At 64.1% G+C, this 136,050-nt stretch overlaps 4 protein-coding genes and 1 long non-coding RNA gene across 20 annotated transcripts; 2 read left to right on the top strand and 3 right to left on the bottom strand.

The window, feature by feature from the left end:
- Positions 1–26,101: 26,101 nt before the first annotated feature.
- On the bottom strand, positions 26,102–87,015 carry TBC1D16 (TBC1 domain family member 16; the record flags this gene model as incomplete). Of its 12 annotated transcripts, none has more annotated exons than XM_080678966.1 (12): positions 86,969–87,015; positions 74,136–74,370; positions 72,163–72,760; positions 42,950–43,111; positions 41,610–41,757; positions 39,915–40,082; positions 39,273–39,421; positions 38,620–38,754; positions 37,169–37,361; positions 34,627–34,806; positions 32,195–32,341; positions 26,102–30,557 (listed from the first exon to the last, which is right to left on the bottom strand). In XM_080678966.1, the coding sequence occupies exons 2-12, from the start codon at positions 74,308–74,310 to the stop codon at positions 30,387–30,389; spliced, it is 2,226 nt and encodes a 741-aa protein (XP_080535092.1). In that variant the 5' UTR covers positions 74,311–74,370; positions 86,969–87,015. The 12 variants fall into 12 exon arrangements, with proteins under 12 accessions (XP_080535092.1, XP_080535093.1, XP_080535087.1 ...); XM_080678967.1 differs by lacking the exon at positions 86,969–87,015 and adding an exon at positions 86,306–86,422; XM_080678961.1 differs by lacking the exon at positions 86,969–87,015 and adding an exon at positions 85,313–85,416.
- A 1,582-nt stretch (positions 87,016–88,597) lies between these two features.
- CCDC40 (coiled-coil domain 40 molecular ruler complex subunit) lies at positions 88,598–105,517 on the top strand. 3 transcript variants are annotated; one of them, XM_080678958.1, is made up of 18 exons: positions 88,598–88,847; positions 89,431–89,554; positions 89,970–90,160; positions 90,730–90,813; positions 91,607–91,826; positions 92,898–93,055; positions 93,209–93,331; positions 94,606–94,727; positions 95,959–96,202; positions 96,709–96,891; positions 99,420–99,665; positions 99,855–100,068; positions 100,898–101,062; positions 101,646–101,737; positions 102,332–102,452; positions 102,845–103,033; positions 103,356–103,514; positions 104,574–105,517. In XM_080678958.1, exons 1-18 carry the CDS (start codon positions 88,617–88,619, stop codon positions 104,942–104,944), a joined length of 3,237 nt encoding a protein of 1,078 aa, XP_080535084.1. In that variant the 5' UTR covers positions 88,598–88,616; the 3' UTR covers positions 104,945–105,517. The 3 variants fall into 3 exon arrangements, with proteins under 3 accessions (XP_080535084.1, XP_080535085.1, XP_080535086.1); XM_080678959.1 differs by having other exon boundaries at positions 100,893–101,062; XM_080678960.1 differs by lacking the exons at positions 102,845–103,033; positions 103,356–103,514; positions 104,574–105,517 and having other exon boundaries at positions 102,332–102,728.
- Positions 97,717–99,956, bottom strand: LOC308253449. The gene is made up of 3 exons (XR_013961133.1): positions 99,820–99,956; positions 99,429–99,521; positions 97,717–99,224 (listed from the first exon to the last, which is right to left on the bottom strand). It is a non-coding gene; the product is annotated as an uncharacterized lncRNA (long non-coding RNA).
- Positions 105,518–106,357: 840 nt separating the features above from the next.
- Positions 106,358–119,053, top strand: GAA (alpha glucosidase). Of its 3 annotated transcripts, none has more exons than XM_080678957.1 (20): positions 106,358–106,447; positions 109,066–109,606; positions 110,244–110,389; positions 110,676–110,841; positions 110,924–111,020; positions 111,446–111,565; positions 111,940–112,058; positions 112,182–112,313; positions 112,585–112,695; positions 112,871–112,984; positions 113,084–113,168; positions 113,573–113,690; positions 113,954–114,087; positions 114,877–115,028; positions 115,122–115,270; positions 116,000–116,141; positions 116,897–117,046; positions 117,425–117,589; positions 117,918–118,070; positions 118,458–119,053. In XM_080678957.1, the coding sequence occupies exons 2-20, from the start codon at positions 109,085–109,087 to the stop codon at positions 118,515–118,517; spliced, it is 2,835 nt and encodes a 944-aa protein (XP_080535083.1). In that variant the 5' UTR covers positions 106,358–106,447; positions 109,066–109,084; the 3' UTR covers positions 118,518–119,053. The 3 variants fall into 3 exon arrangements, with proteins under 3 accessions (XP_080535083.1, XP_080535082.1, XP_080535081.1); XM_080678956.1 differs by having other exon boundaries at positions 109,066–109,690; positions 111,470–111,565; XM_080678955.1 differs by having other exon boundaries at positions 109,066–109,690.
- Positions 119,054–121,279: 2,226 nt separating this feature from the next.
- On the bottom strand, positions 121,280–128,819 carry EIF4A3 (eukaryotic translation initiation factor 4A3). The gene is made up of 12 exons (XM_080679041.1): positions 128,575–128,819; positions 126,705–126,777; positions 125,518–125,584; positions 125,085–125,147; positions 124,462–124,594; positions 124,248–124,328; positions 123,701–123,842; positions 123,006–123,144; positions 122,465–122,580; positions 121,993–122,100; positions 121,778–121,905; positions 121,280–121,647 (listed from the first exon to the last, which is right to left on the bottom strand). The coding sequence occupies exons 1-12, from the start codon at positions 128,741–128,743 to the stop codon at positions 121,631–121,633; spliced, it is 1,236 nt and encodes a 411-aa protein (XP_080535167.1). The 5' UTR covers positions 128,744–128,819; the 3' UTR covers positions 121,280–121,630.
- Positions 128,820–136,050: the final 7,231 nt, after the last annotated feature.

Genomic DNA, 136,050 nt, shown 5'->3' with positions numbered 1-136,050 from the left:
GGCTCCCCAGCAGCCAGGAGCGAAGCCAGGGGAAGGAAGGCCTATTCTTTTTTTTTTTTTTTTTTAAATATACCTTTATTGATTTCAGAGAGGAAGGGAAAGGGAGAGAGAGAAACATCAATGATGAGAAGGAAGCATCGATCAGCTGCCTCCTGCACGCCTCCCACTGGGGATAGAGCCCGCAACCTGAGCATGTGCCCTTGACCGGAATCGAACCCGGGACTCTTTAGTCCACAGGCCGTCGCTCTATCCACTGAGCCAAATGGGCCAGGGCAGGAAGGCCTATTCGTGCATGAATCTTCGTGCAACGGGCCTCTGGCTTTATCATAATTTGTAAGTTGCATCTGTAAAATCTGTATCAGGGAAATTTATAATTGTGTGTTTTTCCCCAGAGAAGAGGTTGCTGATGCTCAGCATGCACCAGGGCTCGTGCCGAGGAGGCGGCTCGATGATGGTAAAGAGAGGACACGCGGAAGACAATGGGGCCAAGGGGATGGATTCGGCCAGGGGTGGCCCCACAGAGGGCAAAGGGGTGGGAGGAGAGACCCAGGCCGGGGACACGGGGTGGTGAGAGGCCTCGGGGTGGCCGCACACATGCCCAGGATGTCCGGCCCCTGAGGCCTGTCCCGTGGTCCGTGGGGCTGCCCCTGGCTGCTCTCTCTCCGTCCTCCCAGCTTGTCCGGGACCTCGGGTCCCGGGACTGATGCCGGCCACCCTGCGGCCTCTCTTTCTGCAGAAGCCGAGGGCTGGACCGCCCAGCCCTGACCCTTCTCCTGCGGAGGAGACGGACTTGCTCTGTTCTGTTCTGTTCTGTTCTGTTCCTTCGTGTGTTCGCATGCAGTGTGATGAGGCTGGGCAGTCAGAGCGGCCTCGCCGAGTGTGCCCCGTGTGTGCCCGGCTGCGTGTTGAGGAGGAGCTGAGCACGCTCCGGGCCGGCAGGATCTGGGCGTCCGGGTCCTCTGTTCTGGGTCTTTGGCTCCCGCCTGCGAAGAGGATCTTTGAATGGACGCCAAGCCCGGTGCTGGCATTGGATTCATGGAGGCGGGGGGGGGGGGGGCCCGGCTGGGCAGGGTGGGGCCAGCGCACCCCCACCCTCCACCCCCGCTGGAGCAGCAAGCTGGGGCGAGGAGGCCACGAGGGGCAGCCAGGGCGCCAACCAGCTTCTGGAAGCCACTTCTGGTTTGTGTGTGGGGTGGGGCCTCCCGAGTTATGTGCCCGAGATAGAAGCGCCTCAAGATTATAGGAGCGGCCAAAACCGGTTTGGCTCAGTGGATAGAGCGTCGGCCTGCGGACTGAAAGATCCCGGGTTCGATTCCGGTCAAGGGCATGTACCTTGGTTGTGGGCACATCCTCAGTGGGAGGTGTGCAGGGGGCAGCTGATCGATGTTTCTCTCTCATCGATGTTTCTGACTCTCTATCCCTCTCCCTTCCTCTCTGTGAAATATCAATAAAATATATTAAAAAAAACCACAAAAGATTGTAGGAGCGGGCAGCTCCTATGTCACTGTGAGATGGGAACTGGGGTTCTCGCTGGGGCTCTGGGAGGGAGCCGGGGTTCTGGGGATAACAGTGCAGAGTCCCAAGGGATTCACTGAACGCGCAGATGCTGGTCACGCCAAGCCCAGCCCACGCTAGGCGGTGAGGCAATCGACGCGTGACTCTGAACAGCGTTTTCGGGAGATTAGTCGGCGGCAGAGGGTGGGGTGGGCGGGGACAGGCAGGCAGAGCGGGTGCTGCAACAGCGCAGACCGGAGCCATCACCGCCTGAGCGGGTTGCGCAGTGGTTAGAGCAACAGGCCCTGGGGGCCACGCGGGCAGAGCAGCAGGTCACGGGCTCGTGCAGGCGGCGTTGGCGTGACCAGGGGACGGCTGGGAGACAGGACAGTGAGGAGCCACCGGGAGGTTGGGCCCCAGGCCCTCCTCCACGAAGTGGCCCCGGCGTGGTCACCCCCAGGCCCAGGGGAGAGCTACCGGGATGGCAGACCTCGGGCACCGTCCTGCCCTGTGCTGGGGTCGGCGCGGCTAAGGCTGCTCGCTCTGCGAAGATCCGAGGGCGGGGACCGGGCGGTCCTGGGGGACCGCGGAAGGGCAGCCGTGCAGAGGGGGACAGTCAGGAGAACAGGCCGGAGAGGGGCAGGGAGGGGGGAGGGGGAGCAGCTGCAGCAGCGGCGGCGGGGCTTGCGGGCCGATGGGGGCGGACACACACACACGCACACGTATGCACCCGCCACGCGCACCACACACGCAGCCAGCCTGGCCGCTGACCGCGCCGGGCAAGCTGTCCGCACAGAGGTGAGCGAGGGGCAAGCAAGGGGGGAGTCCCGGCACGGGTGGGCGCTGGCACGCAGGCACTGAAGGTGCAGTGGGGGGCTGGGAGCCCCGATGGGGGGCCGACCCCGGGCGGGAGGAGGGTGGCCGGTCAGAGACTAAGCAGAAAGGGTGAGGCCGGAGCGCAGGGAGGGTGGCGCCCACCCTGGCAGTGGTCTCCAGAGAAGCTGGAGATCAGGCCCCCTGGGGTGTCTGGGGGGCATGGTGGCCGCACCCCAGTCACTGGACGGGGGGTCGGGGGGGCGTGTTAGGGAGAATGGCTGCTCGGTCAGCAGGGAGCCAGGCTGAACCGGAACCTGCCCAGCCTCCAGTGTTCCCTGGAGGCCAGAGGCGGAGGCAAGGCTACGGGCAAGGGGTGGCCGGGGTCCCAGGGGCGGGGAGCCCTGAGCCCCTGGGACGGCCGGGAAGTAGCCCGCTCCCTCTGCCCGCCCTCGCCTGTCTGGGTCCCAGTGGCAGACGGTGCGGGGCTGAGCGCGGGGCTGCAGGTCAGCGCCGTCTGTGGGTGTGAGTTTGCACCCAGGGGCCCGGGGGCACCCGCCCTGGGCTTCACCTGGGTGTGGCATCTTCTGCTGTTTACTTCCTCCTCTCCTGTAAAGTATATTTAATGGACTTCAGAGAGGAAGGAGAGGGAGGGAGAGAGAGACATCCATGATGAGAGAGAATCACGGACCGGCTGCCTCCGCACGCCCCACACGGGGGATGGAGCCTGTAACCCGGGCGTGTGCCCTGACCGGGAACCAAACTCTGACCTCCCGGTTCCTAGGTCGACGCCCAACCTCGGAGCCACGCCGGCCTGGCCACGCCCCTCCGTTTTGTTTTTGTTTTTAAATTCTTTCACAGCAGCCATGCCCTGTTTTTGTTTTTTATTTTCTAAAACCAAGACAGCAGCTAAAAGCCGCCCGCACCCAGGGCTGGCCGGAGCGGGAGGGGGAAGCTCTCTGCCTGTGCCGATTGTCTCTCGTTCTATCTGAGCGGCCACTTCTTTGACCGCCCCCCCCCCCCCCCCCCGGTCCTGGGATGCAAGCGAACGTGGAGGAGGGGCAGCCAGCATCACCTGAATGCAACCCCCCAGCCCTCCCCAGCCGAGACGCCCCCTCCTGGAGAGAGTGGGTGTGGGTGGGGTCCCCGCACCCGCCGCTCCGCTAGCCTGCTGCGTGCCCCCCACCAGCTCTCCCAGGACTTGCCCGTGGCCTCTTCTCTCTGGTCCACAGCGATGGCTCCCCCCGAAGGCCTTTCTGCTCACAGCTAATGCTTGGCTGTCTCCTCCTGTGACCCCGTGACCCCGTGACCCCGCTAGCTGGCTGCCGGAATTCGCAGCCTGCCCACTGAGCCCCCAGACCACCTGAGCCCCCAGACCACCTGAGCCCCCAGACCACCTGAGCCCTCAGACCACCTGAGCCTGTGCCCCTGAGCCCCCAGACCACCTGAGCCCCCAGACCACCTGAGCCCCCAGACCACCTGAGCCCTCTGACCACCTGAGTCCCCAAACCACCTGAGCCCTCAGACCACCTGAGTCCCCAAACCACCTGAGCCCCCAGACCACCTGAGCCCCCAGACCACCTGAGCCCCCAAACCACCTGAGCCCCCAGACCACCTGAGCCCCCAGACCACCTGAGCCCTCAGACCACCTGAGCCCCCAGACCACCTGAGCCCTCAGACCACCTGAACCCTCAGACCACCTGAGCCCTCAGACCACCTGAGCCCCCAGACCATCTGAGCCCCCAGACCACCTGAGCCCCCAGACCACCTGAGCCCCCAGACCATCTGAGCCCCCAGACCACCTGAACCCCCAGACCACCTGAACCCCCAGACCACCTGAGCCCCCAGACCACCTGAGCCCTCAGACCACCTGAGCCCCCAGACCACCTGAGCCCTCTGACCACCTGAACCCCCAGACCACCTGAGCCCCCAGACCACCTGAGCCTGCCCACGTGAACTACAGCCTTCACGTGGCGTTCGGAGGGTTGGAAGGAAGGCAGAGACGGGGGTGTGGACAGCTGTCAGTAATGACAGCTGACAGGGAGGGAGGAAAGGGAACAGGATACAAAGTGGAAGGCAGCCAGGAGGGGCGGAGGGGCTGGGGGTGGGGGGAGCCCTCTCCCCTGGGGCCTGGGCTAGGCTTCGTGTGCGGCTGCACCCCACCTCCTCCCCCCCCCCCCCCCCCGCCTCACAAGGACAGCGGGGAGCTGTCAGTTCCCGCACCTGCACTGAGAGCTCTGTGACCTGCACCAGCGGGAGGAGGATTCGCGAAGCCCCTTTAACCATTTACTGCTCCCATTTCGGGACGTTTCTCTGTATAAGTGATAGCTTTAAATATGTTTTCCATCGAGCAACACATGTTTACTGAAAATGTAGGGAAACGTTAAAAAGGGAAATAAATAAAAACTGTCCTCAGGCCCGTGGTCCAGAATAGTCACTGTGAGCCGGGAGCCCCTCCCGCCCTCCTGGCGCGTCTGTCGCCTCCCGCCTCCCGCCTCCCGCCTCCCGCCTGTCTGGGCCCCGCTGGCGTCCGCATCTGGGTGCTGTCTCCCTCCGTGTGAATACACGGGAACTTTTCAAACGCGTGACGGCAACAGCGTCTTCATGGATCTGCGTCCGGCTTTTCCCGGAACACGTTCATCCGCCTCCTCCCACCGGGGCTTCCAAAACCACCCCACCCCTGCCCTGGGGCACCCTCCTTCAGATCGCCAGGTTTCGCAAATAAAAACCAGAGCCCGGTTACACTCGAGTCTCCGGTAAACAACGACTGTCCCACGCGAATACGGGACACTCACGCTAAAGAACAAGTTGTCATGTATCTGACATTCAAAGTCAACTGCCCGCCCTGACCGGTGTGGCTCAGTGGCTAGAGCGTCGGCCTGAGGACTGAAAGGCCCCAGGTTCGATTCCGGTCAAGGGCATGTACCTTGGTTGTGGGCACATCCCCAGTAGGAGGTGTGCAGGAGGCAGCTGATCGGTGTTTCTCTCTCATCGATGTTTCTAACTCTCTAACTCTCTCTCCCTCTCCCTTCCTCTGTAAAAAATCAATAAAATGTATTAAAAAAAAAAAACAAAAAACAAAGTCAACTGCCCTTCTCTCGTCTGGCAGCCCCACCTCCGGGTACTGAGTGGCCGCAGACGCTGGGGGTCAGGCCTTCTGCTCACACCTGCAGCCCACACCTGGCACGGGCTCACACCGGCAGGGCCTGGCAGGGGCTCACACCAGGCCAGGTGTGGTCCAGGCATCAATCCCTTCACTCCCGAGGGGCCGGTAAAACCCATTTGGCAGAAAGGGAAGTCGAGGCTGAGCTAAGCCATTGCCAGGGTGTCTCAGCCAGAAAGGGGATGTGGGTCTAGGTCTGCCCACTGGGGGCCCCTTAATTTGGGCCGAAGAGAATTAGAGGCAGCTCAGCCAGGAGGCCAGTGAATGGGGCCCCAGGGGCCTCAGCCAGACCTCAGGGTGCCAAGGCCACCCTCCCAGGCCCACCCCCCCCCCCCGCCCTGGATGGCAGGCTCCGGCCTCCGGCTGGGGGGAGATCTCTGGGACAGGCAGACCCGGGCAGCTGGACAGAGAGCGGCTGCCTGACTGGAGGCCCGGCTTTGAGCTGCCGGCAGCAGTTCTGCTGAGCCCCCGAGGGCTTCCCTAAATGGCGTTAAAGTGCTCTGGTCCCCGGAGAGAGGTTAATGGCGGGATGGAGGGTTAAGCCCTGGCTGGGGGGTGGGTAGGGCCTTTGGAAAGCTCTGGAATTGGCTTCTCTGGCCCCTTTGCTGCCTCCCCCTGCAGACCCTCCCCTGCCTCCCTGTGGGCCCCCCTCTGCTCCTCACCGAGGTCCTCAGACACGGATGCACCGTGACCACCTGCAGAGGTGAGTGCCGCTGGGGCCCGGGGCTCTGCATCCAGGCTCCTCCCCAGCCCCCTCCCCGAGGCCCAGGGTGCCCCCCACCTTGCAGCCTCGCAGCGCTCCCTGCTACCTGCCACCGCGCCCGTGTCCAGGTGGGAAACCTGTGGCCGCGCTGTGACCGCAGGCGGTGGGGGTGGGGGGAAGGGCGGCTGCTGTCAGGAGGCACCTCGGCCAGGCCTGAAGGATGGAGCTGCTATAGCCCGTGTGTCCTCTCCCGTGTCCCCATGGCAACAGCGCAACCTCACACCCAGGACTGGTGCTGAGCCAGTGCAGCGCCTGACAGCATCCCCTCTGCTCCTCTGTACCCCACCCTGTGGATTAGTACACAGTCCTGTAGCCTGGGGGGGCTGTCGCCTGGGGGTCCTGTCGCCTGGGGGGTCCTGTCGCCTGGGGGTCTGTCGCCTGGGGGGGTCCTGTCGCCTGGGGGGGCTGTCGCCTGGGGGGCTGTCACCTGGGGGGGCTGTCGCCTGGGGGGGCTGTCACCTGGGGGGCTGCCACCTGGGGGGTCCTGTCGCCTGGGGGCTCCTGTGGCCACCACCACAGCCAAGACACTGAGCAGCTCCATCACCTCCAGAGGTCCCAATGCTGCCTTTTTCTTTTAAAAAAAAAATATTTTTTATTGATGTTTTACAGAGAGGAAGGGAGAGGGAGAGAGAGTTAGAAACATCGCTGAGAGAGAAACAACGATCAGCTGCCTCCTGCATGCCTCCCACTGGGGATGTGCCCGCAACCAAGGTACATGCCTTGATCGGAATCGAACCTGGGACCCTTCAGTCCACAGGCCGACGCTCTATCCACGGAGCCACACCGGCTAGGGCTGCCTTTTTCTTTTAAATGTATTCTTATTGGTTTCAGAGAGGAAGGGGGAGGGAGAGAGAGAAAAACGTCCATGATGAGAGAGAATCACGGATCGGCTGCCTCCTGCACGTCCCACGCTGGGGATCGAACCCGCAACCTTGGCGTATCAGGGCAATGCTCCAACCTCCTGAGCCAGCCGGTTAGGGCCAGTCTGTAGCTTCCCCCACCCTCACCCCCTTTGCCTTGTTTCGCTGGCTGGACCCTCCGGCTCACACTGACCAGACGTGCTGAGAGCTGACGTCCTTGCCTGGCTCCCGCCGTCGGGGGACCACTCGGTCTGTGGATTTGGTGCCGGCGTGGGGGTGGGCGGCGCCCTGGAGCCCTCCGCAGGCTGGCCAAGGGCCCTTCTGCTCCCAGTTGCTGGGAGCTTTCTGGTCAGGCCGGGACGTTGGGTTTTGGGCAATGCTTTTTCCTGCCTCTGTTTTCGAGATAATCGGAAGGGGTTTCCTTTGTGTGTGAACGTGGTGAGCCACGCTGACTGATTTTCACACCGCACCGGCCTTCCTGCCGGGGCTCGACCCCGGGAGGTCGCCGTCGGGCCCTTCCACGGATCCCTGGGTTTGCTTTGCTAACCTTGCGTTTGGAACGTTCTGGAGGGACACGGGGCCGAGGCTGTTTTTTTCTTGGAACATCTTCGTCTGCTTTTTGCATCAGGAGACGCGGCTCGGAGCGCGAGCCGGGGCAGCCCGTGAGCCGTCGGTGGCTCTTCTTCCTCGGATCTCGGCTGGGTTTCCCCCGGGACGCCGTCGGGGCCCGGGTTTTTGTGGGAAGTCTCCTCACGCCGTTTCCACCGGTCCAGGCAGGCTAGTCCTTGAAGGGAAACGCGTGGGGCCAAACAAGCTCACTTATTTGTTTGCTTTTAAAAATAAATTCTTTTTTATTTTATTGACTTTTTACAGAGAGGAAGGGAGAAGGATAAAGAGTTAGAAACATCGATGAGAGAGAAACATCCATCAGCTGTCTCCTGCACACCTCCCACTGGGGATGTGCCCGCAACCAAGGTACATGCCCTTGACCGGAATCGAACCTGGGACCTTTCAGTCCACAGGCCGACGCTCTATCCACCGAGCCAAACCGGTTTCGGCTAAAAATAAATTCTAAAACCAAAGTCATACCTGCAGGCGGATTTTTTTTTAAATTGGATTTTAGAGAGAGAGGAAGAGAGAGGACGAGAAACATCGATGGGAGAGCGGAAACATGAGCCGGCAACCCGGGCCCGCGCCCTGACGGGCATGGGACCAGGGACCTGTCGGGGCACGGACACGCCCAGCCCACTGAGCCGCACGGGCCAGGGCGCCGCCTGCAGAGTTTTAAATGGTGCTGAAGGCTTATGGTGGCAGCGGTGACTTCCTTCTCGCCTTTCCCTCTCGGGCCCCTGCTCCGGGGCCAGCACGTGGGGGCCCTCAGCTCCGCCTGGTCCATTCTCAATCACCCACTCGACGGCTACTTCCCGAGGGCCTACTGTGCGCCTACTTCCTGAGGGCCTACTGTGCGCCGGGCACTGTTCCAGCCCTTGTGGAACTCCACGAACAAGACAGACACAGATGCCCGCCAGCCCTCCCTCCCGGCGGCAGACGGAACCTCATCCCGGGGCACGCGTAATCCCAGCCGCCCAGACAGACGGCAGCAGTAAACCAGGGATGCGTGGTTGGACGGTATCTGAAAACGCAGAGGAAACAGCCAGCGCAAAGGCCCTGAGGGCAGAGGGGACAGTAACACCCTGGCCAGTTTGCTCAGTGGTTAGAGCAGCCGTGGGCAAACTACGGCCCGCGGGCCGAATCCGGCCCGTTCGGCTGTTCTATCCGGCCCGCGGAGCCGAAAGAGCGGAGGGTTCTCTTGCTCTCCCCTCCGCTCCTTTACTTTGAATTTATACTAGTTCACACAAACACTCCATCCATGCTTTTGTTCCGGCCCTCCGGTCCAGTTTAAGAACCCATGGTGGCCCTCGAGTCAAAAAGTTTGCCCACCCCTGGGTTAGAGCATCGGCCAAATCACCGGGTCATCACGGGTTTGATTCCCGGTCAAGGGTATGTGCCTTGGTTGCAGGTTCCCCAGCCTGTGCAGGCAGCAGCCAATTGACCTCTCTCCTCTCCCCTCCTCCTCCCTCCCTTCCGCTCTCTCTAGAAATCAGTGGAAAAAATATCCTCAGTTGAGGATTAAAACATAAAAAATAAGACATGTACTACCTGACTCTGTAGTCAGGGGCACTGACCTCTTTTCCCTCAGATCAGTGGTCGGCAAACTCATTCGTTCACAGAGCCAAATATCAACAGGACCACGATTGAAATTTCTTTGGAGAGCCACATTTTTTTTTTTTAAATATATTTTATTGATTTTTTACAGAGAGGAAGGGAGAGGGATAGAGAATTAGAAACATCGATGAGAGAGAAACATCGATCAGCTGCCTCCTGCACACCCCCCACCGGGGATGTGCCCGCAACCAAGGTACATGCCCTTGACCGGAATCGAACCTGGGACCTTTCAGTCCACAGGCCGACGCTCTATCCACTGAGCCACACCGGTTTCGGCTTTTTTTTTAACTTAAACTTCTTCTCACGCCACTTCTTCAGAACAGACTCGCCCAGGCCGTGGTATTTTGTGGAAGAGCCACACTCAAGGAGCCAAAGAGCCGCCTGTGGCTTGCGAGCCGCGGTTTGCCGACCACGGCCTTAGATCAAGCCTGTCAAACTGCCGCCCGTGGGCCGCATGCCTCGTTTGTTTGGCCCGTGTTCACCTTTGAGTTTGACAGGCTTGCCTTAGATCAGTGGTCGGCAAACTGCGGCTCGCAAGCCACAGGCGGCTCTTTGGCCGCTTGAGTGTGGCTCTTCCACAAAATACCACGGCCTGGGCGAGTCTATGTTGAAGAAGTGGCGTTAGAAGAAGTTTAAGTTTAAAAAATGTGGCTCTCCAAAGAAATTCCAATAGTTGTCCTGTTGATATTTGGCTCTGTTGGCTAATGAGTTTGCCGACCACTGCCTTAGATTATAAAAAAAGAGAGACTGGGCCGTAGCGATGAGGATGCCATTCACATTCGTTCTATTAACGACAGGACAGAACAGCCATGGCCTGTCCAGCACAGCCTACGTGCCAAGCGCGCTGCGTGCACCTTCTATTGCGCCGGGCCCTGCGTGGGCTCCGGGACCCTGGCTTTGTCTGACCTCACTGAGCAGGGAAGGCGGCCAGGCTCCGAGGTGAGCTCATCGCCTGAGGTCGCACGGCGCACGGGAGGCAGAGCGGAGCTACGCCTCTGCCACCTCCTCCGGTGGCCAATCTGGACCAAGGAGAGCCGGTGGCCGCCCACCCTGGGAAGCTGGCCGCACCCGGGCTGCCCTGGCTCTGGAGTCAGCCCCCCTCCCACCTCCGTCAGGCCAGCAGCGGGTGTGTGTGTGTGTGTGTGTGTGTGTGTGTGTGTGTGGAAAGGGTAGGGGTGGGGGGTAGGAGAGCATGGGGGGGGGGGGTAGGGGAGGGCTAATGGCAGCCACTCACTCACAGCCACAGCCCTGTCCCCTGAGCTGGGCCGTGCATGAGCTCCCGGAGCAGCTGCAGCTTCTCGTCCGCGTAGACGGGCCTCGGCCCTGACCTGGACACGGACCCCTGATAGAGGGTTGGGAGCCCCCGCGGCCGCCAGGCTGAGCGGCCTCCTGTCCCTGAGCACGGTGTCCAGGGGGCTGACCCGTGCTCCCGCCTGTCCCAGGTGCCTCCTAGAAGCCCAGCCCTTCCCTCTGGGGCCGAACACGCTGCTCCGGCTTTGCCAGTCCCCGCCCCCCCTCTCCCCTCCCCCCGCCGCACCGGCAGTCCCCTGGCCCTGCCTCTGTGGCTCCCGCAGTGCCAGGGGGCTGGCCCTGCGTCCCGGGCACCTCCTGAGTACAACTCCCAGCAGCCGGAGGTGACATGGGGGACCACAGGCCCACGGCGCCCGTTCACCCCTCTGCCCACAGTGTGTGGTGTGCCGGCCCCGCTGCGGAGCCCTGGGTACGGCCAGCCGCTCAAAACACACTCGGGGGTGAGAGCCTGCGGGGGCCAGGCGGGCAGTCAGGCCAGGGCCCTAATGCCGACCTCCCGGCCCCTCCCTCCCGCCCAGCCCCTGCCTGACCTGCCCTGGAGGTCATGGGCAGCTGCCAGCTCTGCTGCTGGACCCTGCCACCCGCACCCTGGGCACGGGGCAGCCTCCATCCTCAGGAATGAAGCGGGGTGCCCGCCTGTCCGCCCGCCCCCTGGGTAGCTCCTGCTGGGCTCCTTCCTGGCCTCTCCTGTCCGTTTGCCCGAGGGGAAGCAGCCAAGGCTCACAGCCAGAGCGGGGCTCGGGGCCAGCCTGCCCACCACCCTGCCCACCAGCCTGCCCACCACCCTGCCCACCAGCCTGCCCACCGCCCTGCCCACCAGCCTGCCCACCGCCCTGCCCACCGCCCTGCCCACCAGCCTGCCCACTGCCCTGCCCACCAGCCTGCCCGCCACCCTGCCTGCCACCCTGCCCACCAGCCTGCCCACCGCCCTGCCCACCAGCCTGCCCACCGCCCTGCCCACCAGCCTGCCCACCAGCCTGCCCACCGCCCTGCCCACCAGCCTGCCCACCACCCTGCCCACCGCCCTGCCCACCAGCCTGCCCACCGCCCTGCCCACCAGCCTGCCCACCAGCCTGCCCGCCACCCTGCCCGCCGCCCTGCCCGCCGCCCTGCCCACCAGCCTGCCCACCAGCCTGCCCACCAGCCTGCCCACCGCCCTGCCCACCAGCCTGCCCACCACCCTGCCCGCCACCCTGCCCACCAGCCTGCCCACCGCCCTGCCCACCAGCCTGCCCACCAGCCTGCCCACCGCCCTGCCCACCACCCTGCCCACCAGCCTGCCCACCGCCCTGCCCACCAGCCTGCCCACCACCCTGCCCACCAGCCTGCCCGCCACCCTGCCCACCGCCCTGCACACCGCCCTGCCCACTGCCCGCCCACTCACCTGCCCACCTGGCCTGGCCGCATTCCCTCCCCGGGAGGAGCTGACCCCTGGCTGCCTGGGCGCTGAGTCACGGGCCCTCGGCAGGTTGGGCTGGTCCAGGGGCTCGGCTGTGGGGCCTCCCCGGAACCCCACCCCGAGACGGACCCTGCCCCCGGCTGTTTGCGGACCAACAGGAGAGCCTCCTGTGTCCCCGCCTGCCCGGCTGCGTGTGCTCCCTCCTGCCCTCCCGCAGGCCCCTGCGATGTTCCCACAGAGACAGGAAGTCCGATCGCACAGGGTTCCGCCCGGAGGGACCGCAGCCTCCGCGCCAGGCCCGCGCACCGGCCCCGCCATCGCAGAGCCCCTCACGGCCCCAGGAGCCCGTCCCTGTCGGCAGCCACTGCCCCTCCTGCCGCGGCCCCCCCACCCCACCCCCGCCCCGTCTCTGTGTCCAGAGGCTCCCCGGGATCACCCAAAGACCTTGCGGGACCGTCACGTTCCTGGGAACCCAGAGTGAGCGGGCGCCCCGCTCGGCTCGGCTCTGCGGGCACCGCACGTCCGGGGAGGCACCCACCAGGCCCCGCACATCGCAGGGGGAGCGGGCGAGGCGTCTGTGAGGGCGCTGCCCCCGGAGGGCGCGGTCACTCACGGAGACCCGGGCAGCGTCCACCCGGAGGGGCTGACCGCACGGCCTGTGCTGGGGTTGGGTCCGGGACTCCGGAACCGGAAGGGGAACCGGCCAGCGCTGCCGGGTGGCCGTGCCGGGGGAAGCCCCCCCCATGGCGGTGACCGTGGGAAGGCGGCACCAGAGCAGGTGGGAGGTGAGCTCCGACGGCAGGGCCCCTGACCGGCCCACACGGGCCCCGCCTCCGTCAGGCCTGGAGGAGCTGGGGGTGGCAGCCCCTCGTCCCGCGCTGCCCGGACGGCCGGTCGGGGGCGTCTTTGTGAGTGACCTCTGCCCCGAGGGCGCCGGGGTCTGGCTGTGGTTCCACGGTGGCCGCCAGGCTGGGGCCTCCCGTCAACCCCAGGGAGGGCCCTCCCGAGGCAGCCGGGGCGCAGGGCCAGGGGCCAGGGCTCAGGTGTGACCCCAACATCCCTGCCTCAGCCCCAGCAGGTGGCTGGTGGGCGTCCCTGGCTCGAGAGCTCCCCTTTCTGAGCCTAGAGATGCCGGAGCCTGCCCTCCCCTCCCCTGCCCTCCCCTGCCCTCCCCTCCCCTCCCAGCTGCCCCACGCCCAGCGGAAGTGAGCCAGCCGTCCGGAGCCCAGGGAACCCGCTGGCTGCACCTGACTCAGCCCCCAGCCCGCATGGCCCGCAGCCCCCAGCCGACCTTGGCACACCCAGCCCCGCGGCCCAGCCTTGCTCCTGGTCAGTGCCAGGGTGGCTCCCTGTCCGGCCCGCTCCCCAAACAGGCCCCGCCTCCCACAACCCCTCCCCCAGAGGGCCGCCGGGGAGCGGGCCCAGGTCAGCGCTCGGGAGGCAGGAAGGCGCCGCGGGCCCAGCGGCCTGGGACTCCCTGGCAGTGAAACCTCAGGCAGGCGAGTTCCCGAACCACACAAGCCTCAGTCTCCCTGTAAGGAGACACCCCGAAAAACGCCCCTCCCGCCTCCAGGGACCCCGCAGGGCAGCAGCCAGGGAGGGGGGCGGTGAGCGGGGCGCAGAGTCACCTCGCCTTCTCTCCTTCGGGGTCAGTGGGAGTGGGGAGGGTCGGTGCCCAGGGGGGATGCACAGGATGGGGGTCCCCGTGTTCTCCAGCCCCAGGAGGACTCAGGAGTCATCACCAACACATCCATGATGAGAGAGGGTCATGGATCGGCTGCCTCCTGCCCCCCCCCTCTCACTGGGGACCGAGCCCGCCACCCGGGCCTGTGCCCTGGACTGGAATCACCCTGGGACCCTTCAGTCCCCAGGCCGGCGCTCTATCCACTGAGCCACACCAGCCAGGGCCCGTTCTTCCATTTACACGTGCGAAGAGGCGCATCTGTAGGGACAGGAAGCGGGTTAGGGGCCGGGACGGTCCTGGAGACAAGTCAGCAGGAGGAGTTTTCCTGGGCTGACAGAAACCTTCCAGAAAAGATGGCGGTGACGGCGCCCAGCGTGGCCGTTTGCTAACATCTCTGAGCTGCACGCACAGAGCAGCTTCACGCCATGGCCTGTGACTCACACCGCATGGCAGCTGTTTCATGAAAACAAACACGGAGCCAGCCCAGGCCCTGCCTCCTGGGTTCCCGCGTCCAGGGGGCGTCCAGGGGGCGTCCAGGGGGCGTCCAGGGGGCGTCCAGGGGGCGTGTGCTTGAGCATCTCCACAGGCGATCGCTGTCGCCCGGCACCCCACGCACCCCGGGCCGCCGCACTGCGGGGAGTCGGGATGGGGGCTGGGGAGGAGGAGGGGGGCTCCCGGGTTCCACCCAACCTCGGCCTCCGCTTGCCTGGGGTGCGGACGGCAGGGGGAGCGCTGGGCCTGCCCCCGCCTGGTGCCCGCTCTGTGGACGTGCTGGGATGGGGACTCTGGAAAGCCCCCTCCCTGCCCCGGACACAGAGGCAGCGAGGCTGGGCCTCCTCCTGGGGCCGCGGGAGGGGCAGGGGGGCTGAGGTGTGAACCCCGTGAGCCCAGGGCGCCAGCCGGTGCGTGCCCGTGGGGGAGGGGAGGCGGCTGTCCCAGGGGCTGTGGTCCAGAGGGTCTCAGGTGAAGTCCCGCTGCTCAGGACTGGTCCCCCTGCCAGCGGGGGACAGAGGGCGGCCTCGCGGGCCCCGAGACAACCAGCATCACCCACAGAGTTCCTCGGGGTTTGGGGTTGTCCCCTTGGGTGCCTGCACTTTAGGGCGACATCAGCCCCTTCCAGCACCCCCGCTCTCCACCTGAGGTCACACACTCCAACCCCAAAAGTCACAGATTCCACATCTCGAACCCCCAGGCCCACACACGGCGGGGCGGGGCGGGGCGAGTCCCTGAACTAGGAGACAGCGGCGCCCCTCGGCCTCGGGTGGGGTGTTGGGGCCGCTGCCCGGCCGAGACACGACGTGACTATCCTCAGGGGCCAGCGGCGTCCCATCCAGCAGCGCAGCGCGGGCGCCGGAACACGGCTCCTGTTTCCCCGGACCCCAGCTCCTGGCACTTGCCCAGCGCCCCGGTGAGGAACGGGGTTCCCGCAGTGACAGGGGCCACAGGCTGTGCTCACTGAGCAGCGGGACCTGGCTTGTCTTCCTGGTCCCGGGAGACAGGTCCTCTGCCCTCAGGTGTGTGGGCTGGTTGGGCCCCTGTACCCCTCTGTGTGGGGAGCCCCCCTCGGGAGCCCCCGCCTGGCCTCTGAGGGCTCAGCTGGCTTTGCCCTCCCCGCTGGTGACCTTGAGCAGGAAGGAGACTTGTTGTCTATAAAATGGACAGCAGTGAGGCGTTGGGGGACCGAGGAGCTGGCCCGCAGGGGCGTGTTCAGGGGGGGCCTGCCGGGGCCACTGTGCTTCCCGGGGCCCTCCTTGCTCCCCGCCCCCTCCGCACCCCCCCACCCCCGTCCGGCCCTCCCCACTCCCCTCTGCTTCTCGTCTGTCCCTCCCTCTCTCACTCTCAGTTTCCTTCCTCGCGGCCACATTTGGTGACGCCCGCACCGCCCGCACCGCCTGCACCTGCCTGCGGGCCTGTCCACCTGCAGCCCAGGGTGGGGGCGGGTGGGGGCGGGTGGGGGCAGGAGGCCCACATCCCGTTTATCCGCTTCCCCCGCCCAACGCAAATTTCTTCCTCATTCTCTCTGAATCAATTTACTTTTATTGCCTCAGCTGCTCAAAAGCAATTTTTCAGGAACAAAAAGGTCAGCGCGTGCAAGACTAATCAATTCCGGGCGAGCTCTGCCGCCACCACGGGAGCCGGGGACGGCGCCCCCCCCACTCCCCCCCGCCGCCGCCCGCCCCCAGCCGCCGCGTTTATTGCTTCATGATGCCTGTCATTAGCGGCGTGTGGGAGATGCCCCTCCGTGTCCTACAACATAAAGCCTGGGCACTTGCGGGGGGAGGGGGTGCGTTATGGCCACTGGCGGCCGGACAGGACCCGCTGAGCTGATGGATGGCCAGCGCGGGAGCGGGACCTGCGGCCGCGCAGCCGCGTGTTCAGAAGCTGGCCGCCAAGGGACACCCCAGAGGCGCCGGCCCCCCCGCCGGCCTGCTCCCAGGCCCTCAGCCCCCATCGCTGTGGCCTCGGCACCCACCTGCTGTCACCCTGTTGGTGCTCCGCGGGGAAGACCCCGCTGCCCCCGCCAGCCCCATCCACACGCCCATTTTACAGATGAGAAAAGAGACGCAGGGAGCCAGGGTGATGCTCAAGCCCGCACAGCTAGAGATGGCAGCCCCGCCGCTACCCGCTTCTTGGTCTTTTCAAAATGGCTCAGGGCCCGGCCGGCGCGGCTCCGTGGTTGAGCGTCAACCTATGGGCCAGGAGGTCACGGTTCGGTTCCCGGTCAGGGCACAGGCCCGGGTTGTGGGCTCCATCCCCAGTGGGGGGCGTGCAGGAGGCAGCCGGTCCATGATTCTCTCTCATCATTGATGTTTCTCTCTCTCCCTCTCTCTTCCTTCCTCTCTGAAATCAATAAAAATAATTTTTTTTTTAAAAAAAAGTGGCTTAGGATGTGGAATATCCAGGATGGCAAATCCACTGATGCAGAAGGCAGGCTGGTGGTTGCCGGGGGTGGGGGCTGGGGGGGAAGTGGGGACAGGGGGCCCCGGGAGAAACTGCTTAGCGGGCAGGGGTTTCCTTCTGGGGCGAAGCTATTCCTGAATAGATAGAGGCGGCGGCTGAGGACACTGGGTGCGCTCAGTGCCGCCGAGGGGTTCTGCTTAAAATGGTTATAATTTCACGTTACGTGAACTTCGCGTCAATAAATCACTTAAAGGCCCTAACCAGTTTGGCTCAGTGGATAGAGCGTCGGCCTGCGGACTGAAGGGTCCCGGGTTCGATTCCGGTCAAGGGCATGTGCATTGGTTGTGGGCACATCCCCAGTGGGAGGTGTGCAGGAGGCAGCTGATGGATGTTTCTCTCTCATCTATGTTTCTGGCTCTCTATCCTTCTCCCTTCCTCTCTGTAAAAAATCAATAAAATATATTTTTAAAAAGTTTAAAAAAAATAATAAAAAAATAAAAATAAATAATAAATAAATAAATAAATAAATAAATCACTCAAAGCAAAAGACAGCAGGGCCTCGGCGTTTCTGTCTCCTGCTTGGCAAGAGGCCGAGCGACCGCCGGCTCTGGAGGCCCCGCCCGGGGCCTGCGCGGCTCGCCCGGGGCAGGTACGCCAGCAGAGGGATTTTGAGATGCCCTCCCTGCCCACCGGAGGGTCACCTCTCCCAGGAAGCCTTCCCGGCTGACCCTGCCTGCTCTGAAGGCTCCGCCCAAGCACCGTGGCCTCATCCGGGCCTGCGGTGCAGCCGGCACTAGGCTGTGAGCCACGGGTAAGAGGCTGTGTTGATGCCCTCAGCCAGGCCACCGACTTCTCTCATCGGGCTCTGCTGAGGCCTAAGGCTCGGTCCACAGCACGCGGGGCAAGGTGTCCTGACTGTCTGCCAGACAGGACTCACACGGGCATTCCCAGCGGCTCCTAGGCCCGGGGGCCCCTGCCTCTACCCCAGGCTGAGCCCAGCTCTCAGAACCCCCGGCCTCTCTTCGGGCTCCACGGTCACCTGGTGCCTCGCCTGCTGGCAGCGCCCTCCAGGCTCTCTCACGCTGCAGGCTGTGCAACAACACTCGTCCCTGTCCCACCCACCCCCCCCCACCCCCGCCTGCAGCTCAGACCGGTCCTCCTGGGCCTGAACTGGGTGAGAGGTCACTGCTGAGCTTGGGACGGCCTGCCCTGCGGGAAGAGCCTCCTCGCCTCCTGGCTGCGGGACAGCCCAGCCCAGGTGCAGGCAGCTGCCAGCCCCCCCTCCCCGTGGGCGCTGGAGGTCCCTGGCGCAGGCTCTCCCCAGCCTGGCTGCCCCCCACGCTCTCCAAGGCCGTGCCCACCGGAGCCCAAACCCCCAGCGGCCCTGCTGGGGGGATGAGGTCCTTCCGGGTCTCTTTCTAGGTCCAGGTTTTGTCCCGGGCCTGGGGGACTCTGTCCCAGGGTGAGAAGGGGTCCTCGCCCAGAAGGAGAGCTGGGACGGCCGAGCCTGCGGGGCACAGGGCCCTGGGGGCAGCCAGACGGCGGGCCGGGCCCGGCCGGGAAACGGCCAGGCGTGTGACCTGCCTCGCTCTCCCCGCCGGGTGCATGGGGAAGGCCACGCGTCGCCTGCGTCCTGTCCCCGGCACGTGGGTGTCACATGCCCAGTCACCACGGCCCCATTCCCGGCCCCCCCCGCCGGCCCGCAAAAGGAGAGCGCGGCTGGGAGGGGCCCTCTGCAGGTGGAGGCCCCGAGGTGGGGGGGGGGGGCAGGAGACCCCGTGAAGCGTCAGGTCCCAGTGCCCGTGCCAGACCCCTTGCTGCCCTCCTCTCCCTGCCAGGGCGCCGGCGGCCAGGCCCCCGAACTGGACCTGCTTCCTGTTCCGGCTGCCGGCCGGGCCGCGTCCTGAGAATGTGCGGGGCTGCCGGTTCTAAGAAATGCCTCCTGTGGGTTCTCGGAGCGGGCGAGGCAGGAAGTCCCTGGGCCAAGGGGGCAGCGGAGCAGCGGGCACCCTGCGCTCCGGCACAGCCTGTCCTGGGGCTTCACCCCCAGGTGGCCCGAGAGCGCCCCCTGCAGGTGGGGCTCCCCATGCGCCCTAGGTTTTGTTTTTATTAGTCCTCCCACGAGGTGATTTTCCCGTGGAGGGAGTGGAAGGAGGGGAGACACAGAGAGTCACCGATGTGAGAGAGACATCGACTGGGTGCCTCCCGCAGGCGCTCCAGGGCCAGGGATCGCGCCCGCAACCGAGGTACATGCGCTTGGCCGGAACCAAACTCGGGACCCTTCCGTCTGAGGGCTGATGCTCTACCCACTGAACCACCCTGGCCAGCCCCCACGGGCCTGCGTACAGATCCTGAGCCCTGCAGAGCCAGCGAGCCCAGGGCACCGCTCCGCCGGCAGCACCAGGCCAGACAGGGCACGGACGCCCACACCGGGGTCCACTCCACGGGGCAGCTGAGCCCACCGCCGGCTCGCAGAGGGGGTGAGACGACAGAGCTGTTTTGTTTCTTCAGAACCGAAAAACACCGATGTTTGGACCAATCACTCCACAGCTTACAGCCCGTGAGCTAGAGGGGCCCCTGGAGGAGCTCTGGGGCGCCCCTGGGTGCCCCTCTCCTCTGCCCCCTCCCCAGCCCCCCACCCTTTCAAGCTTCGGAACTCCAGGGTCACACTGTCACCTGGGCAGACAGCCACAATGGCAGCATTGTAGTTCTAAAGCTGCAGCCACTAAAAAGGTGTGTGTGTGGGGTGGGGGGGGGGGGGGCGGGCATTCAGGGCCCCCACTCGGCCGCACAATCGGCTATTGTTGTTGGAAGTGTCCGCGAGATGATAAGGGCGTTAGAAATGCCGCTTTCTGAGCCGATTCAAACAGAGCAGAAAGTTCAAGGCCGAGAGATAGGGAGCAGCCCCTGCAGGCGGCCCGGCCTGGCCCGCTGGCCCCACGTCTCCCCGTATTCGCGGGGCTGGACGCGGAGGGGGAGGTCTGTCCGAATTCTCTCCAGCAGCTGCGGGCGGCCGAGGGCCTGCTGGGCGCCAGGCGCCGCGTGACCCGTCAGCATCTCACTGGCTCCTCACACCTCACACCCCCCCTTGTAGAAGGGGCTCCCGCCTCCCACTCGGACGGACGGGGAAACTGAGGCACGCAGACGGGGCCTGAGCCCGCGGTGTGTGTCCCCGCTCTCAGCAGGCCACGCGCCTCTTGTTGATCCCATAAGACTGTCCCTTCGGACGTCCGGTTTGTGGGAGGACACCCAGCAGCCTGCCGCGTCCCGGGCCGCTTCCTGTTGTTGATTCCTCTCCCTCGCCCTTGGGACATCGGCTGACAGTGTCCGCGGGACCCAGGCCAGGTTCCAGGGGGCCCTGCCCGCCCCCCGGCTGGCGGCTCGGTGCCCTGCTGGGACCTGACCGGGGCCAGTCTTTTCCGGGGACACTGCCCTGGAGCGGCCATCCTCCTCTGTCGTGGGTACCGGCCGCCCAGCGGGCAGAGGTGAGGGGGGAGGGGCTGCAGTGACGCGGTCGGGGTCGGGGGCTCTGGGGCTGGGCTCCGGGGTTTGAATCTGGGGGCCACTGAGCCGCTGTGTGACCTTGGACGGGTTACTTACTCTCTCGGTGCCTCAGCTTCGGATTCTAGAAAGTGGGGAGGGTAACAGCCCTCCCCCCTATGGCCACCAGGAGGAGGAGCTGAGAGGGGTGGGCTGGGTCCCTGCCACGTTTAGGGGCCCAGAATCTCAGGGCCCCCCTTATTCTGAATGTGTTGCATTGTGCGGGACTCCTGGCTCCTCCCCGATTACACAGCAAGAGAGGCCGGGGTGGAACCAAAGCCCCCACCCCCACCCCCCCTGTTCCTCCCTTCCCCCGCCCTGTTCCTCCCTCCCCCCCACACCCATGGCCTGCGGCCGCTGGCCCGGCTCCTATCTCATGGCGAGCAGCACCTGTCAGCTCCTGTGGTCTGTGGTCTGCGCGCTGCGTGGCCGGCGGGGGGGACACGCCTTCATTCCGACAATGTTTGCGGAGCCGCAGGGAGGGCCTCGTTTATTAATTTATCGTCCAGCAAACAGGCGAGGCCGCTCCGGGCCGGCTCCGGGCCTGGGGGCCACCGCGGGGCCTCTGACTCACAGCCAGGCCAGCGCGGTCCCGGTGGGAGGCCCAGGGTGTGGCGGGCGGGCGAGAAGCCAGCTCTGGGGTAGGAAGTGTCCTGGGGGCCGGCCCTCAAGTTCAGAGGGGTCACGGGATGTGCTTCCAGGCCCAGGGCGGGGTGAACGGCTTCGGGATCCACACACAGGCCTCCTCTGGCCCAGCCCCGCGGTGGGGGGTCCCCGGCCAAAGTCCTCGTTAGGGGAGTCCCCTGTGGCGTGGGCATGAGCCACCTGCCCCGGGGGCAGTCTGGGCTGCAGTGGGTTATATTCTGTGGTTTCAGAATATAGAAGTGGGGTGAAGCGACCGGGGCCTCCCGGCTCCTCCCCCTGGCTCCCCGTGGCTCCCGAGGACCTCGAGCACCCCGGGGCTGGGAGTGGAACCCGTCCTCAGGCACCCCTGCAGCCTTGGGGTCCGTGGGTGTGGGGTGGGAAGGGGAGAGGGGTGCCAGGCTGCACTGGGGAGCAGCCCCCTTAGAGGGCAGGGCTGGGGCGTCCACTCTGAGGCTCCAGGGGACCCTCAGACAGACGGGGCCCCGCCCATGCCCCCCGCACACCTGAGAGGGCCCAGGCAGCCCCAGTTTTCAGTCTGGAGGTTCTGCTGTCCCGTCAGGACCCGTGGGCACCTCACCCGCCCTGTGCCCGCCCGAGAGGCTGGGCCCTTTGAGGCAGGTGCGCAGCCGCGGCTCCCAGGCGGCCGGGAGGGTCCCTGCTGGTAGCTGGGCCAGGTGAGGGGCCAGGGGAGGGGCCAGGTGAGGGGTCAGGGGAGGGGCCAGGTGAGGGGCCAGGTGAGGGGTCAAGGGAGGGGCCAGGTGAGGGCCAGGTGAGGGGCCAGACGAGGGGCCAGGGGAGGGGCCAGGGGAGGGGCCAGGGGAGGGGCCAGGTGAGGGGCCAGGGGAGGGGCCAGGTGAGGGGTCAGGGGAGGGGCCAGGTGAGGGCCAGGTGAGGGGTCAGGTGAGGGGCCAGGTGAGGGGCCAGGGGAGTGGCCAGGTGAGGGGTCAGGTGAGGGGTCAGGTGAGGGGCCAGGGGAGGGGTCAGGTGAGGGGTCAGGTGAGGGGCCAGGTGAGGGGTCAGGGGAGGGGCCAGGGGAGTGGCCAGGTGAGGGGTCAGGTGAGGGGTCAGGTGAGGGGCCAGGGGAGTGGCCAGGTGAGGGGTCAGGTGAGGGGTCAGGTGAGGGGTCAGGTGAGGGGCCAGGTGAGGGGTCAGGGGAGGGGCCAGGGGAGGGGCCAGGTGAGGGGTCAGGGGAGGGGCCGGGGGAGGGGTCAGGGGAGGGGTCAGGTGAGGGACCAGGGGAGGGGTCAGGGGAGGGGTCAGGGGAGGGGCCAGGGGAGGGGCCAGGGGAGGGGTCAGGTGAGGGGTCAGGTGAGGGGTCAGGGGAGGGGTCAGGTGAGGGGTCAGGGGAGGGGTCAGGGGAGGGGCCAGGGGAGGGGCCAGGGGAGGGGCCAGGGGAGGGGCCAGGGGAGGGGTCAGGGGAGGGGCCAGGGGAGGGGCCAGGTGAGGGGTCAGGTGAGGGGCCAGGTAAGGGGCCAGGGGAGGGGCGGGAGGGCTCATGCTGCCACCGGCCCAGCCCCCATCATTCGCTGCCTCGCGCCCCCAGGAGCGGGTGGAGCGGCCTGCACGTGCTCTGTGATGGCTGCGGCTCCCCTCCCCCAGCCTGTTTCTCTCCTGAAAACACGTGTGTATGTGGACTAGGCATTTGGTATACAGCAGGCGCTCATGCATGGCTGCTCCTGCTCCCCCTGAGCGGAGGGCGCTGAGAGCCCCACTTTACAGGTGGGCGTTAACCTGCAGGGCCCGGGGCAGAGCCCAGAACTCCTCCCCGGTCCCCACCACACCTCCATGGCACCCCCATGGCCAGGCCAGGCTGGACCGGGATGCTGAGTGGATGGACTCCCCACGGCCCACTGTACCCCCATTTCTGGCCCCTGAGACCTGCGGGGCTCCAGGTGGGCCGTCCTCACTCCCTCCCCCTTTTCTCAGGAGGGTCCCTGAAGCTGGGTGACCTTGGGCAGTCGCTCACCCTCTCTGTTCCCGCTTTAGGAAGTGGGTTAAAGGCAGCGCTGCCCCCACCTGGCCACTGAGAGCGCTGAGGTCTGAGGTGGATGCAAAGTGTCCAGTGTGGGTGTCCACCTGCCACCCCCCACCCCCACCGCCTCTCTACTCAGAGGTCCTTCTGCTCCTGGCCAAGCAGCTGCGCTGGCGGCTGGTGCGCTCCCCGCTACGGGGTGTCCCAGCGCAGGCCGTGGCTGGGGGGTGAAGCCCCAGCCTGGAGCGGGGCTGGATGACCGAGCCCGGCTCTTCCCAGGCCTCTCCAAGGAGGCCTCCGCACCGCCAGGGGGACGGTCAGCCGTCAGCGGTGCCCTACGCCTCCCGGGGTCCCTCCTGTAGACAGTCTCGGGGGGCCAGGGGGGCTGGACAGAGAGGTGTTTACCCCAAACACAGAAGAGCCGCCGCTGCTGCTGCTCAGGTTGGGAAGCCGGGAGCCCCCCTGACTGGCTGCCTGTCCGTCAGGGGCCAGAGTGAAGGGGGTGCTGTCTGTCTGTCTGTCTGGGGGGCCAGAGGGGGGGCGGGCTGGGCTGCCAGGGGGGGATCCAGGGGGCCCTCCTCTGCTCAGGGCTCCTCTGGTCCTGGCCCCCCGCTGCCTGGCCCCGCACCCCCCCTGCCCCCGCTCTGCTGGACCAAGCCAAGTCGGCGAAGGCCAAAGGGCTCCATGAGCTCCCACGGGACCCAAGGGATCTTGATTCAAGAGGAAATGGGCCCCAGGCCTCGACGGGACCCGCCCGGCAGACAGATGTCCCCGCACCGGCTGCTGGGGGAGGCCTCTCCCCTCGCTAGCGGGGCCTGGCCCTGTGCGGGTGGCCGGGCTGCTGGGGGGCGCTGACAGGCCCGAGGGGTCGGGGTCGGGGGCTTGGAGGTCCTGGTGGCAGCGCTGGGCGGGGCTCGGAGTAGAGGCGCCTCTCCTTCAGAGCACCCTCTCCGCTCAGGGCACCCTCTCTCCTCTCCCGGGCCCTGGTCTCACCCGAGCGGTTCCTGGCAGAGCTGCCAGCTCGCACCGTCCCTTTAATTAGATCACCCCAATCCCGCTGTCACCGGATTATTCCCATTTATCTGGATGCGCCTGATCTGATTGGATGGTGGGCCCACAGAGGGGCCGCCCTCCTCCCCTCGCCTCCCCTCCCCCATCTCTCCCCCACTCCCATCCGGCCCCCCCTCTTTCCCTCCCCCCCACTCCGGAAGCCCCTCAGCCCTGTCCAGGCCCCAGCCCCATTCTGGTCCCGGGTGTCCCTGTCTGTGGGTGCTCCTCCCTGCCCCCCCCCACCCCCCGGGAGCAGCAGGAGCCCACACACTCCGGGGCTCCGAGGAGCGCCCAAGACCAAGACCAAGCCCACGGTGGGGAGAGCACAGGACACAGCACAGAGGCCCCCGCAGAAGCTGGAGAACCCGAGGGTGATGGCCTCGCCCACTCCAACGGGGGGCGGCCAGGAGGAGGGTCTCTGAGGACACGAGTGGGCCTCCCTCCCTCCCTCCCTCCCGGGAGGCCCGTTCCTGGTGAGAAGCCCTGGCTTTGCAGAAACTCCACCAGCAGCTGCACCCACAGCCGGGCCTGGTCGGATTGGTCAGGACAGCTGGGGACAGGGGTGGGGACGCCGGGCACCTGCCTCCGGCGTCCGCCAAGCTACCCGGCGTCCTGGCCCCATCCGGGCTCTGGAACTTGCTTTCCAGAAAGGAGAAGGCCCTGCTCCTGCCTGGGATTCGACCGTCTCAGCCCCCGCCGTGGCTGGGCCGGAGGCCACAGGGCCTAGAGCCAGCGCGGGTTACTCCTGTGGCGTGTCCCCTCTGGGGGCCCAGCAGCCGCCTCTGCCAGCAGACCTGGTCTCTGGGCCGGTGTCAGGCCCGTGATGGGGGGTGTGTGTGCAGGGACCCCGAAGGCCAGGCTGGGGAACCGGAGCTGCGGTGTGACTCTGGGCCTGCTTCGGGGCCGCCCCTGAGGGCCGAGGGGAAGGGACGGGGAGGCCCCCCTGCACCGGATGGTCAGTCCTAAGACTCAAGTCTGCGGAGTCCTTGGCCTCTGTGTGGGGGAGGGGCAATGCAGAGGGGGATGGAAGCGGGGGGCCAACTCCCAGCCTTGCCATGACCCGATGAGACACCCGGAGAGCAGTGCCGCTTCCTGCCTCCCCACCGGGTCAGCTCCTGGTCCCCCCAAGACCGCCCCCACCAATAGCAAAGAGGTGTCCATTCCAGGCTCAATCTGTCTCACCCCCCTCAAAGCCAACTCCACCCCCCCTGAAGCTCCTCACCCCTGCCCCTGTGCACCCACACCTCCCACCCCCCCTGAAGCTCCTCACCCCTGCCCCTGTGCACCCACACCTCCCACCCCCCCTGAGGCAGCCTCACCCCTGCCCCCTGTGCACCCACACCTCCCACCCCCCTGAGGCAGCCTCACCCCTGCCCCTGTGCACCCACACCCCCCCACGTCCTCGCCAGACTGTTTCGGCCTGAAAACTCACTTCTCTTTATCTGCCGGCTCAGGTGGTCACGTGGCCCAGTGGAGCAGAGACCAAGAAGAGGGGGAAATTCCACCTAAATTACCCCGTGGACAGAACCTGGGAATTTACCAGGAAGCTGGGAGGGTGCCGGGCTCTGGAGAAAGACGGACCTTCCTGGAAACGGGAGGGCAGTGCTGTGTGGGCGGGTGGGTGGGGTCCCCCAGGGCACCTGCCCGGCAGTCTTGGGGCCCCGGTACTTTTTCTCTGGAGTCTGCCCATAGGGCAGGAGGTGGGCGAACGGGAGGGCAGCCTAGACTCTTGGAACCCGACTCGGGCGCCGCCTGCCAGCACCCGCCCGCTCCCACCCGCCCGCTCCCACCCGCCCGCTGGGCTGTTTCAGCGACGCTTGCGTTTCCTTTCTCAGGAGGCCGCGGCCCACACCAGAAAGCAGGCTTCAGGGGAGCAAGACGGAAAGCCGGAGCCCCATCTCCATTCCTTGGACAGAGGGGGGCCCGAGGGACAGACGGCTTCTCCCCACCAAGGGGGAGTTCCGCACCAAGAGTCTAGCCCAGCCGTGGGCAAACTACGGCCCGCGGGCCGGATCCGGCCCGTTCGGCTGTTCTATCCGGCCCGCGGAGCCGAAAGAGCGGAGGGTTCTCTTGCTCTCCCCTCCGCTCCTTTACTTTGAATTTATACTAGTTCACACAAACACTCCATCCATGCTTTTGTTCCAGCCCTCCGGTCCAGTTTAAGAACCCATGGTGGCCCTCGAGTCAAAAAGTTTGCCCACCCCTGGGATAGAGAGTTCCAGCAGGTAGAGCGGACAGGTCTGGGGTTCCCGGCCCCGGGAACGGCTCGCCGGCACTCTCCTCACTGAGTCATTAACCCTCGGTAACATTCACTGTCCTGCAGTCCTTGATGTGTGTAATAGATTTGTATTGATTTCAGAGAGGAAGCGAGAGGGAGAGAAACATCAGTGACAGAGCATCATGGGTCAGCTGCCTCCTGCACGCCCCCTGCTGGGGACCCAGTCTGAAACCAGCGCACGTGCCCTGACCAGGAATCGAACCATGACCTCCTGGTTCACGCAGGTGAACCAGGTTGACGCTCAACCACGGAGCCACACCGGCGGGCTAGCCTGTCTTCTAGTCACTGTGGGTGTCCCTCTCAGAGTCCTCTACCTGTCCCCCTGGGGCTGGGCTCCAGCAGACACCGGCCACGGTCTCCCGTGAGCCCGATGCAAAGCTCTGAGCTTCCACCCAGAAGGACTGGTGTTCTACTGTGGGATTCACAACTGCCAGGCCGTCGACCTGTGGCCACTAGGACCCTCGGTGTCTTTTTCTTTTGTGCTTGTTCACGGCCAGGAATCGATGGACTTGATCGGTAAACTCGGCGCGGTCCTTGGGGAAACCTTCCCAGGTTGTTGAACTGCACGCGTCTCTCGCCGGTTGAGGGGGTTTTGAGCGCACTCGGCCCACTCCACCAGCCCGTGGCACCAGGCCCTGCTGCACCCCCATCTCAGTACCCAAACACGGACGTAGAGAATCAAGCCAGGAGTCCTCTCTCAGGACTCAGAATGTCAATATCATATTTGATCCAAACTGCTGACGGGAGAGCCGTGGCATCTGACCGTCCTGGAGGCTGCGGGGCACATGTGCACACCACTCTGTCTGGATGGCACAGCATGCGGCCGGCCCAGGGGGCCTGGAGAGCCGGCTCCTCTCGGGACACGCAGAGGCGGGAGGGAGGGGGGCCCCGAGGCCGAGGCCGCTGGCAGATGTCCTCGGTCTGCAGAGGGCGTGAGAGCGGCCGGGCAGGTGTGGCCCCGCCCCGGCCCTGGAGGAGGTGGAGGGCGTGAGGGCACAGGGCCGCTCCCGCCCCCTTCACCCGTGAGGTCACCCTCGTGGCCCAGCAACTCTGTTCTCCCTGGAGTTCTCTCCCAGTGTCTCCCAGGCCTCGCCCAGCCCTGGCGCTCCTTTCTGTCCGAGGTTAACGCCGAGGTGGCGGGGCCTGCAGCCAGCCAGCTGCGTCCCGCTCCCAGCCCGGCTCCCAAGGCCAGGGAGGAGCGGGCTGGCCGGAGGCCTTCCCTGTGTGTGTGTGTGTGTACACGTATGTGTGTGTGTGTGTGCCGGTATGTGTGTACCCGTGTGTGTGTGTGTGCCGGTGTGTGTACCTGTATGTGTGAGTGTGTGTGCCAGTATGTGTGTACCCGTATGTGTGTGTGTGTGTACCTGTATGTGTGTGTGCCGGTATGTGTGTGTGTATGTACCTGTATGTGTGCGTATGTGTGCCGGTATGTGTGAGTGTGTATGAGAGTGTGTGAGTGTGTGTGTGTACCTGTGCGGGAGCCCGGTCTGCAGGCCTCACGGGGACAGGATGCGGCAGGGATGCAGTGTGCCAGGGGCCAGTGCCCCAGCCAAGGACCAGACCCAGGCCTCCCGGGCCCGTGGGGCGGGGTGTCTCAGTGGCTGCAGCGGGCCAGGGCAGGGCCCCTGCCCACCCGACAGGAACTGAGGCAGAACCGGGTTGATGGGCTCCTCACCGGACTCGGCTGGACTGACAGAAAAGAAGGGGACATTTGTGGCTCCTGCCCCGGGACCCGGGTGCTCGGCCTCGCCCCTGCCCCGGCCTCCCTGCCGGCCCGCGGCCGCTGCTGGGTGAACGCAGGAGTGAGATGGGGCACCCAGCTGAGCCCGGACACTCACTCTTGGCCGTGAACGAGGCCCGAGAACGTCCCTGTGGAGACCACGATGGGGTGCAGCCGGCCATCTTCACACCACAGACCTCGCTCCCGGCCCAGGCCCGTGGGGCGGCCTCTCCGGCGGCCCGGAAGCCTGCTCCCCATGGCCGCGCTGCTGGTGGTTGTTGACCGAGAACCGAGGCGAATATCCTGGCTTGGCCGCACCCAGGGAACCTGCCGCCCGTCGGTGGGAAAGGCCCTTTCGGGCGGGGCCCGGGCCAGTCTGTGGCCTGAGGCGGGTCCGATGGGCCTGTCCTCCTGCAGGACTGCCTTTTGGGGGGCCCCCGGTTGCTGGGGGTTCACGGGCTCTTTTCCGTGTTCCACCAATTCTCCATCACCCTCTCCATGGCGGGAGGCACAGCTCCTCCCCCTGCAGGCCCCGCGCCTGTGGGCCCACGGGCCAGCCTTCCCGGGGGAGCCTGCGTGCCCCCAGCCTGCGGCTCCCTGCCCCCCAGCTCCACGCACTCCCTCCCCTCCCCCGCCCGGATCGTCACGGGGTCCTCTGTGCCCAGCGCTGGAACCCGCTGTGTTTTGACCCAACAAACCCGCCAGACCGTCTCTCGGAGGCGCCCGAGAGCACGCGCTGTCGTCAATACTTTTATTTACTTGGCGGTGGAATCGTCGCTGGGCTGCCCCGGTCACGGTCACGGTCACGGTCACGGTCACGGTCACGGTCATGGACACGGACACGGGACCAGTCCGGCCTGGGCAGGGCCTGACCAGCGGGGGATCATGTTTGAAAAACAAAAGAAAATACAGGGGAGGAGTCACACGCCGGGGACATCGGCATCTCAGGACCCTTCCCCTGAAGCAACAAAATCGTGTCCGCGGCTGCCCCCCCCGCCCCCCCCCCCCCCCCCGGGCTCAGGGACACCGACTCCGTGGCTGTGAGCTCCAAGTCTTCCTGGCCGGACTCGGCCTGGAACCTCAGGGGGGCACACAGGTCCCTGGTTCCCGCCCGGGTCACGGAGCATCACGGGCCCCAGCCCGACCACCTGTGTCCCAGGCCGAGCCCACCGGGCGCCCCTCCGAGTCAGCGCGTCACGGCGGCGCGGACACCCGTGGGGGGCCTCGGGGACGCGCGCCCGCCATCCCACAAAGTGGCACTTTAACAAATGGGTTGAATGAGCAGCACCGGGAGGACGGGCTCGTGCTGGGCCTGGCGGGCAGGCGGGGCCTAACGAGGGAGCTGCTGCCTCGCCCGGATGGAGCCTGAACCCGGGTACGCGCCCACCCCTGTCCGGAATCAAACCCGCCACCCTTCAGTCTGTGGGCCGGCGCGCTAACCACGGAGCCACTGGCCGGGGCGCTAAACAGCTTCCTAAACGTTTGAAATGGACGGCAGCGGCCAGCGGCGGCCAGCGCCACCCAGGGAGAGCGGGCAGCAGCGCTCAGGGGGGCCTCCCGGGCCGTGCAGGAGGGTCACGCGCCCTTGCTCCCGCCTGTCCCAGCGGCTTTCGGTGCCGGTGGCTGGGGGAGCACTCCCTGCCCCGATCTGTCCGCCTCGAAATCCCAGGAGCAACTGGTCTAAAACCCCAAGGAGGGAGGGTGCGGGGAGACCTGGCTCCCCCCCAGGAAGCAGAGAAGCCCGAGCGCTGGCTGCTGGCGGTGCCTTTGCCCTGGTTGGGAAGTTAACATACGAGCGCTTCCCTCGGACACTGCGGTTCTCTCCAGAGGGTTTTGCGTGTGCGCACACGCATGCACACGCACGTACACACACACACGCACACGCACACACATGCACGCACACACCCCTCGGCCTCCAGCCCGCTGGCTGGTGGCTGCCTTTGGTGAGCTGACCTGCACCCTAAGGAACCTCAGGGGAGACTCAGCTGGGTGTGGGGGCTCCGGCTCGTGGGCAGGCAGCGTCCCTCACAAACCGGGGGGCACAAATGTGAACAGCGTCCGAGCCCCCAGCTTCTCAACCCCCCACTCATCACCCCTCTCCATCCTGGGGCGATTTCTTCTTTTTGGGGGAGATGTCTTTGCGGCTGTGGCCGGAGAGGCTGAGAACGAGGCCCGAGAGGAGGCGTGTCCAGCTTGCAAAGCTGTTCCTGGGCCCGGGTGGGCCCCCCTTCTGCTCCACGTCCCAGGAGCTGGTGGGTGAACTAGACCTTCTCCTTCTCCGGCCCCCGCCCGCCCACCCGCCCGCTGCTGCGAAGGAAGCTGGAGGGATCCGGGCCTGGCCGAGGCGTCAGAGGGAAGCGACGGGGCTTCCTTCTCTCCCCTCCAGACTCTGAGTTCGTATTAATATGAAAATGTCCCCTTCGGGTCGCCAAGGCATCTTCCTTACGTGGTGACCATCCCCCGCCCTGTCCCTGCCCATCCCCACCCCCCACATGCTGCCGAAGCCACAGCCTTCGCAGGCACCTCGGGCCCTTCCTGCTTCCTCTGGGGGGCGTGGGTGCAGGCGGCTAGCCCGTGCCCCCGTAGGGGCAGCTCTCGGACCCCGGGTGGTGGCCCGTGCACTCCACGGCGGGCATGTACCCGCTGTCCCACATGCCGCTGCCGCACAGCTTGCACAGGGCATGCAGGCTGCAGGGGATCCGGGGCCGGAGGCGGAACTGGTACAGCAGACTCCTCGCCTGCGGAGAGAGGGCGGCAGTGAGGGGCCGGGGGACCGGCGGCCAAGGAGTGCCAGCCGCATGGCCTGCGCCTGCGGGCTGACCGCGCGCCAGGCTCGGGCCGAGGCTCTGCCAGTGTCCCGTCCCGCCCCGCCGGCGGGGGCCCTGGTCCAGCGCAGTGCAGGAGCCGTCCTCGTGCACGGCTCCCGACAAGAAGGCGCCCCAAAGGGCCTTCATCCGAAGGGTGGCCAGGGCAGCACAGGGCCCTGCCGGTCCCTAGGACCCCTCTCACTCGGCCCCCAGGCCCCCACAGGATACACAGGCGCTCTGCTCTGCCCGCCCCACCTCCCGGCCCCTGCAGGGTCTGCTCCCACCACCCGACGCTCACCCCGGCCCCCCAATCTCCCTAATGCCAGATGAGAAGCAGCTACCCCCCCCCCACCGCCCAGACCTCCTGCCGTGGTCCTGACCTGGGCTGTGGTGAGGGGCCCAAGGTGGGGAGCTTGTCTAATAACCTGGCCATTTGTTCAGTCCACGTGGTGAGGCGGGTCTAGTGTCTCATGGGCCGTGGAGCCTGAAGAGCCAGCAGCCTGACTCAGGCCGTGGCCACAGGTGCTAACCACTGGGCAGGTGGGGAGCTCCAGGCCCACGGGGGGGCGGGGCTGCACTCTAGGTGAGGCCCGAGTGGAGGGGGGGCTCTGCATGCAGCCCCAGCTCTGCAAGAGTGGGGGGAGGGGCTCTGCCTGTGTGTGTGGGGAGGGGCTGTGTGTGGGAGCTCTGCACGTGGGACGGGGCTCTATAAGTGTGGGGCGGGGCTGGTGGGGGCGGGGCTCTGTACGTGTGGGGCGGGGCTGGTGGGGGCGGGGCTCTGTACGTGTGGGGCGGGGCTGGTGGGGGCGGGGCTCTGTACGTGTGGGGCGGGGCTGTGTGTGGGAGGAGCTCTGCATGGGGGCGGGGCTCTGTGCGTGTGGGGAGGGGCTGTGGGGGAGGAGCTCTGCATGGGGGCGGGGCTCTGTGCGTGTGGGGAGGGGCTGTGGGGGAGGAGCTCTGTACATGGGGGCGGGGCTCTGTACGTGTGGGGCGGGGCTGTGGGGGAGGAGCTCTGCATGGGGGCGGGGCTCTGTACGCGTGGGGCGGGGCTGTGGGGGAGGAGCTCTGCATGGGGGTGGGGCTCTGTACGTGTGGGGCGGGGCTGTGGGGGAGGAGCTCTGCATGGGGGCGGGGCTCTGTGCGTGTGGGGAGGGGCTGTGGGGAGGAGCTCTGTAAATGGGGGTGGGGCTCTGTGCGTGTGGGGCGGGGCTGTGGGGGAGGAGCTCTGTACATGGGGGTGGGCTCTGTACGTGTGGGGCGGGGCTGTGGGGGAGGAGCTCTGCATGGGGGGTGGGGCTCTGTATGTGTGTGGAGGGGCTGTGGGGGAGGAGCTCTGTACATGGGGGTGGGGCTCTGTGCGTGTGGGGCGGGGCTGTGGGGGAGGAGCTCTGTACATGGGGGTGGGGCTCTGTACGTGTGGGGCGGGGCTGTGGGGGAGGAGCTCTGCATGGGGGCGGGGCTCTGTGCGTGTGGGGAGGGGCTGTGGGGGAGGAGCTCTGTACATGGGGGCGGGGCTCTGTACGTGTGCGGCGGGGCTGTGGGGGAGGAGCTCGCGGCGCGGGGCTCACCTTCCGCAGGACCAGCTCCCCGTTCATGTGCATGGCCAGGTTTCCAAAGTGCAGGAGCATCTGGTCGGTAGCCAGCTGTTGCTCAATGACGTCATCCCCGTAGATGGCCACGATGGCCACGCAGATGAAAAGGTGGAAGTAATCCGTCTGGGGGGTGGAGAGGGGGTTCAGGAAGGTCCTGACCCAGCCCTGGCGCTGCCCGGAGGAGGAGGCGGCGGAGCACGGACCTGCAGGCGAGGCTATCTGGGGTCCGTGGCCCCCGCAAGCCCACAGCCGCCTCGGTCCTGTTTCCCCACCTGCAAAGGCCGGTCAGTACCTGCAGCGCTCAGCGCCCACAGCTGTGACACCGAAGGGGGGACACTAGGGCTCTCTGTCTGGGGGGCAAGGAGCGCGTCACCTGAAGGCTGGGCTGCGCAGGCTCCGAAGGCTCGTGGGTGAGCCTTGAGACGCGGTGGGTGTGAAAGGCTGGGTGAGAACACCCCCCAGCGGCTCGGGAGACACGCCCGGGACAAAGAACCGTGTGGCCGCTACCCGTCAGCCAGTGACCTCCGGCCTCCCCGAGCGGCAGCTCCTGCCCCGGAGGCGACTCTTAGGTTTGGGGCTGAGAAAGCGGGAAGGAGGCCCGAATGGAGCGAGGGCGGCAGCGCCGGCCCCGCAGGCAGGAAGCCGCTCTCGGCCCTGACCTTGGAGCATCCTGGTCGCTCTCCTGTCCGGACGCGCTTCCGGGAGCAGAGGAAGGACAAGGAGTCCGGGGAGCCGTGTTTGGTCTCCCGGCGTCGGCGGGGGCCCAGCGTGCGGGCAGAGCTCCGGCAGCGCACGCCCAGGCCCTCCCGGCTGCTGGGCCAGGACGGCGGGCGGCCCCCTCCCCGGAACTGTCCGCGTGGCCTCGTTTGGGCTCAGCGGGTCCTTGCCCGGCTGGCGGAACCCCGCGGTGGGAAGACAGCAGAGGGTTCCAGGCAGGTGGGCGTCCCGCTCCCCAGAGGCCGGTGGGGAGGAGAGGGTGTCACGTGCCCTGAATCGGCCGGCGGCCCAGGACTAATTCCCATTCCCAGGACACGGCCCAGGGCGGCCCAGGCCCCGAAGGCAGGCCAGTAGGAGTGGCTGGAATGGAGCCTTCCAAAGGAAAGGGCCCTGGCAGGGGCTCCGCTGGCCGAGCGTCCTCCCGTGCCAGAAAGGTCACCGGTTCGATTCCCAGTCGGGACACATGTCCGGGTTTTGCGTCCAATCCCCAGTCAGGGCATGCGCAGGAGGCAACGGATCGATGTTTCTAACACTCCCTCTCCCTTCCTCTCTCTCTCAAGTCATTAAAAACCTATTTAAAAAAAAATTAAAGACACCCCCCCCAAGCTCACTACTGATGGATCAGCGTACCCCACTGTCCTCACCCCGCCCCCCCGAATTTGATCCAAGAGAGGAGCCACATGGGCTACGTTGAGCTGGACGCTTGGGAATGCTGGGAGCTGGATCTGTGGGAGCTGGAGGTGGAGCCCAGAGAGACGTCCGCACGGGCGCCCCGGGAATTCCGACCGGATGGCGGGAATGACGTCCCGGGAGAGACGCCCCACCGGCAGTGCCCAGGCGTCACCGGCAGCATCGGCCTAACACGCGACGGAGAGCAGACTCAGAGGGGCATATGCCGCAGAGCTCGGACACCCACGCCAGCGCTGGTCCCCACGGGCGCATTTCCCCGACCGCGCGTGGGGCTGGTGGGTGCTCCGCCCGCCGGCACGGTCTGTGGAGCTGATGCTGCTTGGCTGCCCGGCGAGAGGGTGTTACAGAGAGGGTCCCGGCCGCCTCCTGCTGCGTCAATCCGGGTTTTTAAAGGCTGATGGATTCCGAGAGACGCGCCTGTCCGTCAGCATCGCCAGCTGTCGCTCACGGGGGTGCTGAAGGCATGTGACAGGCCGCGCCGAGCAGACGCTGATCACGGCGGACGGCAGGTGGAAATCGGCGTGATCGGGAGGGGACGGCGGGCTGGGCCTGCGCGCCTGGGGGAGGTGGGGTCTCGGCCTGTGCGCTGAGCCATCCCGAGGGGAGGAGGTGGGCGGGCACTGGCTCCCTCGTGTGTGGGTACGTGGTGTCCTGGGTCTGCCAGGCCCGGGAAATGTCCTCCCGCTGATTGGTTGTGACAGGGCAGCTCAGCCCCAGAAGGGGGTCCGTGAGCACATCCGTGGGCCATTTGCATCGATTTCAGCTCCTTGGGAGGTTGGAGCCGGCCGTGTGGGACGGACGGAAGGCGGGCGGTGTGAGGCGCTGACCGGGGGCTAGCGGGGGGCCCGGTTCCAGAGGAGGGGCCCCCAGAGGAGGTGCTGGTGACGGGGCGCCCTGGCCTCCCGGAAGGCAGGGCACCAGATGGGGACTGTCGCTCCGGGACGCGGTCCTGCCTGCCCTCCCCGCGTCCGCCCCCCCCCCCCGCCCCCGCCCCGGCTCACCTGGTAGTGGGCCCAGCAGGCCTCCCAGATGCGCAGCGCCTCGGCCTCGGGGAACTCGCGCTTGAAGCACAGCAGCAGCCAGCGGTGGCAGAAGAGCAGCTGCAGCCCGTCCTCGCCCAGCGCCGCCAAGTGCTGGTAGAAGCGCGGGTGCGTCAGCCGCAGCAGCTCCCGCAGGTACAGCTGTGAGGCAGCTCGGTCAGCCCGGCCTTCCCGGCCTTCCCCGGCCTTCCCCGGCCTCCCCGGCCTTCCCCGGCCTCCCCGGCCTTCCCCGGCCTCCCCGGCCTCCCCGGCCTTCCCCGGCCTCCCCGGCCTCCCCGGCCTTCCCCGGCCTCCCCGGCCTCCCCGGCCTTCCCCGGCCTCCCCGGCCTTCCCCGGCCTCCCCGGCCTCCCCGGCCTTCCCCGGCCTCCCCGGCCTCCCCGGCCTCCCCGGCCTTCCCCGGCCTCCCTGGCCTCCCCGGCCTCCCACCCGAGACAGACGCGGGCTGCACGGCCGCCCTGTGCTGTGTGGGCACCTGCTGGGCTGACCCCGGCCGTGCCGGTTTCCTGCGGATCTGAGACAGTTCGGAGGCCGGGTGCGGCCGGGACAGGCAGGTGTGGCGCCCTGCCGTGGGCGGGAGGCCAAGGGCAGCTCTGTGCCGGCCCCAGCCGCCATGTGGGGGCTGCTCTGACACCCCCTCCTTCCTGGGACCCCCGGGTCCAACCACCTCCCGCTTAGATCTCGAAGCCCCATCATTGTCTGGAGCTGACGAAGCAGGGGAGGGCGGCTCCGAGCCCGGACGCTCCATTCCGACCTTAAGGTTCCCCCCCCAAGTGACACGGCCGGAGCCAGGCTATGGGGCCGCGCCCGGCTCGCCGCTGCCTCCCCAGCGCCCCGAAAACCAGTCTCCAGCAGCGACCGCTTTGTGGGCCGGGCTTCGGAGCGTCAGACCCGGAATTGCCTCCCTGGGGCCGTGGAAACGTGACGTCACGTAGGGGTGGGAGCGGAGCGGCCGGCTGGGGTCACTCGCCCGGGATCACGGGGTGCGGGGCGGGGCTCACTGGCTCACGGGCCCCTTCCCACACAAGCAGCCCTTTGTTCCTGCTGGAGCAGGACCGGCCCACGGCTCTGGAGCACTGATTCCCCACCAGCCACGCTCTCCATCCCGTGGCCTCAGCCTGTGGCTGCCCCCTGCCCCGCCCCCTGGCCCTGCCCCTCACCGCCCAGCTCACACCTCCCTGCTCGGCAGCCTTTCCTGAGCCCTCTGCCGCCTGACGGCTACTCTAAGGCGTGCCCTTGGCCGTTGTGTCGGAGGCCTCACTGCACACATGTGCGGCCCAACGTGACGGCCACGCAGGGTCACCGCCCGGAACACGCTGGTCAGCCAGTCTCGGCAGCGCCCGGGCCCGACCCCTGCACGGTGGAGGCGGTCTGCTCCACCAGCCTTACTGCCCATCTGTCTCCCCCTCCCCACAGCCCTCCCCAGCACCCCGCACCCTCCCCTCTGTCAGCACCCCACCCCTGGCAGGTGCTTGGAACCCCCAGGTGGCTCGGCCAGCCTTGCCTGCCCCCCGCCCCCCGCCCCCAGCATGCAGCGCTGCCTGGGGTGTGCAGGGCCGGGAGGCCGGGAGGCAGGCGTGCTGTGCCGGCTGGGCCCTGCAGGGAAGGCCTGCTGCCCTTGGGGGGGGGACGGTGAGCCCTGTCCAGTGGGCCTCAGGGCGGCTTCAGGAGCCCCCCCTCCTTGTCCCCATGGAGGAGCCCGGCTGTGCTGGACCCCGGCAGGGAGCAGCCCAGATGCACCTGAGGACCCGCTTTCTAAAGCTCGGGGCCCGGCTGGTGGGCCCTCCCTCCCTCCCCGGGAGCCGGGCCGGGACGCGGTGCAGGAGGGGAGGCCGGCAGGGGAGGCCCTGAGCAGCCTCGCCTCTCACCGGCCGGTGGGGGTGGGGGAGCCTGCATCCGGGGGCCTGGGAGCAGCCTGAGCCCTTCCCCAGAGGCCCCGAGCCAAGTCCCCTCAACCCCACCGGCAAGGCCCACCCTGGCTTTTCTGAGGACCCCAGCGGCCATGGCCCCCGCAGCCACCCTAACCCTCACCCTGACCCTCACCCTGACCCTCACCCTCACTCTCACCCTCACCCTCACCCTCACCCTCACCCTGACCCTCACCCTCACTCTCACCCCCACCCTCACCCTGACCCTCACCCTCACCCTCACCCCCACCCTCACCCTGACCCCCACCCTCACCCTCACCCTGACCCTCACCCTGACCCTCGCCCTGGCCCTGACCCTCACCCTCACCCTCACCCTCACCCTCACCCTCACCCTCACCCTAACCATAACCCTCACCCTCACCCTCACCCTCACCCTCACCCTCACCCTAACCATAACCCTCACCCTCACCCTCACCCTAACCCTCACCCTCATCCTAACTCTAACCCTAACCCTCACCCTCACCCTGACCCTGACCCTCACCCTAACCCTAACCCTCACCCTCACCCTGACCCTAACCCTAACCCTCACCCGCACCCTCACCCTAACCCTCACCCTCACCCTCACCCTCACCCTCACCCTCACCAGCTGCCTCTCCATGTCCTCGTCCCGCGGGGAGCTGACGAAGATGGTGTTCTGCATGAGGCCCACGAAGCACCAGAAGGTGTCCGACTCGTCCAGGACCTCGGCCAGGAGGGGCGCCACCAGGTCCGACATGCCCTGGGAGTAGCCGGCGGCCGGGTTGTACACCGCGTAGTTCAACAGGATCCTCCTGGCAACAGGCCGGAGGCAGGGCCGTCAGGAGGCGCCCGCGACCCACCCGCCCACGCCGTCCTACAGCGGGGTGTGGCCCGGGGCCAGCGGAACCCAGGCTGGAGACCCCGGCTGCCCGACCCCTGGCCTTCGCCTCAGTCCCAGGGGAAGGCGGGCGGCCTGGGACCGTCTCCAGAGCCGTGGGAAGGGGAACGGCCTGCAGTAGCCACTCACCGGCCTCGAGTGCGGGGCCAGGAAGAACGTGGGGCTGATTTCCCGAGTGGCCGCCGGCCAGTGACAGAGGGTGGCTCGGCAGGGACCTTTGGACATTTGTGCTAATTTTGTGCTAATTTTGTGCCAGGCGGCAGCGGAATGTTCAAGATGCCCGCCCAGGCTCAGTGTGGCCTTAGACAGAGGACCAGCCATTGGGAGCCGCTCGGGGAGGCTCAGCCCTAGTGTGTGAGCCCAGCAAGGCCCCGCAAGGCCTGGGTGGATGTCCAGGGCACGGCGGCTTCGCTGGCACCCGTGGGAGGGACCTCTGGGCTTCCCCGGGACACTGTGACCACAGAGGCGGAGTGAAGTTGGCTAAAATAGCTAATGCCTGCCCTAACCGGTGTGGCTCAGTGGATAGAGCGTCGGCCTGCAGACTGAAGGGTCCCGGGTTCGATTCCGGTCAAGGGCATGTACCTTGGTTGCGGGCACATCCCCAGTAGGGAGTGTGCAGGAGGCAGCTGATCGATGTTTCTCTCTCGTTGATGTTTCTAACTCTCTATCTCTGGCGTGGCTCAGGGGTTAAGCATTGACCTCTGAACCAGGAGGTCAGGGTTCGATTCCTGCTCAGGGCACAGGCCTGGGTAGCAAGCTCCATCCCCAGTGTGGGGCGTGCAGGAGGCAGCCGACCCATGATTCTCTCTCATCATTGATGTTTCTATCTCTCTCTCTCTCTTTCCCTTTCCCTAAAAAATAGCTAATGAGCCCTAACCGGGCACATTCCCAGTGGGGGGTGTGCAGGAGGCAGCTGATGGATGTTTCTCTCTCATCGATGTTTCTAGCTCTCTATCCCTCTCCCTTCCTCTCTGTAAAATATCAATAAAATATATTAAAAAAAAAACAACCCTGAGTTTCCAAGGTCCCACCTCCCTCCAACCCACCTTGGAAAAATTCCCATTTAAAAAAAAATAAAATAGCTAATGACCCTCTGCTTCTGGGGTGATTGTATGAACCCCCCGAGCTGCGGCTGCTGCCCGCGCCCGGAGGGCCGAGGCCGGCGGGCGTACCTCATGCTCTCCACGTTGGGATTGCCCTCGCCGCGGAAGAACTGGCTGCTGCGGTCGGTCCGCACCACATCCTTGTCCACCGTGAACTGCACGTTTCGCCAGAACTCCCGGTGCTCCTCGGGGGTCATGGAGAGCCTGGCACGGAGAGGGCCCCGGGGTCAGCGAGGGGCGTCTCCAGCATGCACTCGGCCTCGGGGAGCAGAGCTGGCCGCAGCCCCGGGGTTAACCAGGCCACTCGGACCTCAGCCGTCCTGGCTCCTGGTGGCCTTTGAGGCCCTGCGGCCACCCCAGCGTCCAGGTAAGTCTGTTGACCAGAACCCTGCCAGGCTGGTGTGGCTCAGGGTTGAGCATCCACCTATGAACCAGGAGGTCACGGTTGGATTCCCTGTCAGGGCACTTACCCGGGTTGTGGGCCCGATCCCCAGTGTGGGATGTGCAGGGGGCAGCTGATCCATGATTCTCTCTCATGGATGTTTCTCTCTTGCCCTCTCCCTTACTCTCAGAAATCAATAAAAAATTAAATTAATTAAAAAAAAACAACTCTGAAGGGGGCCTGGGGTCATGAGGCACTCAGGGTCCGGGACAGAGGGCCCCATCCGCGCAGACTGCACCCCACGGGCCTCTGCACCCCCCCCCCCCCGCCCCGTTGGTACCTTCTCTGCTCAATCTCCGCATACTCCTTGCGCTTCTGCGCCCGCAGCGCCTCCCTCTCCTCCGACGTGGACTCGTGGCTGTAGTAGCGCAGCAGGAAGGGCCACACCTCCCCGCGGATGGACACGTCGATGCCGCCGAAGAAAATGGCCTGCGGGAGGCGGCGGCGCTGGGGAAGGGCCCACGCGGGGCGGCTCACAGCGCCCCCAGGTCCCCGTTCCCATTTTGGTGGCTTGGCTGCGCCTCCTGACAAGTGATGCCCGGGTGCAGGGGCCGCGATTTGCACTTGTTTGGAGGGGAAAGTGCGGGCCCTCCATTCCCAGGCAGCCGAGCCAGGCTCATTTCAATGTCAATGGCCCTCCGGGGTGGCGCTCGGAGGAACGTGTGGTTCTCACGTCGCGGCCTGATCCCCAGGTTTGGACGTGCAGCATCTCAGCACTGGCTCCTCTGGAGGGGGACGGAGGCCCCCAAGCCCCGGGGAAGTGGCTTTGATGGCTAACTGGGCGTGCTCCCAGCTCCTCAAGCCAGAGCACCGGACCCCGCCCCCACCCAGGCGGCCACGCCCCCACCCTGATGGCCCCGCCCACTCAGACCCCGCCCCCAGGCAGTGGCCCCGCCCCCACCCAGGCGGCCACGCCCCTCACCTTGCGCAGCTTGTACTCCTCCTCCACCTGGCCCAGCTCGTTCAGGTGCCGCAGCCAGGCGGCCACGTCCAGCCTGTGGTACGTGCTCTCCTCGGGGTGCGTCTCGGAGGAGGGCAGTTTGGGGCGTCGGATGGAGAACTTCATGCACGTCTTCTCGTCGGCCACCTGCTGGACAGGAGGCAAGCGGGACATGTCCCACCCTGGGGTCGAAGCCTGCTGTGCTCCTGGGGGGGCGGCCCCTCTCCCCTGCACACACACCCCTGGGTGGCAACTGTAATCAAAGGCAGTCAACATGAAAACAGCCTCATCTTCCCTGTTTCCCGGGCCTGGGCTCCCTCCCACTCACAGCCTGCCCCCCACCCGCCCCGTGTCCCCCACTCTCCCTCCCACCCGGGTCCCCGCCCCCCACTCTCCCTCCCACCCCAGCCGCAAAATGGAATCAATGCCTCGTTGGGCCCGGCTCGCCTGCCTTGGCCGGAAGGGCCTGCAATAAATTACATGTGATTGGCCACATACAAAGGGAGCGCTGTTCGGGGAGCCTGTCTGTCAGGTCGTCTCCACGGCAGTCATGATCCAGGGCGAAACTGCAGCTGACATTTAATTCAGAAATCAAAGGCTGTTCAATTGGGGGGGGGAGGGCGGCTGTAACAGGGCAGCCAGCGGGAGGCTCAGGCTCGGTGGGAGGGAGGGGCTGTAAAGTCAGCCGTTTCTAATAAGCACGTACAGTTCCTTAAACAGGTCATTAAAGAGCGCTTATTACATGTGTGTGTGGATGGAGCAAAATATGGCAGGAGCCTTGTCAAAACATGACTTCCAGTGAGAGGCTGGCGTTTCGAGGAGCCCTGGGCACTCGTTTCAAACCCAGAGTTACTGCCTGATCAGCCCTGGGCACAGCCCACAAGGCCAGTCAGCCACGGTCACAGCCCAGGAGGCCACGGTCACAGCCCAGGAGGCCACAGTCACAGCCCAGGAGGCCATAGTCACAGCCCACGAGGCCACAGTCAGCCCAGGAGGCCACAGTCACAGCCCACGAGGCCACAGTCACAGCCCACGAGGCCACAGTCAGCCCAGGAGGCCACAGTCACAGCCCACGAGGCCACAGTCACAGCCCAGGAGCCACAGTCACAGTCCAGGAGGCCACAGTCACAGCCCACAAGGCCACAGTCACAGCCCAGGAGCCACAGTCCACGAGACCACAGTCAGCCCAGGAGGCCACAGTCACAGCCCACGAGGCCACAGTCACAGCCCACGAGGCCACAGTCAGCCCATGAGGCCACAGTCACAGCCCACAAGGCCACAATCACAGCCCACGAGGCCACAGTCAGCCCATGAGGCCAGTCAGCCACGGTCACAGCCCACGAGGCCACAGTCACAGCCCACAAGGCCACAGTCAGCCCATGAGGCCACAGTCAGCCCATGAGGCCACAGTCACAGCCCACGAGGCCACAGTCACAGCCCACGAGGCCACAGTCAGCCCATAAGGCCAGTCAGCCACGGTCACAGCCCATGGGGCCACAGTCAGCCCACGAGGCCACAGTCACAGCCCACAAGGCCACAGTCACAGCCCACGAGGCCACAGTCAGCCCACGAGGCCACAGTCAGCCCACGAGGCCACAGTCACAGCCCACGAGGCCACAGTCAGCCCATGAGGCCGCGCGGGAGGAGATGCGTGGAGCCCCGGGCCCCGCTGCCTACCTGGCCGTGGAGGCGGGTCCCTGCACAGCGCTCCCACTGCTGGAGGGCGCTCGCCAGCTTGTCCAGGCCGCCGTGGTGGAAGTGGAGGACCTTGTACTGGCTCTCGCGGCTGGCGACGACCAGCTGGCCGCTGGTGCAGGCCTCGTCACTGAGTGTGGGGGAGGGATGGGGTGTGAACACGGGGTTTGTTCCTAAGGACAATCAGAGGCCACGGGCGCTGACCTTGGGGCAGCAGACAGGAAGCCCCTGCAGAGCTGGGCTGCTGGCCCAGGGGGACAGAGTGCGTCCAGCAGAAGTCCCCCCCCGCCCCCGCTTTGCTGAGGACATGGAAGCGCTGCTCCCTCTCAGGAGCCAGGGACTAGGCCTGGTTCTGTGTGCTCCCTGGAGACCTGCTGGAGAGGCCTCTGTCCCCACTCTCGCCGCCGGGCAGGAGGGTCCCTTCCCTCGGAGAGGGGGCGGCAGGTGCAGGTGATGGACCAGATTCAGACCAGGTGGGCGGCAGCAAGAGCCTCCGCCGGGGGCGCCTTCCAGCAGGCGCGGGGCACGCTGGGAGATGCCCCCTGGGAAACCGCCACCACCCATCAGGCCGGACCGTGGCCCCTTCCATAAAAGGCTGGAATGTGGCTCTGGGTCTGGGGGCCCCCTCGGGTGACAGGCCTGCTGCCTTTTTTTAAAAAGAAATATATATATATATATATATATATATATATATATATATATATATTTTTTTATTGATTTCAGAGAGGGAGAGAGAGATAGAAACATCAATGATGAGAGAGCGTCATGGATCAGCTGCCTCCTGCACGCCCCCCACTGGGGATGGAGCCCACAACCGGGGCCTGTGCCCTGACCGGGAATCGAACCAGGACCTCCCGTTCATAGGTCGATGCTCAGCCCCTGAGCCACCCGGCCGGGCCCAGCTGCTGCTTCCAAGTTCTGGTCTTTGGGTGGCGCCTCCTGGCGGCTGGGCCACCTGCCTTTCAGGAGGGCTCGATGGCCGCTGGGCAGGACGCTACCCGGGGTGGTCCGCCCACCACCGAAGAAAGGCGCCCCCTTCAGGAAGCCCGGCCATCCTCAGAGCTGCTGGGCGGGTGACAGCCGCCTGAGCCACCAGTTCGGCTTGTCCCTCCCCCTCCCCCGCCCCCCAGCCACAGCTGGCCACCACCACCCCGAAGGTGGATGAATGAATGTGGGAGCCACCCAGACCCACTTCCTGGGGGACGGCCATGGTGGGTCCCACTGCTGGCGACATCAGCGATGCCAGGGTTGGACCCGAGCAGTGCCCGCAGGGCCCCCTCCCCGCCCCCGTGCACAGGGCGCCTGCCACCGAGCCCGCTCACCTGAAGAAGAGGCGCAGGGAGCGCATGTGCCCCAGGTCCACACGGAACACGCCGCAGATCTGCTCCAGGGCCCGCGCCCGCTGCGGCTCGTCCCAGCGCGGGGTCTGCAGGAGGCCGTCGCTGTCGGGGAAGCGCAGGTGGGCGTCCGCGCTGGAGGGGGAGCTGGGGAGCAGGGCGTGTGATGGCCACGTGTCTCTCTGTCCGTGTGGCCCCAAGGGAAGGACAGGGAGGGCGTGGGGGACCCTTTAAACATGCTCCCCGGCTTACACACGCACACACACACACACACAGGCCAAACACACGTGCAAACAGCAGGCTCTCAGACACCCATGAACGAATGCGTGGATCCATCGCAAGTCACGTGCAATGACATCGACATGTGGGTGGGAAAGCATTTTCGTGATCGAATTCGGTTCCACTTCATACAGACAGAGGAGGTCACAGAGACAAGGCCTTGCTGTGTGGCCTCGGGCGCATTACCAAGCCTCTCTGAACCTCCGTTTTCTCATTTGCCAAGTGGGGCTCATGACAGGGCTTGGTGTAGAATAACGCCGTGCGGGGCCCCCAGGTCCTGCGGGCTGTTTCCTGACCATTCCAGACAGCACGGGGCTTCTGCTAGGGTCCAAACCGGTTCACTCTTTTCCTGAACACGTATCGGCCCAGTTAGGAAACAGGTGGGTTATGACTGTTATTAACACTAACCGTGAACATTTGTTCGACACTCAGTACGGGCCTGCCCTGGGTTAACCACTTCCCAGGTGCCGTTATCGGCCCCCGAGGACCCTGTGAAATGCGGAGTGCTAGGACCCCCACTGCACAGAAGAGGGGGGGCTCAATGACCTTCCTGAGGCCGCGCAGCAGGCAGGCGGGGAGCTGGGACCTGAACCCGGCTCTGCGGCCCGTGTCCTCAGCGGCCCGTGTCCTCAGCGGCCCGTGTCCTCAGCAGCCCGTGTCCTCAGCGGCCCAGTTTACTGCTTCTGAGCTCCAGGTGCAGCAGCACAACCCACCGATTCTGCGTGGAAAGGGGCTCGCGGATTCGTTCGGAACCCCGCACGGAAAATGCTCTATTGCGTGGATTCGGCCACACCGCGGGTGAAAGGCGGTCCGCGGGATTTAACACGCATCCGAGAAGAGGCTGCGTGGGCTGTGGACCGCGGCCCGGGCTCCGGCGAGGCCTGGCTGTGGCCCTGCACCCCGCGTTCCCACCTCAGCCAGAACATCACCGGCAGGTGACCAATCCAGCACCCCTCCTCGGCCGCGCACCCCAGTCGGGCACCCCCTCCTCAGCCGCGCACCCCCTCCTCAGCCGTGCACCCCCTCCTCGTCCATGCACCCCAGTCGGGCACCCCTCCTCGGCCACGCACCCCAGTCGGGCACCCCGGCTGAGGATGCAGCGCCTCTGGATTGCCTGCGCACAGCCCCTCATCGCCCGGAACTTCCCGAAAGACAAAGGCCGCCTTTTCAGGACCGAAGCTGCCCCCAACAACGCGGCCCCTCCCCACCCGCCTGGAGAAGCGGCCGAGCCGTCCTCCGTCCTCCGTCCTGGGCACCTGGCTGTCGAGGAAGCAGCCTGGGGGGCGGGGGAGCAGGCAGCTGGGTGGGAGGGGCAGGTCAGCTGTCAGCAAGCTCCACCCAAAAGGGCTGAGGGAGCCCGTCTCCCCATGGGGACCCTGACCGAGCTGCACGGTGAGATGATTTTTGCCAAACGCGGCAGGTTGCGGGGCTGAAGCGCCCCCCCCCCCCCCCCCGCCCGGCACTCCATGCGGGTCCTAGCGGCTCGCTGAACAGGAGGCCGCAGCGGCCCAGGGCGCCTGGTCCCGCCCACTTCCCCCAGCCCATCCTGGGCTCCCTCCCCACCCAGCCCCACAGGGCCCACCAAAGGGCATTATTTCCAGCCCCTCCCACCGCACCCCACCCCGCTCCCCAGCACCCAGCGCCCCCTCCAAACCTGCCCGCCCTTCCCAACAGGCCGTGGCCTGCTCACCCCACAGGCAGGCCGGGCTTCCAGACCCAGGGCCAGGCCGGGCTTCCAGACCCAGGGCCAGGCCGAGCCGCGGACAGTGGGCGGAGCACCCTGCCAGGCTGCTGTGGCCAGAGGACTGGTCCCCGGTGGGGAAGGAGCCGGAAGGGCCCCCCCCAAACCACCCCCTACCCCCCCGCACACCTCCCGGCAGCATCCCTCCCCCAGGCAGAAGCCTGCTTCAGCCCTTGCAGCTCCACAGGGGGGATTCGCACGCACCACTGAGCGGTGCATTAGCTCAGGGCACTGTGCTTGGGACCGGCAGCAGCGGGGCATCCTGGAGCAAAGCTGGTGGCGGCCTCGGGGTCCTGGGGACCTGTCATGGCAGGTGACGGCACAGTCGGCGGGGTCAGCCAGGCGACATCTGTGACCCCTCAAGACCGGTGCCCCGGTGTTAGGGACCCTTTCCCGCAGCTCTGCAGGCCCGGCTCCCGGCACAGGCCGGCGCAGGACGCGCGGCGTCAGTACACGTGCTGGGGCGAACCTGGAAAGGCGGGGGATCTTGAAGGTGGAGGGGAAGTCGTAAGGACATAAAACCCTCAGGAAAATGGAAACATAGGCAGCTTCCACTTTTACTCTGTTCACACACGCGAGCAGTTTGGTTCTAGAAATACTCGTATGAGCTGCATATAATTGGGTTGTTCATAAAGTTACGGTGCGTGGCGCATTAACGGGAAAAAAAGGATGGGTTATGTAGGCGATAAATCCCGATGCGCTGTAAGTTAAAATGTTTTGCAGCTAAAGCGGGAAGATGCTAAACTTGAGAAATGCCGCGTTGGTCAGCTTTTGTCCTCTTCTGAGGACCATCGGGGGCGGAAAGGGCGCCCGCGCCCCCCAGCGCCGAGCAGGTGCGCTCTCTCCTGCGAACGAGTCCGAGGTCCGCCGCCGCCTCGGTCCAGGGTGCCGCCCTCTGTCCGCCCTGGATGTGGGCGGGCCTTGCCAGCTGCCTCGGCTACGATGCTGCAGGGTAAGTGACATTCCGGAGTCCCTGGCCTCAGGAAGCCTGGACAGAGGCCATCTCAGACCCTGAACCCCGCCCCGCCCCCTGGACAGAGGCCATCTCAGACCCTGAACCCCCCCCCCGCCCCCAGACGGCCACAGGAGCCTGTGGGAGCCCCGCCTGACCTAGCCCGGCCGGCCTAGGAGAACGTGAGTGAAAAAAGGTTGTTGAGCCCTGACCGGTGTGGCTCAGTGGATAGAGCGTCGGCCTGCGGACTCAAGGGACCCGGGTTCGATTCCGGTCGAGGGCATGTACCTTGGTTGCGGGCACATCCCCATGGTGGGGCGTGCAGGAGGCAGCTGATCGATGTGTCTCTCTCATATATGTTTCTGACTCTCTCTCCCTCTCCCTTCCTCTCTGTAAAAAATCAATAACATATATATTTTTTTTTAAAAAAAAGGTTGTTGTTTTAAGTTGCAACATTAGAAGTCATTTGTTACACAGCGACAGCCGCACACGGACACATCCAGGAGGACTCAGCTTTCAGAAGAAGCTTGAGCGGGGAAGACACCTCCGGAAGAGCTCAGTTGCGCTTCTTTCTCAAGGTCAAAGAGACCTTGAGGCCAGATGGTAACATTTCCAAGTAAAACCAAACGTACTCATTTGTTCTTGTTTCTGCTCATCCCGAGACCTCTGAGTCCGCGGAACAATTAATTCATGCGGGTGATCCCCCCCAAGGGGCTGGCAAGGGCTTACAGACTTCTGCCGGAGGCCGGATGCTGCGGGGAGGTGTGTGTGTGTGGGGGGGGGGGCGTCTCTCCAGGCTCCTTCGCCACCAGGGACCAGTCCTCCGGCCACAGCAGCCGAGCTGGGGTTTCTCCCACCAGGATCTGGGCTCTGGAGCCCCAGCCTGACCCATGGCGTGTAGGGAGGGCGGGGAGGTGAGTGTGGAGTAGGGGAGGGGAGGGCTGGGGAGCAGGCCTGGAAACAGTGTCCCCCTTTGAGGGCCCCTCACAACTGCCAGAACTCGGAAGCATCCAAGATGCCCTTCAGCAGGCGGTGGGTAGACGAACACGGCACGTGCAGGGCACACGGATTCCGCGCTGAAAGGGGAAGAGCTGTCAGACCACGGAGAGACACGGGAGACACGGAAACGCATGTGGCCGAGAGGGCGACGCCGGCGAGAAGGCTGCGGGCGGCGCGATTCGGCGTGTGGCGTGTGGACACGGCAGGCTACGGGGCCAGTAGGTCCGCGCCCCGGGTGGAGTGGGGAGGGGCCGGGCCAGAGGGCTTCTCGGGCGTGAAACCCTGGGGGGGGGGGTGCTACACGGGTGGATGCGTGTCCTTCTATGTTGGTCCCATGGACTGTGCTGCACCAGCGCGACCCTGACGCGGACTGCGGGCTCTGGCGGCGGCGCTGTGTCCACGCAGCTTCGTTCATCGTAAGAAACGCACCTGGCGGGATCGGGGGGGGCGGGGGGGGGGAGGGCGCCGTGCAGTGCGGGGAGGGGTGCGGGGGAAGTCTCTGCACCTCCTGCTCAATTGTGCCGTGAGCCTAAAACTGCTCTACCCCACACAGTGCATCAAACACAGCACAGCCCTGACCGGTTTGGCTCGGTGGATAGAGCGTCAACCTGCGGACTGAAGGGTCCCAGGTTCGATTCCGGTCAAGGACATGTACCTGAGTTGCGGGCACATCCCCAGTGGGAGGTGTGCAGGAGGCAGCTGATCTATGTTTCTCTCTCACCGATGTTTCTAACTCTCTGTCCCTCTCCCCTCCTCTCTGTAAAAAATCAATAAAATATATTTAAAAAAAAAAAAAAAACACAGCACAAACCCAGGACAAACATGTGTAGGACAAGGACTCACCTCTTCAAGCTGAAACAGTATGTCACTCGCATCGAGACCAAACACAAACACCCAGGGAGATAGATGCTCACGTCCGGAGGAATGAAATCAGCGGAAACGGAGACGGAAGCGCGCTGGGGGAGGCCCGGGACACTGGCAGTGGTTTTCAGTGATAAAATCTTGCGGGGGGTGGGGGGGGGGCGGGGGGAGGGTCTGGGGAAGCAGGCCCCTGCCCGGCCGAGGGGACCTAGCCTGGTCAGATTCCCCGGATCGGCCGTTCGGAAAGCGGATGCCAAAGGCTGAAGGCCTTTACACGCTCGGTGATCGCCCTAAGTAACCCGAGGCGCTCGGGGCAAACACACGCAGGATCGTGACGGGAAAGCGCCCGACACAAGTCTAACCCTCGTCCGCGACCAGAACTGTCGGCGCAGGAGGAGGAGGGAGCCTCCTGGAGCCGCTAGAGGCAGCCCCAGGCATCCTGCGGGGAGCACCGCACCCGTGGACGGACAGACGGACGGACGGACGGATGGACACGCCCCCCGCGTCAGGACAAGGCGCGGACGGCTGCTTCCCGCGTCCGCTCCGTGCCGTGCTGGAGGCGCTCGCCTCGGCCGAGGCAGGGAAAGGAGAAGAAGTAAACTGTCCCTCTGTGAGGACAATATCACAGGGAAACCCCACGGAATTTATAGGACAACTATGAGAACTAATACGTGAGCCCGGCCGGTGTGGCTCAGCCACTGAGCGTCAACCTGTGGGCCAGGAGGTCACGGTTCGATTCCGGTCAAGGGCACAGGCCCGGGTTGCGGTCCGATTAGTGGTTCTCTCTCATCATTGATGTTTCTGTGTCTCTCTCCCTCTCCCTTCCTCTCTGAGATCAACGACAATATATATATTTTGTAAAAGAACTAATACGTGAATTTGGCAAGATTGCAGGGAAAAAGGTCAATGTACAAACATTAATTGTATTTTTTTTAAACAATCTTTTTTTTATATATATTTTATTGATTTTTTACAGAGAGGAAGGAAGAGGGATAGAGAGTTAGAAACATCGATGAGAGAGAAACATCGATCAGCTGCCTCCTGCACACCTCCCACTGGGGATGGGCCCACAACCAAGTTACGTGCCCTTGACCGGAATCGAACCTGGGACCTTTCAGTCCGCAGGCCGACACTCTATCCACTGAGCCAAACCGGTTTTGGCAATTGTATTTTTAAAGACTAGCAACGGGCACATGGAGAAGTGTGAGGCATTTAACAATTCCATGAGAGTAGGAAAAAAAACCCTACCTATATAATCCTTAGAAATAAATCTAACATATGGCATTCAAGACCTTTATGCTAAAAACACAACACCTTGTTGAGAGAAATGAAAGGAACCTGAAATAAATGGAGGTGTACCATGTCCATGGAGTCCAACAGTTGATAGTAATCTTACCCAATGTCTCTATGTATTCGACACAATCCCAATTAAAAATCCAGCAGGATGTTGTGGGGAGGGACAAAAATGGACAAGTCGACTCTAAAATTCACATGGAAATGCAAAATGCCTACAGTAAACAAAGCAACTCTACAAAAGAAGAAAGTGAGAGCACTTACCTGACTTTGAGACTTATTACAAACCTACAGCCGTGGAGGCTGCTTGGCACAGGTGAAAAGGCTGACTTTTAAATCAAAGGACCCGAATAGAGTCCAGAAATAGACAAACTCGGTCAACTCGTTACTGACAAAGATACAGTGGAGAAAGGATAGTTTTCCACAAATGGGGGGGCAGGGGGAGAGGGGATTAACGTCGACCTTCCCTCATGCCATACACAGCAAGTCACTCGCTCTGGATGGCAGGCCCGGATCGGATGCCTAACCCCAAACATTCGACAAGGACCCACAAGGAAAATCCTTCACGACCGCGGAAGAGGCCGAGGTTTCTCGGAACACGAAAGGCACAAATTACAAAAGAACGAGTTCATCAAGGGGAAGAATGAAAACCCTTGTGCTCAAGCACAGCATTAAGAAAAACAAAAATGCAGGCCACAGCCCCGGAGGCATGTCCACCACACACATACCCAATAAGGGCCCGTGTCCAGAAGGTGTGTGAGGAATCTTTTTTTTATTTTTATTTTATTTTATTGATTTTTTTACAGAGAGGAAGGGAGAGGGATAGAGAGTTAGAAACATCGATGAGAGAGAAACATCCATCAGCTGCCTCCTGCACACCCCCCACTGGGGATGTGCCCGCAACCAAGGTACATGCCCTTGACCGGAATCGAACCTGGGACCTTTCAGTCCGCAAGCCGACGCTCTATCCACGGAGCCAAACCGGCTTCGGCATGTGTGAGGAATCTTAAAACTCAGTGGCATCGGCCTAACCGGTGTGGCTCAGTGGATAGAGCGTCGGCCTGCGGACTCCAAGGGTCCCAGGTTCGATTCCGGTCAAGGGCATGTACCTTGGTTGCGGGCACATCCCCAGTGGGGGGTGTGCAGGAGGCAGCTGATCGATGTTTCTCTCTCATCGATGTTTCTAACTCTCTATCCCTCTCCCTTCCTCTCTGTAAAAAAAATCAATAAAATATATTAAAAAAACCAAACTGAGTGGCATTGTTAGGGAGTCCTCAGCTACGCCGCCAGAGCTGGTCCACAGGGGAAACACTGGCTCCATCAGCATGGGAAGCCTTCTGCCCTTTGGGAGACGCGGTTAAGGACATAAAAAGGCGAGCCACCGGCTGGGAAGAGATCCCTGCAAAGCACACATCTGGGAAAGAATCTGTGCCCAGAACATAGAAAGAAGCCGCAAGGCTCGCGATAAGAAAACAAACAACACAATTTAAGAAAGTGGCCCAAGACGGGAGCAGATTTTTCTCCAGATAAGGTGGCCAATGAGCACCAGGCACCATCCTTTCGGAGAGAAACGGAAACGAGCCGCCGTGTGATACAGAGGAACGGTGTGACCCACTGCGCGCCGGACAGAATGACTCAGAAACCAGCAAGTGGAAGCGGACAGTGCGGGGCGACTGGAATCCCACGCGCGCCGGTGGGGGTGCCAGATGAGCAGTGAAAGCAAAACGAAATGTGGGAAACAGCCTGGCAGCGTCTCAGGCCAAACATCCCACTCCCGGGCGTCCACCCAGGAGGCCTGGGAGCGTTCACACAACATCTGCGAGGACGTTTCGGCAGCGGCATTCGCAATCGCAACACCAGGAATGACCGCACATCTCTCCACTGGCGAACGGAGCCCGCACAGCGCTCCTCTGTACAGGGACCTCGACTCAGCGATACAAAGTAGCAAGCAGCGGATACAAAGTAACAAGCAGCAGATACAAAGTAGTGAGCAGCAGATACAAAGTAGCAAGCAGCGGATACAAAGTAGTGAGCAGCAGATACAAAATAGTGAGCAGCGGATACAAAGTAGCAAGCAGCGGATACAAAGTAAACGAGCAGCAGATACAAAGTAGCGAGCAGCGATGGCAAGGAGCAAGTCTCCGATACAAACAGCAAGCGTGAAGCTCCAGTGCATCGTGTTAAGGGAAAGAAACCGGACCCAAAGCTGCATGAAGGACTACTCAGCATCACTGATGAAGACCCAGTGGAGAAAGGATCGGTTTCTGCAGCTGGTGTCCGAGCAGCTGGATATCAGTGTGTGTGTGTGTGTGTGTGTGTGTGTGTGCGCGTGGCGGGGGCGGGGGGAGGAATTAACATCGACCTTTCGACCATTTGCATTGCAGGGAAAATGCAAAGGCAAACCCCAGCGAGCCGCTCCTGCGCACCTGTTGGGAGGCTAACCTCAAAGACTGAGCCTCCCCCCCGCCCCCGCCCCGTGCTGCTGGGAATGTACAGCGTGAAACACCCACCCACCCCAGCACCTGGCCCTGCCACGCCCAGGATGCAGCAAGAGCAATAACAGCACATGTCCATGTGCAAGAATCCCGCACAACAGGCCGTGGCAGCTTCGTGCGTGAGAGCTGAGAGCTGGACACAACCCCGCAGGTACGCGGGCGAAGCAGCTGTGGGGGACACCTACAGGGCAACAGGACTCGGCGAGGGACATGAATGAACTGAGGGTGCCTGCGACGGGTGGACACACCGAGGAATCACGGTGCTGACAAAGAAGCCAGACAACAGAACGAGCACTCATCTGCATGATCCGTCCACAGCGAACTCCAGGAAATGCAAACGAGTCTACAGTGACAGACAGGTAAGTCCGGGGGGGAGGGGCGGCGGGGAGGGTGCCTCACAGAGGCCACCAGGAGCCTTGTGGTGCTGGGGAGGCCCATTACCGCGACGGTGGGGATGGGCTCAGTGGCGTATGCACGGCAAAACTCAGCAAACCGGGCACTTTAGATGCACACCGCTGACTGCACCTTAATCACACTTCAGTGCAAACACCAACATTCGACGCAGTATGATTACTGGATTTCTAACAGTAGGGGAATATTGTCATAGATTGTGACAGATTTTATAAAAGTATTTCTTGACTAAAGAAAATTCTCACACTATTATATTGAAAGAAGAAACTAGGATACAAAACTATATGAAATATGATGTCGATATGGTTTTATATACGAAGTCTATTTACCTGTATTTTAGATCTACACTAGAGGCCCGGAGCACAAAATTCGTGCACAGGTAGGGTCCCTAGGCCTGGCCAGCGATCAGGGCCGATCAGGTCCTCCCCCACCCTCCCCCGCTCCCCCTCCACCTTCCCTCGCTCACTCCCTCCCCCTCAGTGCCCTGCCACTGCTGGTGGCCCGCCATGTTCCACGCCGCCCCCTGGTGTTCAGTGCACGTCATAGCGAGCGATGGAACTCCCGTTCTCCCGGTCGAACTCCCGAGGGGACACTTTGCATATCAGCCTTTTATATATATGTAGATGGTATAAGCAGGAACTACACCAACATTACAACAAGGAGAACTTCAGATGGCATGCTGGTGCTTTCCTTTCATCTTGTCCCTTATTTTGTAAGTTTTCTAAAAGGCATAATGCATCATTTTGACCATCAGGAATAATAAGCTAAACCTAACAACATATGAAAGGATTATGCACCACAACCAAGGGGGACCTAGGCCAGGAATGCCAGGGTGGCTCAATACATGGAGGTCAAGGTCACGCACCAGGGCAGTAAAGGTCAGAAACCACAGAGCCCTCTCACTAGCTGCAGGAAAAAACACACGATGACAAAAACCCAGCACCTTTTCATAATAAAAACCCTCGTCAAACTAGAAATAGAAAGACACACCCTCAACCTGGCAAAAGGCATCCGTGCAAAACCCACAGCTAACTCACCCTCAGGGAGCCACGGTCACTCTGTACTTCTGTTCAGCTCGCAGGGAGGTTCTACTTGGGACGATCAGGGCATGAACATCATGCACGTGCACGATGTAGTTGCACAGGCACGCAGGCACACACGCACACAGGCACACACGCACACAGCTGCACACGCACACAGCTGCACACGCACACAGCTGCACACGCACACAGCTGCACACGCACACAGCTGCACACGCACGCAGCTGCACACGCACGCAGCTGCACACGCACACAGCTGCACACGCACACAGCTGCACACATACACAGTTGCACAGGCATGCAGGTGCACACGCACACAGTTGCACAGGCACACGAGAATGACGGCCGGCCCGCCCGCCCGGGAGGGGACGCACCCCGGTGAGTGCTGCTTTCATGTCAGTTCCTGCGAGTGAGTCGGACAGAGCGACGTGGTCAGGTTCTAAGTCACAGCAAGACGGCTTTCCCTGCACCGCCGCCCGCGCCCCCGGCCGGCCCAGTGTCCCCGGCCCATGTGACCGCCCAGCAGGGTGGTGCTGGCTGCGCGGCTGCCGGGCTCCGCGGCTTAACGGGATTACCCGGCCCATCCATCCCGCCGGAGACGCCGCTGGCAGGAGCCGTGTGTCCGCCGTCCTCCCCGCAGGCATTTGCCGACGTGCTTGGAGGCTGAGGGAGCAGGGCAGGCGGATAAACACGGTAACACCGTAATTAATGGCCCGGCAGCGGAGACCACGCCTCCCGCTCCCGGAGCCCCTGCCCCCGGCCCCCGGCCCAGCGCGGCTGTGAAATCCTCGCTGCGGAGACAGCCACGAGCGTCACCGCCCCGCAAGCCCAGGCCCGAGCTCCCGGCTCCCGGCTCCCGGACTTGCACCGGGACAGGAAATGGGGTTTCCTCCCCGCGGTACGTGCGCAGCCCGCTCAGGGCTGAACCCGGGGGGGGGGGGGGGGGCAAGCGGGGCCCTGCAGAGCCTGCCCGTGCCCGGCGCGTTCGAACCCGCTTCGAAGGCGCAGCTGAGTGAGGAACTCGGGGTCCCCAGGTCAGGCCCCACCCCGTGCCTCACCCATCATGTGACTCTTCCAAACGTGAAGCTGTGACCACATGGAAAACGGGCGCTGGGGCCCGGCCGGCGTGGCTCAGGGTGTGACGTCCACCTCTGAACCAGCAGGTGGCGCTGGGCTCCCGGTCAGGGCACAGGCCCGGGGTGCGGGCTCCATCCCCAGTGGGGGGCCGTGAAACGCGGGCCTGCAGGAGGCAGCCGGTCCATGATTCTCTCTCTCCATCGATGTCTCTATCCTCCTCCTCCCTCTCCCTTCCTCTCTGAAATCAATAAAAATACATTCTGCCCTGGCCGGTGTGGCTCAGTGGATAGAGCGTCGGCCTGCGGACTGAGGGGTCCCGGGTTCGATTCCGGTCAAGGGCATGTACCTTGGTTGCGGGCACATCCCCAGTGGGGGGTGTGCAGGAGGCGGCTGATTGATGTTTCTCTCTCATCGATGTTTCTAACTCTCTCTCCCTCTCCCTTCCTCTCTGTAAAAAATCAATAAAATATATTAAAAACAAACAAACAAACAAAAACAAACAAACAAGAAAACAAACACGGGCCGGAGGAAACGGGCCCCACGTTAGCAATGGCTGCACCGGACGCGGAGCACAGGCCTTTCCCGTTTCCCAGGGCGGCTCCGGTGAGCAGCGTCACTTTAGAAGGAACAAGGGTGACGGCCCCTCACAAGTCCCTCACGCCGCCCAAGGCGAGCGGCCAAAGACGACACAGCGAAACCCTGTTCCGCTGGGAGCTGAGCCCGCAGGCCAGCGGCCACACCTGCCTCAGTCCTCAGCGCGGGGAGAAAAGAGGCGGGGCCCTGGCCGGGGTGGCTCAGTGGATAGGGTGTCGGCCTGCGGACTAAAGGGTCCCAGGTTCGATTCCGGCCAAGGGCACATGCCCAGGTTGTGGGCTCGATCACCGCCCCCCCCCCCGCCAGTAGGGGGCGTGCAGGAGGCAGCCAATCAATCATTCTCATCACTGATGTTTCTTTTCTTTTCTTTTTTTTTTTTAAATATATGTTATTGATTTTTTACAGGGAGGAAGGGAGAGGGATAGAGAGCTAGAAACATCGATGAGAGAGAAACACCGATCAGCTGCCTCCTGCACACCCCTCACTGGGGATGTGCCCGCAACCAAGGTACATGCCCTTGACCGGAATCGAACCTGGGACCCTTCAGTCCGCAGGCCGACACTCTATCCCAGGGGTGGGCAAACTTTTTGACTCGAGGGCCACCATGGGTTCTTAAACTGGACCGGAGGGCCGGAACAAAAGCATGGATGGAGTGTTTGTGTGAACTAATATAAATTCAAAGTAAAGGAGTGGAGGGGAGAGCAAGAGAACCGGATAGAACAGCCGGATCCGCCCGCGGGCCGTAGTTTGCCCAAGGCTGCTCTATCCACTGAGCCACACCGGTTTCGGCACATCACTGATGTTTCTATCTCTCTCTCCCCCCCCTCCCTTCCTCTCTGACATCGATAAAAAACAAAACGCAAAAGCAGGCGGACCCAGGCGCCTCCAGGCCCGGCTTCCTCTGCCCACCAGCCGTTCTCTGCCTTCAGATGGAGGCAGGCGCGGGCATGGCCGCTGACCGCTCCCAGGGCCGGCCCGTCCCGGAGCCCAGGCGTCCCAAACGCAGGGGCCGCTGGGCCGTGCTCCCGCTGCGGGCCCAGAGCGGTCCTGGGGCTCTCCCAGGCCTGGCGGCTGCCGCGGACACTCCTGGGCTCGGGGCCGCACCCCTCCGAGCACGCCTCCTGGTCACGGGCCTTCTCCGGGTCCGCGTCCTTTGCTGTGTCTTCCGAGGACGCTCACTGGATGTGGGGCCACCTCCTCCCGGATGGCCTCACCTCCTCACCTTCAGCCCATCTGCCAAGACCCTCCCCAAGAAGGACCCACTCTGGGGTTCAGCGGAGGGACACGTGAATTTGGGGACCCTGTTCGATCCCGTGCAGACACGTGGGAGGAGTAGCTAAGTGGTTTTTATGACGAGGAAGCTGGGCAGGTGGCTGGCTCAGGGGCCCTCCCACCGGCCCCAGGCTGGCGGCCCCCATTCTCCAAGGGCCTGGGGCACTGAGTCAGACGAGGGGTGCGGCCGCCGGCCAGGCCCTCTCCTTCCAGCGCTTCGCATGGACCCCCCTTTGCTTTCAGACACGCACCCCCCCCCCCCCCCCGTAGGCTGTGCTAAACGCTACTTCGTCGCTCATTCACTTCCTGCGCGAAGACCCTCTAATTGCACGCTCCCCACTCCGGCTCCGTGTCCCCAAAGACACAACTCCCCGCCGATGACAACTGCCAGTCACGGCTCCGAGGTCCAAGGGGGCCGAATTAGGGGCCCCTCTCCCGCCAAACTGGCTCCACGAAGCGGGGTTTCCGCGGGAAGAAGGAGGCTGGGGAACAGCACCCCCCAATGGCTCTGCCCCGGGAGGAGCTGCGGCTGCGCGCCTGGGCCTGCTGGTGTCTGGGCGCCGCTGACAGACGCCTCCCACCCAGCGGGAGACCAGGGAACAAACGCTGTGAGGCCCCCCCCCGCCCCCGCCCCCACCCAGGGCGCGGGGGGCGGCCTCGGTCCCATCCCGCACCGCAGGCCAATGCGCCTCCGTCCGCGCCCTGCACGCTGGCACTTGGGGGAGGCGCTGGGCACGTGCGCCCCGTCGCGGGTCTGCATGCCCTCTGTGATGTCAGTCAGAGCCCTGCCCGCCCCCTGCACCCGGGCACCACTTCGGAGCCCCCCGAGAGGCCCCCCGAGGCCCTCCTCGGGAAAGACACCCACCCGGGCGGGACCAGAGCCCGCACCTGGCACAGCAGGGAATGGAAGGGTTTAATCTGGGGAACCAACGCCCTGCGGGGCCTCCCACTCACCCCGGGACGCCCGGCTACCCGGCCGCCGGAGGCTGGGCCTTTAGGGGCGACGTCACCCCTGAGGTCAACAGGAAGGTCTGGCTGAGCGAGAACCCTGCGCCACACCCGCGTCTGAGGCCCCTCGCCGCCCGCCGCCGCTGCGTTTGTCACGACGGGAGGAGCTGGGCGTGAGGCCAGCTGTCCCGGCTCATCCTGTGGTCCCGCGGCCGTTTCCGGGTCCCTTCCTCAGCAGCCTGGGAGCAGAGCCATCTGGGGGGGTCTGGTGTCCAGCGGGCCCCGACCGGGAGGTGTGCCAGGCCCAGGGCCCCCCGGGGTGGCCACATCACGGCCCCAGGCAGGGGGGACCTCCAGCCAGGAGCGCGGAGGGTGCATCTTCCAGGCCACGCCCCCCACCCACAGGGGCAGCTCCCCGCGGGGGGGGGGGGGGCGGCTTCTTTGAGGATGGCTATTTTTAACACAGTGTAAACAGGCCCTGGTGACCAGGCCCCGTCCTCCTGGGAGAGGAAGGGGGAGGGGAGGGGGAGGGGGAGAGGGAGGGGGTGGGGGAGGGGGAGGGGCCGGGATGCACCACGGCTCCCAGTCCTGCCACCGGCCTCACTCCTCCGGGCGGGCCCTGGCCACTGCCCCAGCCGGTCCTCGGGGCAAAGGGCGCTGCGAGAGCAAGGCGAGCTGGATTGGGGGGCAGGAGCGCCTCGACAGCGCTGGTCAGACCGGCAGGACCTGCCCCTCCTCAGCCTTTACTCTGTGGCCCCGGAGAGCGGGGAGGCGCAGCTGGGACCCTCGGAGGGTCTTGGCTGACTCGCCGAGTGCGACCGGAGGGGAACAGCGTAAGCTTGCGGGGACCTGGCACCCAGCCACCCTGAGAGCGACTGGAACAGAAACACAGAGGAAAAGCAAACACGCAGAGGGCACTGCGCCTTCTCTCCCGACTCAGGCACCATGCGTGTGAGTGTGTACCATGCGTGTGAGTGTGCACCGTGCGTGTGAGTGTGTACCATGCCCGTGAGTGTGCACTGTGCGTGTGTGCACCAAGCCTGTGAGTGTGCACTGTGCATGTGAGTGTGCACTTCTGTGTGTGAGTGTGCATCGTGCCCGTGCACGTGAGTGTGCACCCTTGTGTGAGTGTACACTGTGCATGTGAGTGTGCACCATGCCCGTGCACATGAGTGTGCACTCATGCATGTGAGTGCACCTGTGTGTGTGAGTGTGCACCTGTGCATGTGAGTGTGCACTCATGCATGTAAGTGTGTGCCGTGTGTGCACGTGAGTGTGCACATGTTTGTGCATGCGTGTCGTATACATGTTTGTGTGTTCATGTATGAGCTTTTATGTATGTGTGTGCATGCATATTGAGTGTGGTGTGATGTGTATTGCATGTACTGTGATGTGTATTTGTGCACATGTGCCCATGCATATTGTGTGTATGCTGTGACGCATGTCCGTGTGTGTACACATGTGCATATGTATTGTGTGATGCGTGTACAGGGCTGTGTTCTAAGCCAGGGCCCTCCCTCGCTGCCCAGGCTCATGTTCAGTTTTGAAAGGACAAGAGAGCCCCCTGGGCTCCAGCCACAGTCGCGGGGATGGGGGGAGGGCAAAGGTCCCATGGGCACACGGCAGCACCGAGCACACGGCAGCACCGAGCACACGGCAGCAGCTCCAAGCACACGGCCGCAGCACCGAGCACACGGCAGCAGCTCCGAGCACACGGCAGCAGCACCGAGCACACGGCAGCACCGAGCACACGGCGGCAGCACCGAGCACAGGCAGCAGCACCGAGCACACGGCAGCAGCACCGAGCACACGGCAGCAGCTCTGAGCACACGGCAGCAGCTCCGAGCACACGGCAGCACCGAGCACACGGCTCGGGACAGCAATGACAACACTGTTACTACCGCTAAAGGCAGGGCCAGCCACACACATTCCACACCAGGCCACCCTGAGACCTGGGGGCCGTGCCAGGGTCAGCACAGCCACAGGGGGCGTGGCAAGGACAGGACGCAGGCCACACCCCTGTGCCCCGCGGACCCTGGCTGACCCCGCCCCATCCTGGGTCTGACATCGGCCAGTGCCCCCGCCCCGAGGCCCGGAGGCCAGAGGCCAGGCCCGGGAGGCGGCCACGCCAACCGCTCCGCACCACGCACCGGGGAGGAGGGGGAGGGTCTGGCGGGCGCGCCAGCTGGAACTGGAGACAGACCCCGGGAAGGACCGGCCGGGAGCTGGCCGGGAGCCGGCTGGGGTCTGAGCTGGCCGGGAGCCGGCTGGGGTCTGGGCTGGCCGGGAGCCGGCTGGGGTCTGGGCTGGCCGGGAGCCGGCTGGGGTCTGGGCTGGCCGGGAGCCGGCTGGGGTCTGGGCTGGCCGGGAGCCGGCTGGGGTCTGGGCTGGCTGGCCGCCGGCTGGGGTCTGAGCCGGCTGGGGTCTGGGCTGGCCGGGAGCCGGCTGGGGTCTGGGCTGGCTGGGAGCCGGCTGGGGTCTGGGCTGGCCGGGAGCCGGCTGGGGTCTGAGCTGGCTGGCCGCCGGCTGGGGTCTGAGCCGGCTGGGGTCTGGGCTGGCCGGGAGCCGGCTGGGGTCTGGGCTGGCCGGGAGCCGGCTGGGGTCTGAGCTGGCTGGCCGCCGGCTGGGGTCTGAGCCGGCTGGGGTCTGGGCTGGCCGGGAGCCGGCTGGGGTCTGGGCTGGCCGGGAGCCGGCTGGGGTCTGAGCTGGCCGGGAGCCGGCTGGGGTCTGGGCTGGCCGGGAGCCGGCTGGGGTCTGGGCTGGCTGGCCCTGCCGTGGGCACCGGCAGCACGACCCGCTCAGAAAGAAACGCAGCTCGGGCCCAGCTGGCGGGGCTCAGGGGCTGAGCGTCGACCTAGGAACCAGGAGGTCAGGGTTCGATTCCCGGTCAGGGCACAGGCCCAGGTTGCGGGCTCCATCCCAGTGGGGGGCGTACAGGAGGCAGCCGATCCATGATCCTCTCTCTTCATTGATGTTTCTCTCTCCCTCTCCCTCTCCCTCCCTGAAATTAATAAAAATATATTTAAAAAAAAAAAAAGAAGCCCAGCTCAAGAGCAGGTGGGGAGGGGGGTGGGGGGAGGGGAGAAGGAGGGGACAGGGGAGGGGGAAAGGCAGGGCCATCCGGGACGGGGGCGGGGGGGGGGGGTAGGGGGGAGGGTGACTGGGGCAGGGGATACCCCTGCTGATCTGGGGGAAGCCTGCCACCTGCTGGGCACACGGATCCCTCAGGAAGGGAGCGCAAAGGTGGTGCCACAGCCTCGCCTTCGTCCTCCTGGGGACGGGCAGGAGGCGGTGCCCACACAGGCCCACGGCGGGGCTGGCGGGAACGGCCGTCCCTTCGCGGGAGCGGCCCGGGGGACCTCGGTGCCCGCGTGCACAGCAGTCTGCCCGGTTGGCGCCTCCCGGCTCGGGGCACGCCCTGTGGTCCCTGCACCCCGGGTGGGGCCGTGGCGGGAGACCCCCCAGGGTGCCCGGCTCTGGCCTCCACGGCTGCCACGCCACCAGGTGCGGTTTGGAAGCTCAGGGAACTGTCACTTTCTCTCTTTTTTAAAATATATTTTTACTGACTTCAGAGAGGAAGGGAGAGGGAGAGAGAGAAACATCCATGATGGGAGAGCATCATGGACAGCTGCCTCCTGCACGCCCCACTCTGGGGATGGAGCCCGCAGCCCGGGCGTGTGCCCTGACCGGGAATCCAACCCTGACCTCCTGGTTCCTAGGTCGACGCTCAGCCCCTGAGCCACGGGGCCGGGTGGGGAACCGTCACCTTCAACTGCCACCAGGGAAGCTTCCGAGACGCGAGACCCATACTTGTCACTGGGGTCGTTCCCCGGAAGGTGCTGGCCCCGCTGCCTGTCCGTCCCCTCTCCCAACGGGGGACAGCGACCCAGTGACGCCGTGGTCACCGGGACAGCACCCACGTGGAGCACGGAGCCCCTGGTCACCCGACACCTGCCCCGCGGCCCGCCAGGCCCGGAGGGAGGCTGCGGCGACAAAAATAATCCTGGTGTTAAATATTTACAGAGGCGGCCGGATCCGATCCGCACAGCCGCACAGCCGCCCGCCCCGCCCCAGCCCGGGCTCCGGGGCCACCCCCACCTCCCGGAGTCCCTCCCTCCCCGTCCCCCAATGTGGGGGGCTCTCCTTTCTCAGGGCCCACGTGAGCCCTGCCTCCTCATCCCAGGACATGTCCACTCCGACTTCCTGTTCCCTGACCCCCCCCCCCCAGTGGCGCCTCCCTCCTGCAGCCCTTTCTAGCCCAAAGCCCCTGGGAGAGGCCCTGCTTCCCTAGAGGGGCTGCCCCCCCTTTTGGGAGCCAGCAACATGCTGAACAGTGGGGTGCACCCGCCGGAGCCCTGGGCTGGTCTCAGCATCTCCTCCTGGGGACGCAGGATGCATGGGGGCAAGAAGGGGCGAGGCGGGAGCGCGGAGCCGATGTCCCCGGGCCGGGGCTCAGGGCCGCATCAGGGCCCGGCCGCCACTGCAGCCACGGGAGCCGGGACCTGCTTGCGCCACCTGCTGTCGGCGCCGGCGAGGGGCGCCCGTGGCTGGGCCGTGGGGAGACCGCGCTTTCGGGTCCCCTGACGCAGGGACCGGTTCTGGGCGTCGGTGGAGGGGCCCCGGGGGCCTGTGTCCCCACACATCACAGGCAGGGCCACGGGCTGCAGGGAGCGGAAGGCCCGCGTGACCACGCCCGTCCTCCCGCTGCGGCCCAAACCGAGGCTGGGCTGGCGGTTGCATCACACACACGGGTCCCCTCGCAGGGCTGTTTCGTCAGCCACGGGCCGCATGGCGACAGCGCAGGTCCCCGCAGGCCCCGCTCCTGGCAGCTCCCGAGGCCTCCGCTCGGTCCCCCAGCCCCCCATCCTCCGCCAGGGTTGCATCAGGGTCCCCAGGGCTGTGTGGTTTGCCAGTCTGACATCCCGCCAGCGCCGTGCCGTCCCGGGGAGCCCCTCTCGGGAGGGAGGCCGAGCTGCCTCCTCTCCAGGGCAGGGGGGGGTGGGGGGGGGAGAGGGGCTTGGCTTCAGGAGAACTTCGCTCCTGTCGCTCACACTGGGCCGTGAGGAGACCCTGCACGGAGCCAGGGACACTCCCACCTCCTCCGAGAAGCCCCCGCCCCCCAGGACAAAGGGAGAGGGGGCGCCGGGAGGAAAGGGGCGACCAGAGAACGTGGAAGACAAGCTGGACGCCGACCTGCTCGGAGCAGAGTGGGCCGAGCGGCCCGAGCCTGGCGTGGCATCGGCCCCTGCCACGGCGGTTCCGGGGGGAAGGGCCCACGCTCCCCACGGCTCCGTTCACACGTGGACGCCAAGCATCTCCCGTCGGCAGCCTCTCACACCGACCGCGGGGAGAACCGGCCACATGTGAGGTACACGGGGAACGATCAACATGAGCTCTACCTGTCTGTCTGTCTGTCTGTCTGTCTCTCTCTCTCTGTTTTTACTTTTAAAAGTGTGGCTATCAGCGCTGGCCGGTTTGGCTCAGCAGATAGAGCATCAGTCTGTGGACCGAAGGGTCCCGGGTTCAATTCTGGTCAAGAGCACATGCCTGGGTTGTGGGCTCGATCCCCAGTAGAGGGCGTGCAGGAGGCAGCTGATCCATGATTCTCTCATTATTGCTGTTTCTCTCTCTCTTTCTCTCTCCCTTCCTCTCTGAAATCAATAAAAAAAATTTTTAAAAAGAAAACGCACAAGAGGACCACAATGAGCCATCAGAATGGCAAAATAAAAAAAGTGACCGCACCAAACGCTGGTGAGGACGCCGAGAGAGTGGGCCAGTCACGTGTTGCCGGTGGCAGCAGAGGACCGCACGGCCGCTCTGGGAGACAGGTCGGCAACTTCTTTTCCAACTAAACACGCGACCTCCGCGCACACGACCCCGCACCGCGCCCCCGGGGATGACCCCAGAGAAAAACCACGTCCGACAAAAGCCCCTACAGGGGTGCTCCCAGCAGCTTGTTCGTCACCCCTGCCCCCCCCCCCCCCCCGCCCAAGTGGCCTGGGGATGGGGCGTGCGCACGGTGGAATACGCAGCAATCAGCAGGCACGGGCCGCCGGTCCATCCCTGGGAGGGAGCTCCAGGGAATTATGCGGGAGGAGAAGGACCGGCCAGAGGTGGCGGAGTCCTCCCACTCACATGAGATCCCCACGGAGGTGGGCAGTGCGGTAGGGGTGCCAGCCTGACGGATGGGAACAGCACTCAGACGTGACTCTCAGGGGCAGCCCACGGCGGCCACGTGGCGAGGGAACAAAGCGGCAACGTGCTACCACCGCACAGGGCTCCACGCACCGACGGCGTCCCTCCCATCCACGGGGCATCCGTCCCAGGACCCACCGATGCCCAAGCCCCTGGAGAAATGGCCGGGAATCTGCCCGGAGCGTTCACACATCCTCCCGGACACTTTGTCTCCACGTTACTTACAACCCCTGATACAATGTAGCTACTGCGCAGACAGTGGCTACAGGGTATTGTTCAGGGCACAGGGACACGTTCAGTTCCGAGTACAGGTCAGCCATCACGTCACACTTTTCGTTTTCAAATACTTTGGACCCATGGCCTGTGGGTGCGGAGAGCTGCCCGCACACGCCAGTGGGAGCTCAGGAAATGGGGGCGACCCCTGGCTGGATGCGTCCTGGGGTTTCAGCAGGATGTTGCCAAGGGGGAGGCTGGGGGAAGGGTGCTGGGACCTCCCTGCACATTTCTTGCGACTTCCTGTGGCTCCATAGTTCCCGAGAAACAGCGTCTGTGAAGATGAGACCACTGCACCGTCTGAGGTCACATCTGAGGTCACACTGCGGCTCACGTTCCGTCTCGCTGGGCCAGCGCGGGATTCGACCAGGAGCGGGCGCCGTCCTGGCTCCTGCCCGGCACTGGCCAGCGCGGGGGGCCGATTGCGTTTGTGTGAGGCTGTCTCCTAGGGCTCTCGGTTCACAGAGAACGTGGCCAAGGCGCTGAGTTCCCAGCTGACCCCCCGCCGTCAGGCTGGCCTGTTACTAACACCCTGTCCGGCTGGGCGTGCGTCCCCCCTGGTGAACCGACAGCTCTAGGTCACGATGAGTAACCGAAGCCCCGTGGGCAGCAGGGCACTCTGTGTCGGGGGCGCTGTGGGTCTGGACCAGGGGTCCTCAAACTTTTTAAACAGGGGGCCAGTTCCCTGTCCCTCAGACCGTTGGAGGGCCGGACTATAGTTTAAAAAAAAAACTATGAACAAATTCCTATGCGCACTACGGGCCCGGGACGCGTCGGCTGCTAAGCAGGACAGGCAGCGGCCCCCGGCGGGCCGGATCCATGTCCTCGGCGGGCCGCATGTGGCCCGCGGGCCGTAGTTTGAGGACGCCTGGGACAAATTTGAAAGGACACAGAGCCTCCGCTACGGGGTCGTATGGAGTATTTTCACTTCATCCTCACAACAGCCCCATTTCACAGGTGGGGAAACTGAGGCACGGGAGAGCTAACACCTTGCCAAGGCCATGCCCTGGGGGTCCCGGGTGGGGCTTGGGTTTCCACAGGGCATCGGACAAGGAGCTGGGCAGGCTCCCGGGCCTGTGGGACCCACTTCCTCCCCAGACAGCGCGTCAGCCGGACAGCCGCCGAGTGGGACGTCAAAGGACCTGCAGCGCCGCCTGCGAATGAGCTCCCGGCCGCCGGACATCGAGGGGCCACGGGGGGGCCACCCTGGCCCTGGGCACTGCAGGGAGGCCCCTGGGCCGGCTCCCGCCCGCTCCAGGCTGTGGGCCCCTGGTCTTGGGGACCCCTCCGGGGCCGGGGCCGGTGGGGGGAGGGAGAGATGCCGGCACGGAGCCTGCCAAGCGCTGTGGAAACACGGGCGAGAGGAGCCGGCCCGGAGCACCGCGCAGACTGTGGGGCCGGACGGCTGTTTCCGGAACACACCGCGGCTCTCGGCTACAGGCGCGCGGACCGACCTGGCCAGCAGATCCGGTGGCCACGGGGCGGGAGGGAGGCCGCCCTCAGTGCCCAGAGGGACCTTCCTGGAACCCGGAGGGGGTCGCACCCCCAGCTCCCAGGCGTCCCAGCCCCCAGTCCCTGCCCCCCCGCCGCCCCCTGCCTGCCTCTCCGACCTGTGGTGCCTCAGCGTCCCCTTCACAGCCGGTCCCCCTCCCTGGGTGGCACCCCCTCCCCGGCTGCTGCCCTGAGCTGGGGGACGGAAAAGGGGCAGCGGGACTGTTTATAAAAACCGCCCGGAGCGACTGAGTCTGCGGGGTCCCAGGGTCCCTGCCCCACGGGCTGGGTGACCTGCTGGCGCCCTCCAGGGGCCCCGGCGGCGGGTCCCGGATCCTCCCCAGAGGCTGGGGTCCTCCCAGGGCACCTCGTTTCTGTCTCCTCGAGTGGGAGGTGCAGCCTGTTACCCCAGTGAGGACACAGGCGGGAACAACGCAGCCTCGGGGACGCCTGGCACCGCGCCGTCCCCTCCCCCGGGCAGAGAGCAGCGAGGCACCACGGACGCCCGCCTCACCTGCCCCGCTGGGTCCCGGCAGCCGCTGCCCCTCCGCACTGGCTCTGCCTGTGGCTCTGAGGTGACCCAACCCCCGCCACCCCGGCACCTGCCCCCGCCTTCCCCGGCACCTGCCCCCGCCTTCCCCGGCACCTGCCCCCGCCTTCCCCGGCACCTGCCCCCGCCTTCCCCGGCACCTGCCCCCGCCTTCCCCGGCACCTGCCCCCGCCACCCCGGCACCTGCCCCCGCCTTCCCCGGCACCTGCCCCCTTTTCCCCGGCAGAGCTTTGGTGGCGCTCCAGGCCGGGAGACAATGCCCTCCCCTGCCTCCCAGGCTGGGCTACCTGGGCCCGTGCCACCCACGGATGCCCCTCCCACAGGTGGCTCTGAAAATTCAAATGTGTGCTGACCGGATGGCTCAGTGGGTGAGCACTGACCTATGAACCAGGAGGTCACGGTTCCATCCCCAGTGGGAGGCGTGCAGGAGGGAGCCGGTCGGTGATTCTCTCTCGTCATTGATGTTTCTCTCTCTCTCTCCCTTCCTCTCTGAAATCAATAAAATAAATATTGGGGGTTTTTTAATTTGAATTCGGTGAGGAAGAATAAAATTAAAAATTCAGTTGCTTAGTCACCACCACTGCATTTCCAGGTTTGATGGCCCACCTGAACCAGGGAGTGGGGCCACGTGAACAGGTGGGAGTGGTCACGTGAACAAGGGGTGGGGCCATGTGAACAGGTGGGAGTGGTCACGTGAACAAGAGGGTGGGGCCAAATGAACATGCAAGAGTAGGCACGTGAACAAGAGGGTGGGGCCACGGTACCACACGGGAGTGGTCACATGAACAAGGGGGTGGAGCCACGCGAACAGGTGGGAGTGGTCACGTGAACAAGGGGGTGGGGGCACGTGAACAGTTGGGAGTGGTCACATGAACAAGGGGGTTAGGTCATGTGAATAGGCGGGCGTGGTCACATGAATAAGAGGGTGGGGGCACATGAACAGGTGGGCATGGTCACGTGAATAAGGGGTGGGGCCAAGTGAACACACGAGAGTAGGCATGTGAACAGGGAGAAGGGGTCACATGACATGGAGGAGCGCTATGTGAGGACGGGGGAGGGGCCACGTGAAGGCTGAAGCTGAGACTGACAGGATGCGGCCAGGAGCCCCCAGAAGCTGGGGAGGCTGCTGGGTGGGACGCACAGGCCGCATGAACAGGTGGGAGTGGTCACATGAACAAGGGGGTTAGGTCATGTGAATAGGCGGGCGTGGTCACATGAATAAGAGGGTGGGGCCACGTGAACACACGAGAGTAGGCATGTGAACAGGGAGAAGGGGTCACATGACATGGAGGAGAGCTATGTGAGGACGGGGGAGGGGCCACGGGAAGGCCGAGGCGGAGACTGACGGGATGCGGCCAGGAGCCCCCAGAAGCTGGGGAGGCTGCTGGGTGGGACGCACAGGCCGCGTGGCTCAGGCGGCGGGCACGGCGGAGGGGCGGTGTGCGGTTACGGAGCGGCTGGGTGGCCTCCTCACGCAGGGTGTCTCACAGGTGTGGTGGCCCCGCAGCTCAGACGCGGGCCGAGGGGAGCCAGGGGCGGCTGCAGGGCACACCCGCCTGCCCTCGGGTCCTGCTCGATGCCCGCCCGCCCTTTCCCGGCCCCGGGGTTCCCAGTCTCGTTCCTCCGTGGGGCGCTCTCTCCCCTCGGCTGCCAGAGCCCCAGCCAGCTTGCGGGGACCCTCCGGCAGGCAGGGTGACGAGCAGGGCCTGGGAGGGAGAGAGAGAGAGAGGGGGGAAGGGGGAGGCTCCGTCTGCCCTGGGGGACCGGTGACAAGGCTGGCAGGTCATTAGCGTGGGCCCCTGGCAGGCCCTCCCGTGCCCTGGGGCTCTTGCGTTAACAAAGGGGGAGCAGGCGGGGTGCGCGCGGGGACCACCTGGCTATTTACACGCGCGGTTTCACGGTGAGAGCCGCCTCATGGCAGTCGGACACTTTGAAAACTGAGAAAAGAAAAAATTGCTCCGCGTCCCGCGATCCTTGCCTCCGGGTGCATCTCCGCTCACCCGGCGCCGCCGGTCCCCGTCCCAGCGGCGGTTTACCGCGTTCCCCCGTCTCTTGGGAATTCCCAGACCGGGGTCTCGGTCACGCTGGTCGGGGTGCCCCGGGCTGCGCCCACACTTCAGGCCTCAGCACAGACTTCAGTAGAATGTGGGCCGGGGGCTCAGGGGTCGAGCGTCCACCCAGGAACCAGGAGGTCACGGTTCGATTCCCGGTCAGGGCACAGGCCCGGGGGGCGGGCTGGATCGGGGGGGGGGGGGGGCGTGCAGGAGGCAGCCGACCAGCGATTCTCTCCCATCACGGATGTTTCCCTCTCCCTTCTCTGTGACATCAAGAAAGACGCATTCAAAGAAGCGCGCGGGTAACTCGCTGCCTGCTGTTCCTGACACATCGTGAATCCACGGCGCTCGCTGCACACTCTCCCCTCGGGCAGCGCTGAACTTGGGGGTCACACAGAAAGATGCACACCCAGGACCCCTATGCACAAGGTGGCATGAGATTCGGGGGCACACGGACCCCAGGCCCCTTGATCTGAGAGGGACTGAGCTGCATGTATGTCCTCTTCTGTTGGACGTGAGGTCTCATTTTTTTTTAAAATATATTTTATTGATATTTCACAGAGAGGAAGGGAGAGGGATAGAGAGCCAGAAACATGGATGAGAGAGAAACATCAATTAGCCGCCTCCCGCACACCTCCCACTGAGGATGTGCCCGCAACCAAGGTACATGCCCCTGACTGGAATCGAACCCGGGACCCTTCAGTCCGCAGGCCGACGCTCTATCCACTGAGCCAAACCGGTTTCGGCAAGGTCTCATTTTTTTAATACATTTCTTAATTGATTTCAGAGAGGAAGGGGGAGGGGGAGGGGGAGAGAAACATCCATGATGAGGGAGAATCATGGATCCGCCGCCTCCTGCACGCCCCCCACTGGGGATGGAGCCCGCAACCCCCACCTATGCCCTGACTGGGAATCGACCCGTGACCTCCTGGGTCAGAGGTCGACGCTCAGCCCTGAGCCGCAGAGGGGCGTTGGGTTCGTTCCCTCCATATGAACACCCAGGATGAACACCCTCACCAAGGGCGGCTGACTGCCAGAGACCACGTCTTAGCAGGAGTTCCCAGAGGCCCTTTGCTTTTGGGGGCGGAGCTGCGTGTCAGTTTATAATATGGCAACGCACTTCCCACGGGGAGTGGGGGGGCTGCGGACACGCCACGGGGGAGAGGGGCCCCCACGGGGGTCGACATGTGGGGTGGGGGGTCCTGCTGTCCTACATTCTCATCCAGCTGGCCCTGGAGGCTGCACCGGGTGCCTCTCGGGACAGAAACAAATGATCTTGCTCGGGGTCACACTCACCGCCCCCTAACCCAAGCCTCGATTTCTGGCCACGGAAGGCGCGGTGGGAGGAGCCACAGAAGCCAGTCCTGCAGGCAGAGCTGGGGCCGCAGGGGGTTGGTCCGCGGTGAGGCCTTGGACCTGGGACGCTCACGGGTCAAGGACTCCTGGCATCTCTGCTGGGGCTGGGAGGTCAGGTGGTGTCGCCCTCTAGGACCAGGCCCTGCCGGCTCCGCCCCCGCCCCGCAGGTGGCACCGGAATGGCCATGCCTCCTGTCACCACTGTGATCCACCTGCCACGGAACACAATGTTCGGGGCTCTCGCACGGGGGCGCTGTTCCTCCTCCCCGCCCATCTCCAGCCCCTCGCTCAGCCTCCACGCGCAGTTCCGCGGCTCTGCCACTAGAGGGACGCCGTGAGCCAGACTGCCCTCCCCTCTCGGGGGGACCCAGCTCCCAGTGAAATTAGACTCCCCTCCTGAGCAGCTCTGGGTGCTCACGTGTCCGCAAAGCCACGCCCCCTGAGGGGCGTCTGGTTCGGCCCCGGGGCCTGGGCCCAACGCCCCCTCCCTGGGGGCCCCCTCCCAGCTTGGTTCTCAGCCATGGACACACGGGAAACCCCTGGGGCTCAGACACTGCCCTTCCCGGCGCCCTGCCCCCACCGATCCTGGTTCCATGCGCCGGGTGCGGGGTGCTGTCTGGGCATCCAGGAGTACAAGCTGCCCCGCACGTTCTCAGGAAAGTGGGGCGTAGGGGAGTCTGTTCTGGGGTGGCCAGCACACTGGCCATTTAGCCCGGGGCTTCCAGTCCCAGCACCGTGGGGGTGCTGCAGGGGATCAGAGGGAGCAGAAAGGGGGGGGGGGCACCCAATACCCAAGTCTGGCTCCCACGAAAATCACTAGTGGAAAAATGCAAATTCCAGGCCCCAGCCCAGCCCCGCTCAGAATCCATATCTGCATTAAAACAATATTCTTATTGATTTCAGAGAGGAAGGGAGAGGGAGATGGAAACATCCGTGATGAGAGAGAATCATGGATCAGCTGCCTCCTGCACGGCCCCCCTAGGGATCGAGCCCGCAACCCGAGCCTGTGCCCTGACCGGGAACCGAACCCTGACCTCCCGGTTCCTAGGTCGGCTCCGGCAGAATTTAAGCCCAGGAGCCTGCCATGCACGGCTGGGTCGGGATCCCGGGATCCGGGTGCTGAACTGATCCAAAGCCCAGCCACAGGGGGCTCCTGGGTGCCTCCAGGACAAGGCAGCCTGCGCATGCCCAGGACCCCCACCTCCGGGAACCCAGCGCAGAGGCTCAAGCTCTGAGCGGAGAGATGACGGGACGGTATCGCGGGGCAGGGCTGGGTGGCTGGGGCGGTTCGGAAGCATTGGCAGGAGGGGCTCCCAGCAGGGCGGCCCCGCCCCTGAGCGCCCCTCTACCTGCCCCCCCCCCCCCAGCAGGGCGTCTGCAGGCGGCACGGAGCGGCTGCCCCCTCCAGCTGAGCGCAGAGCCGCCTGGGCACCGGGCAACCAGGGAAGGAGGCCTGACGCCGCTCCCGTGGGCTGGGCCTTGAGGACAGTGCGCGAGGGAAAGAAGCCGGACACAGAGGCCCCCCTGCCCGGTCCCACTTCTGACACAGGGGCCGGCACAGCCACATCCGCCGAGGCAGGAAGCAGCCCGGTGGGGGCGGGGGCTGGGGCGGGGCGGGGGTGGCTGCGAGTGGGCGCAGGGTTTCCTTTGGGGGCGATGAGAAAGTTCTGGAACTGGACAGAGGTGATGGTGCAAAACACAGAATGGCCCTGACTTGTAGTTGAAAATGGGCAGGTCTGCAAATTTGTTAGGTGCGTTTTAGGACAAAACACACACGCATGCACACGCACACACACGCACACGCGCACACACACGGACATACACGCGCGCACACACGCCCAGGCTGGGAGCTCAGGTGGTTGGACCCCCACTCAGGGCACATACAAGAGGCAGGCCAGGGATGCATAAGTAAGTGAGCAACAAATCGATGTTTCTCTCTAAAATCAGTAAATAAGCATTTAAAAGTTAAAAAAAAATAAACATCGAGTTCCCGACTCTAGGGCCCCGAGTCTGCTCACGGCAAGCAGAACCTCCAGGAAGTTCCAGGCCCTGCACGTCCCACGTGGGGAGCAGATCACTGTCGTGGGGCGCCCTGTGCACTGAGGGTGCTCCCAGGCCCCCCGGGCCTCCACCTACTGTTGTGACAGAAATGTCTCCTGACCTTGTCTCCACCCCTCGGGGCAGGATCGCCGGGTGAGAGCCCGCTGGGGAACAGCCGGGCTTCGGGACTGCATGAAAGGGGCCCCTGGGGACCCTCACGGTGCCGGCGGAGGAGCGGCAGGAGGGGCCAGCGGTGAATTCTCAGGGGGACCCACAGACTATTATGACGCCCCCCACCTCGCGAACGAGGAAACGGGATTCCCAACCAGGTCCCCGGATTCCCAAACCCAAGCTCCTAAGGAACCAGGCAGCTGAACAGAGCTGAGCAGGCCCGGCCCTGGTCCTCGTCCTGCCACTGAGACCGCGGCCACGGACCGTCAGCCACGGGACAGTCGGCCACTGAGACCACGGCCACGGACCATCAGCCACGGGACAGTCGGCCACGGAACCATCAGCCATGGACCATCAGGCAGGCCTGCCACCTCTCCAAGCTCAGTGAAGACAAGAGCTCAGACACCTGTCCCTCCGCCCGGCCCCCTGGGGTGCTGGACACCCGCAGGAATGGCTGCGCTGCCGTGCGGCACCACCAGGGGGTGCTCTAAGGCCCGCCGCAGTTCCCAGCCTGGTTCTGGGGTGGAATCACCTCACCGCTCAGCGGGCCTCATGGGTCCCCAGCCTGGGTCACAGCTGGCTGCCCTTTGATATAACCCCCCGCCCCCGAATGTGGAGAAATGTTATCAGCGCACCCTCCGGCTTCAACGGAGCGCAATTTATCAGAAAGAATCGCAAATTCCTTCCCGCTGAGGCGCATAGCGTTCCGCGTTCCCACACCGGCTCCTTGGCTGCCCGGCTCACTGGGTCCCCAGTGACCCCAAGTCTGGTGTGCACCCAGCTGGCTCCCATCCAGCTTGGCCAGGGGACTGGCTGGGTGACCTGTGGCCAGGGGTGGCCCCGGCCAGGCTGGGTTCAAGAGCCTTGTGCACGCCCACCTCTGTGGGGCCCTGAGCACCCCAAGGATGCTGCACGGTTGCCATGACCACCACTCCCATCAGGCCCACCACAGGCTAATCCGCGGGGCGGCAGACGGGTGCCGCCGCGGCAGCAGGAGCAGGACAGGGCGCAGGCTCTGTCCTCGGCGCTCCGAGCAGAGCTGGCGACACACCCCACGGTCCCCAGCATGGCCGGTGGGACAGCGCAGGCCCGACCCGAAAACTCACCCGCTCTCGCCCTCCAGGAACACGGAGCCGCTGCTGTCCGCCAGGGCGGCGCTCACCGGCGACAGGCAGCAGGGGGAGGAGAAGGCGTCCGAGTCGGAGTCGAAGGAGCTGTCCCTGCTCACACCCTCCGCCGACAGCTCCACGGAGCCCTCCTCCTCGGCCGCCTCGGGCCGCGGCTCCCGCCCCTCCTCGGTCCCGTCCTGTGAGCGGATGTCGGACAGGGCCCCCGAGTGGCTGTGGGCCGGCTGCGAGGCCGCGAGGGCGCCGTCCACCCCCAGGCCCCCGGCCAGCTTCTCCCTGTCCTCGGGCGAAGGGCTGCCGCGCACGGCGCCCCGGAGGCCCTGGGCCACCACCAGGATGTCCTCGTCCCTGGGGGTCAGGGGCGGCCTTGGCTCCGTGGGGGAGGCCCGGCAGGGAGCGCCCGCGCTCTGGGTGCGCCTGCCCCGCGGACGGGGCGCCTTGTGCACGGGGGAGCCCTCGGGGGTGATGTAGCGCAGCGCCTCCTCGTCCTGCCGCTGGATCCGCGAGTTGGGGACCCATGCGAGGATGAGGGTGGCCCCCAGCAGCTCATCCTTCTCCACGTACAAGCACAGGTAGCCTGTGGGGAGGGGGGGGCCGCGGTGAGGGAGGGCCGTGCAGAGGCCACACCCTGCCAGTCACACCGGGGGCTGTGGGGCCTGGGATGAGTGACAGCTGCGGGGGTTGCTAAGCGCCCAGGCCAGGAGCCGCAGCACCGCCCCAGCAGCGGCCCGTCGTGTGCTTTCCTCCCACAGATCCCTCCTCACGTCCAGAGCCCACCCGGTCCACCTGGGCCCCCCTCAGGCCTGGAGCCCAGAGCTTTCCTGCCTGGGGTTGGTCAGCGCCCCCATCCGGCGGCCCAGGCTGCCCCTCACAGCGTCACAGCCCTGGGGGAGGGACGCAGGGCTGAGACTTCCACACGGGGCTGGATCCAGAGGGGAGGCTGCCCTGCGGGTCTCGTTCAGGTGGCCACCGCCCTCTCGGCATATTTTTTCTTTTTTAAAAAATATTATTATTGATGTCAGCGAGGAAGGGAGAGAGAGATGGAAACATCCGTGATGAGAGAGTCATGGACCGGCTGCCTCCTGCACGCCCCCCACTGGGGATGGAGCCTGCACCCCGGGCCTGTGCCCTGACGGGGAATCGAACCCTGACCTCCTGGTTCCTAGGCCGCCGCTCAACCACGGGGCCGCCTCTCCACGGCTCCCGCTGACTGCTGGCAAAGGGCGGTTTCTCGGGGGCCGGCAGCGGGTGGGCAGGCTCCCTGGGCTCCTGCACCCTCAACTGGGGGGGACAGTGGCATTTCCCACGGCAGCACCTGCCATTTCGAGGTGTCCTGATTCCCGGGCCTATTGCACAAGGCCCTGGACCCCCGGACCCCTTGACCCGCCCCCCCGGCCCCCGGGCTCTGTTCTGAGAGGTCACCTAGGGTGGGAGCTGGGCCCAGACGTCCCTCAGGGCTCGGCCCCACGCACGGCTCCCGCTTCGAGGGCCTGGGGCTACCGGCCAGCCGTGGGCGGGTTCCAAGTGTTCCCGCACTCAGTCCCGTGGCTCTGGGGCTGGGAGGAGGGCCCAGACCCCGCCTCCATCACAGCGGGACTCAGCCACAGGCTCGCCGGGCCCCGCGGCACTGGCCCTTTGGTTTATGCCCGGAACACACAGCACCCTCAGACCTGGGCTGGACCGCCCCCCCCCACACCTGTCTGCAGGGTTGGCCCCGTCACTGGTCAGGTGACCACAGGGTGAAGGTGAGGACAAGTGGGGAAGTGGCACCAGAGCCCCTGAAACCTCCCTGCAGGCCCGGCCCCTCTCCCCTCCCTCCAGGCCTGGACCCCGGCCCTCCCTCCAGCCCTGGACCCCGGCCCCTCCCTCCAGCCCTGGACCCCGGCCCCTCCCTCCAGCCCTGGACCCCGCCCCTCCCTCCAGCCCGGGGCCGCCCCCCCCCCCCAGCTTACCTGGGTGGTGCTTCCCCAGCCCCTGCAGCCCCTCGGGCGGGTGCACACACACGTTGTTCTTGGAGTAGATGATCTCCCCGTCCAGGATGGAGGGGGGCCCGCCGCCCCCTGGGGCGAGGGTCAGGAGGTCCGAGGCTCTGCAGGAGGCCCGGCGGAGGAGGCGGCCCAGAGACATTGCAGGGGGGTGTTCCCATCCTCCGCTCACGTGGGCCCCGGTGGGCGCGTCCACACCTACCTGGGGGGGGGGGGGATGCATGGGCCAAGGTCCCGGACTCCGCAGGTGACCCTGGCCTGCCTCGTGCCCGTCAGCCCCCAGAGGATGCTGGTTCACTCCTGAGCGGGTCCTCTCAGCCCAGGCCGCACAGCGGGTCTCCGCCCAGCACTGCCCACTGGGGCTGGGCCAACCTGGGCCCTGAAGGATGGAGAGCACATCCCTGCCCCCCCCCCCCCGCCACTCCCGCCCCCTCCCCACCGAGCAGCACAACCGGAAAAGTCCAGACAGCGCCAATGTCCCTGGGTGGGTCACCTGCCACCCTGGCTTAGCCACTCGCTGCACACCTGGGCAGGGCCGCTCCTCAGCCGCCTCCCCCCAGGCCCCTCTCCCGGGAGCCACCCTGGCAACTCCAGGCCGAGGGGTCCCCCATCTGTCTTACTTAATGGTCACTACAGGGCACTGGCATCCACCGGCCTGAGGTCCGGGTGTATGACCTGGTGACTCAGCATCTGTGCACCTTGCAGTGCGATCGCCACACTGCGTCCGGCAGCCATCTGTCACCCCGCAAAGTCGGCGCGCCCGCACTGAGTGATGGGAGGGCCCTGGGCAGGAGACCTTTGTCCTCCCAGAGCCAGTTCCAGCCCCTGCCCCACCCCCGCCACCTGGGCAGCAGGACAGCCCTGCCCGCCCGGATGCAGCCCCGGGGGTCGGGGGGGGGGGTGGCGGGGGGATGACGACTGTGCGTCTGAGGAAGTCAGCCGTGGATATTTGCTCTCTTGGACAATTCTCACCTATGTGTTTATTTATTGTGTGTGTTTTAAACCTGTTTTTATTGATCTCAGAGAGGAAGGGAGAGGGAGGGAGGGAGAGATAGAAACATCCATGATGAGAGAGAATCATGGACCGGCTGCCTCCGGCACGCCCCCCACTGGGGATGGAGCCCAAAACCCGGGCCTGTGCTCTGACCTGGAATCGAACCTTGACCTCCTGGTTCCTGGGTCAAAGCTCAACCCTGTGCCCTGACCGGTTTGGCTCAGTGGATGGAGCGTCGGCCTGTGGACTGAAGGGTCCTGGGTTCAATTCCGGTCAAGGGCATGTACCTTGGTTGCGGGCACATCCCCAGTGGGGGGTGTGCAAGAGGCAGCTGATCGATGTTTCTCTCTCATCGATGTTTCTAACTCTCTGTCCCTCCACCTTCCTCTCTGTAAAAAATCAACAAAATACATTAAAAAAAGAAACTCACCCCTGAGCCACCCGCGGGCTCACCTGTTGTTTAAATGCACGTGTTTGCTCAGGAGCCTGTCCCACCCAAACGGAACCTGGGTCCCAGCCCCGGGTCTCTTGAGAAGCGGAGGTTCCTTGACCTTGCTTTTTAAGCTGTTTTTCACAAAATTATGAGATGTGCTCAGAAGTATAAACATGACCCCACATCCCTGAACTCACACAACCCAGGAACACCTGTGTGTTTCTACGCTCTTCCGCGCCTTCCCTACAAAGCGAACCACAGTGCGGACCAACCGGCCCTGGCGCACAGCCCCCCCGCCCCCGGGCTTCCGGAAGGCACCGGCTGACCAGCGGTTTGCCTCTGTGCCCACCTGGTCCCAGAAGCGGTTTTCTGACGGTCGATTCACTTGAGCGGGGTGTCCTGTGTGTGTTAGACACGCGTTCGTGCTGGGAGCTGCGGGTTGCTGTGCCTGCCTGGGTTTCTGCTCGGGTGATGGCTTGTTGTTGATCTGTGAGAACTCTTTACATAGCAAAGACCTTGACCCTTTGCTGCGGCGGCTGCGGGTGTGGTCCTGATGGTTGTTTGCCCTGAGTGTGTCATCTATTGGAAGAACTTACACTTCCGTTGTCGGGAGCGACCTCAGTGGACAAAGTCCTGAGAGGGCAGGTTTCACAAAGGGGCCTGCCTGTTCCCACGGTTAGCCATACATCCTGCCCCCCTTAGGCTTAGAGACCCTTAAGCACAATAGTTTAGGAATCACACATTCTGCCCCCTAGAGCTTAGTTAACCCCAGAGCACAGTTGATTTATAAGCGTAATTGTCCTTAAGCAAGAAGCATAGCTAGATTATCTCATGGAAAGGAACTTAGGTGGCCTCGGAGGTGTATGTACAGGTATAGCCGTTGGAATCTTAGCCAAGATAAGGAGCTTTGTGTAAAGGTCAGTAGGAAACCTGAAACAAAGGGGTATAATTATGTTTACCACATTATAGGAATGATGTACTGTATGGAATGTAACTGACCCTGTATAAATGTATGGTGTAAAATAAACTCGGGACTGTAAGCAGGAAGTGCTACAGTCCTCCCAACCCCATTCTGTTTTCTGTCTGTCTTTTCTCATCCTCTCCCCCCCTTGCAGGTACTGTTCGACGGATGCCGGCAGGCTCCGGCATTCCGTGAAGTCCAACTGATGGTGCCTTCTCCCTAACCGTTTCTTTTTCACTTGGTATCGCCCTTCCCAAATCAAAGATCTGCCCTCGTTGGCTTATATGTCATCATCTCACGCTTCAATGAATACTTTCGATATTTCAAAAATCCTAATTCAAAGCAAACATTTACCGGGAAAGGCCTCCACGGTAACTTGAGTCTGAACAGCAGAGAGGGAGGCGGCCGGGGAGGCGGGGAGGCCAGGGGAGGGGTGGGGGGGTGGACGAGGAAATGAGGAGGGCCTGCACCTGGCATTGCACCCCCACTTCTGATACCCCACCTCGCTGACTCACTCCGCCCCCCCCTGCCAGTGGCTGCCACAGCTGCAGGCACCTCGCCTTTCCCCACCCCTCCACAGGCACGCCTGCCTCCCCGGGCGGGGAGTGGGGGGAGGGTCCTGCCCTGGAGGGTTGAGACCAGGAAGCTTGCCCAGCCGGTGTGGCTCAGTGGTTGAGCATCGACCTCTGAACCAGGAGGTCACGGTTCAATTCCCAGTGAGGGCACGTGCCCAGGTTGCAGGCTCCATCCCCAGTAGGGGGCGTGCAGGAGGCAGCCGATCCATGATTCTCTCTCATCACTGATGTTTCTCTCTCTTTCCCTCTCTGAAATGAATAAAAATACATTTTTTTTTAAAAAAGACCAGGAAGCTTGCACCTAGAAAGGCCAATGAGGCTGGCCTTCTGAGGATGGACGGGGGGAAGTGGGCAGGGGGCTGGAGGTGGGCGAGGGCGCCGGAGGGCAGCTGCCAGCGGTGAGGCCCAGCAAAGCCTGCATCCTGATGGGAGGCCTCCCTGGTGTCCTTGAATCCACAAGACGCACGACCTTGAGTGGCTCTCCCTCGCCCCCAGCAGAGCGGTTTAGGACTTTCGGGACCAGGGATCCTATGGGTCGGCAGGAGCCAGGATAACCTCTCCCACCCCCGGCCCCGGTAGACCAGAAAGCTGTGCGCCCAGACATGGAACTCAGAGCAAGTTCACCGGCAGGTGCCCCCGCCACCCCCACCCCGGGCTGGGTCTTCCTGCGGCCAGACCTCTCCTCCCACAGGAGCAGAGGAGGGGAAAGGGCCCGTCTCGCACAACCTTTAAAGCCACCAGCTACGACCTTAAGACACACCATCAGAAAACGCGCACGAGGGACCGGAGATGCCCGCAGCCAGCAGGCCGCCCGGCCGCCTCGGCCTCTCGCCACAGAATGAACGGAAATCGAAACAGCAGCTCGAGGTGCTCGAGGCCTTTGTGCCGACATAAGAGGCCCCTCCCCTGAGAGAGCGGCGGGGGCTCAGGCGGGTCCCTGACAGCCAGGAACGCCCACTCGCCGCCAATGTGTTCGCTTAATGTTTTTAGATCTATACTAGTGTATACATTGGTTAGATATGTTTTTATTGATTTCAGGGAGGAAGGGAGAGGGAGAGAGATAGAAATGTCAATGGTAACAGGGAATCACGGATTGGCTGCCTCCTGCGCGCCCCCCACCGGGGACAGAGCCCGCAACCCGGGCCTGTGCCCTGAGCGGGAATGGAATCTGTACCCACTGAGCCGAAGGGCCAGGGCTGCCACTTCATGTTTCCATTTTAAAATGGCTGTGCCGTCCCAGCATTGCCGATTTCAGATCGCAAGGGCCTGAGTCCAAGGCACCTCTCTCTCTCTCTCTCTCTCTCTCTCTCTCTCTCTCTCTCTCTCTCTCTCCAGCCCCCAAACCTGTCTGTACATTGGAGTCACCTGAGCGTGAAGGAAAGGGCTTCAAAAATCACCCCCCCGAACAAGCCGCCTCTGGAAGGTCCTTTGTGACGTGCCCCCAATGCCACCTGCAGTCAAGACAAAGGCCCTGTCTCGGCTGACGGAGAGATAATGCCAGCGGCGTTGGCCCAGAGGAGGGGCACAGGCGGGGGTGTGCAAAGCCGACGACAAGCAGGTAATGATTTAAAACACATAAAGGAGCCGGCCGGCGTGGCTCAGTGGTTGAGCGTTGACCTATGAACCAGAAGGTCACGGTTTGATTCCGGGTCAGGGCCCCGGCCCAGGTTGCGGGCTCCATCTCCAGTGGGGGGCGTGCAGGAGGCAGCCGATCAGTGATTCTCTCTCATCATGGACGTTTCTCTCTCTCCCCCTCCCTTCCTCTCAGAAGGCAGTAAACACACATACTGTTTAAAGGCACAGGAAGTGCCCTGCGGGTTCAGGGCCATGGAGGGCAGTGGCGTCCACGCTGAGCCCTGGGCAGGCGTGAGCAGCAGGCAGGGCAGACTGCACAACAGGCTGTTATGCAATAGGAGGGAGGGAGCAGCTCGGCCTCCTCGCAGAACACACACTCACTCACACACACACACACTCACACACACTCACTCACGCACACTCACACACACTCGCTCACTCACACACACTCGCTCACTCACTCACACACTCACACACACTCACACACTCACACACACACTCTCACACACACTCACACTCACACACACATACACACACTCTCACACACACACTCGCTCACACACACACACACACACTCGCTCACTCACACACACTCGCTCACTCACTCACACACTCACACACACTCACACACTCACACACACACTCTCACACACACTCACACTCACACACACATACACACACTCTCACACACACACTCGCTCACCCACACGCACTCACACACACGCACACTCACACACACACTCACACTCACACACTCACACACACACTCACTCACACACACTCACACATACACACACACTCTCACACACACTCACTCACACGCACTCACACACACACGCACACACACACACACTCACACACACACACTCACACTCGCTCACACACACACGCACACACACACTCTCACACACTTGCTCACTCACACACTCGCACACACACACGCACGCACGCACGCACGCGCGCGCGCGCACACACTCACACTTGGGCTCCAGAAGTGCCCTCTCCGCAGACTCCCCACCAGGGGACCCTCTCCGCTCAGGTGCACCTGGAGGACCCTGAGAAGCACGGGTCTTGGCCACGTGCTGACCTGGGGGCCCGGGGGAGGGGCTTGGAGATGGTTGGAGTCGGAGAGGAAAGCGGCGGTGGAGGGAGCGAAGGGCTGGGCGGGAGCAGGGCACCGCGGGGCCTGCTGTCACCCGCCCACGTCCCGCCACCGCTGGAGCCACGTGGCTGCTGACACTCGGCCGGAGGCAGCCGGGGCTTTGCATGCGGGGGGGCGGCGGGGGGGCGCGTGAAGCCCCGACATCCATTAGCCAAGCCCAGTCCCCAAGGTTTGGCGACTGACACGGAGGAGAGCCCCCTGGACGCAGACACGCCCCGAAAAGCCAGGGGAACGGGCGGCTAGGAAACCGCGCCCCGAGAACCAGGCCGGCTCCGCCAGGGGCACGTCCCTCCCCGCGCCCGGCTCCTGCGGCCCCGCCACCAGCTCAGCGCTGACCCAGCACCAGGTCATGCCTCGGGTCTGGAGCCGGAGGGCCGCCCCGGGCCCCTGCGCGAAGTGGGGGCGCCCATCCCCAGGAAGCTCCCTCGGGGGCCCCGGGTCAGCCTGCTCTCCTGCCCGCGACCGGCCCGCAGCCCCCCGCCCCTCCCCCCACACACACCCCTCACTCCCGCCCTCGTCCTCTCGGCGCCTCTCCAGCTCCAGCTCCAGCTCAGTGCGTGAGCCTCAGTTCCACCCGCAACTGTAACCTCCGCCACGCAGCCCAGCCCAGCCCGGGGCCCCGGTGAGCGTGTGCGTGGCGTGGGCAGCGTCAGGGCTGACTGTCACTGGGGAGCGGGTCCCTTCTCCCCGCATTGGCCGGCAGAGCCCACGCCCAGGACCAGGGGGGCCCAGCCCGGGGGAGCTCCCGGCGGCCCCTGGGCCGCGCCCCGCTTCCTGTCCTGGAAGGAGCCCCATAAACTCCCCAACAGGAAACAGGCAGGCGCTAAGGACAAGGCCTCTCCCGGAACCTTCCCAGGAAGAGCGGAGACAGGACAGCCCGGGGCCACGGGGGCCCCGACTTCTCCTCTGGGCCGCGCCCTGCCTCGGCCACGAGGGTCAGGAGCGGGGACGCGGTGGTCAGAGGACAGACGTGGTCCCGGCCCCGCGTGGAGTGGCAGCTGCCACCCACCTGAGGGGCGCTGCCCACACCATCCCGCCAGCTGCTGGCTGCGGTGGGAGGTGGGGAGGCGGGGAGGCGGGCGGGGGGGGGGCACTGGACACTCGGGGGACGTGTCGTGGGAAGCCCACAGGTGACAGTCCCCTGGCCTGGTCGCGCCAGGCACATGGCCGGCAGAAACCGGTTCATCTGCTTTGCCCTCCAAGGCCCACCCACAAAGCGCGGATCAGGTGATGCCACGGTAAACAGGGCCAGGGACACGCGAGCAGGACCGTCCCTCCCACAACGCCCGCTGCGAACACAGCCGGGGAGGCCCCACTCCCGCGCGCTTCCCGGGACCAGGCACGGCCCCGTGGTCCCCGGGGAACTATTATCCGACCCCTGAGTTCAGGGTCACGACGTGGGGAAGAGTGTACAAGCGAGCGGGCGCCAGCTCGGGCACACCCCGTCGCGGGGCTGCTACCGTGGCCACCCGGGAAAGAGCTCAGGCCGGCCGGCCGCGTCTCGGCGCCGCAGTCAGGCGGTCCGGTCCGAAGATCACTCTCCCACCCTCCATGCACTGTGTTATTTTTAAAAATTGATTTTAGAGAGAGGAAGGGAGGCTGGACGGTATGGTTCGGTGGTTGAGCGTCGGCCTAGGAACCAGCAGGCAACGTTCGCTTCCTGGTCAGCCCACAGGCCCGGGTTTCGGGCTCGCTCCGCAGTGGGGGGGGCGGGGGGGGGGGCGTGCAGGAGGCAGCCGATCCGTGATTCTCTCTCATCATTGATGTTTCTCTCTCTCTCTCTCTCCCTTCCTCTCTGAAATCAACCAAAATTATATTTTTTAAAAAATAGCCGAAACCGGTTTGGCTCAGTGGATGGAGCGTCGGCCTGCGGACTGAAAGGTCCCGGGTTCGATTCCGGTCAAGGGCATGTACCTTGGTTGCGGGCACATCCCCAGTGGGAGGTGTGCAGGAGGCAGCTGATCGATGTTTCTCTCTCATCAATGTTTCTAGCTCTCTATCCCTCTCCCTTCCTCTCTGTGAAATATCAATAAAATATATTTAAAAAATAAAAATAAAAAAAATAAAGAGAGGAAGGGAGAGAGAGAGAGTGAGAGAGAGAAACATCGATCACTTGCCTCCTGAACGTGCCCTGACCGGGGATGGAACCGAGACCTGTGTGTATGCCCTGACCGGAAATTAAAGCCACCACCTTGGGTGTATGGGACGATGGTCCAACCAGCCGAGCCACACCGACCGGGGACCATACATCCCTTTCAACACCTGGACGGCCTCGCTACCCGAGGCTCGAAGCGAAGTCACAACAGATCGGGGGGGTGGGGGGGCGGGGGGAGTCTTCCCTCGCTCCGTTCCTCCCACTCAGCTTCTGGGTCAGACCTGAAGTCAGTCTCTGGCGGCTGGCTCCTCTCCTCTGCTGGTGACTACAGAGGCCCTACTTCACACCCCATGTCAGCTACCAGGCAGCTCACCAGGTGGGTGTGTGAGCGATAGAAGACCATGTGACCAAAGGTCGCTCAGGTGGCCGATAGCATAAAAAAACCACCACTGGCCCAGCCGGCGCAGCTCCGTGGTTGAGTGTCAACCTCTGAACCAGGAGGTCACGGTTCCATTCCCGGTCAGGGCACAGGCCCGGGTTGTGGGCTCGATCCCCAGTGTGGGGCGTGCAGGAGGCGGCCGGTCCATGATTCTCTCATCATTGATGTTTCTATCTCCCTCTCCCGTCCTCTCTGACATCAATTATACATAATACCACCACTGAAGGGAATGGGGAGAGATTTCGTGCACATTTCCCGGATTTTGTGTGTGTGTGTGTTTTTTTTTGGGGGGGATGTGGGGGGTAGAACAGACTTCGAATGCAGTAAGTCCCCACGAAACATCACAGCTAGGTTCTGCGACTTTAAGAGAAATGACCTGTACCAAAGCTCCTTTTACCAGCGGCTACTGATGCAAACAAGATGTCTAATCAGTGTTACAATGTTACAATGAAACCCCCTGTTACAATGTTACAATGAAACCCCGGAATGCAACCAGGTTACTACTGAGGACCCGCTGTCCCCCAACAATGAGAACCAATAACACCGCCTCCACTGTCACAATTGTTTCACCTTCAAGCCACAGCCGCCCAGCATCATGGGGAACGAAGCAGCTAATCTCACAAAAGAGGATTCAGGCGAGTGAACAAAATCTGGGTCTCTCAGCGGGGTTGGGGGAGACAAGGTGAACTCTGGATTGAAGATTTGTGTTGCCAGGCAACCTGGCTGCCCCCTTCCTGGAACAGCCAGCAGGGACCCCGCCCCCCAGCCCCCTGCAAAGTTACAAAGATGAGTGTAAATAACCCTAAATGGCGAATCCCTCCCCCACCCCCCCACCCCCCCCACCCCCCCCCCCCGCACAAAGCATCAAACAGCAAAACCAAAATGTTTCTGCCCATCTAGTTAGCAGTGAAAAATCCAACAATGGCCACTCATCACTATCATCATCATAACAATAATAATAAATAACAACAAGCCCTTAGCACCCGCCAGGTACTTAGATAATCGAGCAACAGGCCTCTGAGGCAGGTGGTTTATCCACTTCACAGAGCCGTGGTCGGCAAACTGCGGCTCGTGAGCCACAGGCGGCTCTTGGGCCCCTTGAGTGTGGCTCTTCCACAAAAGACCACGGCCGGGGCGAGTCTATGTTGAAGAAGTGGCGTTAGAAGAAGTTTAAGTTTAAAAAATGTGGCTCTCCAAAGAAATTTCAATCGTTGTCCTGTTGGTATTTGGCTCTGCGGACTGATGAGTTTGCCGACCGCTGTCCCAGAGGAACAAAGACCCAGAGGAATGGCCAGCTCCGCGCACCGGGCTGGTGCTGAACCCAGCGGTCTGCTTTGGAGGCCGCGCTCATAACCACAGCACGCACTCCCAGAACCCGCAGGGGCCAGCGCGGGTGGGGGCGGGTTGTGCGAACCCCAGGCTGTCTTCTGCAGTGAACAGCCCCTAAGGGTGACATGGGATTGTCCCCAGTCCCTTGCATTCTGATGAACCCCCTGGCAGAGTGAACCACCAGGCTGTCTTGTCTGAGCAAGGGAGGCAAGGGGAGGGCGTACATTTGAACGATGGGGGCCAGTTACAAGAGGGGAGACACCGTGGGTTTTTGGGGCTGGAGCCTCCCGCACCCAAGGCCCCCACCCCGTTCGGTCACTCCTAGCTGCATGAACTTGGGGAAGTCACTTTTCTAAGCCTCCGTGTCCCCGTCGGTGAAGTGGGCACACTCCCCGCCCTGCCTTTACAGGCTTGTTCTGTGGGTAAGTGAACTCACATGGATATCCACAACCCCCTCGTGGCCGGAGGATTTAGAAATTCCACGGATGAGAATTTCCTTTCACCCTATTCTGAGGCCCTGCTTACGATCAACACCCAGCAGCCAACAGGTGCTGGCTACCCGGCCCGGCCATGAACTTGAGCATCCCACCTTGGAGGGACCTTTTCTTGGCAAAGCGGTCGCGGTTTGATACACACCAGCAATGACATGTGGGAAATTCTAACGGGGGAATTTCTAAGAGGAACACACAGATTTTAAAAACGTCTCCGCGCAGCGGATGGCAGGCTTGGAAGGAATCCCCACCTCTGGCCTCTGGTCCTGCCTCGGAGAGCGGGTAGCGTGGCCTGGGTGGCCCAGGGCAGGTCTCAGGCCCCAGGCCCCTCCTCCCGCGAACTCAGGAGGCAGCAGAACCAGCCTGGTGTCACGTGTGGCCGCAATCTAGTTGGGCTTCTGGTCTATTTCCCAACTAGACTGCCGCCACGTGTGACACCAGCCTCCACCGCGGGGAACAACGCATTTCAAGATCCACGGGCTCCTGGCGAAGTTCCGGGTTATATTTAGCAAATTGCCTATTTTTCTCTTTCTCCTTTTTTCTATTCTTTTTTTTCTTCCTTTCTTTTTTTTTAAAGTCAAGGACGAGGGGCAGAGCGTGCGCCTAAAGGAAGTGAGTTTCCTGACACGCGGTTCTGGCCAGACCTCCCGCCTGGCCCCAGGAATGCTAGGGGCGCGGCGGGGTGCCCAGCACACTTTGGGGGGTCTGTGTGGGCGAACAGCGGCCCCTCCAACTTCTCATTCTCGAGCTCGGACCATCCGGCCAGACAAAGACCGCAAGTTCCCCGGCCCACGGCTGCTGACAGATGGGGAGCGAGCCTCCCCGAATTAGGCCCGGGGCGCCCCCCCCCCTCCCCGATCGCCGCAGAGGGGGGTCCCAGAATGCTCCCTGCGTGGTCCGGAGTACCTGAGCGCCGCCCAGGCCCCGCACCTATGGAGGCTGCGGCCAGACCCTGGTCACTCCCGGGCCCGCGGCTGCAGGCCCACGCGCCCCGCGCGCCCACCCTGCCCCTGCCGAGGGGGCGCCGCCGGGTCCCCCGCGGGCCCTTCAAACCCGCCCCCGCAGCCCCAGGCCGGGCCCCGATACCCACCCGGGTCCCACAGCGGGGCCGGATTCGTGCTGGCTCCGGGAGCCGCCGCCGCCGCCACCGCCGCCACTGCCAGTGAGGCGCGGCGGGGCGGGGACGCGCGACCAGGCCCGGCCCCCGGCCCGCCCTCGGCCCAACCGGGTCCCCGCCCTCGGCCCCACCCGGCTCCCCGTCTGCCCCAGGCCCGCCCCCGTCCCTGGGCAGACCTGGCACTTCCCTGGCCGCCTTTGCCCCCTGGCCCTAGCTCCCCAGTCCCGCGCCCCGCACCCCGCACCCCAAGTGCGCGCTCGCTCTCGCCTGGGCTCTGAGCCTCTGTGGTTTCGATTGGGGTGCGAAGGGAACCCGCAGTAGGTCCAGGGCTCCCTCCCCCACGGAGGACCCCTCGCAGGGACCCCGCGGAGGGGGCGCCGCGCCCCCAGGTCTGCAGATGGGCGGGCGGGCACCAGGCTGGGTCCCGCACCCTGAAGGGGCAGCGGGTCCAGGATCCCTCACGCCCCGCCTCCACCTGCCCGCCCTGGGGCACTTAGCAGACCGGATGCCGGGTGCCCCGCGCGGTCCCGGGGCATCGGAGTGGCCCGGCTGGACGCACGCTGGCACGATCGTCGCTTTCCGGAGACGGAGGCGGGTGGGGTGGAGCTGGGACTAAGAAAGCGACGGAGAATGCGGATTTGTGCGTTAATGTATCGACCCCTCAGGGTCTGTTTCCACGGCCATCGGTGGCACAATGGCCGCCCGCCCCGCAGCCCGCTCCGCGCGCGTGGTCCCCGCCCGCCGGATGTTGACGGCGTCGCCTAGCAACGGGCGACGGCGGAGCCTGGAAGCGGGGCCGGGGGTAAGCGGGGTCCAGGGACCGCCGGTCTTGGAGGGCCCCCAGGGTTCCCCTTTCCGTACCCCCCGGGGCGCCCCTTCCCCACTTGCCCCTCTCCTCCCGCCCCGGCCCCCCACCGCCCACTCCCAGGGCCGGCCCACCCCTGTGCGCCCCTTCGCCTTCCTCACCGCCCCTTTGTCTGCTCCCGCACCCTCCTCTGTCCCCTACTCCAGGTGCTCCCCCAAACCCGGATCCACTCGCCCGCAGTAACCATGGCAACCACGATGCTTGGCAGCCTCTGCTGCAGAGCGGGGTGCAGGCGTCTCTGAGGTGGGGAGGGAGGCGGGGAGGGAGGGAGGCGGGGATGGTCTTCGGGTGCTGCCCCTGCGGTGGCCCCTGGCCCGGGAACCGGAAACCAGCCCAGCCCGCGGCTCTCCTGGAAGAGTGGTCCCCCCTCCCCCTCCCCCAGCTTGACTTGGGGGTCCCCGCAGTGGGCCGCCCTGGGCCGACGCCCTGAGCACAGGTAGATGGTGGTCCGCTAACCATCGTGCCACCAGGCCCTTCTCTTATGCTTCCTTTATTTTTTTAAATATATTTTTACCGATTTCAGAGAGGAAGGGAGAGGGAGAAACATCCACCATGAGAGAGAATCATGGATCGGCCGCCTCCTGCACGCCCCCCACTGGGGATTGAGCCTGCAACCCCGGCCTGTGCCCTGACCGGGAATCGAACCGTGACCTGCTCGTTCCTGGGCCAAAGCTCAACCACTGAGCCCCGGGCCGGCTCTGAGCTTGCATTTTCAATGAGAAAAAAAGCAAAAGCATTTTAAGGAAGACATGGCGCTCTCCTACCCGGGGTGTGCGGAGGGCTCCTCCCTTTTCTGCGATTTCCCCGCTTGCATTTCCCCGCTGTGGTCACAGACGCAAGTGTCTGTCAGGTGACCTTTCTGGCGTCGCCAAGGGCGCTGTTCCTCTGTGTTTCAATGACCGTGTTGTTCATCCTTCGTTCGGGGAGACACTCTCTGGTGGCACTGCCGCCACGTGCCGGGAGCGCTAGTGCTGGGGCTGGTGACAAACCTGGTCAGGAACAAGCAAGTGGGCGGCTGGACGCCGGGAGGCGGACCCGGGGAGGCAGGCTCTCCGTGACTCTTCGCCTGTTTCTCCGCCACCAGGTCCCAGAGGGAAGGAGCCGCAGCCATGGAAGGAGAGGAGGACGGGACCCCCGCGGGCGACGGGGTGAGTTCCGCGGGGCCAGTGCCTGGCCCGTGTCCACCAGGGGCTGCGGGGAGAGGTGGAGCATTTCTCCAGAAAGTGCTGTCCCAGAGGCCCCCCCTCCCGCCCCGGCTCCGTGGGTCTCAGAGGCCTGAGTTGTTCGGAATTCCTTTCCTCTAATGAAGGGCAGAGATCACCACCAAGTGGCCGAGCGCGTGCAGATAGGCCCTAACCCAGCGACACTCGGAAGTGTGCGGGCCGCGTCTCCATCGGCATCATCACCCTATTAAGGATCAAACCTCGCCCTGGCCGGTCTGGCGCAGTGGCTAGAGCCACGGCCTGCGGACTGAAGGGTCCGGGTTTCCATTCCCGGTCAAGGGCACAGGCCCAGGTTGCTGGCTCAGTCCCCAGTAGGGGGCATGCAGGAGGCAGCCCATCGATGATTCTCTCTCATCGTTGCTGTTTCTGTCTCTCTCTCCCTCTCCCTTCTTCTCTGAGATCAATAAAAACAAAACAAGAAAAAAACCTTACCAGACCCCTTATATTTTGTTTCCTGATTTTTTTTCCTGCCGCGCAGCCACAGGCATCCACGGGGGAGACCGCCGGAGACCAGACCAGAGAAGGAGCCGCTGGTGCTGCAGAAGCCGCTGAGTGGGAGGCCGCCGCCCCGGGGGAAGTCCCGCCCTATGAGGAGGCCCCACCCGATGGAGAAGTCCCACCGGATGGAGAAGCGGTGCCTGAAGGAGAAGATTGGGAAGTCTCACTTGATGGAGAAGAGGGAGAAGTGGTTCCTGATGGAGAAGAGGGGGACGTGGTTCCTGAAGGAGAAGAGGGGGAAGTGGTACCTGATGGAGAAGAGGGGGACGTGGTTCCTGAAGGAGAAGAGGGGGAAGTGGTACCTGATGGAGAAGAGGGAGACGTGGTACCTGATGGAGAAGAGGGGGACGTGGTACCTGATGGAGAAGAGGGGGAAGTGGTTCCTGATGGAGAAGAGGGGGAAGTGGTACCTGATGGAGAAGAGGGGGACGTGGTACCTGATGGAGAAGAGGGGGAAGTGGTACCTGAAGGAGAAGAGGGGGACGTGGTACCTGATGGAGAAGAGGGGGAAGTGGTACCTGAAGGAGAAGAGGGGGAAGTGGTACCTGATGGAGAAGAGGGGGAAGTGGTACCTGAAGGAGAAGAGGGGGAAGTGGTACCTGAAGGAGAAGAGGGGGAAGTGGCACCTGATGAAGAAGAGGGGGAAGTGGTACCTGAAGGAGAAGAGGGGGAAGTCGCGCCCGAATGGGAAATGGAAAAAGCGGCCGCCGTGGAGACGGGAGGGGAGCAGCAGGTGGAAGGGGAGCAGGGGTCTGACATGGAAGTCGTGTCCCCCGAGGGGAAAGCCAGCTCCACAGAGATCATCTATTCAGACACCAGTCTTGGGGACGCGGCCCCGGACTCAGAGCCCGCCCAGCGGGCAGCAGGCTTTTCTGAGTGGCGGCCGGGCCTGGATGCTTCCAGATTTAGGCTCAGCCATTCGGTGAGTAGCCCAGGTCTGTTTGATGCCCGTGTGCTACGTACTGCCGTGGGGGGTGTTGCCCGACGTGAGGGACTTGGGGTACACTTCAAGTACCCATGGCAAAGGCGGGGCTCCGAATGCCAAGTCTGTGGTCACTCCCCGGGAGGCATCCCGGTTGCTGGTCTTGAGCGACCCTTCCAGGAAGATGGGATAGACGGTTTCCATTTTGACCATTTGCAAAAGGCACGTGATCTTTTATTTTTTTAAATATATTTTTATTGATTTCAGAGAGGAAGGGGGAGAGAGAAAGAGAGAAACATCCATGATGAGAGAGAATCATGGATCGGCTGCCTCCTGCACGCCCCCTACTGGGGATCGAGCCCCGGGCCTGTGCCCCGACCAGGAATCGAACCCTGACCTGGTTCGTAGGTCCATGCTCAGCCCCTGAGCCACACGGGCCGGGCAGGACACGTGATCCTTATGTCCAAACGAGTTTCTATTCCTTTAAGATTATGTCGACTTTTGAGCCCTGGAGTGAGTGGAACCCGGTCACCCCGCCCTGACCGAGCCCCCGTGGGCTCAGGCTCGGCTGTTCTTGCTCCAGACAGAGTCTGATGAGGACCTCCTGCGGGGCCCGCTGCGCCCCCCACGGGTGAGCCCGAGGGGCCAGATCCCATCCTCGGACGAGCTGTCCCTGACCTCGGAGGAGTCCTCGGCCCCGGAGCCAGGTACCAGGGCCCTGCGCCCAGGCTGAGCCACGGCCCAGTCCCTTCTGGGCCAGGGACACCCCGCCCGTGACGTCACTCCCTGCGCGCTGGGCATCTAGAGATAAAGACTCCACTAACCGGGAGGGAGCAGGCGTGGAGCGCTGACCGCCTCCCTCTTCAGTCCTTACAAAGACGCTGAGTCTTTCCGTCACTCACCAGGCCTGGTCCCCAGTGGGGGGGCGAGCAGGAGGCAGCGGGCCATGGTTCCCTCTCATCACTGATGTCTCTCCCGCTCCCTCTCCCTTCCTCTCCGAAATCAATTAAAAAAGAAGACAGAACTCTGCCCCGTCCGATGGGAGCTCCCCTCTCGCTCCCCTCACGTGGCACGAGGCCTCACCGGGACTCCGTTCACTCCTCGATGCTGTCTGTGCCGCAGGCATCCCCGCCCCGGGGTCCCAGGCGCCCCCCAGGCCAGCGCCCCCCAGGCCAGCGCCCCCGCCCTCCTTCCTGGACAGGATCCAGCACCTCAGCCTCTCCGAGGAGGGGGTCGCAGAGCCGCTGGAGTCCGAGGGGAGCGACGAGCCTGACGAAGACGTGTCCCAGCTGGTGGTCCTGGATCCCAACCACGTAAGGAGGGAGAGGGCCCGGCGGCTCAGAGCGGCCCCTTCACCTGCCCCGGGGCCGCTCCCTGCCCTCCACCTCCAGCCCCCGGGCCCCAGCGCCGCGCCCGCGTCACCGCTCACGGCTTTGTAAAGCCTGGTCTCCTCGGAGGCTCATGTTCCCCAAACCAGCCGGGCCTGCTGGCCTCAGGCTCCGGGCACTCGGTGGGGAGAGGGGAGACTTTGGGCAGGCAGGGAAGGCCGCCTGAGGGCTGAGCCCCCGGGAAAGCCCTGCACTCGCCTGCAGGCGGATGGCGGCGGCCTGGGAAGGGCGAGGGCCCTTGGTGCTGGCAGCCCTCGCCCTGCAGCGGTGCCAGGACCGCCGCCCCGCCTGCCCTGCCCTTTTGCCAAAACACGAACTCGGGCTTCAGTGCCTGGAACCAGACTCGAGTCCTTAGCCTGTGGCTGCGGAAGTGTGAGCACGGAGGGTAGAAGCCGTTCCCGCCCCCCCGCCCCGCCCCCGCCCTGCCCCCCAGGAGAACAGCTGGGCTGAGGCCGGATGGGGGGACACTCACCGGTGTCTTGCTGTCGCTTTAGCCCCTGATGCTGAGGTTCCAGGCCGCACTGAACGGCTACCTGAACCGGCAGGTGGAGAAGCTGCAGCTGGAGCTGATGGAGCTGGTGCGTGCCCCCCACCCCCACCCCTGCTGTGTGCCCACCCCCCATCCCCACCCCTACTGTGTGCCCACCCCCCATCCCCACCCCTGCTGTGTGCCCACCCCCCATCCCCACCCCTGCTGTGTGCCCACGCCCCATCCCCACCCCTGCTGTGTGCCCACCCCCCATCCCCACCCCTGCTGTGTGCCCACCCCCCATCCCCACTCCTGCTGTGTGCCCACCCCCATCCCCACCCCTGCTGTGTGCCCACCCCCCACCCCCACCCCTGCTGTGTGCCCACCCCCCCATCCCCACCCCTGCTGTGTGCCCACCCCCCACCCCCACCCCTGCTGTGTGCTCACCCCCCCATCCCCACTCCTGCTGTGTGCCCACGCCCCCCCATCCCCACCCCTGCTGTGTGCTCACCCCCCAATCCCCACCCCTGCTGTGTGCCCACCCCCCATCCCCACCCCTGCTGTGTGCCCACGCCCCCATCCCCACCCCTGCTGTGTGCCCACGCCCCCCCATCCCCACCCCTGCTGTGTGCCCACGCCCCCCCATCCCCACCCCTGCTGTGTGCCCACCCCCCATCCCCACCCCTGCTGTGTGCCCACGCCCCCATCCCCACCCCTGCTGTGTGCCCACGCCCCCCCATCCCCACCCCTGGCTATGTACCATCCCCCTGCCCGCCCCCGCACCCCTGGCTGTGTACCGCCTCCCTGCCCGCCCCCCCACCCCTGGCTGTGTACCATCCCCCTGCCCGCCCCCCCACCCAGCTGTGGGCCATCCCCCTGACCCGCCTTCTCTCGGGCCACAGGGTGTGGCCTCCAAGCAAAGCCAGGCACAGCGGCAGGAGCTGGGCGTGGACCTGTACGTGGTGCAGCAGCACATGGCGGCCCTGCAGGTGCAGCTGGAGAAGAGCCACGACCGCTACTCCCTGGCCTCGTGCGCCCGGCAGCAGACGGAGGAGGAGCTGCAGCGCATGCGCCTGCTCTACACCCGCACCTGCGAGGCCGCCAACGACGAGCGCAGAAAGTGTAAGACCCGGTCCGGCAGCCGGGCGTCCCCTGCCATCCTGTCCCCGGGGCGTCGTCCCCTGCCATCCCGTCCCCGGGGCGTCGTCCTCTGCCACCCCGTCCCCGGGGCGTCCCCTGCCATCGCATCCCCGGGGCGTCCCCTGCCATCCCGTCCCGGGGCGTCCCCTGCCATCCCGTCCCCGGGGCGTCCCCTGCTGGAGCTCGGAAAGCTGTGGCTCGATTCCCAGGCAGCCGCTGATAAGGGCTGTTTTGCTCTCACATTGATGTTTCTCTCTCTCCCTCCCCCTTCCTCTTTCTAAAAATTAATTTTAAAATCCTTTTTAAAAAATAGACCAACACAGCTAGGAAGAAGAGAACGTTTGAAACCTGGGTTTCAAATGGCAGCGTCCACTCTTCGGTTCTGGTTTTCTGTTGTCGTGTAACCAATGGCCACTAACTTAGGGGCTTAAAACAGCCCCCGTTGATATATCTGCCCCCAGTGCTGTAGGGCAGAAGCCTGGCGTGGCCCACATGGTGTCTGCTTGGGGCATCCCCAAGCCAACCCAAGGGATCTCGTGGGGCGACCTGGGGGAGACCCCCTGCAGACTCGTTCACGTCCTTGGTGGAATTCAGCTCCTGTGGCTGCAGGACTGTGGTCTGCTTCCTCGCTGGCCGTCAGCCGGGGCGCGCGCAGCCCACACCCTTTGCCACGGCCCCCTCCACCTTCAAGCCAGCCCTGGGGAACTCGCCCCTCCTCGCATCCCACCCGCCCTGAGGATCTCTCTCTCCTCCTCTCCGGCCGCCAGCCGGAGAAAACTCTGCTTTTCGAGGCTCCCCTGCTCAGGCCAGGCCCCCTGATCATTTCCCTTCTGCCACCTGAGGGACCGTAACCACAGGAGGAACACCCGGCCCGGAGTTACGGGAGCCACTTACAAATCCTGCCCACCCTGCCGGCTGGTCCATAAAGAGCTGTTAGAAGCCCCTCAGCGAGAGACCACCGTCCCAGTAGCGGAGCCGCCGAGGGCGTGAGCGGGCGGGCGGCGGGAGGACGGGGCGGCGGGTCACGCCGCTGCCGGCCTGCTTCCTCTGCAGTGGCGGCGCTGCAGAGCGAGATGGAGCACCTGGCTCTGAACCTGTTCTACATGCAGAACATCGACCAGGACATGCGGGACGACATCCACGTGATGAAGCAGGTCGTGAAGAAGTCGGAAGCGGAGCGGGCGCGGGCCGAGCGGGACAAGAAGCAGCAGGTACCCGCCAGTCCAGGTGTAGGCTCTCCCCCCACCTCCGAGTGCCCTGGGGCGCCCGCAGCCCCGAGAGGCCACGGCCAGCCTTGGGGTCACCCCCTCGGGTCAGGGGTCAGGGGTCGGTGCCTGAGAGCCGCCCTGGGTCTCGTGTCGCAGGACCTGCACGTGGACCAGCTCACCAGCCGGGCTCACGAGCTGGAAGAACAGATCGCCCTGTTCGAGGCTCAGTCCGGGGCCCAGGCGGAGGAGACCCGGATGCTGAGGAAAGCCGTGAGCGAGGTCAGAGGCACCCACAGCCCACGTGCCTGTCGAGCGGGTGGCTGAGCTGCGGGTCCCCGTCGGCATCTCCGAGCGTCTGGCTGACCCAGGTGGGGTCAGGTGGCCGGTAGGGTCATTCCTCCCACAGCCCGAGAGGCTGAGGCCGCCCAGGCAGCGGGACCCTGTGCTCCGCTAGCTGGGCAGCCCCTCAGCCAGCTCCCTGGCCACCAGGCGGCTCCCTGGGGAGGACTGGAACCTCCCTCCCGCCCAGGCAGGGCCCGCCTCTCCGCTCCGGGTGCAGGCAGGGAGGGAGGGGCCCAGGGCAGCCCGGAATTCGGTGGCCAGCACTAGAAACCAAAGCTGTTATGACTTCTTAAAAAATATGTATTTTTATTGATGTCCGAGAGGAAGGGAGAGGGAGAGAGAAACATCCGTGATGAGAGAGAGTCATGGATCGGCGGCCTCCTGCACGCCCCCTACTGGGGATCAAGCCTGCAACCGGGCATGTGCCCTGACCAGGAATCCAACCGTGACCTCCTGGGTCATACATAGGTCGACGCTCAACCCCTGAGCCACACTGGCCAGGCAATATGCTACTTTTTTTTTTTTTTAATATATTTTATTGATTTTTTACAGAGAGGAAGGGAGAAGAATAGAGAGTTAGAAACATCGATCAGCTGCCTCCTGCACACCCCCTACTGGGGATGTGCCCGCAACCAAGGTACATGCCCTTGACCGGAATCGAACCTGGGACCCTTCAGTCCCAGGCGGATGCTCTATCCACTGAGCCACACCGGTTAGGGCAACGCTACTTTTTAATACTAAGTTACAAAGCCACATGTAGAACATGGTCACACACACACACACACACACACACACACGCGCACAGAGGTAGCACCCGTGTGTGAGAAATGATAACCTCCAAGTGGGGCATGATGGGTAATTTTGTTTTCCTTTTGCTTACTGGTGCAAGAATGAACACCTTATTTCAGCCAAGGTCTTTGCATCTCAGCCGGTGCCTGGGCATCGTGGCCACGCCCACGTGTGGGGGTCAGGCGGGGCCAGGTGTCCATCAGTGTTGGTGGCCCTCCGCCCCTTCCTTCCCGGGCCTCCAGCCCTCGGGGTGGAGGAAGGCTCAGCCAGGGTCCGAGGCGTCTGTAGAGCCATGGTTAATTTTGTGATCAAGGATTGCAAGGCCGGCAGGGAAGGACAGCCGTCGGGGAAGGCCGGGGCCCCGCGTGCTTTCTGGGGCCTTGAGCGCCAGGAGCCGAGCCCAGCCGGCCCTCCCGCCGCAGGCCTGCGCGGAGATCGACACCATCAGGATGGAGAAGAAGCTCATCCTGCAGCAGTGGACCGTGTGCCTGGTGGGCATGAAGCGCCGCGACGAGGCTCACAGGACCGTCCAGGAGGCGCTCAGGTACGGCCGCCCGCCTCGCCCTGCGCTGTCGCTGCCGCTGCCGGCCCAGGGTGGAGGGAGCCGGCCTCGGGGCGCCAGGCGGGCCAGGCCGAGGGATCACAGAGCAGTGGGCATGTGAGAAGTGGGGCCTGGGGAGGTGGGGGCCCCCTGGTCCAGGTGAGCCGCCTCCTGGGCCACCGGAGGGACCTGCAGGCCCGCTTCCGCCCTGAAAGCTCAGATTGTCCACCGGGACTCCGAGGTGTCTTTGTCCTTTCAAACTCCCCTGGCCCCGAGCAGCGGCGTTCACGCTCGGATTTCCTGGGAGGATGAAGGGGCAACGGAGGGGGAGAGAAAGGGGTGTTTTTCTGCGGGAGAGAAGGCGGCCCTTTGATTCGAAGTCTCGCCACCTGTGTGGGGACTCCACGCTTCAGGGCTGTCCTGCCTGGCTGCGTTCCAGCCGCCATCCCGGTTAATCTCCCCTGAGGGGGAGGCCCAGGCCCTCCTCGGTCCCGCTGTCACTCCCAGCGGGGTGGGGTGGGGAGGGGTGGGGTGTCCTGGGCCAGGTGCTGCCTAACTCAACGCCCCCCGCTGATGGGGACTCAGAAGGGATACCTGGTGGCCTGTCCCTCACCTGCTCGGGGCTAACCAGGCCTCCACTCCCGGCTCGGAGTGGCAGGGACCAGCTGCCCAGGAAACTCGCTACCCAGGGGACAGAGCGCAGGTCAGAGGGCCCCTCCGTGGCCTCCCCATTGCCCAATGCTCGGTGTCCCCGAGGGCCCCCCATAGCCTGGTCCAGGAGTGTCGTCATGGCTACGGGAGACAGACCGATGGCCTACTCAGTCTGCTAGCTTCCCCCCTGCCCGCCCCACCATAATCACAACCTTGAAAGAGTTTTTATTTATTTTTAAACAATATTTTTTTATTGATTTCAGAGAGGAAGGGAGAGGGAGAGAGAGAAACATCAATGAGGAGAGAGAATCACTGATCGGCTGCCTCCTGCACGCCCCCTACTGGGGATCGAGCCCGCAGCCCGGGAATGGAAGGGTGACCTCCGGGTTCAGCCCCTGGAGAGTGGAGCCTCGGCCTGGGAATGGGGAGTGGCTCCATCGCTGCATCAGGGAGACGACCCGACCCGGCTGCTGCTGGGAGGGGCTGTCTCCGCGGAGCTCCCTCCGGGCGGGGCCGCGGGGCGGGGGCTGACCGGGCTCTGCCGTCCCGCTCGGGGCTCACCCGGCTCTGCGGTCCCCGGCAGCGAGTGCCAGCACCAGCTGAAGGCGGCGGACGGCGAGGTGGAGGCCTACAAGCGGTCCATCGTGCAGGAGGAGGAGCGGAACGAGACGCTGGCCCGGGTGCTGCGCCGCGGGGAGGCCGAGGGCCGGCTGCTGCAGAAGCTCACGGCGCAGTGCCTGGCGCGGCAGGAGGCGCTGCAGGGCCAGTTCGGCACCTACCAGCTGGTGCTGCAGGAGACGGAGGGCGCCCTGGGCACGGCGCGCGAGGTACGCCGCCCTCCCCCACGCGCAGCGGGGCGCCTCCGCGGCCCTCCCCCACGCACAGCGGGGCGCCTCCACGGCCCCTCCCCCACGCACAGCGGGGTGCCTCCGCGGCCCTCCCCCACGCACACTGGGGCGCCTCCGCGGCCCTCCTCCACGCACAGCGGGGCGCCTCCGCCGCCCTCTCCTCACGCACAGCGGGGCGCCTCCGCGGCCCTCCCCCACGCACAGCGGGGCGCCTCCGCCGCCCTCCCCCACGCACATTGGGGTGCCTCCGCGGCCCCTCCCCCACGCACAGCGGGGCGCCTCCGCCGCCCTCTCCTCACGCACAGCGGGGTGCCTCCGCCGCCCTCTCCTCACGCACAGCGGGGCGCCTCCGCGGCCCTCCCCCACGCACATTGGGGCGCCTCCGCCGCCCTCCCCCACGCACATTGGGGTGCCTCCGCGGCCCCTCCCCCCCACCGCGCACACAGCGGGGCGCCTCCGCCGCCCTCACTGCCCCCTCCCCCCAGGAGCACAAGGAGATCAGGGCCCAGCTGCTGGCGGTCCACCAGTCCATCCGGCAGGAGCTGGACCTGCGGCGGGAGCTGGACTCGGCCATCGTGAGGAAGCTGCAGGAGCACACGACCTCCAACAAGATGACCAAGTACTTCCACCAGCTGCTGCTCAAGCTGCAGAAGCAGAAGACCAACCTGGTGCGCCGCCGCCTCCTCCCACCGCGGCCGCCAGGGGGCGCCCGGGGCCCACGGGAGGGGGGTCCCCCCAGACCCGCCAGGCCACAGGCAGCAGAACCCGGTGAGGGCAGGGGCCTGGGCGTGTCTGCTCACGGCTCAGGTTCTCCGGCTGTAAAAGCCATAATTTTGTGCCCTGCCGGTGTGGCTCAGCGGATAGAGCATCAACCCGAGGACTGAAGGGTCCCGGGTCCCATGTGGGTCAAGGGCAGGAGCCCGGGTGGCAAGCTGGATCCCAGGTTGCGGGAAGCCTGGACACGCACAGGGCAGTGCGCGCAGACTGGGCAGCTGCCATCCCGCCGCCAGGGTGAGCCTCCTAGGAGGCTGGCATAGTTCCTGCTGGGAACCTTTCCAAACACGCACGCTCATACATGTGCAACGAAGTAAACATAGGCACCCAAAGACACGGGAACACGCATGTGCACATCCCCGGGCACACACGAGCAGACACACTCGTGGACACAGGCAAACGTGGGTGCACACAGGTACTCACACCTTAACCTAGCTCTCATTACGTGTCAGTTTTTAAGTCCATTCTAACCCATTTTCTTAATGCACCTTTCCTATTCAGTAAGGTTACTTTTTTAAAAAATATATATTTTATTGATTTTTTTTTTTACAGAGAGGAAGGGAGAGGGATAGAGAGTTAGAAACATCGATGAGAGAAACATTGATCAGCTGCCTCCTGCACACCCCACACCGGGGATGTGCCCGCAACCAAGGTACATGCCCTTGACCGGAATCGAACCCGGGACCCCTCAGTCCGCAGGCCGACGCTCTATCCACTGAGCCAAACTGGTCAGGGCAGTAAGGTTACTTTTTATGTCCGGCCGGTGTGGTTCAGTGGAACCAGAAGGTCACAGTTCGATTCCTGGTCAGGGCACAGGCCCGTGTTGTGGGCTCAGTCCCCAGGGTGAGGTGTGCAGGAGGCAGCGGGTCCATGATTCTCTCTCACTGATGTTTCTATTCCAGTCCACAGGCCCATGCTCTCCCCGCTGGCCTAGGTCTAACTACTTATTAAAATGCCGGCCGTGTCTGGGGAGGACCAGAGGCGGTGCTCACTAAATGTCAGCCGTCCCTGCCGTCTTGGTGGGTGTGGTCAGGAGGCCCAGCCAGCTGAAGTGACCTGCCACCCAGCTGGCGGGCTCACCTGTCCTCCGGGGGGCGGGGCTGCGGCCCCCCTGGTGGCCCGCTGCTCACCGCTCCTCGACACCGGGAGGAGGCGGCTGTCCTAAGGAAGTGGGACACGGGGCTGGGAACACTGGATCTCCTTGGACGTCCTGGCTGACATCTGGGAAGTCCCGCCAGTCCATTTTCTGGAAATTGGGAGCAAGACCTCCAGCTGGGAGCAAAGTGGGTGCCCTGGAGAAGCTAAGGAGTGTGTTGGGTGTGAAATAACCTGCCCGGCCCTGCTTCAGACCTCCAAGGCCAGGCCCCAGGGCCCCGGGGCCCCAAACCTACCCTGTCCCCTGCTGCCCAGGAAACTCATGCATTAGTACCATCCATGTCCAGAAGAGGGCAGTAAAGAGTCTCCTCAAACTGGCCGGCTGGGCTGGCTGGGGCGGGGGGGGGCTGTCTGGGATGGGGACCCCGAGTGTGAATGGGCGCCATGCCCTGGAGCTGGGGCCCAGGGAGAAGGGGGGCAGCATCCATGGTGGGTGGCGTCTAGACAGGTCACCCAGGAGCCGTACTGACGTCCAAGGAGGCCACGGTGTCTCAACAAGCACAGCGGGGAGTTGAGGGGGGGGGCTGTTTGGTCGGTGGGGGGTGAGTGCCAGCATAGAGAGGAAGGCAGGGCACTGCGAGGACCCCGGGGTGGCCTGGCGATCTCAGAAGGTCTTGGCAAAGAAAGGGATGGACGCAGGGGCCCGAGAGTTACTGCAGGGGCAGGGCGTGGCGAGGTGAGATGCTGGGAGCATCTGTCCCGGCTGGACAGGGCCGGCTTTAAGACCTAGAAATGGGGGGTGTTCTGGAAAGGCACCCAAGTGGCCGGCCAGCGGGTGCCTATAGGACAGCCAGCTGGGGTCCCGGGGAGGAGCCCAGGTGGCCTGGGGAGTGGGGGAGGAGGGGGACTGGGAGTGGGCAGGAGTGGGGGGGAAGGTGAGAGGGCTGAGGCTTTGTGGGGGCAGCGAGGGCCTGGGGCTGGCAGGTGGGGTCAGGGCACAGCTTTTGTTTTGGGGGGAGGGATTTATAGGGAAAGACGGGGAAAGGGACAGGTTCCTGGTGGTGACCTGCCTGAGGCAGGAAAGCGGGCAATTTCCTCATCTGTATTCACACATTTCCGCCCAATGTGGCCACTGTCGGTTTAAGGAGAAACGATGTTACCTTTCCTGGTTGTGAGAGGCCCTGCGGGTCGGGGAGACAGAGGGCAAACCCGGGAGGTGGGGACCATTCTCCTGACCAGGTGGGGACCTCCAGGAAATGGGGGCCCCTCCGGAGCCTCCCGGGAAAAGAGAAGGTCCGATGCGACGCGTCTGCTGTCGGTCACGCAGGTGACACACCTCTCCAAGATCGACGGTGACATCGCCCAGGCCACGCTGGACATCACCTACACCAACTGCCGGCTGGACGTGCACCGGGAGACGCTGGCCGAGCTGGACAAGGAGGTGCAGAAGGTCAACGAGCTCATCAGCAACAGCGAGAGCGAGATCGCCCGGCGCACCATCCTCATCGAGCGGAAGCAGGGCCTCATCAACACCCTCAACAAGGAGCTGGAGCAGATGGTCTCCGAGCTCGGGGTAGGCGGCGCGCGCGGGGGCCTGGCTGAGACCCGCCTCCCGCAGCGGGCGGGGCCTGCGGCCTGGGCCCGCGGGGGAGGGCACCCAAGGACGGGCCGGCCCTCTGAGGAGTCACCCCAGCCTTCGGCCCCCCCCCAGAGAGCAGGCCTCTCACCGGAGGCCCCCTGGCCGCGGGCGGGTCTCCCGCAGGGGGAAGAGCTGGGGCCGCTGGAGCTGGAGATCAAGAGGCTGGGCAAGCTGCTGGACGAGGCGGGCGCCAAGGTGACGCAGGCGCAGGTGGGCTGGCTGCGCCTCCAGCAGGACATGGTGCGGGCGGCGCAGGAGCGCGAGGAGCAGCTGGCCGCCCTGAGCCTCTTCAGCAAGGAGGTGCGCATCCTGGAGCAGAAGAAGCTGAGGACCGAGAGTGAGTGCGCCCGGCCCGGGTGCCCGCGCGGGACAGGGCCGTGGGGGGCGGGGGGGGGCATGGAGGGCCTCGCTGCGTTCTCGCCAGCCTTCAGGCAGCCCCAGCGATGCTCACGACGCGGCCCAGGGTGTGGCTCCGAGCCGTGGCCCTGACCGGCGGGTGGGCCGCAGTCACGGTGGCTTGCGAGGGGCGAAAATGTGCTGCGTTGGTTAAGTTTGGGATCGAGTGGCCTCCGCCCACGGTAGGCGGCTCCCCGGAATCACAGGGACGCCCGCCGGGCCCCGGGGCTGGGGCTTCAGGAGGCGCGCCCTTCCTCTGCCCCCGCCCGTGGCCCCGGCTCACCCCGCTGTGTCTACATCTCAGGGTCTCCACGTGCCAGGGTGCCCAGAGGGGCAGGGGGCACCCTTCCTGGCACCTTCCACCCCACAGCCACCTGCGGAGGCACCTGTCCCTTTGGGTCCCACCTGGTCCCCGGCCCCGGGGTCATCGCAGGTCAGCCCGGCCACGCAGCCCTTTGGGGTGCCGCCCAGAGCTCGGGGCTCCCTCCACCCGGCACATCAACGCCCCGTTTCCTCCCAGCGGTCCTGCGCCGCCCCGCCCTCCGGAGTCCGCGTGCCCTCCCCCGTCACCCCCACTTGCTGGACGTCCTCCCTCGTCACCCCCACTTGCTGGACGTCCACCCGCGTCCCTCCACGTCCCCGAAGGGCCGGGCTTTGGAAACCAGGCGGCCAGAGGGGACGCCTCCCCTGTCCCCCGGGCCCAGAGGGGTGTGATGGGGCGCCAGGCGGACCGCGGGGCTCAGGGCCAGCGTCCCTCCGCCACAGAGAAGATCGAGCAGGAGAAGAGGGAGCAGAGGGACATCGAGCGGCACATGAAGGACCTGGACAACGACCTGCGGAAGCTCAACGTGCTGCTGAGCCGCAACCGCAGCAGCTCCGAGGGCCTGCAGCAGGCCAACCTGCTCGCCGAGAGCCAGTTCCTGCACGCGCTCAAGGTGGCGGCACGCGCCCCGGGCAGGGCGGGCACACGGGCCCCAGGGAAGGCCGGTGGGCGGGAGAACATAGCCTCGGGCACACGCGTCCCCAGGGGCAGGGCGGGCACAGGGGCCCAAGGCCGGCCGGTGGGCAGGAGAGCATAGCCTCGGGCACACGCGTCCCCAGGGGCAGGGCGGGCACAGGGGCCCCAGGGAAGGCCGGTGGGCGGGAGAGCATAGCCTCGGGCACACGCGTCCCCAGGGGCAGGGCGGGCACAGGGGCCCCAGGGAAGGCCGGTGGGCAGGAGAGCATAGCCTCGGGCACACGCGCCCCGGGCAGGGCGGGCACAGGGGCCCCAGGGAAGGCCGGTGGGCGGGAGAGCATAGCCTCGGGCACACGCGTCCCCAGGGGCAGGGCGGGCACAGGGGCCCCAAGGCCGGCCGGTGGGCGGGAGAGCATAGCCTCGGGCACACGCGTCCCCAGGGGCAGGGCGGGCACACGGGCCCCAGGGAAGGCCGCAGGGGCGGGCAGGGCTGTGGGCCCCTCGTCCACCAGCGCCGCCGCCCAGCCACTCCCCCCCCCCCCCCCCCCCCCCCCCCGCAGGCTGCAGAGAGGGAGACCATCGAGATGCAGGACAGGCTGGAGCAGCTGAACCAGGAGAAGGTGTCGCTCCTCAACCGCCTGGTGGAGGCCGAGTGAGTGCCGCTGCCCGCCCCGCAGGGCCCCTGGGAGCGTCCTGGGTCGGCGGGTCGGCGTGGCTCAGACATTGAGCGCCGACCTCTGAACCCAGAGGTGCCCGGTTCGATTCCCGGTCAGGGCACAGGCCCGGGTTGCGGGCTCAGTTGCCAGTAGGGGGCGTGCAGGAGGCGGCTGATCCATGCTTCTCTCTCATCACGGATGTTTCTCCCGACCTGGGTGGTTCCAGAGACAGCTGGCCGGCACTGCGGGCTGCTGGTCCCAGAATGGGGGGGGGGGTTTCTTACATAACAGCCGCGCCCCGCGCCCCGGCCTGGGCATCAGCACGTGCCGCCTGTCCCTCGAGCGCCTTCCTAGGAAAGCAGGCGGAGGGTCTCCCATAGCAACTGCGCAGTCGCAGAGACGGGCCCTCAGGCCAGAGGCCCCCCCCCACATACACACACACGACCACTGTGCCCCCCTCTGCCGGACCTGACCTCCCTGCCCCCTGCGCCTGCTCCTTGGGGGGTGGGGTCCTTGAGCAGGAGCTCAGGGACTCTGGGAAGAAAGCTCCCGAACCCTCCGGCTCCACGCGGCCTCTTCTCCGTTTAAAGACACCAGATCCTGCTTTGGGAGAAGAAAATCCAGCTGGCGAAGGAGATGCGGGCCTCGGTGGACTCGGAGACGGGCCAGAAGGAGATCCGGGCCATGAAGGCGGAGATCCACCGGATGAAGGTGTGGGGGTGCAGGAGGGTCCTGGGGCCCCGGGAGGGAGCCCAGCACAGCGACCCGCACTCCAAGCTCAAGTGAAACGTGCCGTCCCCCACGCTGCCCGTATGTCGGGTCCGTCCTCCCGGAACTCCCTGCGGAGCAACACGGACACACACGGGCGCCCGCACAGCATCTCACCAAGCGCTGTCTGTCCTCCCTCCGCATGCTGGGCTCCGGTATTGTAAATGCCGCGCGTTGCCGGCTGGTGTGGCTCAGTGCTGAGCATCGACCAGGAGGTCGAGGTTGGATCCCTGGTCAGGGCACAGGCCCGGTGGCGGCTCCATCCCCAGCGGGGGCGGGGGGGCGGGGCGTGCGGGAGGCGGCCGGTCCACGGTTCTCTCTGCCTCCTGCACCAGGTCAAGCACAAGCAGCTGCTGAAGCAGCAGGAGCGGATGATCCGGGACATGGAGCTGGCCGTCGCCCGCAGAGAGACCATCTCCGCCCGGGCCGAGGGCCAGAGCAAGGTGGACAAGAAGGTGCTCACGCGGTCGGACTTCCACCACAAGCAGCTGGAGCTGCGGCGGAAGATCAGGGACCTCCACAAAGTAGGGAGCCTGCTGGGGCGGCCTGTCCACAGCCGGCGTGCCCCCCCCCACACACCGCCCCCTGACCCCCTGGCGCGTGGCCAGCATGGCAGGTGGCATTGGCCAGGGCTGCCCAAGCCATGCCTGCCTCTGGGAGCGGCGGGGAGCCGTCTGCGCCACCGGCTTAGCTGGGACTCGCCCTGTCCCCCCAGGTCCTGAGGGGCGGGGCCTGCCCTCTTCCCCTCTGGGAATGCCCTGTGTGCAGGGAAGGCTGGGCGGGGCCTGACTCCCTCTGTCCCAGGCCGACTGGCTCAGGGCCCCCGGTGATCCTCGGGTCCCCTAGGCCACCGAGGAGACGAGCAGCAGCATCGCGCAGCTGGAAGAGAGCCAAAAGCACATGAGCGACTCTTTGCACGAGAAGCAGGCGCAGCTGTCCGCCATGCAGACCCAGGCCGCGGAGCTCGAGGCCACCCTGGAGCAGCTCGTGGCCCGCAAGCGACAGGTAGGCAGGCCCCAGGGCCCCCAGAACCGTGAGAACCGGGGCCGGGGGTCTGCCCCGCAGCAGCAGCCCACGAGGCTGCGGGCACGGCCTCCTCCCGCCAAGTGCATCTCGCACGCATCGGGCTCCTTCGCGGTCCAGGCTCGGCCCCGGGAGCCGGGGCTGCCGGCCGGCTCAGAAAGACCATAGCCTGCCCTCCCCGAGGTTCCGGGTCTGCGGGCGAGAGGACAGACAGTCGGGAGTCCGAGAAAGCACACCGCGTGTTAGATGGTGACTGGTGCTCTGGAGAAAAACAAGCAGAAGCATCGCGAGGTGGGATGGCACCTTCGGGGCGGGCTCGGAGAAAATGACATCTGAGTCGGGCTTAAAGGAGGCAGGAGGGCGCCACCCCCGGCAGAGGGGTCAGGGGGGGTAGAGCGGGAGCTCCAGACGGCCCCAGGGCCCCCGGAGCCGCAGGCCGGCCTGGTGTGTCGGGGAGGGGCGGGGGCCCCCCCCTTCAGGGAGCAGGATCGCGGCTCTGGCCTCTTTTCTCAGGGGGCGGGCTGATGTCGGAGGGTTTGGGTGTGGCTGCGGGTGACCAGGGGCTCTGAGGTTGAGTGAGTAACAGAAGGTGAAGGGTGGACACGGGAGGCCCGTGTGAGGCCATCGCAGTACGTAAGGAGGACGGTGACGCACGGACAGGGCCATTGCCCGCTGTGGGGCTAGTGGGCAGCCATCCGGGTGTGCAGAGAATTTCAGAGCCGCCCCAGTGGGGTTTCCTGCGAGGCTGGATGGGCGTGAGCAGAAGAGAAAGGCCAGGCAGGGCTTGGGCCTGGTCAGCGGAGATGGGGAGGGAGGCATCCAGCACCAGGCCCGGCACCCAGCGGCCACCTGCCTCTGGGACGCCGCAGGGAGGCTCCGCCCAGCCTCCTCCCCTGGCCGTGGGGGCTCGGTGCCCCCAGGCGTCCCTTTTCTGCAAGGCCCTGCCCTTTGGCTTCTCCTCCAGCCTGGGTGTGTGGAGGAGGCGGTGGGTGTCCCCTTTTAAAGCGCACAGCCTGACACGCGCCTCTGATCCGACCCAAGAACCTCTCCGAGCTGGTGACCCTGCAGACGCGCCTCAAGCACCTGCAGGCGGTGAAGGACGGCCGGTACGTGTTCCTGTTTCGCTCCAAGGCGGCGCAGCTGGAGGAGCGCAGGCGCCTGGACCACCGGCTGGCCACCATCGGCGCCATCCTGGACCACGTGAAGGACGAGCACCCCCATTTCCAGGAGGCCCTGCTCAAGCTCAGACAGAGGATCGCCAGCCAGCTGGACGCCCCCGTGCCCTCCTAGCGCGCGGCCCGGCCCGCGCCTCCCAGGCCAGCCGGGACGAGGCCAGGATGCTGTGTATTCCCTGGGATCCGTATCTTTTTGTGTCACCGGAAGCCACGTCCACCCTCAGAGAACGACGCTGAGAGAACGAACAGGCCGGCGCTGCGGGACATCTCTGGCCACCCGCTTGTGTAAACCGAGTCACATCCCGACCTTCCTGGTTGCGTTTAGGCAAGTCATCCCTTTGCCGAGGCAGCGCCCGGGAAGGCGGACCCTGTTCCCACGATGGACGGTGGACGTGGTCCCCTGAGCAAAACCGGGGCTGTGGAGGCTCCCGTTTCTGCAGCTGCGCATCTGCAAACTCACACCCACCTCCTCGTGAGCAGCTTCTGGCTCCCACCCCCCCCAGAGAACCCGGGTCCCTCCTCCCCCCACTCCCAGCCCGGGTTAAATCCACTCTCAGCCGGAGGGAGAACGTGCAGGGGCAGTGACCCCCACCGGCGGCGTAGAGAGAGCTGACCGCTGAAATAAGACCCCCCTCCCAGGGCCGCCCACTGGTCCCGCCTCCACCGTCACCGGCCACCGCAGCGTCCTCCTCCCCCACCCCGTCCCCCAGCACCTGCTAGCGTGGCCTCTCTGCCGTGTAACGGGAAGGGTTCCACAGAAGAATTTCACTTTCACACTTTTCAGCAGAAGAGTAAATATTTTTTTCTGAATATGGAGAAAGGCATATTTATTCTCAAACATTGGAGAATCACAAAACCCATAACGAATCGGGGACGCCGCCGCCGCCGCCCGTGCCCGGCAGGCCCGCCGGCGGTTTCCCGGGGAGAGCTCGCTGGGCAGGATCACACTTGCGCTGCTGTGCTCCGCTCTGAGCAGCTTGCTCCTCTTAAACCCGTGGTCGGCAAACTGCGGCTCGCGAGCCACAGGCGGCTCTTTGGCCCCTTGAGTGTGGCTCTTCCACAAAATACCACGGCCTGGGCGAGTCTATGTTGAAGAAGTGGCGTTCGAAGAAGTTTACGTTTAAAAAATTGGGCTCTCCAAAGAAATTTCAATCGTTGTATTGTTGCTATTTGGCTCTGTGGACGAAGGAGTTTGCCGACCACTGCAAACAGCACCTTCTCATTGCAGGAAACGTCCTGTCAATCTAACTGTTCACAGGAGTCGACCTCATGGGTCCTGACCATGTTTTCCTCTAGGGAATAAGCTGTTGTTAACGGGGCTGCCCACGATTCGCTCTCTGCCATTTCGGGGCCAAACAGCTGTGCCCCTCTTCAGGCTTCAGTCGCAGGAGGGGCGCCCCCTGGAGCGGCCTGGCAAGCTCCCAGGAAGCCCGACAGCCGCTGGGGGGTGCTCACGGGTCACCCCGTCCCTGACCCCGAAAGACAAGGTCGCGGCGAGCACCGGAGCGCCTCTGCCCGGATCTGCGGGTGGAGGAGGGCCAGATACTGCACCGGCGCGGCTCGCCCCTCCACCAGGGGGCGCACGGCCGGAGGAGCGCGCACTCTCCCAGGGCGCCTGCGCCGCGGCCGGTCACGTGATCTGCCACCGCCCCCGCCAGCACTTGACCTCGGGTCGCAGCTGCGGGCAAGCGCGTGCGCAGAGGCGTGCGGGGGCCCGGAGCTGAGCGCGCGTGCGCGGAGGTGAGCGGCCGCCGCTAGCGGACAGGGGGCCGCGTGCGGTCCCAGCGAGGGGCCCGGGCGGTTCCCCCGCAGCCTTTCGGGCGAGAGGCTTGGCGGGTCGGGGCACTCCTGACGCCCGGAAGCGGGAGGGGTCGATGGGTCGATTGACCGGCCGGTCGTCAGTGATTTCCTATTGGAGACGCTGGGCGCGCGGTTGCCAGGGTCCGGGTGCGGGGCGGGGGGGGGGGAGCAGCAGTAACGTGGGGACCCCGAAACCGCGCTCCGCATTCAGTCTCGCAGTGCCGGCCCTTCCCGTAGGAAGGAAACTGAGGCACAGGCGAACCCCGGCTCCCGCTCCAGTGGCGGAGCTGGGCTTTGACCCCTGACCCCTGCCCGGGAGCCGCGGGCTGGGCCACTTCCCGGGTGGCTGTGCCAGGCCTGGAGCGCAGCGCCTCTGACCGCCTGGCTCAGCTCGCCCCATTTCCTGCAGTGCCCCCCGCCCCACCCCACCCCACCCCACCCCAGGGCTTTCCCCGTTGGGGGAATCTCTTCCCCGACTGTGGAGTGGGAGCCGCGGGAGGGGGTGTGGTTCCGCCTGTGCGTGTGCTGGGCCCGCATCTGTGCAGCTTCTGCGCTTGGGGCGGGGGGGGGGGCATTGCCCCAGAGCTCCCACCGCGGACCCTGCTCTAAGCTCTGATTTCACTCGTTTCTTTTCTTTTTTAAAAAATACATTTTTATTGATGTCAGAGAGGAAGGGAAAGGGAGAGAGAGAAACATCAATGATGAGAATCATGGATCAGCTGCCTCCTGCACGCGCCCCACTGGGGATGGAGCCTGCAACCCAGGCATGTGCCCTGACCAGGAATCGAACTGTGACCTCCTGGTTCATAGGTCAACACTCAGGCTGGGGCTGAGTTCCCTCGTTTCTGAGTTTTCATCATCAGAAAGGGGCGGTCAGGTGTCTGGTAGGGTCAGGTGGGGCCGGGACACTTTAACAAAAATAAACGTTGAGTCTTTGCTTCCCACTCCTAAACCCTGGTATCTTGGGAGTAATGAGAGGATGGGTCCCCAGACTTCCATCCCCGACTTCTGGGAGCTGAGAGGGATTCGTCACCAGCGCCAGCGATCTAACCAAGCGTGCCCACCTAGGGAAATCCCACACTCCTCGGCGTCCAAGCTGGTGACCACATTGTGATGCTGGGAGGGTGGCTGGCTGGAAGCTCCATGCCCCCTCCCATATCGCACCATCGGCGGTTCCTAGTTGTATCCTTGATAAGTTAACGTAAAAGCATTCAAACCTGTAAAGAATTTTTGTGAGTTTATTTGAGCCAAACTGTCAACGGTTTCGGGGAAACAGGGTCTGAAGGGATTGGGATAGTGCTCCGGAGAAGGGCGGTTTTTCACCTGTTTTTATACATGACAATCCCAGGAGGAGATGTAGGCGGGTTACTTGCAATCCATTGGTGATGGGTTAGGGAGGCGGGAGAAAGGAAGCAAAGGGGGTGGGGGGACCTCTGGGATTGGATAAAAAATAAAACGATGGACACATACTTCTTTTACTTAGGTGGGTGTGGGATAGTTAATAGTTACTAATTAACAGGATAACAACAACAATGCAGGGATTTATGGTTTCCTGTCCTGGTGCCCAGGGGATTTGGTTGTGCCCTGAGGGGTCCAGGAAAAAAGGGAAGTGACAAGTTACCCTGACATTTCCAGGATATGTTATCGTTGAAAGACAGACAGGCTCAGTGAAGGTAAAGGTTGGCCTTGTGCCAAAACCAGTTTGGCTCAGTGGATAGAGCGTCAGCCTGCGAACTGAAAGGTCCCAGGTTCGATTCCGGTCAAGGGCACGTAACTTGGTTGCGGGCACATCCCCAATAGGAGGTGTGCAAGAGGCAGCTGATTGATGTTTCTCTCTCATCTATGTTTCTAACTATCCCTCTCCCTTCCTCTCTGTAAAAAATCAATAAAATATATTTTTAAAAAAATAAATAAATAAAGGTTGGCCTTGTCAGTGAAGATACCGGCCTAGGATGTAACTACCCACCACAGCTGCCTTTAGTTCAAGTTTAATTTCAGACCATCCTTTGTGGTGACTTTAGGTCTTTGAGTTTGCAAGACCGCCACGCAGGCCTCCCCTGAGCTTGTCAGGGTAGCATGTGGCCCCTTTCGTCCACACCGTGCAGGTCAGCAGGAGGGGACAGAGGGCAGGGGTACCCCCTACGAGCACCCCACTCCCACCCCCTGGTCACGACTTCATACCCTTGGTGTTTATGCGGAAGCAGGCTTAGCCATCTGCTGTTGGAACTTGACCCTCCAAACTGTGGGTCTTTTGTGTCATTAAATCCTTTCTGCAGACCTAAGGGCGGTTCATGGGTAGCGTTTCACGGTATTCGGCAGCCCCCCCGCCCCCCCAATTTGGGACTTTTCTCTCCTTTCCCTTCCTCCCTCCGCCACGTCTGTCTGCACTGCCCCAGGCGAGCTCCTCCATCCTCACCTGCCCCGCCTCGGCTGACCTCACCCCGCCCCCACACGGCCCGCCTGCCCGCACAAGTTCACGTCTGTCAGGAAGCTGTTTGGGGAGCCCCCGAGGCCCCAGCTGCTCACTTCCCTGTTGAGCCTGGTTCCTCTCTTCACAGGCCTCCAGGACCCGAGGCCATGGGCGTTCGGCGGCCCCCCGCCCGCCCCCTGCTGGGCGTCTGCGCCCTCCTCTCCCTGGCCGCCGCCGCCCTCCTGGGGCACGTCCTGCTCCACCAGTTGGCAGTGGTTCCCCGAGAGCTGTGTGGCTGCTCCCAGGTGCCCGAGGAGACGCCCCGAGCGTGCCAGCAGGGAGCCCACAGCCCGAGGCCCCAGTCCCGCCCGGGAGCAGCACCCACACAGTGCGACGTGCCCCCCAACAGCCGCTTCGACTGCGCCCCGGACAAGGCCCTCACCCAGGAGGAGTGTGAGGCCCGGGGCTGCTGCTACGCGCCCGTGGGGCGGCCCGGGGGCTCCCGGATGGGGCCGCCCTGGTGCTTCTTCCCGCCCAGCTACCCGAGCTACCGGCTGGGGAACCTCACGGCCACGGCCACGGGCTACACGGCCAGCCTGACCCGCGACGCCCCGACCTTCTTCCCCAAGGACATCCTCGCCCTGCGGCTGGACGTGCTGCTGGAGACGGAGAGCCGGCTGCACTTCACGGTGGGCGGGCAGGGCCGAGGCGGCAGCGTGGGGGCAGGCAGGGGCGCAACACGGCTCCGCGGGGTCTGCTTATCGCACAAATGGGTACGGCGCCCCCCGTCGAGTCCTGGCGTGAGCAGACACAGTGCCCACCGCAGGGAGCGGGGGCCGCTAAGACAGTGACTAGACTAGAAGGTTCTAGACTTGCTGTGGAGGGCGCGGCTGGGGGGAGGTTAGGCCTCCCCCAAAAGTGATGTCTCATCGGGACCTGCAGTCAGCAGGCGGGACCGTGAGGGGGAGGGAGGGGCCATGTGTTAGCGCTTCCACCGCCGCCGCTCACCGAGAGGGCCCTGCGCACCCACAGGTGCCGGGGCCCCGAGTGCATTTTCTGTCACCCTGAGCTGCTGTGCCCGCTGGACTAGGGCTGCCAGAGTCAGCAAGTAAGGCAGAGGCTGCCTCGTGAGCCTGAACCCCAGCACCCAGGCCACGCCCCGACAGGCTCACAGCGGGAGGCGCCCCCACCGCCAGGCTCACTGCCGCGCGGCCGGCTGGGCTGGGACTTGCTCGACCCCGCGCCCCTGGAGGTGCAGGACGGAGCGGGGGCGCGGGAACGGCTGCGGCCCAGCGCCTGCCTCACGCCTCTGCCACTCTCATCCAGATCAGAGATCCCGCCAGCAGGCGCTACGAGGTGCCCTTGCAGACCCCGCGTGTCCGCGGCCGGGCGCCGTCCACGCTCTACAGCGTGGAGTTCTCCGAGGAGCCCTTCGGGGTGGTTGTGCGGCGGCAGCTGGACGGCCGGGTGCTGTGAGTGCTCGGACCCCTCGGGCCTCCTCGCGGGGGGCTCAGGACCACAACGCCCGGGTCAGGAAGGGTTTCGGGCGGCCCCCCTCCCAGCACCTGCCTGCGCCACGGCCCGTGGGCAGCCTGCTCCTGGAGCCGGCCCGGGTGGCGTGGGCACAGCCGGGCGGCCTCCCTTCTCCCACGTGCTCCGGGCACTCCTGCTGTCGGGACCCCGGGGCCTGGGAGTCTCAGGAGGGCCCGTGGCGGGGAGCCTGGCCTCCGAGGTGGCGAGGCCGCGTGTCTCCCGCAGGCTGGACACGGCCGTGGCGCCCCTGTTCTTCGCCGACCAGTTCCTGCAGCTGTCCACCTCGCTGCCGTCCCAGCACATCACCGGCCTCGCCGAGCACCTGGGGCCCCTCCTGCTCAACACCAACTGGACCAAGGTCACCCTCTGGAACCGGGACATCGCGCCCACGGTAAAGGGGTGCCCGGGGCGGGGCCGGGACTGGGGGCGCCTCCGGGGCGAGGGAGACGAGCGCCGTGTCCTCTGCGTCCCAGCCCGACGTGAACCTGTACGGGTCCCACCCTTTCTACCTGGCGCTGGAGGACGGCGGGCTGGCCCACGGGGTCTTCCTGCTGAACAGCAACGCCATGGGTGAGCGAGCGCCCCCGCCCCGCCCCGCCTTCCCTGGGCGCAGCTGCGTAGATGGAGCGTGGGGGCCAGGACCTGCCCGAGAGACTGGGGGGATGGGAGGGGCAGTGGATGGGGCCAGACCGCCCTTGCTCTAAGAAATGCGTCCAGGGTGTGGCCTCTCCAGCTCTGCCTCGGGTGGGAGTGGGGTGGGTGGGGGAGGGGGAGCAGAGGCCAGAAACGGGCGTCCTGAGTCCCCCCTCAGCGTCTCCCGTCCTGCTCCAGGGTCCTCAGCAGGTCCTCTGAGTCCCCGTCCCCTAGGCGGGCTGTTCCCAGGTCCTGTGGGAGGACCCTCTTCCCCAGAGGTCATTGGTCCATCCACCCGTGAGGTGCCCAGGCCCGGGGGGCAGGCGGGCACTTGTCCCTGAGTCCCAGGGCTGCTCCCCCAGACGTGGTCCTACAGCCCAGCCCAGCCCTCAGCTGGAGGTCGACGGGCGGGATCCTGGACGTGTATGTCTTCCTGGGCCCGGAGCCCAAGAGTGTGGTGCAGCAGTACCTGGAGGTCGCAGGTGGGCCTGCCCCGCGTCTGCTCCCGCCCCCGCCTCCCCGCCTCCCCGCCTTCCCGCCTTCCCGCCTTCTGCTCCCCCCAACTTCCCCCACCCAGCTTCCCCCCCCCCCGGCTCTCCTCCCCCAGCTCTCCTCCCCCGGCTCTCCTCCCCCAGCTCTCCTCCCCCAGCTCTCCCCCCCAGCTCTCCTCCCCCAGCTCTCCCCCCCCAGCTCTCCCCCCCAGCTCTCCTCCCCCAGCTCTCCTCCCCCAGCTCTCCCCCCCAGCTCTCCTCCCCCAGCTCTCCTCCCCCAGCTCTCCTCCCCCCCCCCGTTCTCCCCCCCAGCCCGCTCTCAGAGCCCCTCTGGCCGCTCCCCCAGCCCCTTGTCTGTGGCACAGGCCGCCCCTTCATGCCGCCGTACTGGGCCCTGGGCTTCCATCTCTGCCGCTGGGGCTACCCGTCCACCGCCGTCACCCGCCAGGTGGTGGAGAACATGACCCGGGCCCACTTCCCCCTGGTGAGCGCGGGGAGGGTCCTGGGGGCGGCGGCGTGGGGCGGGGAGGGTCCTTGGGGCCCAGTGGGGCCGGGAGGCGCTGGCCCAGGACAGTGCCCAGGCCCCAGCGCCGCTGCCCGGCTGCAGGACGTCCAGTGGAACGACCTGGACTACATGGACGCCCGGAGGGACTTCACGTTCAACAAGGACGGCTTCGGGGACTTCCCGGCCATGGTGCGCGAGCTGCACCAGGGCGGCCGGCGCTACGTGATGATCGTGGTGAGCCCCCCCCCCCCCCAAGCTGAGCCTTTGGGGAGCAGAGCCGCCCTGTGGCTGGAGGAGGGGGCGGGGAGGGGCAGCTGAGACCAAAGGCCCCGCCACGGACACGGACACGGACACAGGAGAGGCGGTCCGCCTCGGAGGCGACCTGTGTGTCCACGCGTGCTCGGGCGTGAGCACCACGACGGCTTTGCCCTGCGCCGGGGCCGCATGCCCCCCCCCCCGGTGCCAAGACTCGCCTTTCCTTCTCCACCCGCCTCCCTCGCCCCAGGACCCCGCCATCAGCAGCTCCGGCCCCGCGGGGAGCTACCGGCCCTACGACGAGGGGCTGCGGAGGGGCGTTTTCATCACCAATGAGACCGGGCAGCCCCTGATCGGGAAGGTAGAGCGGGGGCCGGGGTGAGGGGTGAGAAAGCGGGGGTCTCGGCGGTGGGACCAGGAAGGTGCTGGGGAAGAGGGCGCTGCCCAGGGGCCGGAGCGGGTGGGCTGGCCCCTGACCAGGACACCTCGAGTCCTTCCCTCGGGGACCCTGGCTTCCCCCTCGGCCTCTCCTCCAGGTGTGGCCAGGGCCCAGCGCCTTCCCCGACTTCACCAACCCTGAGGCCCTGGACTGGTGGCAGGACATGGTGGCTGAGTTCCACGCCCAGGTGCCCTTCGACGGCATGTGGATCGTGAGTGCCCCCCCCCCCCCGTACCCCGTGTCCCTGAACCTCGGGGACCGGCCCCACCCTCTGCCCTGGGCGGACGCCCACCTCCGGGGCCTCTTGCAGGACATGAACGAGCCGTCCAACTTCGTGAAGGGCTCCGTGGACGGCTGCCCCGATGACGACCTGGAGAATCCGCCCTACGTGCCTGGTGAGCTACCGCCTGCTCCCTGGCACCGGGCGGGGACGTGGTGGCTCGGATCAGGTCTCTGGCTTGGGAGACTCGAAGCTGTTATTTCTGAGGAGTCTGTGGGTGCAGCCAGCCAGGAAAGGGGGGACCCAGGAGTGAGGTCCAGGTGTGGGAGACCCCCGCCACTCAATGTGGACCCCATCCCTGCAGCTGAGGCAAGACCCGGGAGGGTGGGCATTGCGGGCTCAGGAAAACGGCAGCGACGGCCCGGAAATGGTCAGGGCTGGAGCCTGTGAGTCTGGGTCTGCCAAGGGCAGCCTGTGGCCTGCCCCAAGTTCCCAGGGTGCTCCCAGGACGGGGTGCTCCCAGGATGGGGTGCTCCAGCCCGCCAGGCAGAGGCCTCTGAGAAAGTGCCCTCTCCCCAGGGGTGGTGGGCGGGTCCCTCCGGGCAGCCACCATCTGTGCCTCCAGCCGCCAGTTTCTGTCCACGCACTACAACCTGCACAACCTGTACGGCCTGACCGAGGCCGTGGCCTCCCACAGGTGAGGGCCCGTGAGGGGCGGGGTGAGGCAGGGAGCCCAGGCACCCCAGGGGCCAAGCACTGTCCCCCAGGCCCGGCCCAGTGCCACCCGGGCGGTGTGGGCGGGCCAGGCAGGACGCAGTCCTCCTGGGGAGGCAGGTGGCTCGGGCAGAGCGGACAGCCCAGCACACGTTGGTGTGGCCTCCCCGCTCTGTGCCCGCTGCGTGGCCGGCACTGTGGGGGGCCTGACCCGCCCCGCACAGCTCTGCCCCCTGCTCCGCCCAGGGCCCTGGTGAAGGTTCGGGGGACACGCCCCTTCGTCATCTCCCGCTCCACCTTCGCCGGCCACGGCCAATACGCCGGCCACTGGACAGGGGACGTGTGGAGCAGCTGGGAGCAGCTGTCCTCGTCGGTGCCGGGTGAGAGCCCCGTCAGGGTGTGGGCCCCTCGGGCAGGGGGGCCAGCACCGCTCAGGGACACCTGCTGCGATGGCGGGACATCGCTGACTCACGCGGGGCGCGGGGCCCAATGAGTACCTGCTCACTGTGCGGGTCCCCTCGCCTGTGCGGGTCCCCTCGCCTGTGGGCGTCCCCTCACCTGTGGGCGTCCCCTCACCTGTGGGCGTCCCCTCACCTGTGCGGGTCCCCTCACCTGTGCGGATCAGCTCACCTGTGCGGGTCCCCTCGCCTGTGGGCGTCCCCTCACCTGTGCGGATCAGCTCACCTGTGGGCATCCCCTCGCCTGTGCGGATCAGCTCACCTGTGCGGGTCCCCTCACCTGTGTGGGTCGGCTCCCCTGCGGCCCTCCTCTTCCCGGGGTCCCCATCCCCACTCCACTCCGTCCCAGAGCTGGTGGCCGGCGTCACTCTGACCCACGTCACCTTGTGGCTTTCCCCATGCGTCTGTCTTCTAGGGTCCCCAGCCATATCGGAGTAGGGCCTCGGGCCTCATCTTACCTTGACCACATCTGCCAAGACCCTATTTCCAAATAAGGTCCCATTCACAGGACTGGGGGTTCGGACTGGAGTGTTATCTTTGAGGGGGGACACCCTTCAACCCTAGCGGGCTGGTTAGCTGTGCCAGCCCCCGCCCAGGTGTGCGGGGGCAGCCTGCAGGCAGGTAGACGGACCTGCTGACCCCGATGGGGCAAGACTGCCCAAGGGGTGCGGGAGGGGTGTGGCCTGAGGCCCCGCCTGACTCTCCCTGCAGAAACCCTGCTCTTCAACCTGCTGGGGGTGCCCCTGGTGGGGGCCGACGTCTGCGGCTTCCTGGGCAACACGTCGGAGGAGCTGTGCGTGCGCTGGACCCAGCTGGGGGCCTTCTACCCCTTCATGCGGAACCACAACGACCTGCACAGCCTGGTAGGCGGGCGGCTCCGTCCCGGGACCCGTCCCTGACCGGCAGCCAGCAGGCGGCCCGGCGGGTAACGGGGCCCCCGCCCTCTGCCTCCGCAGCCGCAGGAGCCGTACAGGTTCAGCGAGACGGCGCAGCAGGCCATGCGGAAGGCTCTGGGCCTGCGCTACGCGCTGCTGCCCCACCTCTACACGCTCTTCCACGGCGCCCACGTCCGCGGCGACACCGTGGCCCGGCCCCTCTTCCTGGAGTGAGTGCCCCGGGGCGGGGACGATGGCCCATGGGTGCCCAGTGGGAGGGGGCAGCCCGTCCTGCCACAGGGGTATCCCCGGAACCAGCCAGAGCAGGTTTGCAGCTGAGTGAGCCCAGGCCCTCCCTCCCGGGGTCCCCCCTGTACCCCAGTTCCCGCCCCTTAGACGCCAGCTCAGGGCTGGGGGCAATCGAAGTGCAGAGACAGGCGGCATGAAGGCCCTGAGCGGGGACCAGGCCGCCGGGAGAAGCGAGTTGTGACACTGCCATGACGGCACCGCCGGGGAACAGGGATGTGGGCGCTGGGCGGTGCCGGGCGTAGGGGCCTCCCATCGCAGCCTGAGAGCCCTTGCGTGGCAAGGTCGTTGGTCGGCGGTTGGAAAGTTCCGGTGCCCCTCCCCTCCCCCCCGCCACGCACGCAGTTCCGGCGGGCCGCTAACTAGCACAGAGAACAAGGGGCAGGTGGGCGGGCTCCCCGCAGCGAGGCAGCCTGGCATCAGACCACCTCCAAGAGCAGCACACAGCGCGCAGGGCACTGTGCCCGCAACAGGAGGCGGGGCACCGCCTGCGTGTCCTTTGCCGACGGGGCGGGTCCTGCTCCGGAGTTGACCAGTGGGTGGGAGAGCGGCCCTGCCGTCCCAGCCACGTCCGGGCTCCGGCTGCTTCCGAGCCTCCCTGCGGGGCTCGCGGGCTGACCCCGGGCTCCCGGCTCCCGGCCCTCTGCGCGCAGGTTCCCCGAGGACCCCCGCACCTGGTCGGTGGACCGCCAGCTCCTGTGGGGAGAGGCCCTGCTCATCACGCCCGTGCTCGAGGCTGGGAAGGCGGAGGTGACCGGCTACTTCCCCGCCGGCACGTGGTACGACCTGCAGACGGTGAGTCCCGGTCCCTAGCCCCGGAGAACTGGGAGACGAGAGGGTCCCTCCCTCCTGTCCTGTCGGCGTGGACCGTGTCTGCCCCCGAGGTCCTTGGGACTCGCCTGCGCACTCCCGGCGTCCTCCTGAGCAGTCCTGCGGGAGCCCATTTTCCAGATGTGCAAACTGAGTCTGAGCTGAAGCTTGCCCGTGCTGTGGGCCTCCCTGCTGCAGGCGGAGCCAGGACCGCAATTCTTTTTTATTAAAATACATTTTACTGATTTTTTTACAGAGAGGAAGGGGGGAGAGGGATAGAGAGTTAGAAACATCGATGAGAGAGAAACATCGATCAGCTGCCTCCTGCACACCCCCCACTGGGGATGTGCCCGCAACCAAGGTACATGCCCTTGACCGGAATCGAACCCGGGACCCGTCTTTCTGCAGGTTGATGCTCTATCCACTGAGCCACACCGGTCAGGGCCAGGACCCCACTTCCTTTGCTCCCAACACCCTGCCCCTCCCGGTGCCCTCTGACCTGCCCCTCCCGGTGCCCTCTGACCTGCCCCACCCGGTGCCCTCTGACCTGCCCCTCCCGGGCCCAGGATTCGGGTCTCTCCTGCCCTGTTCCCACCAAGTGGCTGGGCCTCTGCCCTGAGGTCACACCAGCTTGTCTCTGCCAGGCCCCCTGGGGCTCCCCGTGGAGTCCTCGGCTCCTGACCACAGCACGGGGCTTTGGCGCTGCCCAGGACCCTTGGTGATGTGCCGTCCCCATCCAGGTGCCAGTCGAGGCCCTTGGCAGCCTCCCGCCTCCACCGCCGGCACCCCTCAAGCCTGCCATCCACAGCGAGGGCCAGTGGGTGACGCTGCCGGCCCCCCTGGACACCATCAACCTCCACCTCCGGGCTGGACACATCGTCCCCCTGCAGGTAGCTGGCCGGACACCGAGGCCTTTGTCCGGGGCCACATTGCTTCTGTGCAGCTGGGGTCCAGCCCGGCCCCGCAGCCATGCTCCTGAGGGTGGAGGAGGAGCGGGTCCAGGTGGGAGGCTCGGGATACAGCCCACTAACTTGTGGCCGGGCCTGCGGAGGGGGGGCCTGCCCGGAGTCAGCCAGTCTGCAAACATATGTGGGCTCTCCTGTCCTCGGGGGCCCGCCTCGGACAGGCTGGCCTCCATGGGGGTTGGGGCCACTCGACGGCAGGCCGTCCTGCAGGCCTGGTTCCCGGGCCCGGGGCTGTCCCCATGCGGTGTCCTTCCCTCCGGGGTTGAAGGCTCTGCCAGGTGACGTGTGCCACCTGGTCTGCAGGGCCCTGGCCTCACGACCACGGAGTCCCGCAAGCAGCCCATGGCGCTGGCCGTGGCCCTGACCTCGAGCGGGGAGGCCCGCGGGGAGCTCTTCTGGGATGACGGGGAGAGCCTGGGGGTGCTGGAGCGCGGGGCCTACACACAGCTCGTCTTCCTGGCCAGGAATGTGAGTCCTGCCCCTGCCCAGCGGGGTGGGGGGGGGGGCGGGGGGAGCGTGGGGCCAGCCTGGGGTGAGGGGAGCCGGGCCTGGGTCCCGGGATGGCCACCTGTCCCCTGGAGGTCACCCCGAGTGCAGGCTGTCTGCCCGCAGAGAAGTGGGCCCGAGTCCTGACCCTGCCAGCTCGCCCAGGCCCTGCACTGCTGGGCCAGGCTGGGCCAGGCTGGGCCAGGCTGGGCCGAGTGCCCCCCGCCCTCCCCGGGGCCGTGCAGAGGCCCTGTTCTTGGGGCTCCCCGCTGCCGTCTGCTCACACCCGTTCTCTGTCCTGCCGGCCCAGAACACCGTCATGAACGACCTGGTGCACGTGAGCCCCGAGGGGGCCGCCCTGCAGCTGAGGAGGGTGACCGTCCTGGGGGTGGCCTCCGCCCCCCAGCAGGTCCTTGCCAATGGGGTTCCTGTGTCCAACTTCACCTACAGCCCCAACACCCAGGCAAGAGCCCAAGACAGGCCAGAGGGCTGTCCCCCAGGACGGGTGGGGGTGGGGGTGGCTGGGCCCTGGGGACACAGTGTCCTCCAAGCTGGCCTCGGGGATATGCTGCCTAGAAGCCGTGGACTCTTGGGCCTCCCAAGGGGTGAGGAGGGACTGGATCTCGGGGGAGGGGGAGGGGGAGGGGATCAGCCCCGGCACCCTATCTCCTGCCTGTGTCTGCGCTGACGCGCCGTGTTAAAGAGCTATTGAGGCGGCCAGAGCTGGGAGCACTGTCCCCGTCAGCTGGGCCAGCCGCCCGCCCGCCCGCGTCCACTCCTGCCTGCTGGGCGCTGGGCTCTCCCCTCGGCCTCCGTGGTTTGGCGGCCAATGGTTCTTTCTTGTTCCCAGACCCTGGACATCCCTGTCTCGCTGACGATGGGACAGCAGTTTCTCATCAGCTGGTCTTGACTGGGGCCAAGGGCGCGTCAGGCCTCGACTTCCCAGCCGCCCTGGTGTTCGCCCATGTGGCGTAGCGCTGACCTCCCTCCAACACCCAGATCTGCTCACCTGTCTACCTCCTGTGCGGGGCCCTGGCCCGTGGCACCTGCATCCCCGTTTCCTGGGCCAGCTCCCACGTCGGGCCAGTGTCCTGGGGGGGCCTGGGTTTGGAGCGTTTCACTGCAGCCTTGCTCTCGGTAGCCTGTCACTGGGATGCGTGGAACGTCGGCCACCCCAGCTGCCTGCCCCGATGGCAGGGAAGGTGGCGCGTGGGGGCCCCGTGGTACCTGTGCCCCGAGTTACACCCTGACAGGACGGAGCTGGGACCTCGGGAGACTGACTGGGAAAGCTTTCGTTTTAAGTGCAATTATTTGTTTGTAATAAAAGCGGCATCCAGTCAAGCCTCTGGGTCCCCCTGGCATCCAGGGCGCGGAGGGTGTGCCCGGGGGCCGTGACATGGAGACACGTCGATGTCTTTGAGGAATGAACGTTTTTCATTGTGATGAGTACAGCTTCTATTTCTTACACCCCTTGAACGAAATCTGCCAAACCCCAAGTCCCCGCCTTCTCTCCTGTTCTCTCCTAGAGAAGTTTTGTCACTTTAAGCCTTACACTTCCAGCGACGTTTGATAGATGCGGTGAAGGCTGGTCCAGGTTTTCTGGTTTTCTTTCTTGTCCGACTAGCCCATTGTCCCGGCGCCACTTGTTGAAAATGTTACCCTTTCCCCCTGGAACCACCTCAGTACCTTTGTTGAAACCCATTCCCCATGAACCTGTGGTCTGTTTGTGTCTTGGGGACCTACAGGCTGTCCTCAGCCAGTCCACATGGTCTTCGGTCATATGTTCCCCCAGTATGTTTTATGTTGATTTCAGAGGGAGGGAGAGATGGAAACATCAGTGATGAGGCTCATTGACCGGCTGCCTCCTGCACACCCCGTATTGGGGATGGAGCCCGTAACCGGACATGTGCCTGCACTGGGGATTGAACTGTGACCTCGGGTTCGTGGGCCGGCGCTTGGCCTCAGGCAGTGGGAGTCCCCCAAGGCGCCCTTTCCCCGCTGTTTCACTCCGCTAGGCTCCGTATTTCCCGGTGCAGCTCAGAGGCCGCTTGTCAGGTTCCACCAGAACACGGGCCCCGGCACTGAGCGGGGCCGTGCTGAGTGGGTGCTTCTGGTCCTTTGGGGCAGTGTCTCTCCCTGACTCGCATCTTTACTTCCTCACGGCGACGTTTTGTGGGTTCAGTGCAGACCTTGCAGGTTTTGTCACATGCAGCCCCAGGTATCCCCCATATGGGATGGTGTTAAAGGGGGTTCTTTAAATTCCCCTTTCCCATGCTCGTTGCTTGCAAATGGCACACGTGACCTTGGAGGCTGACCTTGCAGAACTCACCTTTCCTGTTATTTGTCAGGGGCTTGTAGATTCTGACCTCCCCCCGCCCCCCGGTGCCTCCTACCCGTCCTTATCAGGCGCGCGGCCCTGGCCCCTGCCGGTGGCCTCAAGCGGGAGGACGAGGACACTGAGCTCCCACCGCCACTGGACTGGCCTGGTCCGTGCAGGTCAGTGTCTGCTTCCTGTTTCGAAGCTGTTCGACACACAGGTGTTTAGGATTGTCGCATCATTTTGATAAATTGCCCTTCACCCTAGGACGGTGGTCGGCAAACTCATTAGTCAACAGAGCCAAGTATCAACAGGACAACGATTGAAATTTCTTTTGAGAGCCACATTTTTTAAACTTCTGATGCTACTTCTTCAAAAGACTCGCCCAGGCCGTGGTATTTTGTGGAAGAGCCACACTTAAGGGGCCAAAGAGCCGCCTGTGGCTCGCGAGCCGCAGTGTGCCGACCACGGCCCTAGGAGACCTCCCTGTCCCAGGGGACCGTCCTCACTGTGGACTGGCTGCCGTGGCCATCAGTGTGGTGCCCCGGTGTTCTCCCGTGGTTTCCATTGGCACGTTCACCTCCTCTTTGCCTCCCACAGCGGCCGAAGGGGCTTACGGTGTCCGTGCAACAACTGGTTGGATGGGGAATGCATTCTTCACTCCAAGCCTGCTTTGGCCCTCCCCGTTCTGGCCTTGGCCTCTGCCTCCTTCTGACTGTTTGCCTGGCCAGGTTGGCAGGGCCGTCTTCCTAGGACTCCGCCCACTTTCCTGGGCGGCTCGCCTTGTTGGCACAGTTGCTCACAGTGACCCCTCTATTCGGAGGGTAACTGTAACATCTCTTTCCTGATTGTGGCAATCCGAGTTTTCTCTTGGTCAGTTTCACTTAGAAACTGTCAACACTGTTGCTCTTTTTGAAGAGCCAATATTGGGTTTTGTTGATTTTTCCTATTAGTTCAGAGTAAATTCCTTTCATAAGCTATCGTTTCAGAGGCAAGTTAGAATCGCCGGATGAACGTGGGAATTCAAGATTCATCCCCCTGTCCTAGCTGGTTTGGCTCAGTGGATAGAGCGTCGGCCTGCGGACAGAAGGGTCCCAGGTTCGATTCCGGTCAAGGGCATGTACCTTGGTTGCGGGCACATCCCCAGTAGGGGGTGTGCAGGAGGCAGCTGATGGATGTTTCTCGCTCATTGATGTTTCTAACTCTCCCTCTCCCTTCCTCTCTGTAAAAAAATCAATAAAATATATTTAAAAAAAAAAGACTCATCCCCGCACAGTGTGGGGAGGGGCTCAGCAAGCAGAGGGCGGGCACAGGAAGGTGTGGTAGTGCAGGGCACAGAAATGAGAGTTCACGGGCCAAGGTAAAACGTTTAATGAAAAAGACCGAGCAAAGCATATTTACACGTGGGTGAGAAAAGAGGACCGAACCAGGAGGTGTTCAGGTCACCACCACGGACTGAGGTTTCCCCTGCACAGAACTTGGTGTGGCTTCCTACATCCCTATCCACTGAGCCGCACGTACCCTTCCCTCCACGAACGTCCGTATTGGCACGCCCTGACGGTGTGGTCAGAGGGGTCAAGGTCCCCCCCATTCAGGTCGTCCTGGGGGCCGCAAGAGGGTGCCTTAACCTCCTTAAACAGAAACTGCTCTGGACAGTCCCGAGGGGACACAGAGCCGGCCGACTCGTCCCCAGTGCAGCGGACGCCTCAGATCAGATCGGCAACTGAAAGCAGGAAAACAGACAAAAGGAGACGCACGTTAGCTGAGGCCCCGGCGGAGCCCCCGGGACACCGGGCCCCACGCGCGCCCCCCCCACGCCCCTGCCCCTCCGTGCACCCCCGCCCTCCGCGCACCGTTCATGGGCATCTCGTCGATCTGCGTGGAGTAGTACTGCTCGATGTCCCGCAGGATGCGGATGTCGTCGTTCTTCACGAAGTTGATGGCCACGCCCTTCCGGCCGTACCGCCCCGACCGCCCGATTCTTGGGAAGAAGGAAGATTGCGTTGGCACACACAGCGAGGACCGAGTGGGCGGCCGGAGGGGGGGGGGGGGGGTGGCGGCGCCCTACCTGTGGATGTAGAGCTCCCTGTTGTTGGGCAGGTCGTAGTTGATGATCAGGGACACCTGAGGGACGTCCAGGCCCCGGGCCCAGACGTCGGTGGAGATGAGCACCCGGCTGCGGCAAGAAAGGGATGCGAGGCCGTCACTCAGTCACGAAGGCTCGAGACTGGATGCCAGTCACCCGCACCCTGGTCCACGTGGGGTGAGGGGCAGTGCCAGAAAGACCCTTCGCAAGGGCCCTGGGTGAGCGTGGTGACGGGGCCAGGTGCGGGGTCTGAGTACAAGTTCCGCGTCTCACCGCACCAGTCACGGCACCACAGGCCGTGGCGAAGCCAGCGGGGCGCTACCTGGAAGACCCTGTCCTTCCGCAAAGCTCGGGAGCAGCGGCCTCAGGCCGTGGCGGGGCTCGCTCCCACCGCCCCTCCTCCAGAGAAAGCTGCTGACCACAGACCTGCATGCCCCACCCCGAGCCCACCCACCTGGCGCCGGACCGGAACTCCTTCATGATGGACTCGCGCTCCTTCTGCGGCATGTCCCCGTGCATCGACGACACGGTGAAGTTGGCTTCTCTCATTTTCTCCGTCAGCCAGTCAACCTGCCAACGGAACCGCAGGTGCTGCCTGAGCTCCCAGGCAGAGATGGACTCGGGACTTAGCGCATCGCCGCGGAGCCCACGTGAGCCACCCGCAGAGCAGGCGCAGACGCAGACTCATCCTCCCTGGGCGTGAGGCACGTCATTTGCCCAGCGAGTGGCACGAACATCCCCTTCATCTGTTCACCGGGGAACACCCATCAGCTGAGCCCCTAACCCCGGTGGTACGGGACTGGAATCGACACTGTAGTCCCACTGAGCACGCGCCCACAGCGGCTTCTGTGCTCAAGGGCAGAGTGGGCGGCTGTCCCGGAGACCACGCGCCCACGAAGCCTGAAGCAGACGTCCGGCCTCCACGCCCGCCCATGCCAGCCCCGCAGAGCCCGAGCTCAGCCGGCAGCAGGAGGACGTGTGAGGGCAGCACGCACCTTCCTCTTGGTGTTGCAGAAGATGACGGCCTGGGTGATGGTCAGCGTGTCGTAGAGGTCGCACAGCGTGTCAAACTTCCACTCTTCCCTTTCCACCGCCACGAAAAACTGCTTGATGCCTTCCAGGGTCAACTCATCACTGGAGGAGAGAGACGAACCCTGTTACCCGCTCTTCCCACCGAGACTGGGGTGTGGCCCGGGCCAGGCCCGACTGGCTGGCCACAACTCGTAGGAGCCACCACTTCTCCACCCGGGCCCAGCTCTGGATCAGAACCAGCAATTACCACCACCCTAAACGTTAGAACACCTCGCTGTTCCACGGTGTGTAACAGGGGTGGGCAAACTTTTTGACTCGAGGGCCACAATGGGTTCTTAAACTGGACCGGAGGGCCGGAACAAAAGCATGGATGGAGTGTTTGTGTGAACTAATATAAATTCAAAGTAAAGGAGTGGAGGGGAGAGCAAGAGAACCGGATAGAACAGCCGGATCCGGCCCACGGGCCATAGTTTGCCCACGGCTGGTATATATTCATCTTACTCTCAAGTCACCGATCAACACCGGCAGCTAATGGTTAAATTTGGAGTTGCTAGGTTAAAAGGGAATGTACGTTAAAAGCTGGCTTTTCAGAGAAGGAAATTAGGGTTCCGTGTTTAAACCCCAGTGCAGCCCACGGTGCTGAACAGGGCGTGCTCACCGCTTCACCAGGATGCGGATGGGGTCCGTCATGAACTTGTTGGTCATCTCCAGGATCTCGTGGGGCAGCGTGGCACTGATGAGCACCACCTGCGTGGCCGGGGGCAGGTACCTGTACACGTCGTAAATCTGCTCTTTGAAACCTGGGCCGAGGAACAGACCACAGGAACCTGAGGCCACGCCCCTGCACAGAGGTGCAGGCCGAGGCTCACGTTTAATTAGGGGCAGAGCTGCGACTGCACGGCCTACATTTCCGCCCAAATCCTCTCCACAGCTCAGCTCAGGGGCCCGTCCCGTGCTGACCACGGACACACAGAAAGCGGCGCGTCTGGTCGGGACGAGAGGCTGTGTGCCCTGCTGGCTGTGGTCAGCCTTACAAGCAGCGACCACAAGAAGACCAAAGTGAGAGTTTCCTGGCCCCGTGCGCACGGGGCACGGCTGTCCCCACGGACACACTCCCCTGCTGCGGGCACGTCCACTGGTGCCCGTTCCCCCGCACTGTGAGCATGCGGGGCCACACATCGCAGACCAGTCCTTTTGTTACGCACCTTTGTTCAGCATCTCATCCGCCTCGTCCAAAACCAACATCTTGATAGCACGTGTCCTCAGACTCCTGCGGCGAATCATATCTACAAACCAGATGCAGGAGTCAGACCTCAGGTTACAGGGAAGGAGCGGCCATCCCAGAGACCTCCCTCCGCTTCCTACAAGTGACCCCACGCAGACAGGCAGAGCGGGGCACGGAGCGCGGCCCTCGCTTACCAAACACACGCCCCGGCGTGCCGGCCACGACGTGCTGCCCGTAGTCCAGCTTCCGGATGTCCTCCCCCACGTTGGTGCCCCCGATGCAGGCGTGGCACTGCACGTTCATGTAGTCGCCGAGCGCGAGCAGGCCCTGGCGGGAACACAGGTCATTTCCATGCACTTGGCATGACCGCCACGCACTCCTTATGCCGTTGTTCACACCACGGCCAGAGCCCGCCTCTCCCCACGCCCTCCTCTGCTCTTCCTACGGAAGCTTTCTAGAATGGAGACTGAAGTTAGCTTTAATGGTTCCTCACTACAGACACAGCACATGTTAATTACTGAGAAGTCAGGAAATGTATGAAATTCACTCTCATCCAGCCAGGAGCAATCCTGGCACATTACTGCCCGGCCTTCCGCAGTGCTCACAGTAACCCTGAGACAGCTGGCGCTTCGGTGCGGACTGCCAGGAGCTACTGGAACCACATAAACCACACTGAAATTGACAACGCAAACCCCAAATCATGTAAGGTGATGATTTATGGCAAAAGTGTCAGGACTCAGGAGGAGAAGCCTGAGGAACTAGGGACCGGACGGCCAAGAGGCAGGACCTGCAGCGCGACGCCGGCGGGGTGCCTCACCTTCTGGATCTGCACAGCCAGCTCTCTCGTGGGGGCCAAGATCAGAGCCTGGGTCTCACGGACCTGTAAAGGAATCGTCGGGGACAGACGGTCAGCGTTCTTCGGGCGGACCCGCTGACTCGGGCTCACCTGTTCTGACTATGATCTCGCGTTAACCGCCCACCTGACTCCTAACGGAGGTAAACCACACTCAGCGTCTCTGAAACCGCGAGCCCCGAGGTAACGGGTCCCGGGGAGCAGTCCTGTTTATAGACGAGAACGTCCACTAGTTTAAAGCCTCCCGTCCAGATAAAAGGAATGTACGGCAGGGGCTTAGCTCAGGCACTAGTGTGCCACTCGTTCTCTTTAAAAGTCTGAGTCAGCACAACAGAGACGTGGACACTGCGCCAAACAAGGAAGGAAGCGCCTCCCGGAGGAAAGGAGCGCCAGTCACCTGGATGTCCAGACACTGGAGGACGGAAATGCTGAAGGTGGCGGTTTTGCCCGTGCCAGACTGAGACCTAGGAGGGAAGACAGGTAAGCAGGACTGGGAACCCGGGCCGCATGCCACTGTCCACTCACAGAACCCACCACAGCCATGCTCCGGGGGGAGGGAGCACCGGGCGGCTTCTCCCAACAGATGCTCCCCCCCCCCCCCCCGCCCCCAGCAGACCACCACCACCTTAGTGGCAAGAGGTGGGACACGGGCACAAGGTCACTCTTAAGTCCCCGGTGATGAGGACAGAGCTACGGATGGCCTCAGGGCTGATGGAGCTGCAGAAGCTGCCCCCGCAGGTGGCATTCCCCTGTAAGTGTGATCTGGACGGAAACTGTCCTCCCATTACTTTTACTTTGTAAGCGAGCCTTTAGAAATCAGGTCAGTCAGCAATAACGCTCTTTAAGGAGTGTTTGTTATACACAAATCCACATGCCAACTGACAGGAATTGAAGCTGGCTAAAAACGAAAGCTTTCTGAAATAGGAACACAGGAGTACGAACAATAAAGCACCCCGGGCTGAAGTCAAGGAAACAGCTGGTAACAAGTGTATGAAAACAGAACGTGTGGCCCCCAAGCACTGAACACAGGGGCCGCTGCAACAGCAGGGGGTCAGGGCTGCCCGTGTCCCACAGCCAGAACCCACACACAACTACCTCCAACCCTAAGTGCGAACAGCCTACAGTCGACCAGAAGACCTACCAATAACAAACCATCGTCAATCAGCATGTTCTGTAAGCTCGCTACACGCTATATTCTTACAGTAAAGCTGGAGAAAATGAAATGCTATCAAAAATCCTAATAGGAAATACATTTACTGTATTTATTGGGGGGAAAAATCCAAGTATAAGAGGACCCTCACGGCCCTGACCGGTTTGGCTCAGTGGAGAGAGCATCGGCCTGCGGACTCAAGGGTCCCAGGTTCGATTCCGGTCAAGGGCATGTACCTTGGTTGGGGGCACATACCCAATAGGGGGTGTGCAGGAGGCAGCTGATCGATGTTTCTCTCTCATCGATGTTTCTAGCTCTCTATCCCTCTCCCTTCCTCTCTGTATAAAATCAATAAAATATATTAAAAAAAAAAAAAGAGGACCCTCACAGTTCAAACCCGCATCGTTCCGGGGCCCCGGCAGCCGCAGACTTACTGTGCGATGACGTCTCTCCCTTTAATTATCTGCTTGATGGCGCGCTGCTGGATGGCGGATGGCTTTTCAAACCCTGGGGACAGAAACAGAGAAGTTAGCTCTGAGCTCTAGGCCGGTGTGTTTACAACCAGACACTGTAAGCTCCAGGGCGCAGAGATGGGCTCTTCTAGCCCCACCCCCAGCCTCTGCCTAAGCCCAGGCCCAGCACCCTGAGCTCTCACCGGACAGCTGCTGAGCAATGGGCGGAAGCGGGTTTTTAGCTGGCACAGGGCCTTAGTAGTAGGCAAAACCCGCTCTGTAAAGGCACACCCCGGCGGATGTACAGACCCCGAGAGGTTTAAGACGAAGGCAGGAGGCGGCACTCCCGGAGAGTGGGTGGGGAGGCTCACTGTGTACTGCGACTCTGTGATTGTGACCATAACCTAGGTTGCTTTTCCCCCCATTGCTGGGGAGCACTGCGGGGTGACCTGCACCCCATCTCTCTCGCACAACAGCCTAAATCACCAAGGGACGGGGCTACACTGAAGGAGTACAAGTATTCGCCAAGTACACCAACACTTTACGTACAAAGCTGTCATTATTGTTGGCAGTCTTTCACAACGTAGCGCGGGTTCCCATCTAACACAAAAGCAATTGTAGCAGCAGATTTAACCCTCCTGATGACCAAGCACACGGATGGGGAACGGCAGGGTGTCCTGGGGGCCGAGAGGCAGGCGGGCTGCAATGGTTCTTTACCTCCCCTCCCCACAGCAACACCTCTGCTCCGTCTGAACTGTCCTGGCACCAAGGACTGGGTAAGAGAGGCCCCAGCCCCAGGCCTCAAGACAGATGCAGAGAATTCCCATGTGTCCCCAACCCCAGCTTGGGCAGCTGCCTCCCAACATCGCGGTGGGGGGGGGGGATGCTCATCACAACCAAGCCAGCGCCCCGATTTTGCCTCCTTCAAGGGCTCCGCCCCTGAGCTACTCGCAGCATCACCTGGGTGGTTGCTACAACACCGAATCACACCGGCCCCCTTCCCTCTGCTGCTCCACTCGCCCACCAGGGAACCGTGGCAGCGCTGCCCACCGCCGCCGCCACGCCGTCACCTCTCCCGGCAATGAGCAAAAGCCTCCCGGCTCAGCCCTGCTTCCTCTCCTGCCTCTCCTCCTCCAGAGCCACAGCCAACAGGACGGTCACCCCCAGCCCAAACCCCTCCTTCCCAGGGCCCCGAAACCTCATCGCCTCGCACTGCCCCTGCCGCCCTCTCCGAGCTCAACCCCCGGCTCCCGGGACAGGCTTCTTCCTGTTCCTGGAATGCACCTGCTGCTGCCACTGCCCCGTTTCACCGCCGTCATCTCCTAACGGGCTCCCTAATCCAGACCCCAGCTCAAATGTCACCTCCTCCGGGGAGCCCGCTTGTGGAGGAAGCCCGCTTGTCTATTTGCTCCAATTATCCTGCTCCGTTTCTCCACAGCCATTACCGCTGGGCTACCTTCTCCCAAACGCAACTTAAGCTCTCCGGGGCCCGAGCCCGCCTGGCTCACTGCTCAGCCCCCGGTGCCCAGAGCAAAGCGCGGGAGCCTCCCACCGGGAGATGCAGGGCCGTTATCAGCTGAATGAGCGTCCGGACGGCTGTGCAGCCCCGGAGAGACCAGCACGTAGCTCTGCACCGAGGACAACACGCCGCAACCTCGGGCGCGGAGTGATGACGGTGTGCTGGGGGCAGGGGGGGGGGGGCTCTCAGCAGCCTCGGCTCCGAGCCCGGGGGCGGGGGGAGGCGAAGAGTCCCTGCCGGGCCGGGGACTCTCAGCCTACGGGCCCGGCCTGCCCTCGCCCGCCCGGCTCGCAAACCCGTGGCGCCCGCCCCGCGCCCTCCGCGCCCACCGACCGTAGGCGTAGATGCCGCGCAGCAGGTCCTCCCGCAGGCCCATGGTGTCGAACGTGGGCGTCACGTCCACTTCCTCGCTGGTCTCGAATTCCACTTTGGTCATGTCTTCCTCTTTGAGCAGCCGCTTCCGCGCCGACCCCGAGTTCGCCATCGTGGCGGTGGCCGCCATGATCCCGCGTCGGCTGAAAGCGGAGCGCGCGCGGCGGCGGCGGAAAGCGGAAGCCCGACCCTTCGCAGCCGCCGCCGACAGGAACTGACGTCACCGCGCGCGTGCGTGCGTACAAGCGTGCGTCGAAGCCGCGCCTCGGGAGGGAACGAGAGCTTCTCGTCACGTGATAGGGTCAGGGGCGCGGCGGCTCTTGCGGGATAGGAGCTCTCTCCGATCTCGCGAGGGGCGGGACCTCGCTCATTTCCTATAAAAATGGCGGGGGCGGCGCAGTGCGTCAGGAGCGGGCGCTTTGTGCTGAGGGAGCTGTCGCTGCTTCACGCTGCCGGCCGCGCCAGGGCGACCTGCTCGGAGGAGGTCGGAGGCGGCTCTGCCTTGAGTGAGCAACTAGGCGCGAGCCTCCGGTTTGTACGCTTCCGCGTAGTCACTGGCGGGGCGGAGGGCGCCGGGCACCGTGTGGGAGACGCGTGTTCACTGATGCGCGGCGGGAACCTTCCCTGCAGAGCGTCCACCTTTGAAAACCTGGAACCAGCGCTTGTTGGGCGGCCTGTGTTCACCTTTACCCCCGTGGGAAGCCCTGCTCGGGGTCGAGTGTGGAGACAGGGCCTCGCCTGGGGCAGCGCACCCGGGCCCTCCGCCGCCCCCCGCCCGGGACCCGGATCCGGACCCGCCGCGCGACCGGGAGCGGGACGCGCCCTCGTCGGACTGCAGCTCGCTCCTCACTCCGGCCTGAGACGCAGCCCGCCCTGCAGAGGTGACCCAGGGGCGAGTAAATGCCGCCCTGCGGAGAAGGTGACCCCAGAGACCATGGCTCTCTGCTGCCCTGCCCACGTGACCAGCGATGCCGACTCGCCCGAAGCTTCCCGAGTCCCCAGGCACTGCCCCATCTTTAACAAAACAAATTAACCCAAACAGCAAAGACACACTAGACAACAGCCGGCAGAGACCCTCCTATGCGGTATGTACAGGCGCCCACAACGCACAGACAAGAACGTCACGCCGGACCGTCCCCAACGCGAATCTCTTGTCTCCAGTTAGAGAGGGAGGCCAAGCAGTAAAACACCCGTTTCCTTTTCTCGTCGGCGGTAAGCATAAGCTCAGTACCCCAAGATCCGCCCGATGGGGTATCCTTTGGGATGGACCCACCAGCACCCATCCTTGAACCACTGAAGCAAGGTCACAGGCAGTGTTACACCTGGCAGGAAGCACCCTAACCTACAACGTTCCCGAGTGCACACAGCGGACAACCGTGTGGCTCACGGCGCACAGCCAGGCCTTACCGTGCTCAGCCAGAGGCCCTTGGGAGGCCGCTTGCAACCGGGAGCTGGTCAGGCTCACCCCAGACAACTGACCCCCCATTACAGACCCCAGTGCCCTGCACCCCGCAGGTCAGGCTCGGGTGCGGGGACCAGGCAAGGCCCTTGAGAGGCCACTTGCAACTGGGAGCTGGTCAGGCTCACCCCAGACTAGGGGACAACAGACAATGGGCTTCCCCCGTTACAGAATGCTCTATTCAATGTAGGTTTTGTTTTAAATATATTTTTATTGATTTCAGAGAGGAAAGGAGACGGGGAGAGAGATAGAAACATCAATGATGAGAGAGAATCATCAGTTGGCTGCCTCCTGCACGCCCCCACTGGGGATCGAGCCCGCAACTCAGGCATGTGCTCTTGACTGGAATCGAACCCGGGACCCTCCAGTCCGCAGGCTAACGCTCCATCCACTGAGCCAAACCTGCGAGGGCTCAACTTAGGTTTTAAGTGAGACGATGGGGATTGCTGAGGCTGCAGCTGGGACTCGAAACAGGAAAATTCCCGGCAGCACTGCAAGTAAGAGTCCAGGCCTCAGCCCCGGGAACCCCGGTCCAGGCAGCAAGCAGGATCCCCCGTACTCACCCTAGAGCATGGGTGGGCAAACTTTTTGACTCGAGGGCCACAATGGGTTCTCAAACTGGACCGGAGGGCCGGAACAAAAGCATGGATGGAGTGTTTGTGTGAACTAATATAAATTCAAAGTAAAGGAGCGGAGGGGAGAGCAAGAGAACCGGATAGAACAGCCAGATCTGGCCCGCGGGCCGTAGTTTGCCCAAGGCTGCCCTAGAAGACCCCCCCCCGCCCTTGTGTCCCACCAGAGTTGCCGGACTATGTAACTGGACAATCAAGGGGCCTGGGCTGCCTGTCACTACTTGAGCCAATTAATTAAGCAGGGACAGGGTTGAATCACATAGGAGCGTTGATTTCAATCCTGCCGGCAGCATGGAGAGCAGCAGGTCATCCACAAACACCTGCTCTGCCCCCACCATGAGCCCGCTGCTTATATTGGCTAGAAGGACATAGATTACATGGGGAAGTAGGCAAAGGGTATGCCAAGTGGGTAGTTGACAGGTAATGGGGTCTGGGGATTTGCAAAGGCCTGTGGGTATGCAAAGGGTTGGGAGTCTTGAAAGGGCTTAGTGATTTGCAAAGGGCTGGGGGTCTTCAAAAGGCTAGTGATTCTGGTTCCTGCAACAAGGTTGCTAATCTTTCCAGGATAACAGGCAGCTTCCTGATGGGGAAGATGGGCTGCACCTCCAGGTGAGCTCCCAGGTCCCACGTGCAACCCCCAGCCAGGTTAGAACGTGCCTCAATCAACAAAGCATCATGGTTAACAGAGCATGACGCACATTTCTTATACTTAGAGTTGGTCCCCAATATTCTATTTCTGCCCCTGTCAGGTGCACCCACTAAGCCAGGCACTAGTGCAGGGGGGCCCAACAGTCCACACCAGCTAGTAAATGAGGGCTTAGTTCTCGTGACACTTGCCCTGCTGGCAGCATATGTCCACGCTGCCCAGCTGGCGTGGTCAGTGGTTGAGCCACAGTTTGATTCTTGGTCAGAGCACATGCCTGGGTTTGGGGCTCCATCCCCAGTAGGGGGCGTGCAGAAGGCAGACAATCGATGATGTTTCTACCCCTCTTTTTTTCTAAAAATCAATGAAAACATTTAAAAAACATAGGTGCAACCCTTACAGGAGAATTGACCTGATAATAAGCACGCCATGCAAGGAAGCAGGTACTAATCACATGTTAGGTATTTGCGAAGATGAATCTCTTTCTTAGATGTTGAGTGAACTAGAACTGTGAGGTCTTAGGTCTTCTCACTCCACGGAGGCGTCTCCTGGGAGGGAGGTTGAACACACTGTTTTGTAAGCCGTGCTCCAGGGCTGAGTTGTAAACACGGACCTCCAAGACAGTGTAAGAGAAGAACATGACATCTCAGTAATTTTCATACTGGCTTCATGTGGAAAGCCAGCTGTGCCTGGATGTCCAGGGGAGGAGAGGGCAGGCCGGCTGTCCAGGAGCTCCTGGAGCTGAGGCCAGAGCCATGCGGAGGCAGGACTGGCCTGTGGCCACACCCTCCGGACCTGCCTCTTCCCCTGGGCCCCTGCTGGACTGGTGGGGAATGCTATTTGGTCTGCCCCTGCCACGACATTAGGGGTGAGTTAATGAAACATTTGACCAAACACAGCAGGCTAATATTGAAGCTGGTAATTTTGCATGACCTGAGAATGATGTTAGAAATATCCACACAGCCATTGGCAGGAGAAAGTCCCACCCCTGGTGTGGACGGTCACGGTGGCTCGTCTCGTCCTGGGCAGCAGGAGGCTTGCCTGTAGGGCTCCTGGGCTGGCCTGGGTTTCTGTGAGTCATCACTGCATACCTTGATGTCCTGGGTCAGAGGGGCTGTCCCCAAAGAGCCTTCCTGCCAGAAACCCCACACATTACCTGGTTCTCCATGGCAGACACTGCATTTCCAGGTGCGACTGTCTCCCACCCACTCGCCTGGCGGGGCGCCTGATGAAGCCCCGAGCCCAGCCTGACCCCGTCCACCTGGCATCCAGGCACCGGACGTGCATGGAGCGTCTCCGGTGCTGGGTTGGGCGGCGGGCGGGATGGACAGCGCAGCGCTGCCCTCTCGGCCGTGTTCCAGAAAAGAGCAAGCCCGACAAAGCATGCAAAGCAGTAAGGGGATTGCAGTTCCTGTAGCTACCGAGATGCCAGTGAAATGAGTGGGCACGGTGGTGGGTTACTGACGCGGCGATGGCGATGGCAGTGACAGGAGGAAGGTGCCACCCGAGTTGTGAGAGGAGGTGGCCATGGGGACACTCTGGGGGGAGGGTTCTAGGAAGAAGGAACGGAGTTCGAAGGCCGCCACACGGGCAGGGGATTGGCACCATCCAGGCATGGGAAGCAGGTGGCTGTGGCATCGTGAATGCAGTGCGGTGGGGGGCGGGAGGAGGGGGAGCAGGGACAGATCAGGAAAGGCCTACAGATGATGGAGTGGAGGTGAAGTGCATCATGGTTGCCTTAGGAGCCACTTCAGGGTGGTCTTCCTTTGAGGTGAGCGGAGCCAGGATGCCCCAGGATGGAAGATGACCTGGTTCTGCACAAGAAAGACAGGAATTCTTGTCCTCTGGGGGTGACAGGCTCACAGTGGAACGCAGGCAAGAAACCAACAAGGAATTAGAATGCACAACGTGCCAGGAGCCACGGGTCCAATATAGAGAAACGAACCGGGAAAGGAGCGGGGAGGTTGGAGGGGTGGTGTTAGATAGAATGGCCTGGGTAGGCCTCTCCGGGAAGGGAGCCCTGGAGTGGAGTCCTGAGGGAGGTGAGGGGGAGAACATTGCAGGCAGAAGGAACTGCAAGTGCAAAGGCCCTGGGGCAGGAGTGTGCCCGGCGCATCAGATAGCAGGGAGGCCCCTGTGTGTGGAGCAGGCGAGTGGAGATGAGGTCAGTGGGCCTCGTGCCCAGGTCATGGTGAGGACTTGGGGGCCTGTCAGCCAAAGGGAATGACATGACCGGAGCACCCCCCTTTCACAGGATCGCTCTGTCTGCTGTGCAGAGAACTGGCACTGGGGGCCGTGGGAGGAGGCAGCTAGGAAACTGTTACAGGGGTCCAGGTAGGGGATGATCAGGGCAGAGCCATGCAGGTGTCCAGCAGTTGAGCGTTTCTGGATATACTAGTACATTAACGTAGGAGAACCAAGACTGTAATCAGCCCAGTGGTGTGACTCAGAGGTTGAGCGTCGACCTATAAACCAGGAGGTCACGGTTCAATTCCCGGTCAGGACACATGCCCAGGTTTTGGGCTTGATCCCCAGTGTGGGCATGCAAGAGGCAGCCAGTAAATGGTTCTCTCTCATCATTGATGTTTCTATCTTTCTATCCTCCCTCTCTGAAATCAATAAAAATAAATACAAAGACTCATCCAAATCTAAGTAGTGACCATTGAATGGTGATTCTAGAGGATCCCCTGGAATTGCTTAGAGCAAGCATGTTAAATGTGGCCCACAACAAATATTTTTGTGGCCCAGCCAACGTAATGGTATGTAAGAAACGTTTTAATAAAAATTTTGTAACTTAGTTTTTACAATATCCTGTTATATATAGTCCTCCTATCTAATAAAAGAGTAATATGCAAATTAACCATCAATCTGCTACACCCACAAGCCACGTCCACCAGCCAATCAGGAGTGAGTATGCAAATTAACCCAACCAAGATGGCTGCAGCCACGGAGAGAGCAGGAGGGAGGCTTGGGTTTCCCCGGCAATGGAGGAAGCCAAGCTTTCCACACACCCTGGCCGGCCCAGGCCTCCGCTTAAGGCTACAAAGTTTCAATTATAGAAGATACATAAATCCCAACAGAAATGACTACCGCCACAGAGCGAGCAGAAGTCTTGGCTCCGCTCCAGGCTACAAAGTTTCAATTGTAGAAAATAAATCCCAGATACCAGGGCCTCCGCTTGGGTTGCCGGGGGGCGTGGCTGGCCTGCATACCACCACAGGCCCCTTGCCCAGGCCACCCCACGCCCCAAGGGAACCCCCACCCTGATCCGGGACACACTTCAGGGCAAACCAGCTGGCCCCCACACCCGTGTACCAGGCCTCTGTCCTATCTAATAAAAGTAATATGCAGATTGACCATCACTCCAACACACAAGATGGCTGCCCCTATGTGGTCAAAGATCCTGCCTCCATGTGGACAAAAGATGGGCCACCACAAGATGGCCAGCAGGGGAAAGTAGTTGGGAGGGACCAGGCCTGCAAGGGAGGGCAGTTGGGGGTGACCAGGCCAGCAGAGGAGGGACGTTGGGAGCAAACAGGCTGGCAGGGGAGCAGTTAGGGAGCAAACAGGCTGGCAGGCAGAAGTGGGTAGGGGCAATCAGGAAGGCAGGCAGAAGTGGTTAGGGGCAATCAGGAAGGCAGGCAGGCGAGCAGTTGGGAGCCAGCAGTCCTGGATTGTGAGAGGGATGTCCGACTGCCCGTTTAGGCCCGATCCCACCTAAATGGGCAGTCGGACATCCTTCGAGGGGTCCCAGGTTGGAGAGGGTGCAGGCTGGGCTGAGGGACGCCCCCCCCCCCCCGTGCACGAATTTCGTGCACCGGGCCTCTAGTTATTAATAACGAACTACAACATTTGCTAATGACTGATTACTATAACCGTGTTACATTCATTTCCCTTACGCGCAGGCGCACAATTTTTCTCCACTAATACCAGCAGCAAATATTTTAGCAGCTGATGGCCACGTCATTAGTCTTGGACTGACTTATTTGGTGTGCGCAACAGGAGTATTTTGCTTTTGGAGAACAAGAAAAATAGGTCTATTTACGTTATGCTTATTAATTTGTGCCGTTATCCAGTGTCTGGTAAGTGAATATTCAAGAAAAAATATTAACATGTTCTACTATTTTATGTTAAAGATGACTCATTTATTTCAGCCCTTTGTACTCAGCATGTCTCTATCAGAATAAACCTACGTTTCTATGAAAATGGAAGCTTTCGTTTTTTTGCGGCCACATACACTTCCACCTTGTTTATTTGGCCCGTGTTGGCCTGTGAGTTTGACATGCTTGGCTTAGAGACTTCGGGCTGATGGTGAGGACGGAAGAGGCTGCAGAATGAGTCCTGATGGTGCCAGGATGTCGTCTGAGGGATTTATCATGAACAGGCCGGCTGTTCACAGACGGGAGAGGATCTCCCCCACGCTGAGGCCAGATGCGCAGGCCGTTTCCAGAAGCTTCCCACAGCTCTGGCAACTCCGCACACGGCCCTGCTGTGAGAATGTCCCGGGGCTCAGTGATGCGTGCAGGCTCGTGTGAGGCGTCGCCCCTGGGCAGGGCCAGGCGGGCTTGCCTGTCAGACCTGCTCGCCTGCTGCTGTTCAGCCCAGACCGCCCCAGCGTCCCTCCTGCAGGACCAGGAAGGGCAGCGTGGAGCCGGTCCTGCGGAGCGCAGGTCAGCACTGGGGAGGGCGGGCAGGCCCGGCCC

The sequence above is a fragment of the Plecotus auritus genome, assembly GCF_963455305.1.
Source record: "Plecotus auritus genome assembly, chromosome: 7".
NCBI lineage: Eukaryota > Metazoa > Chordata > Mammalia > Chiroptera > Vespertilionidae > Plecotus > Plecotus auritus.
This window is presented reverse-complemented; position numbering and strand designations above follow the sequence as displayed.

Excerpts from the sequence above, each read along its gene's own strand:
- CCDC40 (XM_080678958.1), top strand. The coding sequence starts at position 88,617 with ATGGAAAAAGCGGCCGCCGTGGAGACGGGAGGGGAGCAGCAGGTGGAA. Across the intron at positions 96,892-99,419 it reads AGAAGCAGAAGACCAACCTG|GTGACACACCTCTCCAAGAT; the intron begins GTGCGCCGCCGC and ends TCGGTCACGCAG. Across the intron at positions 101,738-102,331 it reads AACCGCCTGGTGGAGGCCGA|ACACCAGATCCTGCTTTGGG; the intron begins GTGAGTGCCGCT and ends CTCCGTTTAAAG.
- GAA (XM_080678955.1), top strand. The coding sequence starts at position 109,085 with ATGGGCGTTCGGCGGCCCCCCGCCCGCCCCCTGCTGGGCGTCTGCGCC. Across the intron at positions 112,314-112,584 it reads GGCGCTACGTGATGATCGTG|GACCCCGCCATCAGCAGCTC; the intron begins GTGAGCCCCCCC and ends CCCTCGCCCCAG. Across the intron at positions 113,169-113,572 it reads GAATCCGCCCTACGTGCCTG|GGGTGGTGGGCGGGTCCCTC; the intron begins GTGAGCTACCGC and ends CCCTCTCCCCAG.
- EIF4A3 (XM_080679041.1), bottom strand. The coding sequence starts at position 128,743 with ATGGCGGCCACCGCCACGATGGCGAACTCGGGGTCGGCGCGGAAGCGG. Across the intron at positions 125,585-126,704 it reads GGGAGAGACGTCATCGCACA|GTCTCAGTCTGGCACGGGCA; the intron begins GTAAGTCTGCGG and ends CTTCCCTCCTAG. Across the intron at positions 121,906-121,992 it reads AGGGAGCTCTACATCCACAG|AATCGGGCGGTCGGGGCGGT; the intron begins GTAGGGCGCCGC and ends CTTCTTCCCAAG.